Here is a 121896-nt window from a genome sequence, read left to right as displayed (position 1 = left end):
CCCCCCCCCCCCCCAACAACCCCCACAACAACAAAAAATATATATGTATGTTCTCTTTTTTTTTTAGGAAAACTTTTGTATACTGCTCAATAATTGTTGTGCTATCACCATACTTTATCCGAAGACTGAAGTCAGTATCCTTAGGAATATGCATAAGCACGAGCTGACGTATTTGATTCGGCTGAAGCCGAACCTAGGACTTGCGAATAGTTAATATAGTAAAAAAAAAAAACACTGGAAAATGATATACAAAAATTCACTTTTAAAGCTGAATAACAGAAATGGAAATTCTCAAAAGTTTTACTGTTATTTCCACGAATTGCACATTGACTTTTGTCTTTGTTTTGGTTCTTGTTCAGGGCCTATCGGTTGGCAAAATTCATTTTGTACTTTTTCCTGAACCGTAAAACTAGTAGTGTATTTAGAATTTTTTTAAAAAAAATAAAATAGTGTAATTAAGAAGATTCTTTTCCTCCCGTCTTTCTACGGCAGCCTTTGAATGCTTTTATGTTTTTTTTTTCTTTTTTCCTTTTGGCTGAAACTTTTTAATCCCTCTTTATGATTTTCTTGTCCTCTTAGCTATTTTTGAGGTGGTATAATTAAGATAATTTCTCCGGGAGCAATTGGATTTATGAGAGAAAAAATAATGACATTGCTACAAGGGAAAAAAAGTATAAATAAAATTTCTCTTAAGTTTACTAATCATTTTCAATTAGTTGACAAAACACAATTTGAATTGTGAATACCAGCCACCATAAATTGTTATATTGCCGAATTGTGGAAATTCGTCAGAAGATGCTTCTGTTTTTTTCCTCCCATCGTCACAAAATGTAGGATCTGTCTAATTAGCATGATTTTTTAAAAAATTTAAATATTGTTTAACTTATATCATAAATACAAATTTTAATTATTTTTTTATTTCACATAGATCACATAATAAAAAATGCTATAGTATTTTTTCAAACACTTTTTTTTTTCAATTAATCTCCTATCCGAATACATCCTACGTACACTTACAAATCTACAATGGAACAAACAAAGGATATACTGCATGAATTAGTAGGAAAAACATGTCATTCGGATAGTTTTGATTAGGAATGTAAACGAATCGAGCCGAACAGAGTTTCAGTCTAATAGAGTTGAGTCTCAATATAATTTTATCAAACTTGAACTCGACGAGTTCAAAATGTCAAGATCGAGTTTTAAAAAATAGTTTATTTTATTTTTAAAAATAAATAATAATAATAATTTTTCTTAACAAATATTAAAATATTAGAAATATATATATAATTTTACTATTAAAATAAGATATATATATATATAATCGAGTTTGAACCGACTCACGAGCTAACGAGATTAGTATTTTTAAAATCGAATTCGAAATCGATTTCAACTTGGTCAGTTCGACTTCGAACTCGCGCTGCTCGCGATCAACTTACGAGCGGTTCGATTCTTTTGTAACTCTAGTTTTGATGATTGAAACTGGATTTGGATAAATGGATTCTCCAACTAAACCAATCCAAATTCCTAATTATGATTGATTTTGCTTAGCAGCTTAAACATTTCATGTATATAGCTTCCTCAATCTTTTATTATTTTCCTTTTCGCACATGTGAACTCAGATTATTTTCTTCCCCGCAGCCGATTAGGCCCTACACCTGACAAAGAAAAGTGTTGAACGGAATTGTGGAAGTAGACTTCTTGTGATGTTTTTCATTGGTCAGAATTAAGAAAATTTGAAAAGGACGCCATAAATACTGCTGGTCTAATATAAAGAAGAAGACAAATGTGTTTTTTTTTTCTTTTTTTTTATAATGACAAATGTCTTACTGTAGGACTAGTCCATTTCGATTAATTGTAATATCATTCAACGTACCTGAACTTTATAAAAATATTGAATGTAGTTCTCGATTTGTTCAAAAAATACAGTTATTACCCAACAATTTGGTGGGCCTCTCAGCATGCCCTCTATTTTATTTAAGAGATACCTTAAAAATTCCTAGAGTTTTCTGGACCAAGAGTCAAGTGGTAATTGTGTTATTGTGAAAAACACCTAATGTGGATTAAAAGAGAGGTCGAGTCGTGGAGAGATTCAGGTTTAAGAACACTTGCACACAAAAGTTTTTATCTTTTATTCAATGGTCACCGCTAATCGATTTTGGTCCCAAATCTTTGGGGTTGTATTTTCCAATAAATGTTGGTTACATTTCTTTATATTATTTGTACCAGTAACTAGTTTATGGTCTCTTTTTATCCACTGTGATAAAGGGAAAATCTTTTAAAATGTCTTTTACATTTTGCCAAAATGAATTTTTTTGTCATTTATTTTTAAAATATTAATTTTACATATCTAATAAATTCAAATCAAGAAAATTTGGTCATGATGTAGGTTTTTAATCACTTTTTACCTTGAACCAGTCGCATAATTCACACGTAGTTTTAGGGGCAAAAAACTATATATCATTTATAGTTAAAACAAATAACCTGATTCATATTCATTTTTTTGCCTCTAAAAAAATGAAATTTGATCCGAACTAAATATTCATTTTTTTTCTCTAAAAAAGTAAGACCTAACCCAAATTATATTCATTTTTGTTCCTAAACAAATGAAATTTGACTTTTTTGTACCTAAAAATGATCACATATGAGTTTTGTGGTGATTTCAAACTAAAAGTGGTTGAAAATTTATGTTGAGACCAAATTTATAAAGGACGTAAAAATAATATTTAAAAAATGAAAGTTGAAAATATTCATTTAGCAAAGGTATAAAGAGTGGTTTAAACGATTTTTCCTTACAATAATATAAGAAATCTAAGGCTAGGGTTGAATAGCATAGCTAATAAGAAGAAGAAGAAGACAAAAAATAGGGTAAAAAATCTTAGCGACCACTAAACTATTGGTCGAATCATGTTTTTGCCATCAAACTATTTTTCGTTAGTAACTGGACATTAGACATTAGTAAACCTGTAACCATTTAGTTGATAAATTGCTCTTAATCTATGAAATTAGCAGTTAATCTATGAAATACGGTCACGTAGTTATTGGACAAAATTGCCTCCCTGCTTTACCACATGTATTGCTAATTTCACAGATAAAGAGCAATTATTTACTAAATGGTCACGGATTTATTGATTAAATTATTTAGTGGTCAATTATTAACTAAAAATAGTTTGATGGTCAAAATATGATCTGACTAATAGTTTAGTGATTTTTGAGGTTTTTTGTCCAAAACAAAGTACGATCAACATCAATGACAATTTGACAACTCTATGCGGTAAGAAGGAGGTATCTTCGGCAATCAGAGAATATGAAATTGATTTACTCGACTTCCTGGGCCACAATAGACTTGAAATGATCCTAGATCACCTCCCTGTTTCCTTTGTTACTTGAAATCCTTTTTCCACAAATATTGAATTAGGGTTTACACTTTGTAAAAATTAAGTAAAATTAGGTTTATAAAAGACATCATACATATAAAAAAAAAGAGAGAGAGAATGAGAGATTAAAGGAGTCTAACCTGTGATCCCAACTTTGAGTTGATTAGCGGAGGAATTTGATTGCAAATCGAAAATACAATAAAAAGAGAAGGAAGAGGCAAAAAAAGAGGTGAATAACCTATTTTTATTTGATAATAGGTAATGGTTACAGGTTATAACAGGTTGCCAATTTTCATTAATGAGGTGGCGCAATATGGTGAGCCGTCAGGAAAGATTAACTCTTTTTTTTATAGCAAAAAATCTGCACCAGCCCCTCCACTTTCGAAGTGAAACAGTACACTTATCTGGAAACTTCTGGGCCGATAGGCCCAAACGTCACTGTTACTAGCGAGTATTATTATTATTATTTTTTTTCCCGCTCTCAGCCTCCGGTTCTCTCAGGAATGGCCACGTTCCTTTCCCACTCCTCTTTGACAAGATTAGTCTACAATATTCTATCCTCCAAGCTCCTTCACCGATGCAGCTGGGGCTAATAAGTAGTGGTACTTTACCTGGTCGTTTCTTCTCCCTTTTTATTTGTCCTCCCAACCGCTTGCAGATTGAATAATACAAGTTATAGAAAGATGAGTAGGGATCATCAGACTGATTTACCACAGGTACAAAACAGTAGTAGCGTGCAGAATTACGGTAACGTGTTGGACATTTACCCGCTGAACTGCTACTATTTTGGCTCCAAAGAAGCTGTTCCGTTTAAGGACGAGACTACGTCCGATCGTATCCTTCGAATGAAATTCAAGTACGATGATAGATAGAGCAAATTTAGTTTCAACAATTTTAATCGTCTGTAGCTGTGGTGCTAATTTAATTTCTATCCATTGTTGAAATTCAGCTATGATGCTCATGGATTAAGGACCTGTGTGCAAGCTGTAATGCTGGTCAGAACTCCATTTAACTCCTGCATTTTTAACTTCTCCTTTTACAATTGCTTGTGAATTTTTGATAGACCTTGTTAAGTGATCGATACAGCTGATGTATTTTGTGATTTTTGCATTTTCTTAACTTACTCAATGATTTTTTTTTGCATTTTCTACTTACAGCTGATGTATTTCGTGATTTTGGTTAAGTGATCGAGGTGAATATTGTTTTTTGTCCCCGGGAGAGGGGGAGCTTGAGATACTATCTGAGATTTCGTTGGCTAATGTTTGTATGTTTTTTTTAAACTGTGAATAAGAATGAAGGAATAATTTTAATGTAATAATAATAATAAAAAATTTAATGTAATAAGGGGTCATGCCTGGTAAGATTTTTGCAAATATTACTAACATTACTCTTTCTGAAAATAGACTTTATTCCGACAAAATCATGTTAAAAATCTGAGGCATTGAGGAAGGATTTGATATGGAGTTGGCGGGTAAAGGAATTTAAGAAACAAAAAGGAAAATAGAACAAAGTGAGAAGAAGGTGATACTGTCAGCAAAATTAGTTCTGTCTGTTATCAAGCATTTTCGCTTATGTTGGTGAGTTACAAGTTATATACTGAGAAAACCTTCCCCATCTAGTGGCCTATTTATCAGCTTGACTGTTGAATGGCCGGTGGAAAGTTGACCTATGCTGAAATTTAAGCATTGATTGGAGTATCTCTTTGTTTTTTACACAAGATGTCATGGTGTTTGGCCCTGTGAGATCGATTAACTGTAATGGTTTATATATGTGAACCAACAACTAAATGGAGGCACTCGTCAGAAAAAATCATATCCAAATAGACAAGTATTAGGCTTTATTCATAGCTGAACATCAGAACCGCACCAAGTCTTTCGCACTAAAGTTTGTGTTTCTGATCTTCACTTCCCAGTATCAATGAAAGATTGAGGCTCAATCTGTTTTTAAGTGTCCTTAGTTGGTTTGCGCCATTATAATGATCTTTCAACTTTTCTTTGGTTCACTAGAAGCAACAGATTATGGCTTTCCTGCAGTTTCTTCTACTTACTTTCAATTTTGAGGAAAAATGTGGTAACATTCTATGTTGATATCTTGTTATATACAACTGTGTGAGGAAACAAGTTTTAGAGGCCCATTGATGAATTGGGGGTAGCAGTCCTCAGCTTGATTGAGCCTTTTTTCAGTTAATAAAGTGGCTGTTGTCAAGCCTGATGTCCTAGCATGTTCTATAGATATACTTGAAATTAAAATTGTTGTTGGACCTGTTTATTATGATCTGAATATCTCTCAGGACTAAAAGGGGTTGAGCTACAATTAGGAGGATTTGGAATTTTCTTTGCAAATACCGTAGGTCAAAATGCTGGTTTAGGAAATGATAGTCTGCACCCCTGTGGAATAATAGAGTTCATAGTTAATGTGTCTCCATCAGTGTATGATTCCTATATGTATAGTGCAATTTGTAGTTTCTATGAATGCGAGAGATGGAGTATGAGGCCATTTACTTTCCCTGACCTAGATTACTTGTGTAATTAGTTCTTTTATTGATGAATAGATAAAGTAACTGTTACAGGTTGAATTGTTCAAGCACCCCCACGTATTGCTGTTGCAAGCACGGAACTCGATCTATAAGCTTCCAGGTGGTCGTTTGAGGACAGGTGAATCAGGTATGTGCTTTGTTCTGGGATATTCTGTTAACTCTAGTTATGCATATATGGAGATCAAAGCTTGACCTAAAATCGTCATATTTGCAAGGGTTATATGTATAATTTTGTTATGCTCTAGATATACAATGCTTAAAGCGCAAACTATCAAGCAAGTTATCTGCTGTTGGAGATTGTAGTGCGCCTGATTGGGAGGTATGCAAATGCTTGTCATTCACTTGATAGATATACTTGTTCGGTGCACTAATTAGCTGAGTGCTCAGGTGGGCGAATGCCTTGGTATGTGGTGGAGGCCTGATTTTGATGCATTACTTTATCCCTATCTGCCACCTAATATAAAAAGGCCAAAGGTAATTGATGTATTTTTCATTGGACTGTGGATTTGTTACCTACCTGGTACAAGTTCTTGAGCTCCAAGTACCTAAACTCTGACGTCTGCCTCTATAGGAGTGCACAAAACTCTTTCTTGTGAAGTTGCCTGAGAGTCAGAAATTCACGGTACCGAGGAATCTCAAGCTTCTTGCAGTACCTCTATGTCAACTTCATGAAAACCACAAGGTATTGTTCCTTATTGAAGACATTAGTGTAATAGTAGAATTTTATGGAATTGATACGTTCAGGTAGTTACGAGGAACAATTCTGCCACGTACTTTTGAAAACACACGAATTTGAAAATTTTGAGAAATTCCAAGTTTCCGTTGTGGATTCCTCAGTGAGCCACTCCGCGTCCAAATCAAGCCCTGATAATGTTGTAGCCTGTTTTACAGCCATATTTGTACAATTTCTGAGTCATAAGTTGGGACTAATGCATCTGATGGTTCTTTTATGTAGACTTACGGACCAATAATATCAGGAGTACCGCAGCTGCTATCCAAATTCTCCTTCAACATCATAGAGAGCTGAAATTTTTGCACTAGAAATTTCCTTGATATAGTGTGGCAGCAATTAGAAACTACATCATAGGATTATGACGTACAGTTATACAAATCACTTGTACATGTGAACTGGATCTCTTTTTTTTTGTTTTGTTTTTTTCCCACTCTCTTTCTTGTCAATATGTATTTATGGATGGTCTCAGACTCATGTATTGCTCCGTTCTCCTGCATAATGCTATAGACTGAGTTTAAGATTTTTTCTTTTTCTAAAGTTCATAGTTGCAACAGAAGAAGTGGAATTTATGAGCATGTGAAAGAACATGCTCATCAACATAACATACAATGCACCAAGAGGTTTCGTCGTCGTCACGTGCCGCGCACGTGAGCTGTGTAAGTCTGCGCTTCTCCAAATGCTCCATTGGAATGGTTCGGGTAATTGGGTCGCCCATGGGTTTTCTGCTTTGGAATGGATGGCCGTACCAGTTCCTTTCCTTTCCCAGCTCTCACAGCTGCATTGTCCAGAGCTAACAGTAGAGCTTCCTCAAGAATGGTAATTGGTGTGATTTATCATGGCTGTGTCTTCCGATGTCGTCCGAATTCCAAGACGGGTTGGTTGTGCCCTTTTTTCCTAGGGTTTTCTCATCTGCTTTTTTCATTTCCATTTTCTGAAATTGGTTGTGCCCTTGAACCCGTTCCCCTTTTTGAGCTCCTTCCTCTCACCGCCTTCTCTGGCCAGCTTGATTGCGAGCTTGGTTTCATCTTCTTCGTGCGTTTTAAGCTCGGTCTCCCCGAGTTTCTTTTACTGGTGCATTTTTCCTCTGCGTATTTGCTGCGTATCCTTTTTTCCTTTGATTTTGCTTTTCTCGTTGGCTTGTGAAGGCCACCGAATTTCTCATTTTCTCTTAAATGTGGTCTCAAACAACCTTTTCCATTCCAAATCTGGGCGGCTCCGCAGAACCCTAATCCACAGTAAGCTCTCAAACCTTCAGCCGCCGCAGCTTTCTTTTTCTTCTTCTTCTTCCCGTGCTGCGCTATTCTTTACAGACGCTTGTAGATGGATAGCTGATTGTGATTTGTGTGTGAAATGTGCAGGTTAAGGAGGGAAAACGTAAGAAGAATCAGCAGCGATGGCGGTGCCTTTGCTTTTGAAGAAGACAGTGAAGAAAAGGGTCAAGAAGTTCAAGCAACCCCAGAGCGACCGAAAAATCTCCGTCAAGGTATATCACCGTGATTCACTTGAAAAAAATTGTCCTTTTTAATTTTTTTAATATTTTAGGAAATGCACTATATAAGGCATTTGCAGATTGATCTTTATTTTCGTGTTCTGTTTGCGAAATGGGAAAATGATTGGTGAAGCTTAAAGAAAATGATAAGAAATGTAAAGGAACTAACTTGGAATCTTTGATTAGGTTTAGATTTTGTTTTGTGTTATATGATTTTCTCATGGCTATTACAAATCTTGGAATCGTCTTGCAAAAGTAGAATTTGCTGTTCATGGGACTGACTATGAAGGCCATGAAAAGTCATTGGTTTTGTTAAAGCTTCAAAACTTGTGGTATTGTTGCTCCTTTGAATTTTGAGTAATTATGGTCTTAAATTTTATAGCACTGATTTTTCATGGCTCTATTTGAAAGCCACTTAAAACCCATTAAAGATGCCTGCTTTGCAAATGTTGTTCATAGGATTAGTATACATTTGAAGTATTTATCAAGATGTGAAAGAATTCTTTTCTCTTTCATTTCTCTTTTGTATGAGGTGTGCTTGATTTTTTATAACTCCGTATGTTTGTTGCTGCCTATTCATTGAAAAAAGGAAATATATGGTACCTTAGTTGTTCTTAAGTATGTCTTCAACTATGGTGAATTAAATGCTGTAGGTTTTCTCCTGTGACTTTTCCTTTCCTTTGCTTTTTCTTTGTTATATGTTCTCTTACATACTGTACTTTGTTGATGTTGTTCTTGGCGTTTTTATGATTTAGGTTATTTTACTGGTTTTCATCCTAGCCTTGTGCATTCGGCTTTGGAATCTATAGCAAAGGTTCGTTTTGTGTTTTTTCCCTTCTTTTGGAATCACCTTCGGAGGTTTTTCATGCTCTTTGTTGATTTGCTTAATTTAAGGTTTTTCAGTTTAGGATTTGTTTAGTTGATTTGCAATTTTAAGCTTTTATATTGTACTAAAGAGTTTTGGTTTGGGCTGTCTTTTCTGCCTTTCTTAGCAACGGTCTGTTTATGACCTTTTTTTTCTCCAAAGGTCACCTTGGTTGTTGGCCCCTGGCAGTTTAACCTGTGTTTTTTTGTTCGGTAGGAATGGCTACTGCTACTCCTTCGGGTGTTGGTATTGCCTCCCACGTGATCTCTCCCTGTCGATCCATCTCTCATCTATTGTGCTTGTTTCTCCTGATGTTGAGGCAAACCTCCTTGATAGTTGGTTAGTGATGTTTCTTTTGTTAATTTTCCTCCATTGCGCCGTTGTCTCGTCTTGATGCATATATTCTCGCTTTCTTTTCTGATTTAGGTGTAATGATAATGTCTCTAAGTTGGTTCGTTTGGTTTTTGAGGGGTGTGCATATGCAAACCCTGCTGTCTTGCACCCCCCTGTTCATGATTCGACTATTACTCCCATCTATTATGTTTTGTCCTATGATGCGTTTGTTAGTGCCTTTGCTATTTCTTGATGCTTTGGTATACTTTATTTTTTCAGGTACTGCCTTTGTTTATATTTGTTCTTGTTTGATAATGCTTTTGTTTGGATATCATGATTGGGAAACTGCATGGATTAAGGGTCGTGTAGAAGTTGCTTGGCCATTGTTCACTTTTTGGCATATGGCCTGTCCTCATTGTTATGAGCTATATGATTTTTCTGCCACCCTTGGAATTCTATACCTTGCTTGAGGTCAGGGAATGTATGATTTCCCTAGGTGCATCGTGGATTTGTTATTAGTTACTAGTTTTTAAAAAACCTATGTATTCCTTGGTTTCCTTTTTTTTTGGTGGTTAATGTTATTTTTGTTATAGAGCATGGGTCTGGGTCACTTTTCATGATGATACTGGGTGTGTAAACGTTATTGCATTAGGTGTCGAAGCTGAGAAGCTAATTGGTGTAAGCGCGCTTGACATGTTTGAGGCTGCTGACGATGAGGCTATGTGTTGCTCTATTCTCATGCATAGATACCTGAACTTGGAGATTTGCATAGATACCTGAGCTGACGATGAGGCTATGTGTAGCCAGGTCATTTGGATTTGTCATTAATGAACTTTCTTTTATGCAATTTTAATGGTCTGAATTGTCTACATGGATTCTTGAATTGCCACTTTATTTCGATTCAACCTTTTTGCAGACCTTTAAGTTGTACCATCGTGTGGCTTGTCGAATTGAACGAACCAGGCTCCTATGCTATTTTAAGCGTTCATCCGATGTGATCAACAAAGTGACGTGCACTAAATACGCTGTTGTTGCTTGCTACCCAGTTTAGAGAGGTTGTTTTTGGATGCTTATTTCTTGTGCAAATTTTCTCAGCTCGTGAACTTCTTTGAGCTTGTAGCGGCGTCGGTATTAGTTTTGAGGCTTATATGCTGTTGATACTAATAGTAGTATTTAGTGGTTCTGTTCTTTTTAAAAAATTTGATTTGGGATGCTCTGTTATGCTGCCAGCTCAGAGCCTTTCTTCTTGGGCTGAGTTCTTAGGCAGCAGTAGTATTTGGAATAGTGATATGTAGACTGTAGACCACATGTTTGTTACTTTAGACAATTCATTCACTGGACAATTACTAGACTTTGTTTTGTTTCTGCGTATCTAAAACCTAAGATCTTTGTATAGTTCTTTAGCCTTTGGAGTTTTAAGCAACAAACATTCCTTCTGTCCTAGCTGTTACTTTTGTTATTCCCACTTACTACATCTAATAATAAAGTCAATGTCCTTTTTATTTTCAAAATTATATATACCTTTTCAACAAATATTAATCACACATACCCGAAAAGTAAGGTGAATTCACAATCATACTCAAAAAACAATTGCTTCAAAATTATATATACCCACTACATATGTTTTATGGGCATGCATGATAAATTATCACAGGGCTTACCGCCCGGTTCATGCCTCCTAGTTTGTTATTATAATATGTCTGGAGAAATTATCCTGCTACATCAGAGATTAAAAAAAAAAAAAAAAGGATGTACCAGGAAGTACGACCGGAAGGTGCGGGATCTCTATGTTCGTTTGTCAAGTCAACAGGTAAAAGTTTGTTGTCAGAAACGCAAAATAGATTAGTAAAAGTTGAGCCTACTCCGAGTAAAATTAGAGGTTGATTAATTGGAAAAGTCTGCAAGAGGGCGCCGCTTGATTGTCAAAAACGAAAGTGGAGGAAAAGGTGTAACAATGAAGATGGAAATGGGTTGGTGGTCATTTTGGGTTTTTGACGCCCACTTTCAAGCGTTCTAGCTGACCAACAACCGATAAAAATACGACGAGTCTGCGAACGACTCTGGATCGCATAATAAAGCACGACAAAGAAGACTAGACTTTGACTTAAAAAAGTTTCAACCCCGGTTTCCATATAATACAAGCAGTAAAAAGTTTTAACCCCGGTTTCCATATAATACAAGCAGTAATTCCTTGAGACTCCTCCCTCCCATTGATGATTGATTCCCCCAGGTCCACCCCCTTCCTTTTTTTTTTTTTTGTCTGTTGGTTGAATTCTAATACTAGTAGTATTTTTACTGCTACAAATTTGTTTGAACGAATCCCAAATCAATATAAGCCAGTAGCATCAGCTGTTACTAATTACTTCCACGGTAGCAGTGCTACTTTGTGTCTGGAGGTGGAGACTGGTGGAGGGGGATTTTACTTTTTAGCAGCATTAGTACTGAAGTGGTTAGTAATCCTGTTGCCTTGGGACGCAAAAAGAAAACCACAATAAAAGAGAGAGAGAGAGAGAGAGAGAGAGAGAGATTCTGAGAGAGAAGGAATGAAGAAGGGGAATTTAGCGCCTAATCTCAAGCTGTCCCTCCCTCCTCCTGATGAAGTTGCTCTTTCTAAATTCTTGTACTTGTCCTTCTCCTCCTCCTCAATCTCTCATCTCTTCTTTTTATATTCGTACAAAGTGAACTCACCCGAACAGGTGGTGGTGATGTGATTAAATTTAGTGCTCTTTGTCTGATCTGATGTCAGGGTTGGTTTGTTTTGGGTAGGACTGAATCGGGGACCTTCAAGGATGGTGATCTCTTGGTCAACAGAGATGGGGTTAGAGTTGTTTCTCAGAATCAAGTTGAAGCTGTAAGCTTTTTCTCTGATTTCCTCTTTTAACCTTTTCCTTTCTTTCGTTCTTTCTTTTCTTTCTCTTTTTTTTTTTTAAAAAAAAATTGGGGTGAATGAAAAATTGCTCTCATATTTTCCTTGCTGGTTTGGTTGTTCGGCTCGTACGTTTGTTACGGTAATATTATTGATATTTTTATCGTAAATTTGAAAACATTGGTAGTCATGGATGCAGGAGTCGGTTCTGAAAAAATTTCTTCTCATTTTCTCCTTTGTCCAGTTTACGTTTCTTCTTCGCCTACATGCTACTTAATCCCCCCTTTGTTGAGCGCAGATACCTTCCAATGACAAAATTATATGTCTTAGGGATGTCTATTTCAAAACTTTACATGCACATAGAAATATAAAATTTGTTCAAACATTATTTTTTTAAATTTATTTTAAATGAACGTTGAGGCCTGAGGGAGTATGCTTTATGGTATATACATGGTGTGCAAACGCCTTTTAGAACAAGTAAGATTCGGTTAGAAGGTGACTAGTAAAAGTAACTTTTCCATTTACTCAGGTACCAGATTCTAAAACGGGTATAAGATTCCTATTTGATCAACTAGTCGAATCAGTTTTTGCAAACTAACTTCCACCATCCCACAGTGGTATATCCTAAAGAAATTAGCTAGACACCTTCACCTCTTGCATTTTAAATATTCCTCACACATCCGTATGCTTATTGCATATTTGTGTGGGAAAGAGGTTTTGCTAATACAAGTAGTTTAATGGAGTTTATGCGGATCCAACTCAAAACCAGTTCATAACATGTGGAGCAGCACATCATTTCCATATATTTTTAAAGATTTGCTCTTTTTTCGTAATGCATTATGCTTTGTAACCACCATTGTCAGCAGTGTCACCCTAAACCAGGTACAATCCTTTTCTTTTAGGCAAATAAGAATTTTGCTCTTTAGAGTAGGCATTTTTCCTGCAGCTCCATTCCTGTTAGCTTCATTCTTGGAGTAGGTGGGGCTTTTCTTTAGTTGAGATGAATTGCAATGTGCTCTACGTTGCTCTGCCCATGGCCCAATTTAATTGGGTAAAGCCCATTGAAATCCAAAACTCATTACTCATTTATGAACATGCTGGGGATCTCAACTAGAAACTAAATAATGATGGGTAGAATAATCTTTTACGTCTTTATAGTTATTAACTTTAAAGCTTTCCTTTTCAACAGAAACAGAAAAATGGCGTGGATGTTTGAGCTGAATTTTTTCTTTTTTACTTTTTATTATGTCTGGTTTCTATGCATATAAGATCTTAGGTATGCCTTATTGAATTAATATGTTTCTTGGCTTGTGTTGTTGAGAGTATATATATGTTTTTTAATTCTTAACCTAACTGCTTGCAACTGCAGCATCTGTTGAAATATTTTTTTGATGTTCTTTATTCTTCTTCCCCAGCCATCTCTTATACGGCCGTCAGATAACCAGTTGAGCTTAGCAGATTTTGATGCAGTTAAAGTCATCGGGAAAGGGAATGGTGGCATTGTGCGCCTGGTCCAACATAAATGGACAGGGCAATTTTTTGCCCTAAAGGTACTGTACAACTTGGGACTGAAATTTGTGAATTCTTTTATTCCTTTTCTAGAAAAAAGAAATGCCACCATCAAGAAGAAGTTCATGAGTTGCCTACAACTGCGAATCTGTTTAGAAACTCATGGCAGTGTTCTTGAACCTCACCATGATGGATACATTTGTGCTTTGTCACTTTTTTCCTGTGTGCTTGCACACCATTCATGCTAAAACCATGCATATGAGTATCTGATTACCATGTCAGTACCCTCTGACTTATGAAACATGTATTTTCTCATTGCTCTGTGTTTTCGTTACTTTATTGACTTTCGCTTGCTTTGTTGTTTGAGAGAGAGTTCTAATAGTATCTTTACATTCAGGTTATTCAAATGAATATTGAAGAGTCTGCTCGCAGGCACATTGCACAGGAATTGAAAATCAACCAGTCATCTCAATGTCCCTATGTTGTTGTGTGTTACCAGTCTTTCTATGATAATGGTGCTATATCCATAATCTTGGAGTATATGGATGGAGGATCTCTGGCAGACTTTCTAAAGAAAGTCAGAACCATTCCGGAGCCATATCTTGCTGCAATCTGCAAGCAGGTAGGATATACACATAACTTGTGTTCTGAACATGAGATATTTTCTTTAGTACCTCTAATGTCAATCTTTTCCACCAATTTAGGTACTGAAGGGCTTGTGGTATCTTCACCATGAAAAGCACATTATACACAGGGACTTAAAACCTTCCAATTTGCTAGTAAATCACAGAGGTGAAGTCAAGATCACTGATTTTGGTGTCAGTGCAATACTAGCAAGCACATCAGGACTGGCTAATACATTTGTTGGCACATACAATTATATGTCTGTGAGTACTTGTCTCACTTTGCTAAACATATATTGCTGACTAGCTTCCTTCTGTGCTACCAAATAGACTTATCTGGTAAGATAAGAGTATTATTTCATTATCCTGCATGCATTGGATTTGGCTTCTAAGTGATTGTAGTCAAATGTGTTCTTTAGTCAAACAGGATCGCCAGATGAATTTCTTGGTTTCTCTTAATGGATTTTTGTTGTTTTTGTTGCTTATATTCATTCTTGTGCTGTAGCCCGAGAGGATCGTTGGGAGCACCTATGGCTACAGAAGTGACATCTGGAGTCTGGGTTTGGTTTTGCTTGAGTGTGCAACAGGCCAGTTCCCTTATTCCCCCCCACAGCCTGGGGAAGGATGGATTAATGTGTACGAGCTGATGGAAACCATTGTTGACCACCCTGCCCCTCGTGCACCTTCTGATCTATTTTCTCCAGAATTCTGTTCATTTATCTCTGCATGGTAAAGATTGCACTTTTTATCAGTCAATCGTCCTTTAACAAAATTGGTTGTTGATGAGCTGGAAACAGTCAATTATCTTCTATGCATCTTACTCTCTGGTCTTTCTGGAGCAAGCCGTGGTTCCTTTGTTGTCATATGCAATGCATATTTTACTCCAATATACTACTACTACTACATCTGAGAAAAGAAATTATTTTGGGATCAAACATGCTACAGGTTATACCTAGTTGTCTACAATTACCTGCCCTTAAGATTTCATATCTTCTTTCTAATCTGACTTCTGTCCATCACATTTGAGTTGGCTGTGTCAATTTTGCACGTTCATGAGTTTTACATTTGAGATAATCAACTGTATTTCATTTTATATGCCTATAGGACATAACATACATATAATGTTTTAACACACAAGTATGGAATCTGTGCTCTCTTCTTTCAGTATACAGAAAGATCCAAAAGATAGGCTGTCAGCAAATGAACTCATGGTATGGGTAGTATTTACAATTTTTTCTTCAAAATTATATTCCATTAACACATGATGGCTAAGTTTCTCTTGCTGAATTCAGACGCACCCCTTCCTAAGTAAATTTGGAGATCTGGATATTGATCTTGCTCCTTACTTTACCAGTGCCGGTCCACCACTTGCAACATTGTAATCATTCTTGGTATGTTCATCTTTTCTACATGTTCGAAACCTATAAGGAAATATGCACTGTTTCCCCACCCCAGCTGATACTAAAAAAAATGGAGTCTGGATCTAGACAGCCTTAATTGAAAACAATGGAGAGCTGATTAATATTGCCATCTGTACTTGTCATTTTAATTGTCTGTTGAAGATGTCGTGGGCATGGGAGGAGATGATTTTTCACTTGAATGTTGAAACACACACTCTTTTTGCATGCACAAGTAAAACTATGTTTACCTTGTTACTAGACCTTGCAGTGTCATTAACGTTGTGTCCTGTAATGCCAAAATTGATGGAATTCATGTGTCATTTCCTCCTTTTTCCTCTTGGTCTTTTCAGTGCCAATTGATTTCGGAATTTGTTCAATGGTCTTGAACTTTAATACCAAATGTTTAACCCTTGTTCATGCTTCCCTTGGCAATTATGAGCTTTAATCTTAATAAATCTGAAATCTGCTTCTTATTCTTCCTTCTTGACGGTAAGAGAGTTTCTGGAAGTAAATTGCTTCATTACCTTTCAAGCCTGCAGGCTCGTGTGCAATTTTATGGTTGTCAGTGTTATGATAATGTTCTTGGGTGATTCATTGATCTCATCTTCCACTGGAACTAACAGAACTCTAAATTTGGGACATTTGGCAGCCTGTGCCTTCTTGTATTTGCTGCTTTTGATATTGAGCTAGCCTAATTCGGACACCTTGAGAATCTAATCCTTGGGGATCTAGCTGAATTTCGGATGAAATCTCCAGTAATTGTTGACTGGCAGGCAGGCAGGCAGAATGTGGCTGGAAGAAATGATGCTTCCAGAGCTATTCATATTCAGGGTTTGGAAGTTGGGTTGACGTCTAGTGTTTGTAAACTCTATTATATTGAAATACAATTTGCTTGAGCACAAAAATGCAGGATAATAGCAGTACATCATTCCCCACCTATTCATCATGTATCAAGCTCAAATATTTACCTCTGCATGTAATGCATTGAAAGACGGAAATGGCTCTGTTTTGTTCGTAATACTTGAATGAGCTGAATCTATGAGGATACTCATTATTTCTCAAGTAGTCGATGGCTTTAGGTGTTGCCGAAAATGAGCCGGACGATTCCTACGGCGGCTGTTATGCCCCTTAGTAAAAATTACTAGTACGTTATTACAGTACATCCTGCCGACCCAGACACAAAAGTGTAACTCAAGATATGATTACCAGTAGAGAAAGCCATTTTGGGCTTTCGTTGTTATCAACAATTTCGTCCTCATTTCTCTGATAACTCGAAGCAAGCGTGTATCAAAGAGCAGGTCCCAACTCTGTGCTAACGAATTGTTCCTGTGATCTGAAGGGACTTATAATTCATGTTTGTTTGGATTGCTTTAGCCACGCATTCGCTTCTGCCACTTTCGTGCGTTTTGGTCCATCGTGGCTTTACAGCCTGAGCCGTCTGTGAGTAAAAAGTTTTCAACATGCAACCAGATCAAAAGAAAACATCCAAAGATTGGTTTAGCTTTTGGCCGACCTGAATCATGTGGAGTAGGGTTCTTCAACGAGGCTTCCACCAGAGAAGCGTACAAAGGCATGAAATTACTGGGATTGTTTGTAGTCGTGACACAGATGCAAACGAAACATCGCCCAAAAATCTCGCAACAAATACTTTTTTGGCAGCTGGTATTATACTTGTAGTACAAAAGATTCGGAATCAACGATTTGAGACCACAGGAACACAAAAAATATCACAAAGCATCATTTTTGTCCACATATTATAAGAATCGCATCATAATTTGGGAATCCTAAGATGTTCGCAGCTGTATATTTGCAAGCTAGCTGCACGACGAAGAAGAAGAAAGCTATATTTCAATGATACCTCCGTCTCATCAACGTTACCAATCAATTAGATGAGGTTTCCGGTACTAGATACAATTTACGCAAACAGTTACAGAGGTAGCTTATTATTAGGCAGTACTAGGTGGTCTTCTTCTTGAACTTTCTTACGGGTTTCAGATCCACAACAATCACGGAGATGTTGTCCTTGCTTCCCCTTTGGAGAGCAAGTCGTGAGAGATAGTCTGCTGCATCTTGAGCAGCAGGATCAATTCGCTCACCCCGCTCACTGGGTAGGCTAGCACCATTCTTTTTGTGCCAGAGGAGGATTCGCCTTCGCGCCACCTCACAGACCTCTTCATTTGTCATAACATCCCATAGACCATCACTAGCTAAAATGAGGCATTCGTCTTCTCTTGACCGGGGCACAAACGTCATTTCTGGATCTGCAATTACAGAGGGCCTCAAGTATCTATCACCTGCAAAGTCTCACAAATGAAAAATGTGTGTAAAAGTCCAAGTTTGATGAACTAAAGGCGGCCAAATCAAGCCAATGCGAGTCCAAACGTTCCAGCCTTAGTTGGCGGAATTATGCTCAAATGCTGAGCAATGGAAGTCGTCCTACTGACTTCGGACTAATACCGCAATTGGTGGTCGACTAAAAGAATTTATATGGACAAAAAAACTCGATCTGTACAACAGTCTCACAAAGCTCACCCAGGAGTTAAGATATCAAGGCCCTTCAGGCAGGCAGTCACTATAAGTCATAACAAATTCAACGGATTCTATTCTTTTGAGGGTAATTTATTCGGCATTTTGGCATCTATTGGTACAGAAGGTCTATTAATTATTGTGGAAAGTGAAATTTAAGAATTTTACTATCATAGTTTGCATTCTTCAAATTGTTGGTGCTTATCCAACTTGGAAAATTTACATTTTGGCGAAACTATACACGTTAGCAATCTCTCAAGTCCATTAGGATCAGTGGTTCAGTGGTTCGGTACCAAATCAGCTCAGCGTGACATGCAAATGGAACAGAACAAAACTCTCAAGTACATTAAAGAGAGACGTACCAATGGACCTTGACATCCCAAGCACGCCAGAAACACGATATCCACCCCAGTCTATGACCCTGCCCCCTGCAGCTTCTATCCTTTCATATTCATCTTCTCTATTTGGCTGAAGTTTAATGTTTAGAGATGTCAAACCCCAAAGCAAGGTAGAACGACTACAGGAAAGACAAAACAAAGAAACAAAAAGATGTTCTACATCAAAGGCCTTACTTTGTGATCTATAGACAATGGCACAGCTACTTTTGCACGGCACAAGACTGCCCTTGAATCACCACAATTTGCGACAATAATATGTGAGGGACAAATAATGCCAACCACAGCCGTAGACCCAACAGCTTCAGGAGCAATAGGTACAAGACTAGGATCATTAGCACCAGAAGTTCCCATACCTCCCACCTCATTATCAACTTTATGGAAACAGCTCAATAAAACTCTCTCCCATCGCTCCTTCCAATTACATGCACCATTTCCAGTAAGCAAGTCCTCCCTTTCAATATTCAGCACCTCAGCTAAAGCTAAATGGAGGCGGTCGCGGCAATAATCGGCAACCTACAAGAAGATGGTTAACATGAGTAGACTATAATCAGAGAACCACATAATACTTTGACACCTACAAAAAACTTAACCCTCGGTAGAATAGGAGGGGGGACGATAGCAGTTGACAACAAAAACAACTAAGGCACAAAAATTACCTGGCTGCCTCCATGTCCATCATAAACTCCAAACAAGTCAGCTGACAAACATTGATTCAATGCATTAGAAACAGGACCATCCATTAGCATCTGACGAGGAATTTTAAAAAACCGTGGCAGAGCCACTACAGCATCTTCCATCTCTGGCCTTCTTCCACGGATAGATGAGAATCCCCATAAAGGAACAGTATCAAGACTAAAAACATGCCTATCTATTTTCATTTTCTCCGAAACCTCAAGAAGGGAAGAAGGCACTGGTCTTGTAGAATCTTTAACAACCGCAACTCCATTATTAGCTATCCCAGAAACAATATCTTCAATAATCTCTGATGCAATTGTTGGATCCCACGAATATGACTTCTTAATACTTTGATGACTACAAGTGCTTGCTACGGTTATTAATGAAGTCCCAGATTGAGTATCCAAAGCAGTACACTGCTCAGTGCATACGCTGGTGGTGTCATTAGACACCAACTGAGAACTAGCATCTACGGATTGGCTACCAGAAAATAACTTCAGATCATCTGCCTTAGTGGCCTGGTACATTGCATCTCCCACAGCAAAACATCTACCATTATCAGTTGCCCCAGGCAAGGTATTGGCTTCGCCTTTCTTGACGTTATCATTTTGGGTCAAGATACTGATTCCATTTTGAGGCGTTCTATAGTTACTATAGCTTCTACTTTCATGAGCAAAAGACACCAATGGGAACTTCGTTAGAGAAGATTCCGACAACAAACTACTTGTGTTTGCTATCAGCTCAAGCCCAGTGATGTCCACTCGGGTTGTTAGCACAGACTCATCATAAATCAGATTTCCCAAATTATATGGCATCGCAATCGCTGGAGATGTCTCCTCTACCAAAAGAAATCAATTGCCTAGTTCGAGAACCCTACAAAGAGGCAAATTAGCCGTTTAAAAGAACCACGCCTTATTTCAACCAACTAATCTCAGTACTAGCAGTTCAAGGGTCCAGAAAAGTGCTTGAAAAACCAGCTACAACTCCTAGGCAGAAGAATCAAGGGGCTAAAATACACGGCAAGAAATTCGATGAAGCAAGGGAATACGAATCAAAACTTCAGTATAAAGTGAACAATACCCAGAAGACAAGACACATGCAAATACTTCTTACACACTATTCAGCACCTTCAGGATCTCTCAAAGATTCCCCTTATCCAGCACCTCATCAGAATATGTTACCAAGAAATTACCACTGAAACCTCAATCAGAATAAGAACCAAAGCTTTGATACAAAAACAAACAAATTAAACCGCTTTCAAGCAGAAAGAACTTCACTGGTTAACATGAACAAACCAATCAAAGAACCAAATATGTTAATTATGCTAAGCAAGAACTTACAGAATCAAGCCCCAAGAGAAAATTCCCATAAATCAGAAAAACTGGTGCCTCAACTAAAGGAAAAGAAAATCCCTTCTCTCAAAGTAAACAAGCCACCTTAATCAATCAGACACCCTTTTCTTCCTCCAGAAATATGGCATCCCTCCTCCCCTCAATCTTCAGAAATAAAAACCCAGTCTTGAGACACCCCACGATCGTATATTGTTGTTGGAATAGTAGTTATGCCCGAGCCCCAAAACCCAAGTCAATTCTCAGTCAAACAATCCTGAACGAAGGGACACGTATCATTTTAGTGTACAATCTACCAAAATATGTAAAGTATGAAAATCCCACAAAATCTTTTTTTAAAGCAAAAACATAAACAAATACTCAATCATGCAATCAAGGAACGTAGGTTGCTTACCGTCTCAAAACAGTGCATTACTGACACGCACACAAAAAGGTTAGTTCCCAAAGGAACACAAACCAACATGTGTCAGTCTTAAGAAAGTCCCATCTCACAGAAGACTTGCCAAAAAGCATTATGGGACGGAACAGCTTTCCCATATATTATATCATGTGGGTCCCTCTTCCCAGATGTGTGTCCAACCAGATGTCCCTTTTTCATTTGCTCAAGTGTCTTCCACGGACCTTTCGGTGAACTAATTTGTATGATTTTTTTTTTCATACAGCTGAATAATTTGCTTTTCAAATCTGCGGGGCCAGAGCCATTGTAGACATGCCACGGTAGGGGCAAGATATTTTGCCCCCTTGGGTACCAAAAAGAAGCGATTTTGGAACAAGGAAGGAGGCCGGGGGAACGGGTGGTTGATCATTGATGTGTTTTGTCTGTTTGACGTTGGATGAATTCATTTGTGTCTACACGATACAATATTAAAACCGATGCATGAACCAATCAAGAAAATGTTTATTGACACTTGGATGATCGGAGTATCTTCTTTTGGTACGGAAGATTGATCCAAGTGTCACATGATGCCCTCTTATAAAAGATTAAATACATAAACTATTACAAGGTATTCAAAGAAAAGTAGTGCTGATTGATATGGTGAACGCTTCATGTGCCTAAGGAATTTAGTAGCTAGTCTTTTTACCAACGGACTTCAGAATACACGGACGTTAATTCAAGAGTTATGGCTTTTTTTTTTTTTCTTAGGCTAATGACAGTTGGCTCCCCCGAACTTAGTGAACAACCTTGGATGTATCCATTTTATCCCCCATCAAAACTAGTCAAAATTAGAAGCACGAAAAAAAAATTAGAAGTACATTTTATTACTCTTTTATTTTATTTGTGAGATTATCTACAATTTACTATTAACTCGTTTCATTGCTAAATGATCATATCAATCATAAAAAATATCAAATTGAAGAAAAAATTTTAAAAATTTTTACATTTAGCAAGATTCAGTCCAAATTGAGATTTGTACAAAAGAGACGGTTTGCGAGAAAGGGAGAGCGAGAGGAGAAGGGAGAAGAAATGGCGGCAGAAAAGGATGAGAGGCAAAGGGAGAGGGCCAAGTTGAATGAAGAAGAGATGGATGATTGGTAGGGGTGGGCAAAAAAATCCGTCGATCCGAAAATCTGATGAACCCTATTCGATTCGATCTGAAAAATAGCATATCTGATCCGATTTTTCTTAGCGGAGTAGATGAGGGTCAGGTACCCGCAAAAAGGGATACAGATACAGATCAGAAAAATAAAAATTCGCAGGTACTCGACTCGCAGGGTATATTATATAAATATTAAAAAATTAGGGGTCACTTTATAATTTTATAATTTTTAATCCTAAGTGTAAGTAAAGTGATCCACAACCTCATATTCTAATCCCATGATTCGCCTCTCTTCATTTTGTCTGAAGAAAGTGAATATTCTCGATGAAACTTAAACCAAATGTACAAAACGAAAAAAAATTTGTAAAACTCTATCATAAAAATGTTCATCCCTTTCATCCTTTTCATTTTTATTCTACCTCCATCAATCTTTCTTACAAATTTTCCATCAATTCAATCAAAGATTTGTGTTGGAGCTCCAATTTCTGTTAGCTAGGTAATTAAAAAATTTGCGTCTTTCATTTATTTATTTATTTGATTTATTTTACTACAATTATATCTCTTAAATTTGTTTATTTTATTTTAGTGTAAGAAATTTAATTTTCTTTTTCATCACCCTTAATGCCATAAGGGCTATTCCAAAAATGTAAAGAAGCTGGGGAAGATTTTTCAAGGTTATTTTGGTATACTTTCTCCAAAAATAATTAGTTTTGTTCAATTCTTTTTCCAAACTTGATTCCACAGTTTGATTCATTTGAGATGCAGTCTTGTACCATAACATCCATAAAGCAAGTTGGAAAAATTGCTGAATACTTATTATTCTTGTGTTTGTTGTATTGTAGAATGTGTGAAAATGGTGATATACTCAAAATTATCATGAAACTTTGTATCTATTAGATATTATAATTCTAATATGTACTAAATTTATGAGATTGGTTTGATTGTTGGATAAAATGTGTGAGAATAGTGATGTATGGACTTTGATTACAATATATCTACTTATATTAATTAGAAAGCAGGTTTTTTTCATATTAAAAAACATGTTGATATGAAGTGGAAAACAATTTTTTTATTGAAAAATAGTTTTTTTTAGGGCGGGTTCCATGACCCGTAGACGTTAAGAGCGGGATAGCATCGCAAAATGGTTGATTCGATATGTTAGAGTCGAATCAGTCAAATCATGTTAGGGGTGGGTACCTGATCCATGCCCACCCCTAGTGACTGGGAAGGGATAGAGGAAATGAGGAGGAAGGGGAGAGAGGAAGAGCGGAAAGGAACAAAAAAAAAAGGGGGTGGTGGGTGGTGATAGGAAAGGGAGCTGATAGAGAAGGAGGGAGAGAGAGAGAGAAGGAGAAATGTGTTGCGCGGAAGTGGTGGGATGAAGTGAAGTGGCAAGCCAACAAATAGCAATGAGAGCGGAAATGATTAAGGAGGGTGGTGGTAGAAGAAGGAAATCGTGTGTGTTTTTTAGTATTTGAGGAGTGTTTTTTTTAAAAAAAAATAAAATTTAAGACGATTTAACAAGTTTTTGTAGCTAAATTTGAAAAAAAAACTTAGGGCCTGTTTGGAAGGCCTGTTTTTTACCAAGTTTTTATTATACTAGTTTTTTAACAACTTGTGCTACAGGAACCTCAAAAACTTATCAAAGTTTTTAACCTACACACTTAAATTATCCAAAACACAACAAAAAAAATTCTCTTCCCCTTTTCTTCTTCTTCCTCCTCCACCACCACCTCCGTCGCCGGCTCCGGCGCCGATTTCCGATGCCGGTCTTCTTTTTTTTCCCTCTCCCCCTCTTCCTCTCCTGCCATCCTCCCCTCTTGTCTTTTTGTTTTTCTCTCTGCGTCTCCCCCATTTCCTCCCTCACCTCTCTGTGAAAAAAAAAGAAAGAAAAGAAAGATGGTGAGAAGCGGGAAGGGGAACAGGGGAGGCGGGGGTTGGCGGGGCAGAGGGGAAAGCTCCCTCTTGTCTTTTTTTTTTTCTCTCTGCGTCTCCCCCATTTCCTTCCCCACCTCTCTGTAAAAAAAAAAAGAAAGAAAAGAAAGATGGTGAGAAGCGGGAAGGGGAACAGGGGAGGCGGGGCAGAGGGATAAGGCGCAGAGGGGGGTGGCGGGGAAAGGGAGGAGAGGGGTGGCGGGAGGTGGCATTGGTGGAGTTGCTGCTGGGGATGGCAGAGGTAACGGGGGAGGGGGATGGGGAAGAATAAGAAGAAGAAGAAGAAGAAGAAGAAGAAGAAGAAAAGAAAAAGGAAAGAAAGAAAAAGAAAAAGAAAAAGAAAAAGAAAGAGAAAGAGAAAAAGAAAGAAAAAAAAGAAAAGGAAAAAAAAGTTTTTCATCTTACAAAAATTTCTACAAAATTTTTCACTTTACAAAAACTTCTACAAAATTTTTTCAAAAACTTCTACAGTGCACTACAGTAAAGTTTTAGACAAATTTCTAAAAAACTCAGATTCCAAACAGGCCCTTAGTTTTATTAAAAACATGTAAAAAATAGATTTGCCAATCGGATCCTAATCGACCTTTAGTTGGTAGGGAGCATATGTACATTGAGAATCTCCCTCGATCCAAAACAAAGGACAAATTATTAACTTAATTATATTGTCCACAGAATGATACGAACCCTTAACCCCCTTCCAGTTAAAAAAAAATGTAGAACAAGAAATTCGCATCCTTGAAGGCAATTACGCGCTTGCTTAGGTTACGTAAAACCCTAAACGAAAAGACACGTACCATTTTACTTTTGGTACAGAAGATTGATCCAAATTGTCGCATGGCGCCCTCTCATAAAGATCAGATATAAGATATTCAAAAGAAAGTAGTACTTCTTGCGGTTAGGGAGTTAATAGCTAGCTTTACACACTAAATATATCATGTTATATCACTATTGTCGTATAGTTCTCAGCATCATAAGTATAGAAACAGTTATTTGAGATGCTTTTTTTTTCCTATTGCAATTCTTGAGAAAAAAGAAAGTTATAAAAAAACCCTTTTGCTCAAATTGATGGTTAGTGGTTGATTAACAAAATTTTTTTTTGGCCGGATCGTAGGCCAGCGCCTCGTTGCATGGATGTTTTTATTTTTTTTTTATTTTTGTCCCAACTCCCAAGTAACAATTAAGTTCCTAGCTCGACTTTTAGCTAGTGGGGAATATATGTAACATTTAGAATCCCTTGAGCCGAAATATAAACCCTTCGGCCCTCTTTCAGGGTTTTATTAGTATTATTATTTTTTAAGGTTGAAAAAGAGATCCGCATGCTTGAAGGCAGTCCCGCATATGCTAAAATTACGCAAAATTAAAGACAAGGATTTTCTGTCTTGCTATCAGTGGGATGGGCCAACAATAGCAGAACAAAGCATTGTGTTAGCAATCAAAGTAGTAACTTGTATCGGTAGATCTCTATATACCAAACTAGCTTTCAGAATACTAGCAAACACGTGCAAATTTTTTTTTTTGTCGATCGAAACTTGTCTACCCACCAACTCTTCTTATGCCCTATGTTTTCAGAACTGGACTGGTATCGACTCGGTCAAGCTCAGGGGTCAGGGATCAATGGGTTCAACCGGATTCGATAGGGGTTCAATCGGATGACGTCATAAATAAAATTATTTAAAAATTAAAATATTATATATAAAATACCTAATAACATGTTAATATTAATAAAGGTATATTCATATATATTTGATGTTTCAAATATATTTAACAAGAAAATACAAAGAAATTAGAACAATTAAGTAGCAATTTATATTATTTAATGAGCATTAACAAGTTTAGAATTAAAATTATGGATTTAATTGAAAAATAACACCAAACTTTAAGACAACATTAATAAAGTATGAAATATTTGAGGTATACTAATAATTTTTAACAATCTAGGAGTCAAAACATAATATTGAAAAAGTTTGGGGTTTTTTTTTTTAAATGCTTGATTGAACCGAAAAATCCAATTTTTTTCCGATCAAACCCGTTTTTTGACCGGGTTTTTACTTACTCGATTTTTTAGCATAACTCGGATCGGACTCTTGGCCGGTTCCCGGTTCGACCGGTCGAACCGACCGGTCCGGTCCGAGTTTTAAAACACAGCTTGTGCCTTATTGGTATTAACATGTCTTGCATACTATAAGGTCAAGGGTTCAAGATAGAGAGAGTGTGACAGCCCCACCTTCCCCTAAGGCGAACCAAAGAGGTTAGCGGACTGCCTGCCCAACTCTCGCCAGGACTAACGGTGCAGTATAGAGCGATCTATTGCGTTCCGGAACTTATAACGCGCGTAAACAAGGCAAAAGGGCAAAATAACCCAAAATAAAAAAAAATGAAATTCGGAGTCGGCCATGAATAGTAACCGACCCGTCAGAACGCAACCAAATATCAAACAAACATTCACATCTTGTACTTTAGCAATTACAATCCAAAGTGACATACAAAAGTTTTCAAAAGTTAATATATACACGGTTTGCCAAATTGAAAGTGAAAACGGCCCTAAAGATACATTTAGGGTTTCACTTCAAATACAATACAAAAGAGATATACATCTAGTTCATTCGGCAACCATCTATCAAGATTCATTCCAAAAAGAGTTATATTCCTGTAAGGAAAACAAAAGGAACGGTGTGAGCTAATTGCCCAGTGAGATACTATCACTTACGCAACCAAGTGCATATAAGCATCAAACTTTCATTCAATATAGTAAAATAAGCAAAGGTACACGTCAAATATGGTGATAAAAGAATACGGATGGCTCTCAAGAGCCCTTTCCTCGTTTGCATTTCTTGATCGGACGTCATTGACTCTCCGTCAATGTTCAAAAGTATCCAACCGTAGACTCCACTTTACTCCCACTCCTTCCACCTAACATACCCCTACCGGGCCCGAAATCCAAACACTTGCACTTTGATATTACTCGAGTATACCGGAATCGAGAGTCTCGCATACTACAAGATTCCATATAACTTTACCCAAGGTTCATTAATTGGCACGACCAAGCCCTCGCCGGCTCGATTCAATCAACTACCAATGGGGTTGAGGTCAATGATAACATTTGTAGTCGTTGGATACTCGTCCAATCAATTCACTTTCATTTCATTTCATGTAACATTCCAATAACATGACAACAATGATATAAGGCATATAAGTGAGAGTGATAAAGTACACTTTCACTTCAATCAAGTCACATTCAATTCACTTCAAGCAATTTACATTCAAAGCCACATAGTAACATACAAGTGAGTAGTACTCACCAAGGTCAGTGCAGATACCTCCCAAAAGAGAGTTTTAATCACCAAGAAACCCTAAAATAATCCAAGAAAAACAATTAAAGGTTCCACTTTCAAAATCGAGTATACAGAATGCACATGTGAGGCTCGACTACCAGTCGTATGCCTCGCCAAATAATTACTAAAGCAAGGGTGCAAAACATGATTTTGGGTAACGAAAAGGTAACATGAAAACCTAGGCTCAAACAACCCAAAAGTCCTTCGTTCAAATCACAAGTAAATCCAACTAGCCTTCAAGAAAAATTTCGGCAGCATATCCCTTGTTTTTACCTATTTTTCAGCCATCATGGCTTCATTATGTCCTCAAATCAGTCCCAACATCTCGTACAAAATAATCTCATTCCCAAAAACCGTTCACTAGGCTTAATGGCATTCAAGTACAAAATTTAGCTAGGAAATGACCGGATATGGAAGTCAAGCCCTAAACTAGTCAAATAAATACAAGAAGACTCGATTATAAGTCATAAACCAATTCTACATACTACCAAAATAGGGTCCCCTAAGCATACACAAACAATAGAGGAAACTAGAAAATTCGGAAATGCAATTAGCTTTGGCCCTGAAAAAAAAACAGTTTTTGTCCTCATTTTGCGGTAATGGCACCAATTTCACTACGATTATCGGATGAGGGTGCAAGACCCACCATTTCGAAGCTAAAAGACAGGACTACAACATCACAGAAGGTCACTCAACCCAGGTTTGAGTGCAAACAGGTCAAAAATGCAAGATACTACACCAAAACCCGTAAAACAGATTCACAGAACGCATTCTAGCGGAAACATCATAACTCAGCCTTCCTAAGTCCAAATTCAGAAATTCCAAAACCAGTGAAAATCTAAGAAACAGGGTTAAATTTCATCAGAAGGCCTCAATAACCAATTTGGAAGCAATTCCAGCCAAAACAACCAATTACAGGCGTAATTCTTGCATTCGGGTAAAACCACAACAGCAATAGTAATTTCGACTTTTCTCATTCTACACTACTCCGATTGACCTGAAATTTTGTAGGCACCTCTAAAATGTCATTCCCTACAACTTTTATGTTTTAAGCCAAGGCCAATTCGACCTCTAAATAGGAGCTAAAAATTCGGGCAGAATGCTCCCACAAGAACCCTAATTTTCTGAAATTTCTTCCAAACCAGAAATTGGTTGCAATTAATCACTTTTTCCACCTCCTAGAGTCATTATATACCATTTCTAATCATCATAGATAGCCACACAATCATGCTTATATTAAAACAGAAAAATCCCCAAAAATAATAAAATTCCATCATTTCAACCACAAATCAAGAAATAATCCATAAACTTGCATCTCATACTACCACTAAGCATGATTTAAGCATCAATTAAAGGAGGAGGGTGGTTCTTCACAACTTACCTTAGAAACAAGAGAGAGAGATCTATTGGTTACCTTAACTTTCAAAAAAAAACTTCACACAACAACTCACCAACACTTCCTTAAGTGGTTTTATGGAGAAAAATCAAGGTTGGATGGTTGGTTTTGATGATTTGGAACAAGATTGAAGTGTTTTCTTCCTTGTGCTTGGAGTAAGAGAGAGAGAAAGAGAGCAAGAGAGGGCTGGCCACCTTAGAGGATTTTTTGATGATTTTTGGGTCATTTTTGGTTTATTTAAGTCAAATGGTAAGACCATGAATAGTGGTCTTAAGGTTCAACCACTCAAATGGTGACACTTGTCACCTTTTAATAAATACCTACCTACATTGTCTCTCTTATATCAATCCACTTAGCACCCTCTACTTATCTCTTAACACCCGATAAATTAATTCCAGTATTCAAAACTTAATCTAGTTGGCCGAATTTTTCTGAACTTTTCGCACCAGTGGGTCTCACATCCGGTATATGCTCTTAATTTCTCAAAATCTATTTGATACTAGAAAAATCATCTAAAAATTATATCTGCTCCTTAACATTATCTAGAAAATTTTTCTAATCACGAAAATGCAGAAAACAAGCCATAAAAATACGAGAAACCTAGAAAATAAAAATTACGGGTTCTCACAGAGAGGAAGAGAGAAGAAAAATAATGAGGTATTCTAAAATACCTCTTTAAAAAAATAAGGTAGGAGTGGATAAAATCACAGAAGAAAACAGCCAGGATGCAAATATTGGAACCATTGTTGAAGACATTATGAAACCGAGAGAAGATTTTTAGTAAATGTTCCTTCTCATTTGTTAAAAGAGAGGGTAAGTGTATCAGTCATGAGTTGGCAAAATTTGCCTTCAAGTTAGTTTATGAAGTTCAGTGGAGGGATTCCTTCCCTGCTTGGTTGACTAGTTTAGCCAGAAAAGACATGGAAGCAGTTGCTCCAATTTTGTAATTGTATTACTGCTTTATCTGCAACAGAATGTTATATTATCATTTGAAAAGAAAAAAAGACACTTGTTTACCCTACACCTATCACTACTCTTACTCTAATCTATCCTAAGGGGAAGGCCCAACTGGGCCTATTGAAAAATCGACGGGGACTAAACTACCATCGGATCAGATGGATGCACTATGCATCCGTATGGATTTAAGCTATTTAAAGTGACAGTCACATATAGTAGCAAGTGATGGGAGACAAGGTTTGAATCCTTGACCTCTCATCTCACCAAACCTTAAAGACGTGCATTAGTAATGTAGAACACATGTTTAAGGGGATAAAGGTTGCAGATACATTGCTGAATTTTCAGGTAAAAGTGCGTCACCAGAATTACTTCGTTATTCACCACATAACTGTTTTTTTTTTCTAGGACATGGGCATGAATCGAATAAATTAAGTGCAATTGACAAGAACCTATGATGGTTTAATCATACATGAGCTAGAAATTATATCTTGTGAGAGCGGTCTTTAATATACTTAAACCTACAACATAAAACATTTTTTTATAAAGTTTTTGAAGGGCAAAATTTTAAATTCATAAATAATATTTTAGAAATTTTTAGAGGAGGACAATTGAATTCTAAAATAATTTGAGGGCCAAAGGCTCCTCCCCGCTACCCTAGTTTGATCCCTCGAGCCCAAAGCTCAAATGTTGCTAGGTGAATTGTTCTGAATAATTTTGCTTAATTCAACAAAATATGGGTCCATTTATTCAGAATTTAAATCATCTTCAATACAATGCGAACATATAAAAGATTTTCATAAATTCTATATATGATAGACGATGTATACAATATAATATCGATCTTAATCAATCATAGCCATTAACTTTTAGGGCCGATTGAAATCTAAGAAAAAAATTGTTGAGGTCGTCTCAGCCTTTGACCCAGGAAATCTTAGTTGATGGACATGCCTCATTTTTAGTCTCACTTAGGTCTTGTTAAATAATCCAATTTAGCACTTAAATTTAATGAATTCAGATCTTAATATATTTTGATACATTTCATAACTAAAAATTAAACATCAAAATTAATTAAATGACACTAAATTTTCTAAACAAAACTTGCTCCAAAAAATAAATGATAAGTTATTCACTTATCACTAAATGTGATATACACTCAACTGTATTAAATTTAATACTTAACAATTTAATAATTTAATAATTTAATGATTTCAGACTTCAAATTTCAAATTTGAGTTTTATAAAATGCATTTTTAGGCACCATTTGAATTGAAGGAAAGGGAAGAAAAAGAAAGGAAACGACACCAATGGGAGGGAAAAGGAAGGTAAGTGCAAGAAAGTAATTTCGTTCCCATTTGCCTTTGGATTAAATATGAAAGGAGTAGAAAGGAAACACTACAGTTTTGCTTAGATTGAGGAAGGAAAAGAAAGGAAAGGAAAAATCTAAATATTAGTTAATAAAAAATTAAGAGGAGAAAAACTTTTAAAAAAATTTAAATTATTGCAGTAAATTTGATTCCTCATCCCATTATTTCCGCCCACTCTTAGATGGAAATCAAATCTAATAAAAACATTTTGAATCCTTTCCGTTCCTTTGCTTCTCTTTCCAGCCTCAAAATGCAGTCCAAACAAAAGGGAGAAAAAACCAAACTCCCCCAAAATCCTCTCCATTCGTCCCATTCCCGCGATCCAAACGATCCAAAATCCTCGATCCAAACGATTCCCTAGTTACAGACTTGGCTAAACTATGGTAGAAAGGCAGGAGTAATAGTCAACCACAGACTAAACTCAACTATAAGAACACAAAAATTACTCACCAAATTACACATAAAAGGGGTGAATACGATATAAGAGCAGAAAAAAAAACCTGTCAAATTGAGCTAAACCTCACAACTACGAGAATTCAAAAATTACAAGGCATCATCCCTCAGTGTGCTACTTGTCACAATACAACATATAAACCCCATACCAAATGCATCCTCCTTATCACTGCACTAGAAAATGGGTGAATTGGTTCAATGGTGCGGCAGGTAGGTAGCACAACATGGTACAGAAATGGTGCTGCTAGCCGAAATATAGATCCTCTTGCCATTTAATGTCTTAGCTCGGTTTAGACTAAAACATCAAATGACATCCTGTGAGTTTATCCCAGAAAATAACAATTAACAAGAGCTCGCATGAAATATCCGTCAGACATCATTCCTCCTGGTTAGGTGCAGTTATCCAAGGAACATGGCAATGCTCCTTTTTCCTTGGATAACTGCACCTAACCAGAAAAGGAAAAAGGAAAGACAAACAAATCAAAACCAAAACAAAAACAAAAAAAAATCATGCAAACAAGTTTTCAGAACCCTGGAAAAAGTCCGTCACAATGATTTGAGAGTCGGTCGAAGCCCCACAGCTGTAAACCACATTTTTTCCACACACACACACACATATATTAACTAATAACAGCTGTTACAGAAAATATCTCCATATGGATTAAGACGTCTAAACCAGATTAAGGCTATCCTTCTCACTAAGCTAAAGAATCCGTTATATTTCAGCAACACTTTCTAATTGTTTGCATAATGCTTCTCAAGCTCAAACAACAAGCTTACAACCCATCTCAAAGCCCATTCAGACAATGCACTAGAATGCTAAGCACAGCTTTATGAACCCAATGCTGTTGAGCATGCCCAATCTCACAGTAAAGCTGTGGATAGTTTGTCTACAGTTTTATGGCAGGATGAGATGTGTATACATTACGTAATTGTATGATGAGCACATGAAATGTGTGCAAGAACCACTCAACAAAAAGTATATGTATTAAGTGAAATATCAAACTGACAATTCCTTAACCTTGTGAAATAGAAAATTTCCTTTTGCAATTAACCATCAATAATACAGAGTAAACAAAAAGCAGAAACAAAAGAGCAGGTTTGTTAATTATTTGACAGCCAAAAAGACATCTTACCACATATTCATTGCCAGACACAGTCAGAAGCTGAAAAACATAAAATATCAATGAAAGAGTGAATGATATGGAAAAAATTCCACAGAGGAAATCCATCTCATCAGGAAATCTCTTATGGGGCATACTGCAGATGGGGCAAATCAGGTCGACCTAACATAGATCAAACAAAAGCTGGCACTCTTCGATAAATCGAACAGATGAAATTTGCTTAATGAAATCTCTTTTTCTTTCTTGGTTTGGAACTGGAAAGGATGATAGGAGATAAACGTGGCAGCTTGAACACCTGCAGCAGTAAGACAAAAACATTTCAAGGTTGTAGCACTTGAGAAACCTGAATAGTTGTCCACAAGACGCAAGGGACAAAAGTATATTCGTATAAAGTTGAATTACAAAATCTCGCACCAAATATCACATTACATAAAGAAGATTGAGAATGTGGAGAGAGATTCTTCAAAAAGTCACACCAAGTATTAGACCCCCCCGGGGGGGGGGGGGTTGTTGAGAGAGAGAGAGATTTTATAGTCACAAGAAGCTGCCACGCCAGCTATTGTTCTGAAAATGGTTCAAACCCTGCATGGACATACCAAATTATCAATACCTTGCAGCCAGCAAAAAGAATATCAGATGAAGGGCTTCAGTTTAGACTTAGACGAGTAAACTCCATCAGAAAATATGGAGTTTTCAGGAGAAAGTTCGCAGAATATATGGCTAACATTAACAGGATTTAAGCGTTCATGCAAATTAAGTTCTAACATAATGTTGAAGAAGAAATCTTCCAATCTAACATCCTTAATGAAATACTGAGAAATGATACACTGCTGGAACTTGTATCTGAATTTCTTTGGTTTGGGCCTCCAGTCTAAGTCATTTCTGACACTAGAACACAGCCTCCTTCATGAACTTCTACAAAAGTTTAAAAAACACCAAAAGGTCAAGAGGTGAAGAACAGGATCCTGAATCCACAGACTCATATAATTCTGCCTACTTAACTGATAGTAGCAAGTTCAGAGTCTGAAAATAATTGTGGGCATAATACCTTTAAGCTGCATGGCCACAAAGCTGTACAAACACCTGTAGCATTTATAGGTATTTACTTGTGCCAAAAGAATTCCAGCACTGTGGAATGTCATGGAAAATCCAATAAAGCTGTCAAGAGAACTTAATTCCAGCAAAGTCAATTAAAGGCACTATTTCCTCACAACAAACAGATGCAGACAATGAGAAAAGCAAAGAGCACATACCAGTTTTATGTTCTCAAAAGCATATTCATTCTGGAAAAAAAGGCAATGTTCCAACTTCTGCAATAAGCTGCGCAAGTGCAGCATCTGACAGAAGAGACATTATTTGATTCCAGAAGGATGGGCAGTAAACAACTTGTATCCTGGTTTGGTCTATCACAAACTGGTTAACCTCTTTTCTGCATACAACCAGTATGCTGCAAAAAGGACACCTGCAAGGAGATTGATACTCCACTAAATCATTATCCCTACTGTTCATATCTCCACTTGAATGATCCTTCCCTGATCCTGAAAACAAAAGAAACTAGAAACAATATCAATAGGAATCTCAACCACGCAAAAGCCATGTAATTGAACAACTAGTTCTTATTTATGGAAAATAAAGCTTGAAATAAAGATTAGCCAAGCACAGAAACTGTAAAAATCACGCAAGTAATGTCGGAAAACACCTTAATTTAACCAATGAAAACGAATTTTATTAGAACATAAATTCTATGTACAAGGACATTGTTCTCTGATCTATAAGCACTACAAACAAATACAGTGCTGCTAAGACAAACTAGCTTATAGGGTGAACAAAAAGATTTTTACAGTCGAAGTCAAAAACGTGAAAAGGAACTAAATCAACACATTGTAAGGGTTCACTCAAAAATCAACTAGTGCACTAGTATCTGAAAAAAAATATAGCTTAATTTTCATATTGACCGCCACACAATCTCCGTGTAACTGGTCATTTCTTGGTAACAACGATGTTTTCCTCTGTGATTTATACTGAACAGGAATATACAACAAAAGCAACTTCAGACCATCATATTTAGTTCCGACAGATCATCCATTGGAATTTCAAGGCCCATAAAATCATGATCTTGCAATGCATCGTCATCAATGTTCAACCATGATCCTATGTCTTGTCCCTGACCTCCAAAATCATCAGCGACACCTAGGTCATCCATTTCAGGGATCTGCAAGCCGGATAAGTCAATAGGGTCTTCTAGTTCATCCAAGCCATAGTCATTTTTATCTTTGACCATGCCACTTGAGCTTGTATTACTTGTTTTTTGCGTTGAAGGTACGGTAACTTTAGGCTTCTCAGACATCTTCCCAAGAAGGCCATTGACTGATGCAGACAACTGTGCAGTTTTCTGCTTTGGTTTTGTCTTAGACTTCCTTTCTCCCTTAGCCGATGTAGGCCTGCCTGTTTTGGTTGTTCCACTTCTGGATATAACCTCTCTACTACTACCTTTTCCTTCTCTGTCTCTTTCACTCCTCTTTCCCTTCGTACCGCTTGAAAATGAACTCCCAATACCTGGTGTGACAGCTGGTGACATGGCAATTGCACCACCACCAACATCATCAAGTGACAATTCCTTCTTTTTTACCCTATTTGACCAGGTCTCTTCCTTACCAGAAATTTGTTCTGAAGCTAAATTTGCAGACAGGAGGTTATCAGAAAACATGTCATGATTGGTTGAAGAAGGGCTCTGCTCTGCACATGTAGAAGCTGCAGAAAGAGAAATAATACTGGCTGAGCATTTATATACACGTATGAAAAGATAATAAAATGCAGGAAACCAAAGCCATCAAAATAAAACTTAAGCTAAAAAATATCTAAGACTGGAATTGATTTAGGACTTCAAATTGTGGTTTATTGCTTAATTCAGTGTATGTACTTTAGTGTTAAGCATGTGTTGTTTGTCACATCCTAGGTGGGCAAAACAGTTGTCTACCTAGTGTTCAATAATACACTGTAGTAGCAGCCCTACTGTGGCATAGGTAGAATTATCAGGGACTACTATATTAGTAGAAGTTATAGCCAAACCCAAGGCTGGGAGTCCAACCGTCCGCCAGTATAGCAGCAGTTGACCACCTTGACCACCATATTACCTAGTTGTTCATGTATAGCACCAATGTATGTCCAAATTTAGAAAGTCAAAATAATAAATACCTCTTCTGTTTAGGTATGAAGCATAAGTTGATTTATTCCTTTCCACCACCTATTTAGATACTACCCTCTTCTAATTCCTAAATTATTATTACTTTATCATAACCATCACCCTTGAAACAAGAAAATGCTACATCACAATCCAGTCAAAAGTCTAGAAAATGGCACAAAACCACTGCAGTCTGACAGCAGCAAAGCAAGCTCCAAGTCCCAAGTTCCTCACCCCTTCCCATCCTTGTAGTCCAGGCATCAACAAAAAAGTACCTGAAGGTCTAACTTCATGTTTGCCAGATTCACCATCAGCAATAGAATCCATAGCTTGGACATCACCAAGCTGGGAGCACCCAGAAACGAAAATGTCCCTGAACAAGGGTTCATTAAAGCAGCTTTTTCCAGTTTCCTGATATTCTTGGCAACGTTCCAATGTCCTCTTTACAAAAGCTAAAGCAGCATGTTTGGCCATTTTACCATTTGCACTTTTCATCCCATGAGCATTAGGACCACAGCAAGTCTGCAAATACAATGAAAACGTGTTGCAACTTTATGCTTCAACATCCAAAATACATTAATAGGGCAGTTGGAACAAGACCTAACATCCACTCTTCAATTCATCAGACAGACAATGAAAATGCAATGAACACATATGTCAACTTCCAAAGCAGCATATCAAAATAAGGATGTAAAACAATCAAAATTACCATATATTTCTCATAAGCCATTACTACAAGTTTGTTGAGAGCATGCTGTTCAAACTCCCTACAATAGAATTAGAGAACTTAAGTTAGCATCATGATACACATTAAGAGGCTAAAGTAAATAAAAATATCCTTGCCTGTCTTGAAGCTCTCTGGTGTCAACAGCAGATTTCAGCAGTCTGCTAACTAAACCCTTCCTTTTTGAAACCTAAACACCATTAAACAACTGTAAGATGATCTTGAAAGAAATAGTTTCTCAATATCCCGACCATGAAAAATACAAAGGGCTGCATCACACTATGGCAAACACAAGTGGAAATAGAGAATCTGCATAAAATTATGCTCTACAACTCCTTGAGAATAGTCTACAATTGGAGTTTAATGGAACAACATACCAAAACACATCTGCCAATCAAGCTAAAGAAATACAGAAGACAACAAGGCCTAGCTTATGAAAGTCATAACATCCAATGCCCAACCCCATATGACAAAGACAAAAAAGACATGAAAAAGGAATAGCATAGTCCACCTAAAACACATCTATGAGCATACCTCATGACATACAACTAGGAAGACACATTGAGAGAGAGAGAGAGAGAGAGTACTCTAATTGTAATCAGATGATACCTGTTCATAGTAAATCTCATTCAATTTACTAATTTCTGTAGAGATCTCTTCATTCCCAGAATTTGCAGAATCAGGCTGACAGAAGAATAAAGGGAATAGAGGAGGTAAGTATAATGAAGTAAAGGGCACTATAACAAGGCATAAGTTGCTAACAAGAAAACACGAAGAAAAGCAACCCTACCGCAAATTCAGGAAAGATTCCAATACAATGAATTTCCAGGAGAAGTCGTTCATTTATCGACATACTACTGTACTGACCCTCAGTGCAGTTGACGCCAGGCGTCAGTGCTTGGTCTGGTGGGAAACCATTTTGTGAATTTCTGTAGCTTGGAATTCTAGTGTCTGGAATGGACAAACTGCTATTGTCTGGCATAATATGTTTGAGCTCATTAAAGGATCCCCCGTTAGCACTTATGCGAAAACCATTAGAGGCAGGATTTCCTGATAAATCAGAGTTTTGAGAGAGCTGAGAACAGAAACTATCTGATTTTACATTTGTCTCAGGCTCAAATCCAGACTCATAACCATCAAATCTGATGTCTTCATTTTCATTGTGGCAAAATTGTTCATCTCCTTCAGGAATGAGAGCTGAAATCAGTCTCTGGTAGAGGGAGACATCCTCAAGAGTCTTTGTGGCAGAGGATAAATGCTCCTGGGTATCTTCGCTATATTGTCTTTTAAATCCTCTTTCAATTTCATTACCCCCAAAACCATTGGACACTGAACTAGGATTTACCATCCCTGAAGATGCTGCCATGGGTGACACCGTGGTTGGTTCAAACTCCACCTGCAAGGGGAAAATTCAATAACAACTAAACTAAATTTTGTGGACTAGAAAAATAGTTGAGAATGCAAATGCCACTTGACTTTACACAGACGCAGATATTAATATCCCCCCTTTCTCATTTATTGTATTGCAGTTCTTTTTTTTTTTTTTTTTTGGGGGGGGGGGGTTGTTGGGGGGAGGGGGGAAACACAAGACATGTTGTGCTCTATCAAAATAATAGAAAATTCTATTTTCTATTCAATTAAAAATAAAATGGAGACATGAAAATTTTCTACGAATTCCTTTTAGCCAAGGTATAACATATCTAAATAAGATATTAGACATCTGTGTAACAGTTTCTGCTCGGATTTTTACAGATGCTTGTAATTGTTGTTATAATTGAAATGGAAAGGGGTTTTTAACTTGATATTCATGCATCAATTTCTATTTTCTTACCTGCTTCATTAGGAAAGAAAATATCAAAGTTAGAGATTCAAACAATTCATTAATTCGCAATCAGCAGTCAATAGTTAATGGTTCCAATTTGTCATAAATTTCTACTTTTGTTAATGAAACTTCACATTTGATTTTTAATAAAAAGTGAAAGAAGTTGGCCATTTTGAAATGCTATATACTAGAAAAGACAAGGGCGGATCAACTCCAATCAAAATAAAAATTAAACACCAGAACAAATAAATTCTTCAAATTTGAAATTGCAGTCACTTAGTAGATGGATTACTTTCTTTCTTTCTTTGCATTCAGTTGAAACATCTTATTAGTAAGCTTAACAGCATAGAAATGGGAAGCAAGGCCCAAACAGATCAGTCAAAAGGTAAAAGTAAAAAGCAAAAGCGACATATTCAAACTGAGGGATGAAGTTAGTGTACTCAAACATTATCCAATAGAAACCGTATGCAGAACTACAATGTCAAACAGATTAGGCCAAAGGGGAAAGTAAAATGCAAAGAAACATATTCAAATATGGGGATAAACTTAGGGCGACCAAGAGAACTATTCAATAGAAATTGTAAGCAAAAGACTACCATGTCCAAATCTTATACCATCTCAGAAAACAAAAACATCCAGTGACAATAATAAGAAACTAAATATTGCAGACAGGTCAATCTATCAGATCATCCAATTTCTAAAATAGCATAGAGCTCAGTGATAAGCTAGTAATCCTATTATAATGCAAAAAGCTTCTGAAGATGCGAAGTGCCACAACCTTCTGTTTCAAATAGGCCACATCTGCATCAGATACAAACCGAAAGAGTGGCTCCATCTGCTTCCAAAATGAGCTGGAAAGTGCTGGGGCTGCAGTGAAAAGTGGATCAACACCAAGAACCTCTATTGACCATAATATGCACTTTTTTGGATTCATAATGCATGCAGAAAGTTCTGACTGAAACTACACCTGGATTAGGAACAGCATTTGCAGCAGCGAGTAGTACTTCATGTCCATCATCTGAACCGACTAAGAGCATTAAAGAAGTAATAAAGATGGAGAATAATGAACAGCCAGAGAGGTTTTATTGAAATCTCTGACTGAACTCACCAATAAAATCTGTTGCTAAACTGACTGCAGAATGCTTCTGACGTGTATAAGCTTTACGGTCAGAGAGCTTCCTAGTGGGCGGACGACCTGCCTTGCTGAATATAAAATTCAAACAATATAAGGAACTTAGACTAAAAACGCAGAACATCAAAGCATAGGGCACGAATAAGCCCAAAATAATAACCAGAATAATCAAGAGAAAGAAAATGCTAAACCTTTCAGTTTTGTCAAATCCAAGTCTGGCACTTCTAAGCTGTTTTGCAGTTCTCACATTTCCAAGCTTTTCAACAGTTAATGGCATTAAGGACCTAGTTGAAGTGAATCCCCGTCCAGTCCTGCCTTGTCTTCGAATTCCATCTCCATGGTCATCCCCACTAATAATCTTTTTCCTTGGTGGTAGCATCAAGTTTGACATCTTCTGGACATTCTGCCCAGCTTTTTCTTCCATGCCATCGGACTTCTTCATCTTATCTTTAAACTTCATTTCAGAGGGGGGCCCTGATTCCTCACTTTCAGACAATGCGGCTGAAGAGAAGTGGTCACCTTTCAATTTAACTTGCTGAGGAGAACTTCCAGATAAGCGCCTTTCATTTCCAGTGTCTGCAGATGCCGTGTCCAAAGCAGAGGTTTCATCAGTGCTCTGCACTATAGGTATGAAATTACTTCTTCTTGCTGTTCTTGAGATTTTCTGGGGCCTCTGGCTGGCCCACTGGGCAACAGGAGGTGATGAAGACCTCATCGACGGTGTCCGTTTCCGACTGTTTACACCAACTGCAGCAGGTATTTTGCTTGTGCACTGAGAAACTTCCCAATCATTGGCAGCTGTTGCATGAGAAACCACAGGTGACAATTTTTGCCCAACACTTGAACCTGACCGTGGACCTCGAGTTGCATTCAGTTTTGTGCTTGATGTAGGGCTACCAGAGCTGAAATCTTCTCGAGCACTTGTCCTGGTTGTACAATTGGGTGGGGGGGGATAAAAAAGAAAACAAACAAAAGAGCACAGCTTCATTTAACTTCAACAGACTAAAAATCCAAGCAGACAAACAGAAAGTGAGGAGGCAGAATCTTCAATGACACAAACTAATGACATATTACCAAGAAGAAAGGACCACATAACAATGTCATTAAAAAGAAATGGATCCCAAAACAAGAATCTCGGAGAATATGCAGTTAAATGCCACACATACTTGTTAATAGCTTTCATATTAACTTTTTCTTTATCTGTAGGGCGATCCCTTTTATCATGGAGAAGGGGGCTGTTATCCTGCTCCAGCCGAGAGATTGATGATCGTGTGCCTGAACTGCTTTGCTGTGAGGAACCATCAACTTTGCTCATGCCTCCATTAGCAACAGGTCTGCATCACAAAAAGTAGACATGATTCAGAAAAAAATGTTTTATGGAAGACCATGCGGAATGAGACTTAAAACTCTAGAATGGAAGGTATTCCTACTTTAACCTATTATGGCTGCAAGTGAAAGTTCAAATCAAATATACGGACAAAACAAAGAAGAATGAAAATCCAAGCATCTACACCATTATAAAAGCAAATTCAACAGAGGAAGATTAATACAATCAATACTAAATGTATGCACAAAATGATACACTAAAAGCAGTACCTGAAGCCATGGCTCTCACTCAGCCTTGACCGGGCATCAGCAAGAAGCCGCGGTTGCATCCCTTGTTTAAAATCTCTAGAGCCATCCATAGGTTTTGCTGCTGATGAGCTTGCAGCAACATCTGGCTTTATCCCAGACCGCTTTTTCTTCATCTTGGATTTCTCCCATCCATCAACACCTAAAGGTGATGGCCGATCCTCGCTTTGGACTGCACTACTACTGGGAATTTTCAATATTTCCCTATCTCTATCTGCAGTCCCTGAAGGCCTAGCAAGAGTATTAGCCCTTGCATCCGCCTATGTCAAATTAAACACATACTTCAGTACCATTTTGGAAGCTTGTAACTAGATTGTAGCAGAGTATAATAAATGAGGCATAATTAAGGATGCAAAAATTGTTATACATAGTCAGACAAAGATTGAAGCTCTAAAGGAGCAAAACTGAAAGTCCAGAATAAAAACATTCAGAAATATAGCAAATTAATATAAATAAGCACGCAACAACAGCATTTTGGAGGTTGTAACTAACTTGTAGGTTAATCTAACAAGTTGATGACATATTTAAGGATGCAAAATTTGCACACTGTCAGACAGAAAATTCTAGGGGAGAAGTAGTGAAAGTCCAGATAAAGACGTGTAAAAGAACAGCAAATCGCACAAAGAAAAAGCAAATGGGACATAACCTCAATACGGAAATCAGTTTTGTATAGTTCATCCAAAAATTTTCAGAACTTATGAAGAAATAGAAAAGAAAGGAGACCGTCCACCTGACAACAATGTAACCAGATAAGAAAAAGACAAACTATGTCTTCAGTGAAAAGAATATCCGCACTTAACAGTGAACTAACGAAAGTAATTGTTCCTTGACTATCAGTACTGTGATACCCACAGAAACATATATAAGCAAGCCAGTTAAAGTAGGAAACTCCTGGATGAGGTATTTCCCATGTCAATCACATTGTAAACTGAGCAGAGAACTTTAATAGAACCTAGAAAACAACAATAGTTCTATGAGCTCAAGAAGCTCCAGTATTCGTAAGTGCCCAAGAGACTAAATTCAAAATAAAGCAGCGTTCATAAATATGAACCAAGAAAATATTATGGCATGGCGACATAAAAAAATGCTACAGACCCTGGGATCCACCATAGAAGTCCTGGTGCGCTTGTTTGGTACAGAATTCTTTGTCCTCTCTTCTGATTTTTGCTCCACGTCAAAACCATTTGCACCAACATGACTCTGAGCACCCATCTTAGAAATGCCTGTAGCCGAAACTGATCGATCGGCTGAATACAAGGTATTGGATCGGTCACTGGAAAAGGAATCTGACCGGGATCTCTTCCGTGATTGAATAGTTGGAAACCACTTGTTCATCACAGATAATGACTCATTGAATATTTTTACACGTTCCCTGACATTTAATACAATATTTTTCATGCATGAATCAACACTGATGTAAATCCACATGGAAACAAAAAAAAAATGAAATTAATGAAACAAAAGCAATACCTAGCTTTTCTACAGCCCTCACGGACAGAGGTCTTGAGACGTCTAAATTCCTCAGGTGAAGGAGAAGACACAGGTTTGCCTTTTGCAGGTGCTGAAGAAGGATCTTCCAATGGAATTCCAAAAGAAACACTTGCAAGTCGCTTAAAATCCACTGGTCGATTAAGTTTGAGGGTTGTAACCATTGATTTTGGATCAAATCGTAAACATTGAAAGAAACTCATCACATCTTGTGTTGCAGCAGAACTACCTCTACTCATGTTTGGAATGGCTGGTAAAATTGGCATCTCTGTGTTTTCCCTAAAGCTACCAGATCTGTCCAATGAAGCTGCAGAATAGGATCCACGCTGCCCAGAAGTGTATAAAGGCCTGTCTGGGCTATTAGAAGACAGATCGAATTTGCTGGATGCTGACATCGCATCAGTTTCCACACTCTCTCTTTGTCGTAGAACGTGTTTACACAGTTGTGCATGGCAATTTTTTACAAACACAACACATGAAACCCAGCATAAATTCTTGATAAGTACAAGGCCATAAGAAAATAAGACACCTGAAAAAGATAAAATTAAAGCATATGAACAGAACTCGCAAAAAGTCAAAGTAGATAATTTTTTTAACACTGAATTCTTTAATTAAAAAGATTGACTTGAAATGAAAACCCTAGTTCCCATCATTTATGACACAGGACAAAAGCATCAATAACAACTTCACTAGTAGTACATAAACACAGCCGTGATCCACAACACAGTGGATTTTCTTCCAAAAGCCCCTGTCAATGCTTGCAAAAACCCTTCAAGGAACAAGCTTATCAATAAAAGCCAGCCAACTTCTCTGAACACCACACAGTTTGTCTGCCAGACAATATATCTATGTAACAGCACTCCAGAAATGGAATGTCTATTCCCAGAAAAAGAAAAATCGTAATGAATCCTTAAAGCTCGGAAAAATTCCCTAATTCTGCATGGTCAATCTACCAGATCACCATTTCTTCTCAGTTTAAGTATGACTTATCAGGCCCTGCATTTTCTAATCAACCAGCTGATATTTCTTGCACCCTCGTTTCTTTAGTACAATATACTTCATTTCCGCACAGTAGCATTATTCTTCAAACTAAGCTTAGAAATTCTAATTGTCATCCAGAATTCCACCTTAATTACAATTAACTAATAGCTAAGCGATTGCAGAGATTTAATAATGTTATAACTCTAAAACAACACCGATTTAAAAAACATTATCAATCATCAACATACAAGATTCAAGGGAAATAAAAGCATATACACATAAAATTTGCCAAATTTGAATGCAAGAACGAAAAAACAGAAATTACCTGGTAAAATGAGCTATAAATAATCACGGAAAAATCCAAGGGAAAGGAGTGATCCAAACCGCCCCTAATTCCTAAAATCCTGCCAATCATTAATAAATCAAACAAACGTCAAAATTGATCAACTTAGGGTTCAATTAGGGTTTTGTCAAAAAAATGAAATAAAGAGAGAGAAAGCAGGCAATCCTATTCATAGACCTAAAAAAGCGAAATAAATGGGAAAAGAAAAAAGATAACACACAAAAATATATAATTATTCGTGAATTTGAATTGTTGACTAGGAGAAAGGGTACCTGAGAGATGGAGAGAGTAGAGAGAGAAAATAATTGTACGTAAACGGACGTCGTTGAAGTCGTTGATCGGTGGAAGGGTCGTCGAGGAGGAGGAGGCTGTCTGTCGAAAAATAACGTGGACTATTCACCGGATTTTAGCCCGCGATTGGATTTGATGGAGCCCGGAATTCATAATCCACCTGGACCTTTGTGCTTTGCAAATTTTGTCATCGATACCGTATTCTTCCAAAGTGCATCCAGCCAACCAGTATTTGGGCTTGCTTTCGACCCAGCCCAAATCTATTATTCGGGATTATAATAATTATATAAAAGCGACATTGTTAGTCAAAAATAAATAAATGTTATTCTCATAATCTACATAAGCAGTATATTAGCTATAGAATATGTTACAATAATAAGAAAACAAAAAAGCAGATTTTCTTTAGTGTTAAGACAATTTAAAAATCGTTGAATAAGCTAGATAATATAGCTTAATAAAAGCATAGTTAGCTCTCAAAGATATTAGCTTGAACAAGTCAGATGATTAGCTTGAGTCAGCAAGCCAGGCAGAAAAGCAATTGGCTGAAAGCTTTAGTTCATAATTATGAGTTATGATTATGATGGTTTTATTATCTTCATCCAATTACATTATGCTGCCAAAGTTCCACTGCAAATACTTAAAAATACTTGAATTCCACCATCATCCAGGCATGAAATTGTGTTGGGTATCTGAATGAAGTGGGCAATCCAATTTGGTGTGTAGCTCATTTTGCTTTTGGAAAGATCTTACAACTTCAAAACCCATTTGATTTAGTATTATTTCTGAAATGTTACAAGAGGATTGATTCTGTCAAAATAAGAGATTCACTTTTATCAAAAGTCCGGGCAAGCTAATAGAGAGGCATCAAAATGGAAGAGGAAAAACTAGTTTAAGAATTATCCGTGCGATCAAAAGACATACAAATCACCAGAACGGGAACAATTTCCATTCACCAAGAAAATCTGCAACCTGTCCATATACAAAATTGGATGACATTTGTCCATAACAACTTGAATCCCTAGGTAACTCGCTCTTTTCGCTCACTTCTCCATTCTAATGTACCGGTCTACACGCACGTAAATGTGCTCAGCGACTTGATATTTTTTCCCCCTAAAAGCAGCTAAAATACAACACTCTGTTTATGGTCATCGAAGGCGTGCTAAAGAATCCAACAAAGTGCATGTAGGAAGTTTGTTAGTGTCTGTACAAGATAAATCCTCTGCAGCGTAGGTAATCACCGACTTCATCAGGCTTGTGTAACTGAGTCAGGTTCAGCAAGAACTTGCTATTGCATTAGGTGCATGCCCATCTGAAGAAAGTTTAATCTGATGAGGTCCAAATTAATCATCAGTTTGAAGGTCCATTTCTTACATACGAAGTTATACACAAAAACATCTGAAGTTGCATCATTGTGAAGAGACATCTGCTGCTGATGAGGCACGTATCAGCACTTCTGCATCATCTGTTGCATACATTCTACAATAGTCCACCTCCGAATCACCTGCAGGGATTCAATGCTCAACAGACTAAAAACTTTTTGTTTCTTGTTTCTTCAATAGACTAAAAACTTATACAACAACAAATTGAAATAACATAACTAGTCCCTCGAACTCCAAGTAGTATCCATTTACGGGTTTGCATCTACATAGGTGCCCTTAACCCATAATTTAAGTATATACTATTTTAAGTTTACATCTAGTCTAGATATAACGCATGATTATTTAAAGAAGCTCAAATCAAATGTAGATTGGCTGACAGTTGGAAAAAGTCATTATGGTGAATTTAGCATACTAACAGGACAACACAAGGTTTAAACAGTACTTTCTTTCTTCTCTCTCTCAACCAGATCTCACTCCACCAACTTTCCACTTTCCCCTCCTTCCCTCAGTGCCTCATTTTATTTTCCACTCATTCCAGAAATTCTCAATCCAGTTATCACCATCACCTTTCCAGGTTAACCCTACCCATTGTTGAGTTCATCCCAACTTCATATACAATTAACTATTACCGTGCATTCCCCAATATCACACAAAATTAACTAATACCTTGCATAAAAATGGACCGAGAGCCATTTATGCATCATAGACACTATTCAAAACAAAAATTGTTCTAAATTCTCTCGTCTGTCTGTGCATGCACACATGTATATACATATGCATATGTCACTCCTGTCTCTCTTCCCTCTCCATACTCTCTGCATCTGTGTCCATGTACAAAATATTCAAACATACCTTGGCACCATCTGATCTAGATGATAACCACTCAAGTTGTCAAAACAACCAATATCAACTCTATCTGAGGCTGACAGTTTGAAAGATGCACAAATACCTCGTAAGGCACTTACCTCACAATCTAAATGACCACTTACCCTATAAGTACTTAATACCCTTGAGCTGGAGCAACTACATTAACATTCAGCAAGTTATCAGGTGTTACATCTGCCAACTGACCCGTCTTAAAAATTTTCTGTCTACATTTAAATAAAAAGTTGTTTACTCTTGGCAAAAAAATTAAAGAAGGTAGTCATCAACTTTTTTGTGACTTAGATCCTTTTGCCAGCAAAAACAACTCAAATATGTCGACCATCACCTATGCTAATTTAAAGTTATATTAACTGACTAAAGGTGGAATAGCATAGGGTGCAATTGGACATCAGGTCAGCAAAAGTATTTAGAGTGGCAGGAAGGGATAAACTCAAATATATTCATAGATACTTAGTGCCAAGGTATCTGCAATGGGAGAGGGGAAGAGGTTCATTTCAATTCTTTCACTACTCATTAGTTGATTACTTAGGGATACCAATGAGTTCATTAGGACTCAGGAGTGTGACTCACCTATAAATTTGAAAAGAAAAGGGCAGTTCCAAGAACATAATTTCTGAACAAATGTATAAAGACTACAGTTTTCCAAAAATACCAGTGATACCATCACTTGTTTTTCTACTTAAAATTGAAGCAATGTGAAAGTACTTTATCATTTGGCATGTTCAAGTTCACATATGAGGGAAAAAATTGACGAGCCTAAAATATGAAGGGCTATTTGTCAATTTTCCTTAACATTTGAAAATATCATAAAATGTTGGTATCAGAGAGAATATTACTGCACACAGAAGCATTGGACAACCGCTCAGGTGATACACTGCTTTTACTATCTGCAAGAACAGAAAAAATGGCACTATGTAAGTATCCTATCAATGGTAGTGTATGCATGGACACAAAGATAGAGAACACTTCTCACAGACCAAGTCAATTAACTTCAGAGGAAAAAATAGGAACGAAAAGAGCTAGAAAAAAAAAATACAAGTGCCAGCACCTGTTAAAGACAAAAATAAACTTAAAAGGGCAAACACAAAATTCCCATTATTCTCTTGACGACAAAATTGGTGTCCCTTAAGTCTGCAACTTGGATGTCCCTTTATCTACAGAGGAGGCTTAAGGTCATATCCATGTATCTTGTCAAGAGATTAACCTTTATGAAGACAAATTGGAAATATGTGCAAAAGTATCGGAAGAAACAAAAGGAATTAGAAAACAATTTAACCATGAAGCATCACACACCATGAGATTTGGGCAGTCCTTTAACAGCCTCGAAGTTCTTGTAAGTATACCCAATGAAACTCAAATCCTTAGAAGTCAAATGCATCTGCCAAAAGAATTTCGCAGAAAACATAAGACAGTTGGTCTGCAAAGCACAAGAAAAAGAAAGCAGAAATGTCTATGGACTGATTACTGCAGTTGCTTATAACAATATAATGTAACAATTAAGCACCAATGATGGTATTTCTTAAGCACAATTTTAGACACAAGTCTTGAATAACAATCTGAAGAACTTCTAATATGGAGACATAGCAAGCAAGTCAGAATCCTTTTCCCCTTTTTTATAAAAGATAATTACCTTCCTCAGGTGTCCTGAACTGTTTTTTGCTGGCGGAGGATCCACCTACAAGACAGTTGTAAGATATTCAGACAGATGACTCAACATGATAGATTATTTTAGAAAGAACCAGCAAACACAGGGGTAGACTAAACAAAGGAAAACAACTTGAGTCCCCCAAACTGCCACTTAGCTAGTCACTTTTGCAATCACTTTGGCTCACCAGCAACTAATTGAAGAACTTTTGCTTTTCTTTTACTTATATCTTGGGGTGGAAGTCACGTGTATAGAGGCTGGGTTATGTAACACAAGTACATGGAAATACAGAGAGAAAGGGCATAAAGGCAAAAAAGATGTGCACACCTACACTTGAAGCATGCATTGAAGTCGAAGGTAATGAAACAGGAGTTGCCACCACCTTTTTTCCTGCTAAGTACTAATAAGAAAGTTCTATCTACAAGTTTCATCATATTGACATCCTCGAATAGTACCCCTTGATCAAAATGGATGATTAAGAACAACTATGGTAAGGAAATTAATACGAAAAGGATGAACAAATAATATTTAGAATAGAAGGCTGTCTGCTGACCAAAAGGAGATTGCTGATCATATTTGATGGACTTGAATCGGAAGATCTATATATTTTTGGCAAGAAAAATGCATTCCATGTTTAAAAGGTATTACTGTATTAAGTTTAGCAATCCAGTATTTTAACTGTTTGACATGGAGCCACACCTAGAGCTACAAATGGTTACAGATGGGGGAATTACATGAATGAAAAGAGTATAGGAATGTAAAGTCATGTAAAATATGCCTATCGACTTATTTGCAGCTTCTATCTCGTTGAAGAACACTAAAACTAGTTAGTTGTTGTTGCTAATAAACCTTGTTAATGCACTCTTAACAAACTCCAAACCAAGGTACAATTCTTAGCTTCGTCAAATTAAACTGAGAATGAAATCATCTTACTTCAAAAAATACACATTTAATATTTTATGGGGGAAAAAAGACTCTTAATAGCCTTGAAGGAACATCTGACTCATTCTCATTGAAGATTATTTTTCCTGGAAAGCAATGTAGCTCCCATTTCCCTTAAAAAAAAATTAATCAGCAACTAAATTCATTTCTCCTTTCATGACTAGAAAAATTAACCTCAATTTACTCACACCGGTAGATTTCACTAAACCACTATCCTCTTTTGATCACCCACATTTCAAGTGCTGCTCCTTCTCGTACTCGACTAACTTTTATGATCATTCTCTAGGCTTCATGTTCACAATGTCACCTGAAACTTTCCAAGAACTTCTCAACCTCCCTCAATCATGCTCATTACCACTACCTCATCTATTAATGTCAAGAGCAATACAGCGAGCATTGAATCTCACTCTTTAGTCCAACTAATGCAAGTACACCTCCATCATGATTATTATCAATGAGTGACTTGGAAATTGACTGATTGTACATGATGCCTTTACCTTAGAGAACATTCTTTCCCCAAATCCATGCTAGTCACTTACCTGGTCTGTCACGCCAGACCAATACAAGATCATTTGAAGGCTTATTTGATAACCAAATTGAAAGTGGCAAGCACAGATATGCAAATTTGTCAACTGGAGGTGCATTGTCATAATGAAAATAAAAAACTTGGTACTAGAAAGTAGCTATCCAATTTGACAGGAAAATTTCAGGGAGTAGCTTTTCTATCCATTGAAGACTTCACTTTAGCGGAAATGATGAACAAAAAGTGGAATTTTGCTGAACAGGAGGATATGAAGAAAACTGGAAAAATGACAACCCAATTTTCATGAAAGAACTTGAATAGCATACTAATAGAATCAAAATTTTGTCCAACATTTCTGCTACCTCATCGAATTTCATAAAATTTTGGGTATCAAGTTCTCCATTGACCTCAGGTTTGTATGCTGCGTCCATGCTATAGAGTTTGTCCCAAAGAATGTCTTTGAACCAAGGATGAGCCTGATGAGAAATTATTAGAATAGAGGAGGCAAAGTATATTAATAAATGGTGAAATTAGAGAAAACCACCAAAGCTCCTACACTGTGGTAATGACAAGACAACAAACCTTTATTTGCTCTGCTCCACGAGAACCTAGCCTATGTTCAACATCACAAAGCAGCCTAGAGATCAGGTCCTTTGCTTCAGGGGACAGCCTTGCTTCATCTGGAAATCTCAAGTGATTCTTCCAGTGGACTATCTGGGAAACAAATGTTGCCATGGAAATGCATCACAGCACATCATCATCATCAAGAGACATTGCACTACATTTTCATTTGATTCCCAAGTAAGCGAATTACTATATCCTATGAAGTGGACATATCATATTCCACCGAAAAAGGCCAAGACAGATCTTCAGATTTTTGCTGCATACTATTCTCATAAGTTTTTGTAATTTATCTGTACCATGAGTTGCACAACTTTGGTGCGTTCTTAGTATAACATCTTTTATCTTTGCAAGAAAGAAAAAGATAAAGATAAAGAAGGAATTTTTACAGTGGATCTGGAAACTTTAATCAGATGTTGACCTAATCAGCAGCATTTAGCTAATCTTTAACTAGAATGGCCCCTTGTGAAATCAGTTTATGCTGAATTCAGGTTTAGAAAAGCCACATAGTATGTCTACCTTTCTGCAGGTGGTTATTGGATCATCAGAGTAGAATGGAGGGTAACCAATGAGCATCTCATACATTATAGCACCAAGAGACCACCTGTTAGGAAGGCGCCAATGATACACATTAATTCTGAATCTGTATGCTTAATCAAATCTGCAAATATTCCACAATATCAATGGTTTTAAAATCTATTACACTCTATAGCTACAAACCAGAAGCTACGCGATGCAAAAAGTTTAACACTCCACTAAATGTATTTACAAATTGTTGATAGAAACTTGGTTTCCAGGATAACGTTCTTTTAGTAGGAAGTCCAAAGAGGAATCCACGGGCATGAGTAGCTATAATAATAATGGATAGTTGAAAACACCTAACATTTTAATCAAAAGAGCAAATAATAAATGATAAGTCATCAATTATTAAATTGAAATGTATCAGATCACATATTTTAGTGTACAAGTGCAACAAATGGTTTCCTTTTAAAGAGTTTCAAAAGTTTCAGGACAGCAGGAAATAGCTTAACAAACAAGCAGGTGCTTCTTAATCCTCTAGGACTCAGATAAACAGGGAAAGACTTGGTGATATCCTTCTTGCTACAGAAAATATTAAGGGAAACACAAATTACATCTATCTCTTATATTTCTCTTAATAAGCTAGACGAGTTTTACGTCTTTCATGGTATCTTTCAGTCAATTACCACAAGTTGTTCAATGCAGTATTAGACACTAGCTTCGACAAACTTCCGATATGTTATCCTGAACCTTGAAACGCATAAAGATCTCAAGCTTCTGGGATATGATTAATTTTCTGAATTTGATTCAGAATATTTATGCTTCAGTGTAGTTGTGTTTTATATTTCTGACTTAAGAAGGATAATTGTTTCTCTAGAATGGTATGCCTAATTTTGCTTAGGCACATGCCTATGCACCTCTCCCCCTCCCCAATTACTGATCTTGGTTCACCATTATGAGTTCCTAGTCCTTCCCAGACATTGAAACAACAGCAACTCAATGCAGCCTTCCTGATAAACAAAATGTCAACCACATTTCACAAACAAAGAATCATTGTTATTAAACTAACCAATCGCACTCCATGCTGTAGCCTCTCTTCAGCAACACTTCTGGAGCAATATAGTCAGGTGTGCCCACAGTTGAAAATGCCTGTGGTCAAAGTAGAATGAATGGGCATCAGACAACCTAATCACTATAAACAAAAACTTTTGCTGTACATATTGAACCATCTTAAATTAAACAAGAATTGTAAATCTATAACGTCAGACAGGATATCACATAATCTTTCTACTGCTTCCTTCAAGGACAGAAGAGGCACTCTGAGATTTTTCGACCTGGTTCCACTCGAGATTATGAATTTCGTGCTGAACCTAGAAAGACTTTGTGGTTATTAATAACTTAGTCAGTCTCCCAAACAACGTTTCAAAAAATGGAAGCTCAAAAAAGGAGGCCTGAACTTTGCAAGTGATGGTAGCCCCTGAGTGATTTCAATGCTTGCAGTTAGCCCTGATGTATTGCAGTAGCATTTATCAATGCACATCAAGATGTAGGAGGCAAGAGGGAGAGAGAAAGAGAATTTCTCCCCTGGTGAGGATATGGGAAAAAGAACAAAGATTTATTACTGCCAAATTCCATATGAAACCTAGTTTACTAGAACCTTTGAAGGTACTCCTTGTCAAAGACTGAAAAAAGTTGTCACCTAAGGTCCTAAGGCTCAAACTGAAGTTAATAGATATTTCTGCATGTCTTGAACAGACTCCCTTCATAAGTTGGAAACTCTTTTAAAGGGTCAAGCACATAAAACTACTTGACATGGTACTCCTTTAAGATCTCAAATTCTGAAAATCCAAAGGAGTTTTATCTTCCTCCTGATCTTCATGTTAAGTTAACAGCAGATACTTGGTTTTCATGCATTCCAATGACCAGCCAGGTTAATATCACAAACAGTTAAAGCTAAATGTTTCTGTATGATGTAGTATAAGATGAAATGATAACATTGACTTTGAAACCAACTTACATCATTCAAGTAAATATTGTAAGCGAAAATACGAGTTTATTATTGGCTTACTAATTTTCTCCTATTTTTTTGCCAATGCTGCAATTGTTCAAGAGAGCTATTCCAAAAACTTCCATTTCCTTTATCGGGAAAGCAGCCATTGGGAACGACTGATCCCTTCGTACTTGGATCACCCATCACCTCATTTTCATTTATAGGAGTTAAATTTGAACAGTCAAGAGGCTTGCAGAGACCAAAATCAGAAAGTTTCAGGTGACCATTTTTGTCCAACAGAAGGTTGTCAGGTTTAATATCCCTGTGTTGAACAATAATACTATTAAACAAGAAAAAGAATCTAAATAATTAACTTTAGAACAACCAATAATTAGGTCAATAGTTCATAAATGTGTCACCAAAAGCCTAATACCAACCTGTGGATGTAGTTATGCTTATGGATCGACTCTATAGCCAGGACACTTTGAGCAATGTAAAACTTTGCAACAGTTTCAGTTAATGTCTCCTCTCTCATAAGCAAAGTCATCATATCTCCTCCAGGCAGGTACTCCATTACGAGATACAAGTAGTCAGCATCTTGAAAAGAATAATAGAGCTTTACAATGAAGTAACTAGCAACTTCTGCAAGAAGGTTTCTTTCAGCTCGAACATGGTCAACCTACAACATGCACAAGCAATCGTAAAGAGGACATTTCACTGAGTTGTAGAACTATTAAACCCAAAAAAAAAAAAAAGAAGTCAAAAGCAAATGCAGGAGAAAACAAGTTTGGTACAAGAAACATGCAGAATGGATATCATAAAGAATTACAACTTCTGACCGAGTTGCTGTCTCAAAATATGTGAAATTTAGTTCCAAGGTGTATGACATCCACACGTTCTTATTATAAGTAACAGACAGGAACCACAAGGAAACAGATTAAAGTGCACCTGTCCCCTACTAAGCATTTCAGACTTCTTCAACTTTTTCATTGCATATATTTCACCAGATTTCTTGTCCTGACACAACCTAACCTGTAATAGAAATTGAGTATAAGCACAACAACATAAGAGTTAAGATAAAATGCACGAATAATATTTCACCAAATGACAACTTTCCAATAGAAGATATGACACGAGAAAAAAGAAAAACAGAGAGGCGTAACCAAATGGGAAAGTGAGCATTAAGCACTTAGGCACTTCCAATAAGACTTCCTACGTTGGGGTAAAAGTAGTCTCAGGTATCTTTTTGATCCAACGCCCCAAACATGTTTTCAATTACTATGCAAACCATATGTTCTATATCAATTAGCACACATTTAAGTTTGGCACAGGGTTATACCACATATTCTAGTCTAAGAATCATTCTGGAATAGGTTCAACAACATGCACACAAGCTTTTCCATGACCAGGTTTCTAACAATTAAAAATCCAGCAAGATAAGACTGCCACTTTGCAGATGCTATGCCCAACTGGCCAGGCGTGACCAGCATGTTCCTACCAATATGCAAAACAATAAAAGCTATGCCTTTAAGGTAAATGAATAAAAAATAATGCATAAAATTTACTTACTTCTAGCAGAATAAGTTAAAGAAGCCTCTTTATTAAGTGAAAGAAGTCAGCAAGAAAATGAGAACAGAGCCACATTACAAGTAAAGAAATTATCACAGAAGGGAAAAAGCAGGCGAAAAAGAAAGGAATAGTTTAAATGGATTTCACCATAAGAATATGGTTGTCAATTGTTGGCATAAGATTATGAATAACTCAGATTGTCATTGTTAACTGTTGACATAAGACTATGGATGACTCAGACTATGAATAAGTTAACAGCTGGGGATACAAAAGTCTGCTACCTAGCTGCAGGTAAAACAATCTAATAATTAATTGAGGACTATAAAAATGGCAATGAGAAATCCTAACTCAGATTTCGACACTATTGGCAAGGGTCACAAACTCAGATTTCAATCTAATATAGATCACAAACATCCAAGAACAATGAAGAAATCGCAGGTGACCAGAAGTAAAAATCAATCAATCTAATAGAGGGAATGCAGAAGCTAAAAACCTAACTAGATGTAGAAATCTCAAACCTCTCCAAAGGCTCCTCTTCCTATTATTGTCAAAAGCTGAAAATCAGCAACGGATATCTTATGTCGTTTAAGTCTCATATACTCTGTCTCCTTACGCTCCAAATCCTTCAAAAGATTAAGCTGCTCCTCCTCTGATACATCTGAACATGCTAACTTTGTTTCAAGTGCCGAGCGCCTGGAAGTTTTGTTTGTAAGATGATATTAGAAGCTCCAAAGAACATACGAGAACTCATTGGTAAAGACAGATGAAAATATGGGAGGAGCAAAATGTAAGACCCAAAAAAAAAAATTTAACTTCTATACCTATAAGTGTTCAACATGTAAATGTTATAGACTAGCTACACCTCCCACAAACCAACACGCATAATATCGTTGCAGTATCAGGTGCCAAACAGCTTTTGGAGATAATGAATCAAATTTGAGTTACAAATAAACGATCATAAGATCATCATCTTGATACCATGGAAAATGTGCATATAGGGAAGTCATGTAAGGTCCTTTTTATCTTAGTTGTTTGCAATCTCCAAATCACACGCAGGGTTTACAGGAGTTTGTAATCAATAGCAAAAATCACAGCCAAGCAACGAGGCAAATAAACTAAATGACCATGTCATACATGAACTACAAAATCAATATCCTTATTACGCAGAATTCATTTCAAGAAAATGGTGAGACGCAGGTATTGGCCTGGATATTTTTGAAGCTTTCGTATGTATATATTCATTGAGCGGATTATCAGGAAAGGATACAAATGAAAATGCACAGAATAAAATTTTTTTTTTTTTTAAAAGGGACCTTTCTTTGCGCTGTTGAATGAGTTTCATATGAGCTCTATAGTGATCCTCAATGTATTTCTTGGCGGCAGCAACTCGTTCCAATGTTAAGGTAGACATGAGCTGCTCGTCGGATTCTACGTCCAGCTCCTCCGCCGGCGCCGCCAACACCTTTCCCTCCACCTCTTCCCCTACCTGCCTCTCCATATCTTTCAGAATACGTATTTATCTGCGTATATATCCACGAACCGCTGTCTCAGCATGAATATACGCACACCTGTATATACGGATATGTTACGTATATAGGTGGTGTGGCGTGGGAACAATTGGGGAAGATTGAGACAGCGGAAGCGGGACAGGGAAAACGCAAACCGAAGTAGAAAAACAGAGTACAAAAGGGAAGGGAAGGGAAGGGCAGGAGGTGAATTATGGAACGGAACGGGAGCTTCAGAAATCACAACAGCCCGTTTCTCCTCCGCATTTTGCTATTAACGTGGAGGACGACAGGTGGATGGGTCCCGCAAGGTGAAGGGACCCACAGGCTTGCTGAGCGGCCATTAAGTTGACCAACACATCGCCCTGATTATGACGACGACGTCGTCGTGGTCGCTCGTGTTAACTTTAATTATGGCACTTTTGCCCAAAAGGCCAGGAAAAAAAAAGCTTGGGTAAGACTTGAATCAGGGAGGAGGAGATAACCTGTAAACCAATCTGACCAACTTGTAATCAATTCTGGAGCTTAGAATTACGGCTCAACCCGACTGGAAGAGGGGGCTTTTTTTTTTAATCATCTTTTTATTTCTTACATATCAAATTATTACAATAATTTAAAAAAAAAATCTAAAAAAATGCAATTCAAACATTTAGCTTTCTGTCTTCCCTAGCAACAGTTTCGAATTTTTCAATAGAAAGAGAAACTAGAAGCATGTCACAACTGTTGCTGATGCCCATAAATAAACCAAAGGATATCCTAACTTCAACTGCTGGTCATTTTGTTTCCTTAACAAGGACACTTGACGCAAAAAGCGAGTCAACCCAATTCCTGCTGCCCTTACCTAATTATTTTCATCGACGAAGCACAATGACGAAAATCTCCGTTCAGTCAAAATGGCAGAAATTTGACATCATGCTTGACCGCAAAAAAGCTAGTTAACAGCAACTCATATGGTTACGTGCATATAATCAATTTCCCCTGTGGAAGGAACAAATTCCATTCATCCTCAAGGATCAATTTTTCCTGTCTGAACAATAAGCATGTGAAATTGGAACTTCGTGCAGTTTTTGATCCTCGAACCGCAGAAGGAAAACGAAGATAACAGGGGAGATAGTTGCAGGGCTAAATATTAATCAATCTCAAAAGAAGCGCAGCCTGATGGATTCTATTAATTCAAAAGGTGAAAGAAATCGTCTACAAATTTCAAAGAATTACAATGGAATTTTATTCTATAGCATGACTGAGACAAGAGCCATGAAAAAAAATCAATCTGTGAATAGAAGCGCTAAGAAAAGTTCAGACATCTTCTAACTACAAAAAGGTAGTGCCTGCCAGGTTATGGTGCAACAGCTTGTGTGCAATTTGATCTCTAGCCTGAAATGCATTCATGGACCTCACAGGATTCTCAGGTACCACTTCATCGTCAAACAATTCGAATCTCAGCTCTGGACTCATTCCCTCATCCCTTATTTCACATATGTTATGCAGTACACAGCATGCCCCAAGCAGAATTGGCAAGTCCTGGAGCTTAACTTCTGTCCTCTTCTGCAAGCACCTCCATCGAGCTTTCAATCGCATAAATGCTTCTTTGGCAATATTCTGAACTTCTCCAACCTTCTCATTGAGAGCATGCTGAGTCCAAGTAAGATTCTGCCTTGTGTATGGAACTAGTACCCAATCCATAAGTGGAAATCCTGCATTTCCGACAACCCAAACATCCTTCAAAAGTCCTCTATTTGCTCTCTGATACAAAGCAGACTGTTCCAAAACCTTATCATCAGTCATTGAACCAGGCCATCCAACACAAATATCAGTAAAAACACCTTTAGGATCAACGACCCCCTGAACCGTAATCGAATAAGACGTCTTCTGATTCCTCTCAGTATGCCTCTTGTTAAAATAAGAGGCAACACTAACCTTAGGAGCTATAATTGGAACATGGCTTGTATAAATCGAACCAGCCACATCTGCTACCCCAGAAATCATTTCAAAACCTCTCTTGACTTCCCTCATATTCTCCTCACTAGGCCACTGCAAAAACTTAGGCATCAAAACATTCCTGATTGCAGAACAAACCTCAAGGACAAGCTTATGACAAGTTGAGATTCCCAATCCAAATCGCTTCGACACCTCCCGGAGAGGCTCCCCCGTAGCCAATCTCCATATACAAACCGCAACCCGTTGGCGAACCGGAATAGCCAAACGCAGCATTGTATCCTTCTTCGTAACAACTGACTCAAGCTCATCACAAATCATATCAAAAGTGGCTTTACTCATCCGAAAAGCTTTCCTGAACTCCTCCTCCGGAAAATCGGCGCTATTACAATGCTCCCACCAAGCTTTTGATCGATCCTTTACCCATAATCTCCTCTGCGAGCTGGTTCCTGCTTCTGATGCTCCAACTTCAGGCGAACTCCGACGAGCCCTTTTGGATTCGGAGGCAGTTCCAATAGCATCCTCTTTCATTTCTCTCATTGGACTTGTACTTGAGGGCGACTGAGAGAAAGAAGCCAGAGATGGAAAGAGAAGGAATTCGTCTTCTTGCTGCTGTTCTTGTTGTTTGTTATCGCTATCAAAAGTCAAGAAAGTGTTAACAAAGTCCTGAATCGAGGAAGAAGTAGGCTCGTGATCGACCCTTTTTCTTTTCTTGGAGAGATTAATATTAATCTGAGAGGAGGAAGAAGAAGACGTATTGTTGGCAGGAATAGCAATGGGATCCAATTCTTGAAAGAAACTGAATAAGTTAGAAGAGAGGTAATCTTCACTACTACTACCACTATATGGTGACGAGAAAGATGAAATTTCCATAATGGTGTGAAAGCAGTACTTGATATTTTGTTGAATAAAGATGTGAACACCAAGGATTGTTTGAACTATAAAAAGATTGAGATTGGGGAAGGTCTTATAGAAATGGAGATGATAGGAAGGACGAAGAAGGAAGCGCGTGTGGGTGGGAACACGGAGAGGAAGATTCAGAGGGGATGAGGGTGGGGATGTTTGACGGTGACTCGGACAGTTTGTACGGAGAATTTGGGCAAATATAAGCCTTTTTCTTGGGTTATCGTGACATGGGGAGCGTACGCGGTTCGTTACTCGGAGGTTTTTGTTTTTTATTAGTTTTGGTTGCTGGGTTGGTATGATAATCAGGGGGTGCCAGGGAATATAATAGAATAGAGCCACGTTTGGAAATTGAAGGAAGACTTGTTTCGTATTGGAACTTAGAAGTTTCGTCAAAAGGCGGACTGGGGCTTCGGTTGGGGAAGAAGGAAAGGGTGGAGAAAGTGTCGAAAGTGCTGGCTATGCTCTCCGACCTGATGGTCTGAAAAAATGAGGGGTTTCAACTGAAAATGGAATTTCTAAGGTCTGTAGGTCTATCTCTGTACTTGTCTACCCTATTTAGGACATTGATGGTGGACATGGAAAACAGCAAAAAAGGACTGTAACTAACAAAGAAAACTCAAAATGCATACATATAAATTAGGATTGAAAGACACTTGAATCGAGTTTGGACCAGCATGAGTGAACTTGTTTGGTCAATTAATCAAGTCAAGTTGGAACAGTATTTTGATTCAGTAAACTTTTAAACTCGGTATGATTTTGATTCAATTAGCAAAAAACTTGAATTTTTAAGTTGGAACAGTATTTTGCATTCAGTAAACTTTTAAACTCGGTATGATCTTGATTCAATTAGCAAAAAACTTGAATTTATGGATAAAAAAATTCAAGTTACTTTAATAAAAACTCGTTTGAAATCAGTTCGATGAAAAAACGTGTTACCAAAAATAATAATAATAACCAACAAGTTAAATTGAACACAATTTCAAGTTTATTAGAATAATTAAATAAACTTAAATATTAAGACGCTCTCAAATCAAACCATGGGACTCAACACAGAGAAAGTTGTTTGGCAAAATGTGATTTATGTTGATGTGCAATTCATCAAAATTTTGGGGTTTGGTTGGATTAGTAATACATGTAATTGGGACGTTGCATATATATATATATATACATCTTCATCTTCACCCATCTATTTTTGCTTCCTCAAATATTTTAATTACGCATAAAAAATCACCTCTCCACTCTAAATCCTTTTTCCAACACTACAAACCTCCTTCACATTAAAATAATTTCCCAGATTGAGACTTAGGAATATTGAAATTAACTTGTTGCGAAAACATTTTTCCCACCAGTTCATTTAATTGTCAAATTCCCCAATATCGGATTACGTCACATGTTACCTCACATGTTACGTCACATCTTACGTCACATATTACGTCATGGTTATCTAATTGACAATTTGACTATCGGACCTTCCTATTTCATGTCGCAATCAATAAATAAATCTCTTCAAGTAGTCTTCAGGGCACAACAATGCCAGTTAGCATTCAATGAAGTGTCAAAGGCAACTAACTTCCTTTTGGAAAAATGTGGATTATGTTGATGTACAATTCATCAGCTCTTTTGAGGTTTGGTTGGACTGGTTATACTACATGTAATTGAGGTATTGACTCATTATAAAATGCGAAAAAAAAGGGGAAGGAAAATTTGAACGCTGACTTCTGGTTCTTGAAACATCAATCTTAACCACCAATGAAAAGGTCATTAACCAGTTGTCATCTCCTACTTACAAATTTTCTTTTTTATTTATTTTCATTGTTCAAATCTTTGACAACACAATACAAAAAACATTTGTTCATCAACTCTTCGATTTCTTACAAGTAATTTGCAACCATTTGCAACGAGAAGAACTTTGGTGTTTAGCAATTATAAATTACAAATTATGTTTATCCTGAAATTCATGTCAAATCAACCTTAATTAAGATAAAGGTTATAAGAAAAACGTAGACCCTAGTCCTCCTATGTGTGAACATTGATGAAGTCTTTATTCATTTTCTAAAACCAAAAGATAATGGCAATTTTCAGTGGAAATTTTCACGGTATATAAGTCCATTGACTCTTATATTCAATTCCGCAAAGTTTTCCTTGTAACTTCTTGTGGATAGAGTATTATTCCAAATAATTATTTGGAATAATTACTGTAGTATTTTTTGTGATATGATGTATGTGAGATAAAAATTTGGTTGGGAATATAAAAAGATGGATTAAGAAATGTATTTATGATGCAAACAAAAAATTTGCTATCCAAACATAGCCATCAAAAAGTAAAGATATCTAAGCTCCATTTGGATTAGCTGTTTTTTAGAGTGTTTTTAAAAAATTTTGCTGTAACAGAGTTTTTAAAGTATATTTTAGAATATATTTTGAAATATTTGAAAGTAGTAGAGTTTTTAGAATATATTTTGAGTTTTTTTTAAACATTAAAAAAAAATTTAGACTACTTTTTAGAGTACCTTTTAGGCTACTTTTTAAAAAAATTTATAGTATTTGAAAAATTAATTTTTGAAAACTTATTACTTAATTTTGATCTGTTTTATAATCCTTTTTTCCACGACAAAACTCGTGAAAGCTTATCCACAATTTAATAATTTGCGCTCGCACCCTGTGCATTGGAAATTACAGGGATAGGATCTACATCTTCGTCTATACTGTCTCACAGTCTGTGTCTGCTTTCTCAAATAATTTAATACTAACACATAAAAAATCACCTCTCCAGTCTAAATCATATTTTCAATACTAGAATCCTGCTTAAATTTAAAACCAATCCCAGCTTGTTGCAAAAGCATTTTCCCGAAGTCCATTTAATTGACAAATTATAGTGCTAAATCCAATATTATTGGATAAATATGACTATCGGACCTTTTTCTATTGTGTATTGCGATCAATTAATAAATATCTTCAACAATGCCGGTTAGCGGTCAATGAAATGTCAAAGGCAGGCAATTTCCTTTGGATAATTTGTCAAAAAGGCAATGATGAACATCCCAATTAACAAAGTACGTGTTTTAATACTCTATCTCATTGATAAATGCTCATAAACACACGTATAAAGTCCCTTTCAACTATTTTGTCCAGTTACGTTATATGATCACCAAATTTTGCTTTATTTAAATTTCAGACCGTCCCCAAAAAGCTTTGTATACGGCACACTACTATTGACCTTAATTAGCTATACCAAATACATGATATTACCAGTTTATCCTACTTTTTTTTTATTAGCTTTGTTAGGTAATACAAGTATTAAAAAAAGAAAGATATTAGATAGTGATACTAAACTAATAATGGGGCAACTATGTATTTTGACTATCTTTTCGCGTATGTTAAATTGATTTGCACGAAAATGAATCTTGGCGAATAAAGGGGGAAATTAAGATCAACTGAAAATTTTCCAAAGAAATAAAAAAACTTCAAGTCAAGAGTTAGATTTTAAATGTCGCAACATTGAAGTGAAATTTGTTATTTAGCCAACTTACGCCAGACACCTTTACTACATTTTTTCTAAAATTAAAATTTCAATTTGGCTAGATGCTAGTTTTTTTTAAAAAAATTATAGTTAATTTAGGAAAATGCCTAAATGCAAGGAGCATTGTGAATGTATGTATTTATATGATAAGATAGATGCAGTTTAAATGTGTCAACGTGTGTCCAGAAAAATAGTCTTAATACTTTTATAAGATTTACTCTATTTATTATCCATATTCTTTGTTCCCTGATAATTGTATACAAATTCTACCTTCCATATTTACCTAATTTATCTCATACAATAATTAATTCAAAAAGTTGCAATTGTAGAGAAGGGGGGTGGGGGGAGATAAAAGAGAAACATGAAAGATTTTTGAGGTGGTATGTTAAAATATGTAGTACAAAATAAAAGATTTTAGAAAATTTTTTTAGCCGCCCTCCCGCCACCTATATCCGTCTTTGAGCACAGCACAGGAGTTGCATTATTTGTTGCTTATATTCTGATAGAATATTACGATCCGATTCAATCTGGTAAATCTAAAAAATGCATGGAATCATGAACTTGATTTTGGGAATCTTGGTATGGAGGTGAGTTTTTTCACTCCCAAAAAAGGCCAAAAAACAAATAGAAAAGCAGAAATTTATTACTAACCCGGCAACATGTTTCGACCCGCATTGAATGCTGGTCCAAAAGTATATCGAATTCATGTCGGTTTTTTTTTTTAAAAAAAGTAAAAACGTCCAACAAATTACGCGAAATTACCACATAATCTTCCCAATCTGAAATATTTGCCTCGAACAAGTGTAGCGTTTGCTATACAATGGGTTATGTGGGTCTCCTTGGCTGGCAAGCTTGAACCGCATCTTCAGTCGCAAGCAGTGGCCAACAAGTTCTTAATCATTTCAACCCAAAAATAAGACAGAAGCCCAAAGCAGAATACGGTTGAATGAACTGAAGCGCTACGCTCGAGTACTGTCTGATTAGCTCCTCTGCTCTTCAATGGCTTCTCTACTGAACCCACCTCTAACTTTGCCTCAAAAAAAGGTAGTAAAAAATTTCCTGTCAATTTGTTGCCGATTTTAATGATGCTACTATGGGAATTCTGATCTCTTGGATATGTCGATGGACCTATAAAAACTGAAGGCTTCTGTTTTGTTCTTGCGTGGATCATTCTTGACTATGATGTTCAAGTTTGTGGAGACTAAAGCTTTTATTCTATGTGAAACTGATGGTTAAACATATATATATAAAAAAATTGCAGGAATCTATTGGAAAATTTTTGTTAATTACCATACTTGTTGAGTAAGTTGAGCTGAAATTAGTTGACAATACATGATTGATCACAATCTGCTTTTTTTTTTTCTTCTAAATTTTCGACTTTCGTGTCATTAATTGAACAAGATTGGTGATATTAGGAAGACAAGAAAACCATGACCGGAAAGTTGAGCCGCGTAGTTATGCATGTCCATAGGTATACATTTGAAGAATGGTTAATACTCGTTCATTTTTTCTTGTTTATCTGGCCTAAATATATTTTGCTTGCTGGCCCTTCTGCAACTTAATCCAAGTTCATTTGTTGATTTAAACCTTGAAAAAAATGAACTTTCTTCAAATCAGTATACTACGAAAGCTTTTAGGATTCGATAGTTGCTCTTGATGCTTCAATTTTACATTTAGTTTCAAGTGTATAGGGGCATCCTCATGCACCGTTCTTGCAGGACATTGATCTTTACAGCTTTACTGATATTTAGGAGCTATGGATTTAAGAATTATTGCTTCTTAAGTGGCTCTGTTGTCTAGAGGGTTTTTTCCCTTCTTCCCTGAAGTAATTGTGGTTGCAAAACAAGGTGCCAAGAACGCATTATTCTGTTATCAATGTAAAATTTACTAGTCTAGTACACGTCAAAGTAAAGGGGAGATTGCTGCCATTTATTTTTGTTGATTGTGTATCCTTTGGTTGTACTCGATCCTCTAATACATGATTTGTTCTCCCTATAACCTCTCTTTTTTGGCTCCATGGTAGCTGAAAGTTCCTTCAGTTTTAAATTTACTTCTCCCAATGAGTTGGACCTTTATGAGTCAGGTCAATTGCGGAATTGGTGCTGCTGCTGCAACAGTTACTCTACCAAACGGAAACTTTCAGCCTACTGTAAGAACTGCTGGAAATCATAGGCATCATTTGGTGGTAAACGCTAAATCATCTACACAAGCAGATATGCTTGAGAAAGATTCTGTCAGTATTGAAGGTGTTGATGACAAGAGTGGTAAAACTCCTTTTCTTTTGTGCCTCTGTATGTTATTCGTTGTGGAATAGAATTGTTAGATGAGCTGCTATGATATAAGTTAATTAAATTTTGCTGAAAATCCAATTGAAATTAGTTTAGTAATTTCAACTGGATATGGATACAAATGTATTTGCTTCTGCTGACAATTTTTAACTTACCGAAAATTGAATGATAGAACTTAGCAATCAATGTCAAAAATGTTTAAAAATGAATGCTCTCAAGGATATGGATACAAATGTATTTGCTTTGGCTGACAATTTTTAACTTCACTGAAAATCGAATAATAGAACTTAGCAATCAATGTCAGAAATGTTTAAAAATACACTCTAAAAGATAGAGTCAGCAGGGCAAGAGATTAAATTTGATCGATTATCATATTTGAAGTCTTTGGATTTTTTTGTCCTTGATTCAAAGTGTTGGTCTTCCATGGTGGTTACTCCTTCGAACGCGAGATTGTTATTTCGCCATAGTTTTGATCCGTGTATAGGAGAAAAACCTCTGCATTCATGTAATGTACTGTTTATTTCTAACATCATGTCTAATCTTTGATTGAGTATTTTCTAGGCCTGTCACTTGCCACTTTTAACTTAGAATAGCATGTGCTGATATGCAGATTTTGGAGTTGTAAGTATGCATCATGTTGGGATCTTATGTGAGAACCTTGAAAGGTCACTGGACTTTTACCAGAATATACTTGGTAAGTTTCTTACTGCTTAAAGGTAATCTAATGTCTTCCTTTTTCCGCATGACAAAGCCAAAGGATTTCTAATATTTATTAAGTTCAGGTCTAAAAATAAATGAGGCACGACCACACGATAAGCTTCCATATAGGGGTGCTTGGTTGTGGGTTGGTTCTGAGATGATACATTTGATGGAGCTTCCAAATCCTGACCCGCTAACAGGCAGGCCCGAACATGGGGGTCGAGATCGGCATACTTGCATAGCAATTCGAGATGTGCCAAAGCTGAAAGCAATTCTGGATAAAGCTGGTATTTAGTTGTGACCCATTCTCAGCTTCATTTTTTATCACCTTAACATGATCAAACTTTTTCCAATATAAAGAAATGCTTCTTCTGGAAGCCTGTATTTCTTATTCTGCTGTATGTTTATCAATCAAATTTCAGGTATTGCATACACCCTTAGTCGCTCTGGAAGGCCAGCCATATTTACACGTGATCCAGATGCCAATGCACTAGAATTCACGCAAGTGGAGGCCTGATTCATGTCAACTTCTATGGTTTGAATAAGATGCGTCCATCAGTATACCATTTTGAGGTTTCTTACTTTGTACATAAGCAGTGATGGTGAAGTACTAATTAACCCCACAAATATTTTCAGAATATCGCAATGTAGACACTGCTTAATTGACAGTCTTAAGTGATTACTGCATGAATGTAGACATTCCATGTTACTATAACTGTTGTTTCTCACATTCATTTAAATATGATGGTGCTGATATCAGGAATATACATTTGCAGTTGCAACTGTTGGCAAAAACTTATAGACAAATATGATATCTATATGAACATAACTCGCTCAGACGTTGGTTCAGTTAAAAATGTAGATATGAAATTTGATTGCATCTGCATTCATATTCAGTTCCTCAGAATGAGACGCTTGACCTCCACTCTTGAATGGCTGAACGTAGTATATGGTTTGGGGTAAGCATCTTCGTCTGCAGTCTAACCTTCGTTACTGGTGATACATCATGTCTGTCAAGCCATGTTTTAATCGCAATGTGCTCATATGTAAAACCATCTGCTGCAATATGCGGATCATCCATTATTTCCTGAGAGCAAGATGCAAATAAGTGCGCTTTCCCTCCTGAGAATTGCAAATTACTATTCAGATGGCTATTCCATGGATTTGAATGATTACCTGAAGAATTGGGCAGTAATACTGGCTTGGTGCAGGAAAATTGCCACTGCCAGCTTTCCTAGCTACATCAGCAAATCTGGCAAGTCTTTCCAAAACAGGGAGCAACTCTGTTTCAAGATCTGGCCTGTCTCTGCACCTAAGTTTACAGCATTTTAGAGCCATTTGAGCGAGTTCTTTGACTTCAGCCAATGGCCAGTCTGAAATTGATTTATCTAGTGCGGCTGACAAGGATCTAGTTTTTATGGCATTTTCAACCTTCAGTATTGCTCTATTAGGACGGCAAGCGGTCAACAGCTGAAGAGCTATGATTCCTAAAGCATACAGATCAGATTTTGGTCTTACTGTGCCAGTCCTTTGATACTCTGGATCCATGTAACAAATGGTACCAGCAAGAATAGAATCTTGGTATTCTGTTACATTATCAGGCACCACCTCCGATATTATTTTTGCCAAGCCCACGTCTCCAATTTTGCTCACATAATTTCTATCTAAGAGTATATTTCCTGGTTTCAGATCCCGATGGACAATAGGCTCTGGTCCTGAATTGTGTAAAAATGCAAGTCCACAGGCCACTTCATAAACAATCCGGAAACGAATAAACCAAGGAAGCGGAGCTCGGCCGCTTCCAGGAAGTATAAAATCTTCCAGGCTGCCATTTTCCATATATTCATATACCAGGCAACCAATTTCTGGACAGGCTCCAAGAAGTAAAACAATATGAGGGTGACGTAGTAGGCTAAGAACTTCAACCTACATAGAAGGAACAGGTTATATCAGAAAAGGTTCTAACGATGATACAATTACATTACAGAGTTAAAGATGCAGTTGTACTACCGCAGCTCACAAGTGAGTGCTGCACATAGGCCTTGTTCTCAGTTGCTTTGGATTTTGCAAGATCTGATTATGGAAAGTGATTATAGAGAATAATCAGAATCAAGAAAGCCACTATTTGGTTGATTATAAATTATAAATTTTTTGGTTATTAAAAATTCTATAACTTGAACACAAAAGCAAACAAGAACATCACAAAAATTGATTATTCAAAATCAAAATCTATAATCAGTTAAAACAATCTAATGAGAACAAGCCCATATTTCGTTAAACAAATCATTCTTAAATAGTAACTCCTACAATAAATGGATGTTTACTGTTTCTGTTAACGGCTTCCAGTGTGAACAAAACATCTAGCAGATATGTGCTTATTCAAAAATATCTAGTAGCTCAGACTTGAAAGATGGGAAATTATGTAAGAAGAGAAGTAAGCAACCTCTCTCAGAAATTCTTCCTTTTTGTCTGATGCATCAGACTGAAGGACTTTAATGGCCACGGGAGTGTGATCAATGCTGCATTTGTAAACTTTTCCATATGCTCCAGAACCTATAACCTTTGCCTCACAGAAGAAACCTGTTGCCTCCTCAATTTCGTCTCTAGTGTACCTTTTGTACCTTTTGTCTTCTGAAAATAGTGCTTCCACAATTTTCTGCTTCTGAGAAAACTCGTTGAGGGCATTAGTTTCTGCTACTTGTCTTTCATTAGCTTCCTTGGCACACTGATCCTTTGCCATTTCAATCTCCTTCATGGCCTCCAAATGCTTCTCTCTCTCTCTTGCAGCAACTTTGCGTAAAATCTCCTCTCTTTGTCTTGCAGCATCCACTCTTCTTTCTTCTTCAAGGCATTCAGCAGAAAGCAAGTTGACCTGTGAGAAAGGAATAGATGATTAATGTTCTATGAGTGCCAATCAGTTCTACTTGCTCATATCTTTAAAAAAAAGAATCTAACTGATGTCTGTGTGTCCTGCACATTAATAATTAAACCATGAAAACTTTTCACAAATCAGAAGGATTGGAGGACTTTTGAGATATTCTAAGGTCCTTTAATATTTTCCAACTGGATTCTGAACTGAGTAACCTAGGATTTTAAGTCAATGAAAGACAATCAAATTCTTACCTTCTTTTGGACATAAACCAGATCTTCACAGGCTTGATTGTACATGGAAAGAGTGCTGTATAATTCTTGTCGCAGTCGCTCCACTTCAGCATCGACATTTGACTGCATTAACATAGAGCAAAAATTAGCACCAAGTGGGGACTGTTTACATGTTTCATCCAAATTGTCTCAAAAGAGAACCACCAGGGTAATGAACCTTCATCAATGTGCTTGGACGAGCATCCAGCAAAAATAGGCTTATACTACTCTTTTACCTGCTCCGAGGGTGTAGAAGGTCGAGAGGAGCGACTCTGAACTGTTTCAAAATCTAAGGTATTGTCCGCAAGATGAATCTGCTGCAGAAAAGTGGTAGAGTATACTGGATAGGCCTGAATATGAGAGTCTGGACCACTAAAGCCAGAGGTTGATGATAGTTGTGAGTTTTTGTTAGTTCTTGAGTTTGTTGACGAAGAACTGTTCCAAGGCAATTGTTTACTGACTGTCAGAGAATGGTGTTCGCTTTTACTGACCAAAAACTCCTTTGCGCTATCCTCTGAGAAGGGGCAAACAAAGAAGCAATGACTGACATGGAAACAGCCGAAACGAAACATCTGAGATATTGAATGTATTTCGGTAATACCAGTAGCCAACAAGGAATTTGGTTTATTTTTGATAACCCCACGTCTGGACACCACAAAGACATCACAACTTTCAGGAGCATTTCTTACGAGAACCGATGGCACTACAGAGCTCTTTGGCTTCCTGCACCAATTAATCATTGAGGCGAATGGAGGTTTAGTTAAGTGATGAGGGATATCTAAAACAATTATTAAAGCAAGCAAAGACGTCAAAATCAATACAAAGGGAAGGAATCCCAAAGGAAAAGGGAAGGACTTGTCGAATCTACTCAAGCCAAAAGAGACTTTTGATTATCACCATAAAATTCAGAGACAAAAGAGACTAAGAACAGAGACAAAATATTTGAGGTGATAGCATAAAACCAGTAACAACATCATCATGTGATCAAAGGCAAGGTTACCTTCTAAAGCAACCGTATTTGGGAGAGCAGGAACCCACTACTAAAGCTGAACTCCCCACATCTGCTACGTATCTTACAAGTGCAGACGCAGGACTATCCCCCTCAAGCACTACAATTTCCACCTACAGCCAGAGAGAGAGAGAGAGAGGGATCATTAAACCTCAATTACTGGTAAAATTCACCAATCTTTGTAACGGAAGAAACAACATGGTTTGGTGGAAACGAAACTATTATCTCACCCACCCTTCTTCTTTTACACAGTTCCTTGAAAGGTATAAGCATTTGCTTAGACCTTTCTTTCATATCATCTACATATAGTCTCAGTATCTTTGCGTCCACCTCTTCAATTGGTATCCTCTGTCCTGCTGTAGTTGGAGTACAACAAAAACAACGACACCACATCACAATTCATAACAACGGAGACATACTCCTAATAGTAAGAAATTTTAGTTTTGACATCATACAAGGAGTAGGGATTGAAGTAACAGGAGGGATGACATGGACTAGCACAATAGGTTCGGCTTTCCATATCATCTTCTCAACCGCCCACCGGACTGCACGCCGGCTTCCTTTCCCTCTTGAGCTCTTTACTGCCACTGCCACCGTCGACGTCTCTGCACCACCGCCACCACCACCACCCCGCTCCTCAGCCTCCCTATTCATTTCTCAGAAGATTCAAGCTTCTCAATTGTTGAAAGCTAATGAAATTGGAAATGGAAGCTTAGTGTTTTTGTTTAATGTGATTAGGATTTAGCATTTAGGACTGGGGTTCAGACGTCAGAGTCGACTTGGCGTCTGCTTCGCGGACTTTGCCGGGTTGGCCGTTTTGCAGTTTACCCGCAAAAACAAACAAAAAGTGGGCCCCGCGTTTCCTGATCTGACGGTTTTGAGGATTAGGCTAAGATGATCTGACGGGTTTCCTTGTCCACTACAGATTCCCTTCTGGGTAGCTACGTTCAGGGTCAACCGGTCAACTATAGTCTATAGTACATTCTCCTGAGTTGCTTTTTTTTTTTCAACAGATAATTTAAGAAGCGAAGAGACGAAATGAAATTTGATCTGAAAGAGGTCCCGGGAGAATTCTCCGGGACAAAATTCTAAATGGCGGGTTTAATTGGTGTATAATTGTTTTTACATAGATTCTTTTTCAATTTTTGCCTCTTCTTCTTTTGCTGAATCAAATCTTTTCTTGCCATAATAGTTAAGTTTCTATTAGTATCCATAATACAAGTCGAATTCTAAAAAAATTTCTAATTTTTAGAATTTCAATATTAGCGACTAAATCAAGACGTTCTTGAGCATTCTTTTGAGTTACTTGGCCAGTCATAATCTTACTAGTAATATGTTATAGAGCAAGCATTTTTCTTTTCTTTTTTTTTTCCCCAACTCGTCAATTAGCTGTTGTAGTTTGGCACTTTTGATTTGGAAGTGTTTTGATTTAATACTCTAAGGTATTCTCTCTAATTGGTAGAAGAAAGGATATTGTTGATTGTTCACTAACTACTACTATTCAAAATGCATCTCTAGCCGGGACTTGTCTTTTGGTACGCAAATCTTTTTCAATTGTTATCTGGTTACAAGTTTTCATGAATATTCTTCTAATTTATTTTGCAATTATAACTCTGACAAGGTGAATTCTGGTCGAATGAGCCGAGTCACAAGCACACGAGCTCACCTGCCAAACACTAAGAAGACAAGGTCTTGTCGCCCAATCTCACTTTGATGCTTAATTTAGTTATAGTTCAAGAGTTGAATATGTGGGTTAAATTGCATACCTTATGTAGGAGTATTATATTAGTATTTGTAGTAGTTGTGCCCGGGGATGGAATGATAAGGTCTATCCCCTGCCTAACATCATGAAGCAGTTTAGGGCGGCAGTATCAAATGTAAGTTTGAGCAGTAGGGTGGCTAGTAATCAAATCATTTCATCAGTTACAACTCACGCTGCAAATAGCCGAGATGTTGGTAGTCTTGGGTAAAGAGGTTGTGGTTACCAACTCGGCTTGTCATAACCAAGATAACTATTTAAACTCATTTACCTCGAGAGACCTCGTCTTCGCCTCCCGGAGGTGAAGGATTGTCTCGACCAATCAGATCAGCTTTGCCTTCACCTCGGATATGCGTATGGATCACCCAACACCTAACATCTCGACGGTAGAGATGACTAGTGATTGACAAATTGATATGATCACCCACTGCCCTACTGATTAGATTTATGACTGAACCCACTGCCATAGAGTAAGATCGGGAGATAAGACCCCGATCATTCTCATATTTTTGACAGGTGAGCATGCGCTGTAGACTCACCCTGACTGCTCAACAATCATCTCGTCAGAGGTAGACGAGGTGGAACGCCTCTTCAGAGTAATCTTGTCGATCATCTTGTCTAAAAATATTCGAAATGAAGTATTTGTTGTCGACAGAGTGTGACGGACAAATAGAGTCCGAGCAGGCGGAGGCATTCATGAGCTCCATAATAAATTCCTAACGTGACGGAAGATTCCAGATGAACATGCACGTCTGAAATCAGAGGAGATTTTAGAGTTAAAGAGTTGATTGGGTTTAATAGACTCGGCTCTTTTGGGTCTAAAACTTCATGTGCCAACCCTTTTGGTACCCGAGGAAGGGAAAAATACATCGGCCGAATAAAATGATGGAGCTGGGGTTTAAGTGTTTAACATGACCCAACCCAACAATGACCTCTGACTCAGTCAAATCATCTTACAGTGCTTGGGGTTTGCTTTCCCAGAAGGTAAAGAGAGGGTGCCATACAATTGGGCCCTTCCAGCGTCGTGCACGTTGGGCGGCCATTTGCTATTGGAAGAATTATCAGTTACTTAAAAGCTATTTTGACGCAAGAATCACATTTCTTTTGAAAGAAAGGTTTGACTACTAAGTGTTTATTGGGTACTGATTAATATGGATTTCAGGTGTTCATATTTTGAAAAAATAATCAGGAAAAGCATATACATGTAAGATAGATAGGATAATAATTATTAGTGTATAAATTTATATAATATGTTAGGTTACTTGTGATCTAAGTATGAAATGAAAATCGCTATAATTTCATTGCATTAGATGTACACTAATGGCGAAAAGGGCATCAAAATCAAATATGCAACAATCTAAGAAATTTGAGATATAAAAAATTTTAAAAAATAATCACACTTTGAAACTTCAATGTATTCTAAACAAAAATAAATCACGTCTTCAACTCTCAAATGAATTCGTCTTCCATATTCAAATATAATATTCAACTACTTCAAATAGGTTAAGATCTGACTTAAAAATGAAAACACAGAAAGAAAAAAAAAATCTAGGAGATTAAAAACACCCCTAGGAGATCAAAAAACAACTACCAATACGAAGCCTAGGAGAGTAAAATAACACCCCTAGGAGATTAAAAATAAAATAAATGAACAAAAGTATCACTAGATTTGGATCATAATGGGCTCGCGCAAGAAAAAAAAATTGGTTTCGCGCAAGTACGAGGACAACTTGGTTTCGCGCAAGGAGCTTTTGACGCAGGCTCTATCCATTGCCTACAAACAATTTCATCCTAACTCGGATTGCAGGGTCATCAGGGGCAAAATCATTCAATTTTATATCCGGATGGTAGGGCTGGTAGCCCATTATGATCCCGAGCGGTGACAGGTGATGGAAAACTAATGGCCGAACGAGAACGATTATTACATCCCAGCGAAGGCAAAAAGCACGCAAATTTAACTCAATCCTTACGGGGTGGTGCTGATAATAAATGATACTAACCTCTAAATCAGTTAACCAGGAACGTGATTCCTTGAATACAAGATTCATTCTCTTTTGTGACATTGACTCTGACGAGCATGCTAAAATTTGGAATCTTGAGAAGGATTGGCATAGTCTAATAGTACATTGTAGGAGCGCTAATTAATGCTTTATCTTCGAGAGTCCGATGCTCCTTTACATCTAAATTTCAACTGTTTTTCTTGCTTTATGGAGATTCAAATTAATACCAAATAAGATTCAAAGCACGGAGTTGGCAAAAGTAAGGGTTATTATTACTTTATTCTATAGCATTACTACATTATTATTATTACTTTATTCCTTTAAATTATAGTGATATAATCGATTTAATTCCTAACATTATTTTTTTGGAATTTTATTTCATCGTTAATCTAACTAGTATGGTAAATTTTTTTTAAATATATTTATCCTTATGTAGATAATTAAAAATAAAAAATTTAGAATGATTATTCTTCTTTCTTTTCACTTTAAGAGATCCAAAAATAAAAAAATAAAAGGGTTTTCTCAAATTTCTTTTTTCACACTTATTAATACTAGGAAAAGAAAAAGAGATAGGAAAGAAAGAGACCGATAATTAGATTTTACAAAAAAAAAAAATTTTAAAAATGTCTAACGTCATCATATTAATTTAAGGTTGTTGGGATTAGGATTGAAATTTAGTGGTAAACAGTAAAGTGAAATAATTTTAAAATAATAAAAGTATTTAATTCTTTCTTATCCGTATTTTCTAAAAAATGAATTGAGCTCTCTCTATCTATCTCTCTTTCCCCCTCCCTATCTTTCTATTTTTTTAATATTAATAAGATTGCCAAAAAGAAAGAAATTAATATTTTGACTTTTTTTCTTGATACTAAAGAGGAGAAGAGCCACTCTAAATTTTTTATTATTTTTATTATAGAAAGATGAGTGTTCTTTCTTCTAACATTTTTTAACTTGCTAAATTGGTTTAATTGTTGGATAAATTGTCTAAAAAATAACTTTATGGGGTAAATTAATAATGAGACTATAGTTTATGGGGATAAAATGACAATAACTTTAAGGGCTAAACTTGTCTTTTTACTTTAATTAACAAACTCCGTTAACTTTGACCGTTAGTCTTGGGGGTAAAGTGACTAAAAGATAATGTTAAGGGGGAAATTGATAGTGACACCGAATGTTAAGGGGGTAAAGTGATAATAACCCCAAAAGTAATTTTAATTCGTTTTTCCTTTTCCGAAAAACATTTAATTAATTAGTTTCAACGTTTTGAGTGTGAAATCAATTCTCTCCTTTCATATCCGATGCACATTAATTACTAGTTACTAGCAAATCTTATTCTTACTAGTTAATTCATTACTAGCAAATTAATTAATTACTAGTTACTAGCAAATCTTCTTCTTACCCACTCGTTCGTAACATCTCATGACTTAGAAGAGTGAGTCCTTCGAAAACTCGTGGGTCGGACTTTAAATACACACTATTATTTTTGAAGGTTAATGGAGAGTTGTAGCATGTTTGGTTGCAAGTATGAGAAGCTCTTACTTCTGTATGCTTTTTGCGAGTTCTTACATCTTGCAGTTCTAATCATGATGCGTAAAAAAAGTCCACTTCTGGTTCCATGATTTGAGAAGCACCATCATATTGTTGAGTTGTGTTCGAACATTAATATGACGTCGCCGATAAAGTGTTTGGCTGATATAATCGATAAGCAGAAAAGATCACATTTAACAGAAACAATAGTGCTTGTTGTCTGATATCAAAAAGATGGGTGGCGACACTACACTGGTAAAAGATGCACTTGCACCATGTTTAGTCGAATCAGAACATTGAATTACAGATTTTAACCCTTATTCATGATACGATGATGGATACAATTTCCATGACTTAAATCTAATAAACTTATAGTTTAACCGTCCGTAATCAAGCAGCATATCAAGTGTTAAAGACTTCAGACTACCAACAAGGTCTGTCAACAATGTATAGAATGATTTGAGAAAGCTTGAATTCAATGGGTATGATGAGGAGAAGAGCAGATATTCATCCAAGCATAAAGGAGGGCATGTTCTCTTTCCATGTTCCGAGCAGCAGCAGCATGCTTGGAACCAAGTTTTCTTCCGTACATCCCTGACACGAACCTGGTGTCTCTTGTAGTGCGAAACACATCAAAACTATGCATGAAATTTCTTCAAATTGACAGCACTCCACGTTCATGGAATCAGTGTTGGATCCAAAGCAGTTAGCTTGTAGTATTCTGCTCGGTGTGCCTCCTCAATAACTTTGTACTGTCCTCAATTCAAAAATCCAGGATTTGAATAATTGATGCCCTTTTATTGATTCCTCCGAAATTGTATTGATTTATCCAAAAGATTTCATTTCAATTGGAGTTTGGTTATTCACCATGTAGGAGGATCCCCACTAAGCGTCGCCGACAATTAGTCTAATATATGTCGTCTCCCGCTGTCTGAATGATTTAGCAGCCTTTGCCTGTGATCCACATCCTGTAGCCTCAAGAACGCAATGATTTTTCTACACAAAGCTATATATTTTCACATGTTGCAGTTGATAGTAATATGGATGGAAATTAATTTAATTATACACACTGCTAATTAATATCTTTAAATAGCTGTGTGTTGCTATAAATTTGCATAACATCTTTATCTATCATTACATTAGATATATATATATATATATATATATATATATATATATATATATATGTTACTCCAGCAGCTGTACAAAAAATATTGTAGACTCATACTGCACACAGAAGATATATTTACTATGTACTATATAATAAAACCAAGATTTTCACTCACATCACATGCATGTATGCTTTACCCGCGGTCGTGATCGATCTGTAACTTATTCATCCTCCTTTCACTCAGATACTGAGAATAAAATTCCAGCTTCTTAATTTGCATCCTCTGAAATGCTAGGACGTCACAACAAAATTGTTATGGAAATTGAAATTGTACTGCAACTATGATACACTAAAAAGTGGACATGTAGCAGCGAACATGCGAAGATCGATCACATAATTTCACGGCCCGGTGTGTGTATAGATAATCTACAGTTCTACAACTACACATGTATATATATATATATATATAAAACACATACATACATAAATAAAGAAATACACAGACACACACACACATATAAAAGCATAAATGATAAAAGAGACCTATATTTGAGGGGCTGCACGTAGGGTTGGTGACAGAGAGAGAGTGAGCACACAGAGCTTCAAGCATTAGTCATATGCATGCAAAGAACCATGTGTGCTCACTCTCTTCTGTCGCCTTCCTCCCATGCATCATTTCATACCTTCCTTACAAATGGCTTATTCTTCACCTGATCGTTGAATATCAGAGCTATCATTGCCTTCACATTTCTTCTCCGCTAACTAGCTTCGAGTTCCCCACTACATCAGCCTTTTCATGCAGAAGAAGCCAAAGCTGTATAATATAATTTGCTTGTTGGGAAAGAATATGGGTCTCTGTTTGGATATTTATAGCAGAAGCCAAGAAGGGAAGGTGGTGGATTTGTGGTCCCTTGGAAAAATTGTGTGGAACACAAATGTTTTCCTGATCAACAAACTTTTTGATTACTCTATTCCCCCTGGCAAGCCGAACGGCCGTCCAAAATTCTGGAGGAGTGCTTGTAGTAATAAATTCATTATCCGTGTTTTTCTTTCTTCTGCTACTGGCTCTTTTTCTCTCCAATCACTGAAGTCGAGAATTTGTTTAACAAGAAGCCTGATCGATTGGGAGGTGGATTGCATTGTAGTCATCATGGGTAACAGAAATTGAATTTATCCTTTGACTAATGCAGCATTAATGTGGTTTCTTTTTACTTTCTTTAGTTTTTTTTATGTTTTATTTTTAATAGAACTAGGGCCTTTGGAATCCTGTGATGTTTCGATTTGTAATTGGTTGCTGTCTTTATCCATCCTTGTCACTGGTGATCTTTTCCTAGAGTTTCAGGATATATGTGTTTATACTTAATAAGTAAATGATATTTTTTTTGTTTGGAAATATCAAGATATATTTTTAGTTTGGAAATAAATACGGAAAAATGACCAATTTCGTTTCTAAACTATTTCACTATTACCTATTTAGTCCCTAACTTTTATTCCTATCAACTTGATACGTGAACTTATTTTGCGATTCCAATTAATGACTTTTGTGACGGCGCCACTACTTAAAACCAATCTGACTTCTAATTGGTCAACTAAATAGAGATATTTTAGGAACATCACTCACAGGATTGTAATAAATCAAGAAAATCGCGTAAAAAATCATTTGATAAAATTTTAAAATCGTGTGAAAAATCACCAAATAAAGTGTTTAAAGTTTAATCTTGTGAATTGTTACACAATTTACTTAATTAGTACAACCATGTAAGTAATGCACCCAAAAAATGCCCTTATGTAGTTAATTAATTAAGAGCCAGATCGATTTTAGATGGTGATATCGTCATGGACGTCCTTAATTGGAATCGCAAAATAATTTCTCATATCAAATTGGTTATAAATAAAAGTTATAAACTAAGTCGGCACTAGTGAAGAAATTTAGGAATGAAATTGGCTGTTTTCCCTTTTTATAGTTATATTGCATATTATGGACTTTAGGAGATAGGAAATGTGGCTCCGGCGGGGACTGGTTTTAACTACAGCACTCAAAGGTAGGGCATTTCCTATTTTTATAAGAACTTCTGTACCAGAAACAATGGTATCTCCAATTAGAGCCCCTAGATACGAGTAAACAAAGGAAACTTGTCAATTCAATAAAAATGAATTCTTGTTTTGATTGAAGTGAATAAAACAAAAAGTTATGGATGACCTGATAATTCCAATCCTAATCGAGCAATCCGGTATATTTTCCATGTTCATTGAAGTGTGTCTATGTTTCTTCTTTACGAATATGATTTTTTTTTTTTGAACATTTCTAATAATATCAAGCCTTATTTCTATTTTGGCATTTTTAATTTCCAGAATTTTAGCCCCGATTAGCAAAGGGCCGGAGAAACTCTCTCTAGTCATGAATCGGGTATATATAGTGCCAATATTACCAATTTCCTTACATTCAATTTGATATTATCATCAAAATGGATGGAGTCCTTGATTACTTCGCTCATGCATGCGTAATGCTTACCTTGATGCTGCTTTGATGCATGAATGAATTTCAAGGTGCAAAATTATTGGGAGAAAAAAAAAAAGAAAAAGGCAGGCAATCGGCATGGCTATATATATCCTACTACGGGAGAAGTTGGATCCACCGCAGAAGAAAAATTTGAACACTTGAAGCTAAATAAATATACACATCAACTTTCCTAAATAAAAAAACGAACCCAGTAGTGATTAATGAAATGAATCATCTTTCATGAAGTAGCATGCGAGGTTTCAATCGTCTAAGCTTTTGCGAAACCCTAATTAATACTACACGGTCCAGCAATCTCTTAATTAAGATCGAACCTTGAAATCCTTAAGCAAGAAATAATCATGATCTCTTGCATGCCGTTTTTGCGCCTTTCCGTGAATGCAACTTTAGCGTGCGGCTGATTACGGTGCAGAAGCACGACGACAAGCTTTATCAATTCCATCCTAATAACTTGTTAAGCTTAATTGATTTTTTTTTTTTTGTCAGAGACCACGTGTGTTATCCTGAATCATCAGACTAATCCACACGTGTCCCACACCAATCTGCTGAAGCCGTGTGGGTTGTTTCACCGGAGATTCGACTCTTTGCAGTGGTACTCACCTAACTAGACTACTACCACCAGACCAAAGCTTAATTGATCAGAGTAGCATTAAACTAAACAAATTAGTGTGAAACATGAACGAGGTCTAATCTTTCAAGGGTTCTTAATTCGACCTTAGATTTATTTACCACTAGAACTGAAAACTGTCTTGGTCACTTGGGATTAAGCAGATAATGACGCCAGAGTCATTTCATTAGCATAACAAAACTATCCCATTTCAAATCCGAATTGCCTTCGGCCTTGGGAAGTTCAACTTTGACATTTCATCCAAAAGTTGCTGCGGAAATAAGACAGCTTTCGTCAAATAAAGGTACATTATAAAGTCAGATAAAGTTTTCAGCAATTGATTGAAGAAAATCCTTTTTATCATAATTTATAATACCCTAGACAAGCAATTGGAGGGCTTGACAATTTAAAAAAAAGGTTTCAGTGAAATGGACTACGAAGAACAAAAGGCAGCTTTTCTAGTGCAAGGGACATATTCCTGGAGTTAATTAAAATTGTTTTCGTACAAGAACCAAGAAAAATGAAGCACTGACCAATTAGCGCTTCGCACAATTAGGATGTGTTCATCAAACCTTTAGGCTTTAACACATTCCATTCCCCCGCAGCTTAATAATAGTTTAATTCATTATGGTGGCTTAATTTGATTCTTACACAGCATAATCCGCTGAATTAAGGTAATCCAAAGGCTAAAAGCGCATCCAAGCATGCAAGCAGCCCACTGTGGTTAATGATTCCAAGCCTAAGTGCCCTATTAAGTGCCATCATCATCCTATCTATTATCTAATTCCCATGAGTCATGCTCATGCATTGGCGTGAGGTTTTTGGGATTCTCTGACTATGCTTGATTGCATCGCTTTTGACTCTAAAGGTCCCAAGTTGTTGAAGGCACACACTCTTTGGGAGTGCCAAGAATTGGGTCAGCTCTGACCCTAACCCCCCTTACTAGGTAGGTATACAGGTAACTTTTTTGTGTTCAATCAAAAAAAAAAAAAAATTTTTTTTTTAGACTTAACTGATCTTGAATTCATATGTGAATACTCTAATTTTGTGAATAATAATGCATAAGAATTCATATGATCTTTACGCCGAGCAAAATGATTTAGCATAATTTGTTTTCACTGAAGTAAATTAGACTAAAACCATTGCACAATAGATGCTAGAGATGAGAGTGGGTCGATTAATCGGTGATTCGGTTAAATAAAATTGGTTAAAAATGGACGTTTTTGTCCCTTTATACTTTCGATGGAAATTGAAATCAATTTCACATTCTCTGAATCAAAATCAAATTGAATTGAAATCAGAATTCAATTTTAAAATCGATTTCATCCATTTGAAATTTGATTAAAAACACCTATTAAAAATTCGAATTGGAGTAACCCGTGCTCCTATTAACCATGTTTTGATTTAATTAGAACTTAGAAGGTAATTAGGACTAGTAAGTATTCACAGTAACATAGGGTTTGCATGCATGTGTAACATGTCATATCCTAAGGCACAATTAAGTAATTAAAAATATAAATATCATATATAATATATATGTATATAAATAGAAGAAACAAAAAGGAAATCTCAAAATCAGTTTTCGATTAAAACCAAAACCGAAAACTCATAATCACTTTTAGACTAATTAACCACTTTCAAAATTCAATTTTTTTTCTTTTTTACCGAAACTGAATAGAAATCAATCCACCAATTTTAATTAAATTCCGTCGGAAATTCGATTAATAATTCGCTCTCACCCATAGCAGGATGCATTCTCTTCTTGCAGAAAGCAGTAGCGCAAGTGAGATGGATGAAATAGGTTCGTTCATGAGGTTTTAAGCATTTTCCGCAATAATGAGCACCGTATAGGTAACACTAATAAACAGAGCAAGAGAAGAAGTACTATGTTAGCTTGTTGGCGCAAGTTGCATACTCTGCCCTCCTTGCCGTCCTACTTTGATAGTCCTGTTTTTTTTTTTTTTTTTTTTATCTGTCCCAAATTATAGTCCACTCTCCAATTGAACAATGTAATTGTCTTTTAATTTCTCTAAAATACCCTTATTCGATATAAGTTGTTATTACTATAAACTACCTTATTTAATATAGATTGTTAGTATTGAATATAACTTACCCCCTTTAATGCATTTAAATTTTCCAAAACATATTGATATATGAAAAGTCAACTTTATTTAATGTAAGGATTTTTTAGAAAAATAGCAATTTAAATTTATTTTTATAACAAAGTTAATTATTTTTTCTTAAACTATGTGGAAAAAAGAACTAGAACTATCAAAATGGGACAGAGGGAGGGGAGTATATGCTTTGCTAAGGAATGTGGGGAACAGCATTCTGATATGGCCATTTCATTTTGCCCTTTTGTCCCAACATATCAAGCAAGAGATATGGAGACACGGGATCGCCACAAGGCGGTGCTGATAAACTCAAAAACCAGTACAAATAAAAGTTGTGATTCTATGATATTTACTTTTATGGGCTTGAATAGTAAGAGTTCAGGTATGTTGGGACGGTTCACTTGGGTACCGCATATCCAATTTGAAATAGCTAGCATGCATCAGTTAACTCTACCTCGGATAGTGCTTGAACTATTGATGATAAGAACTTTTCGAAACCTCACTCCCATTCTAGAGGTGGTGGAAGATTCTTCAAACAAATAGAACATCACCCCTTTAGAAATGGATGAGCAGCAGCAAAAGTTAATGGGAACATCCTTGTCCAAGTAAGCCTTACTTTCACTTGCTGTCCTGAGACGTGCCGCTCGTTTCCACCATCCATTGTAGAAGCAGCCCCTTTGTTATGGCTCAGTTATTCCAAACATGCATATATACTGCGCTTTTTGCACCCCCTACAACTTATGTAATATGTTCTGAGAACAACATATTGGAAAGTGTACGCATGCAAAAGTCTGTGATCCAGATCAGTCTCAAATCTTTGTTTCAGTCTAAGATTAGGATTAGGAAGCTGATTTTTCCTTTCATTTCTTTACTTTTTTGGGGTCAAATTGAGTAGATACGATGCCTTTGTATTTGGTTTGCAGTCCACAAGCTTAGGATTTAGTAGGCTGGAAGATGCAAATAAGCAGAAAGTATAAGAAGAACATGCTTGGAAGATCTTGGCATAATTCAGTAGGATGAAAAATATGCTACATGGACTTGCACCATGAGAAATGAGCTCTAGCAAGTGTAAAAACTTATTTACATGGGATTTTCTCGAATGGTTGGGGAAGGCTTTCGTACAGCAGGCTCTACGATCTATATAGCGAGATATGTTCTTACCATGGTTGCACCGGTTGGATCAGACAAAAGATGCTGTATAAGGCACTTTCTTAAGTCATTTGGTGCTATTACGAACATATAAAAGGCAAATAACAGGAGGTCTGTTGAGGAAAGACTAGAACCAAGAAATCCCTGTGACATCCTGTGAAAATAAGCATCAGTACTCTTGATGTCAGAGATGTTTCAGATATATACCGCATCTTCAAAAAAGAAACTCAGTCATCGCATATCAACCATCCAATAAATATATACACCGCTCGGGGATTACAGAAAGGTCCAATTAACCAAATATCAACTTATAGCAGGAATATTACGCAATCATCTCCACTGGAATTTCTTGTAATAATTTAATTGGCATCTAGATCCTAGACTAAGGTATTTTTTTATCTTGCGAACAATAAAAAGTTTCCAACTTTCTCTATGATACTGAGTTTGTAGATGCATGGATTGTAAGTGGATATTTACATATTCAAGAGCGATAATCTTACAAAAAGAACTGTAACAGGCATAATGGAATGTTCCAAGGTATCATGCTGCATTGCTTCTGTTTGTAACGCTTTGTTCCCAAGCCTCAATAATGCACATGCCGTACACAATAGAGAAAGAACAGAATGTAAGCAGTGATTTTGAACTCACCAGTTTGGCAAACGGAAGAAAGTCTGGAAAAACGCCCTTATCCCCTCAATATCCAGCTGCAAAATAAGTGCCAATCCAAAAAGGAAGAATGCTCTCTGTCGTTTCCTCTCTTGCGGCCAAAGAGTGTTCCAAGCTGAAACAAAAAATCCTTCCTTTACAAGTGATAGGCAAAATTTGGCAAAAATATCCCTTGTAACCTGAGGTGTTAGAAAAACATTTCCAAGCATTTAAAATATTCCGTAGTAACCTACTGCAAATTGTTGTCCGCGGAAAATTGAGGATTGGAAACACATCTTTCAGGAGTTATTATGCATTTCTAAGAGACAGTACTAATACTTTCTTCAATTTTGTTAATACTGCGATCTTATCCACAGTTATCGTCTTTTTTTCTCCCTTGGTGTCAGCATTCATTGTCTAACAACTGGTATATTTCTATCCAATCCTATTGATGCGGTGTGGCAATTTGATAGCCCGTCTTTCTGTCAAGTTTTGTTAACACACATGATACAATTAGTGCAATCAACAATCACAAAGTATTTGGAAAAGATTGCAAGGTCTATTTACCTTGAGCGGATATGTTTCGGGTCATCATGTCCTTAGCTTGACCTTGTTTCAAGATATTTGCTATTGCAGAAGCATATTTTGGGGCCTCTGACAATGATCTAACAACTGAGTAGCCTGATTTCATTGGAGCAACGACAAAATTCAGGAATCATTCCACAAAAGCAAGTAAAGCATGCGCCACAATAAATAGCTTCATCACCTGTGGCAGGATGTACCATGCTGGCAGCAGCACCAAATGCAAGATTTTTTTGCTCTGTATTTGGCAAAGATCCACCGACTGGTATATAAGACCATTCCTGCATAAATTGTTGCACATATATTATCCTTATACTTCAGTTAACAATCTTTTGGAAATTCCATATGAAGTAACAACTGCAGAGGCTGGGGTAGCAAAATACCTCTTCATAAGTTTTGATAATTCGAACTCCCAGAGTATCCAGTCTTGACATCAGTTTTTTCTTTAATAGTTCAAATGGCATGGCATCTTTTGAAGCCAAACAGGTTTCCTGACATGCATTTACTTCAATAATTAGTGAAGGATAACTGGCATGACTTCATGCCTACAAACGCAATCTATGGGATAATAGACGAACCTCAAAGAAAACTCTTGTTGGGGACATGGGCATAGCATAAAGAAATGTGGGAAATTCCGCTTCTAGAGATTCAACTTTGCCCCTCATGTAGTCTCTATAATCCATGAAGACCATCAGATTGGGGTCATATGGATTATTTTCCACCTACAAAGCAGTAAAGGTCATGACAAATATAGACTATATATGCTTGATAGAGAGCACAAATCAACTATCTGCCCATGAATAAGAAGATGGACATGAGAGGAGATGATCCAAAAGATTTTCTTCTTACAAAAGGAGTTAAGGTAAAGAATTGAATAGAGGGCAGAAAAGACCGAGATTGCAAAATTGAGAGTGCACAGGATTAGCTTCTGTTAGCTAGCGCATGTCCATTACTGTGACCATCAGAACTAGAGTATAACAATAAAGATAATATTTGCTGATCCTTAGCACTAGCAAAAGTAGCCTTCAGACTAGTAATTACATGCAGTAACTTGCAGCCATCTAGTCAGATTGAAGATATTGATTTGAGGAAACCGGTCTCAGAATTTCAACTTAAGTACATGAGACCAACCTTCAACCTTTTTAACATAACCTAAAAGATTCCCTACCTCAACCTCCACACCATAAGCTGTTTGAACAGAAACTCTAGGACCTCCCAGTTCATACTGCAAGAGTTTTCCAGAGGCTGCTCCAGATGCAACAGTAGCAAGCCTATGGTAGGATTAAAAGATGCTAGCAGTTAAATTAAGCGGGATCAAAAGAGAATTATCTAAACCAAAATTTGACATATACCTGCAGGGAATCACAATGTTGCCTTCACACTCTACAAGACTGTGACCGGTAGCAGCTTCGACAATCCTTTCCACCTTTGATCTAAGATATGACACACCTGACTCGACACACCTAGGGAAAATTAATATAAATCAAGAATCTATAAAATTCAGAAAGATTTTGGCAAGCTGACAGGGAAGAAAAGGATAATGAAAATTGGCAGACTCAGAAAAAGATCAGTACAGCCCAAAATAGAGAAAAATTTACCTTCTTAGCAGCTCCTCATGGAGCAAATGGCGACTAACTCGTCCATAAGCACGACCGATGAAGATGGGATCATTATCATCGAGATATACGACTGTGTCCCTCCAAACATGCTCAATGCATCCAGCAAGCCCAAGATCTGATACAATGTTGACCGGAAAAAAGATGATGGGAATCTTTGATAAGGAGTTATAAACCTCTAAAAATACTCTTGCAATTTCAGCATATAAACACAGCTTTAATGCAGAGACTAACACATGCATACTAGGTATGACTCATATTTTTGTGCCCTGTAGTGATAACGTACTGAGCAGTACATACCATTATCCGGTATATCAACTGATAACAGCCATATATTTGATTGATAGCCCATGTACTTGATATAAATTTGACTTCTGTTCCTCTATATAACATGGAATATCTTCAGATTTTGTTCTATAGATGGCGGTCTTCTTGGAATTTGCCAGTAGGCTTCAAAATTGTCAATTAGTTGATATCTCTTACAGATTACCACACACGTCTATAAAATGATTTCAGAAGAAGTACCAAAAAAATAGAATGGGCCTCCATTTTCTTGACAGACTAATTGAAAGATTTACTTCACTGAATAACTTAGAAAAGAAAAGTGTAACGCATATGTTTGTCTCTTCATCTAAATGAAGACATCTGGCTTCAAAAGTAGCCTGAACAACTTTTTTCATTTAAATTCCATTACAAACTTCACAACAGATGACCCCAAGAATTGTATCTAGACCTTTTGCCTGATCCGAGGTTACCTTGAATTACCATGTTGTAAAAAGCTTAATGCACATAAAACACCAAGATCACCTTGAATTGCCGTCCTATTAAAAATTTTTAAACATACATAACACCAAATAACATGATACTCTAACAAGAGACAACCATTGTGTGAAAAGCACCAGAAACATACCCTGAGCATTAAGGAAGCTTGAAGCAGCTCAACAAAGACTGATGCCGGACACTAGGAAAAACTATAAAAATGATAACGGACAGTCAAGCAGGTATCTTTAAGTCTTTTAGTATCACTATGGCTTCAGTTATAGTAGTAAATTCTTGGTTAATCGGAAGAGAGAATAATGATGCCAGAACTCGAATATTTTATATATTCGTTCTACGTAACTCTGTTTGCGATGTTCTGTTAAAAACTCTACTTTTACTTCCACAGAAAGAAATTTCTGAGAGTTGAATATTATTGTTAGTCTGCAACCTGTTTAGCTGTGTAGATTCTTGTTTCGTGTGCTTCTTGTCAATGGAAGTAATTAAAAGGACAAATTTCTGCAGATTCTTAGCAAGATATTCTTCTCCATCTTTCCTTTTCTCCTCACATTTCTTCTTCACAAAAGGATCCAACTTTAGAGCATCTTGACAATACAAGTTAATTGACCATTTATACAAGATTACCAGAGACATACATTGCTAGTACCTTTAAATTCATCCTCCCACACACCATAATTATTTGTGAAAGGAACATCTGGCCCAATTAGCCCAACCGTCAGACCTAGCTTAGCTGACTCTGCGGCAAGGGCAAGTCCAGCAGGACCACAGCCGATCACCACCAAGTCCAGTATGCTATTACCGGCTGATATTTCCGGCATCTGCAATTGTGAGATTAGTTCGTCAAATATTCTGAGAGCAGCAGTATAATTTGTAAATTACTAGTATGACAGTACTAGAGCGACATTATATCAATGAACATACTTTTACATTGCTAATTTGTATTGCACGAAGAAGATTGACATAATCTAATGTTGTAGTTTGCCCAAAAAAAAAATTGAGATTTAACAGAGTGGTCAACTCCGAAACGAACTGTCTCTTCACTCAATCTCGTCAAATTTGCCATTAATAACTTGGGTATCCATTGTGACACGCTTCAAGAAAGCCATATAAATGGAGGAATTGATTGCCCAGGTAAGGGGGTTCACCCCAACCAGGCCAGTTTGTCTATTGCGTGACATGATGTTGGAACATTACATGTGTTGTGTGGCATGATAAATTGACTTAAATCTTGTACACCAAATTGGAGACGAATTTCCTCATAAACATCTCCAAATTAGAGACGACTTTTGATGTTAAGAGCTTTTCGAGTGCTCGACAGAAACATGTAAAAATAGATCGGTTAGGTTGTAGTACCCTTTTTCTTGCGTTTTTTCCAACATTGATGTCTACCTTGCCTCATGCAGCCATCAAGAATCCAAAAAGTAATCTTTTCCCTAGCTAATAGACTCAAATTTTTGTCTTTCGAGTCATTGCACCAAAAATAATTGCCACTCGATATAGATTAAGATTTAGCAAATACTAAATGATATTCTCGTTGCCAAAAAAGAAACTAGAAAAGAAACAGGCAGAAGAGGAAAAGTGGAGGTACAAATAACAAAACCTTATCCGAAAATTTAGACTGTTGATCCATTTGCTTGCTCTGTTGCATTTGAACGTAGAGGAGCTCAGACCCACCAGCCTTGATGTAATCTTCTTGATCAGCAAACTTTTCTTCTTTATCAACCACACAACTCTCGCTAGCTGTTGTACGTCTGCTGCCACACCTCACTTGTACGACCACTGTTCTACTGCTACTGTATCTACTCCACACATGATGATGATGATTATCCCTCAGCACCACCCTCTTTCTCCTTGATGACCCTTTAACATTAGGACATCCAGAAACGACCATTGCTGCAACATTTTGAGCTCCAAATCCAATGCACTGCATTCTCGCTACACACTCTCTCTGGGTTCTCAGTCTTCCTCAGAATGTGAGCTTTGGCGGCATTGCTTTCTTGGCATAAAAAAAAAACTGCAAAAGCTGCACGAAAACGCTGCTGATTGTGTTCCAACGGGCACTTTTCTTGCCCCCTCTTCTTCTTCGTGCTTCTCTCTTTTTGAGCTGAGATTTTTCTGCTGAGGAAGAAGAGTCTCGACTGGAGTAAGAGCAGCTTAGCTAAGCTTAAGTGGATAGGGGGAAGAGAGCTTGTCGATGACTTGTTCGCAACCCATTCCACTGGATGCCACGTGGTTGGCTATGATTTGCTAATGATTTGACGCGGAAAAAGCTAGTTATCCATAAATACGAAATGCATTCAATTATCTCAGTGTCCCAACAATTCGAATGACAATTTGACTGAAACATTTTATCTAGAAGACAAGCACAAGCAGCTTTATGTACAAAAGTTCACATAAAACCTGTGAGACAGCTGACTAGTACGCAGGCGGTACGAGTGTGTTCGGATAGTTACACTCATTAATTTACTTGTATTATTAATATATTTTTTAATTATTTTTATATTTTACGTACGTCATATTTATAAGTGCTACAGTATCTTATTTACAAATTATCTCAAATAATTTATCATTTTACCAAAATTTTGCTATTAATTTCTCACGAGCCAACCTCTGTTGGCCACCAAAAGAGGGAATAATCAGTCCTCCTCTCGCCACGTGGTTGAAATCTCTCCCCCAACTGCATTTTCTCTCCAGAATATTTTGAAATTTGGCAGAAAATTATTTAACTTTCTCCGAATCTCTTAATAAATTAGATAGTTTCGCCCCTTTTCTATTTCTCTTAATATATGATCAATTGTAACAATGTTGTGCTAAATTATATATCCTCAAAAAAAAAAAAAAAAAATATATATATATATATATACACATAAGTATGATTTTTCATATCACTTTTCAAACAAGTATAATGTTTACCAAAAATAGGTTTTTTTTTTAAATGTCGCTTTTACGTTGTACCATGCATATGCATGTTAGACGTGAAGATTGCTTATTTAATAGCTATGCTTCATTAGTAACTAAGATTTGTGTATCAAAGAAAAAAGAAAAATTCCATTGGGTCTTTTTGTTTTTGTGATGGGAGGAGAAACATATAAAAAATATTGGAAAGAGTTGTCTTTTACTTTATGTCAACATCATCAGTAAGTCATACATCCAGTTAAAATATACCCATGCACTGATCTCTCTGATTGGATTCAATATTTTTTTAAAAATTAATTTTTTAAAAATTATTAAATTTTTTAAAAATATTTTAAAAAATATTCTAAAAGTAGTCTAATTTTTTTAATATTTAAAAAATATTTTAAAAAATATTTTAAAAACTCTTATAATCTTAAATATCTCAAAATATTTTTTAAAAATATTCCAAAATATATTATAAAAATACTGTTACAGTAAAATTTTTCAAAAACATCCCAAAAAACAGCTAATCCAAACTACACCAATTTTTTTTTAAAAAAAGATGATGATTCTCTTTCATCTCTTTATCTTTGTTAAGTTTGAAAAAAAAAACAATAATTCCACTCAAATAAGGCACCTGGATATAAATTTGAACTACTAGTGGGAATACCCGTGCTATGCACGGTGCTGACATTATTGAAAAAAAATAAAATGGTGAACAAATAAAGGTGAAAAAACTTTACTAATAAAATTAAAATATAATATCTGTTTAACAATAGTTTGAAATATAATATAATGTATATATCATTCAAGAACCGTCTTTTTTCGGTTGTATAAGAATTATTAACAAAAAAATACAATAGTTAATATAGAATAGCATCAATAGAATTTAATACAATTGTGTTGTAATCAAATGAAAAATACGCACCAATTAAATTGTTATTAGCACCCATAGTTAATGAAGTAATCCCTATATAAAAATATTTTGGTACATGTAGTAATTGGTAATCTATAAAATAAAATAAATTGCTAATCTATAAAATTGCTAAGTTGTCTATAAATAGCATCAATAGAATGTAATACAATTGTATTGTAATCGAACAATTGTAATACAATTGTATTGTATTATATCTATAGTTGATTTAGCAAAATAGTGCAGCCAAAAAATGTGTATGTAAGATGAGTATGACGATATAAGAAGTTGTATATTTACCATGATCACGCAAAATCATTGGTGATGTGGATGCCTGGCGATCTTGAGTACAGTTAGATTTTTCATTTCTTTGATCTAGAAATAAAATATATATTAAATTAAAAATCAATAGTTTATGTATTTATTTTATGTGTAAATAGTGATATATTGTATGAGAACTGTTAACCGAAAAAATACAATAATTAATATAGAAATAGCATCAATAGAATTTAATAGAATTGCATTGTAATCAAATGAAAACAATTACAGAGAAGTGGTTACCTGAATTAAGGAATGCAGTTTTAAATGCTCAAAAGTGCCTTGATGATTGCACATATGTCAGGGGCTTGGTGAGTTTTTTGCTTCTCTTGAATCATTTTCTTTTTTCTAATTGTAATATATTACTTGCAAGTGTTAAGTAGGACTTGACTTTAACCTTTCGTTTAAGTACTTTAAGCAATGAACTATTTATTCCATGAGTTAAATTGTGCTGTTGCTAGATAGATGAATCACGTAGTTGTAATTGTCATTATTGATAAAGAAAAGAAAGGCTAGAATGCAATTTTGCCAAAAGGATTTCTGACGAAATTAAAAATTAATCCAATTTTAATAATGGGCGTATAGTGCCTTAGTTATTAGTAGTATCTGAATTATTTTTGTTCAATTATAAACCATTTTTAATTATTTTTTAAAATTATAAAAAAATCTTTTTTTTTATTTCATGCACGATCATTTTTGTAATAAAATTATGAAAATAACTATCGTAACACCTATTTTATGTGATAAATGTGCAATAAAAAATAATTAAAAAAATTTCAGTAATACAAACAAATAAATTTTTATAATATACAATTTATGTTAGAAATAGTTGAACTCTCAATTATGAACCTATACCATCCGTAATTATATAAGCAAGTAATACCTTTTTATCTTTGCTTTACAGTGTAACAATAAGCAAACAACCGTTCATAAGATTTTGTAAACAGTTTTCAGAAATAATGGATGATCAGAAAATCAATGCAATATCATTCATGACAAAAAATAAAGCAAAAGCAAAACATACTTAAAAGGCAGAGGGGACTGACCTGGAAAATTAAGCTGGCCGCAAGAAGGTTGATTTCTGCTGGAGTCTCTGCACATAATATCTTCAACTACTGCTCACAAAAGAAACAAAATCAATACATTTACAAAATCAATAGAGAACCCAAAACAAATAAGAAACTGAGAGAGAGGGTGAGGGATTTAACTCGATAAGTTAATTAAGTCGATCAGTAAAAGAAGAATTTGTATGAGTAATTGTAGGATGAGTTAAGATAGTGGGATAGTGGGAATATTGATTGGTGATAAGGTGATAGTGGGATAGTGGGAATATTGATTGGTGATAAGGTGGGTTATAACCCACTACTGTTTTATGTATTAAAATAAATACAAAAATATGAGTTAAGATAGTGGGATAGTGGGAGTGAGATAGTGGGAATATTGATTGGTGATAAGGTGATAGTGGGATAGTGAGAATATTGATTGGTGATAAGGTGGGTTATAACCCACTACTTTTTTTATGTATTAAAATAAATACACAAATCTAGAAAAAAGTATGACAAGTTTAGAAGGCATTGAGAGGGTTTCTGCTAAAAATTCCTTCCTGAATACATATAGATATAGATTTTGAAACCAGTATACCTTGCCTTCATGGAGATGATCTGCGAAAATGTTTATTGTAGTAGGAAGGTGGGTGGGGAGTGTTAGTTGGAGTAAGGTGTGTAAGAAGTGTTAGTGGGAGTTAACTTCTTGTTTGAGGGAAACTTGGGAGTGTTAGTTGGAGTTAACTTCTTGTTTGAGGGAAACGTGGGGGTGTAATGTGCCTATGATATTTTTTACGAAATAAATTAAATATAAAATGCTAGAAAAATAGAGTTGAGAGTGGGAAGGTTTGTGAATGCTTGTTGCTAAAAATCCCTTCTCAAATTTATATAGATATAGATATCCTGTAGCATTAATATTTCCTTTTACTAAGAGGAAAATAGATTCGTGGAACCAAATGGTAATACCTTGATACGTTTTTCTATTTTTGGGGCCAATTGGAGATTAATTGGGCTAAAAAGAGAAAAAACAATTCTAGAAAAAAAGAAAAAAGGAAAAATGAGTAACGGTGTAAGCAGTGACGACCTAGTGCCTCACATAAACAGTAACGGTGTCGTATCATCCTCGTTACCCCACAAAGAAAAACGAAAACAATAAAGACTTTGAAGCCGTCACTATCATCAGTATCGTCTCAGAAGAAATCAAACTGTAGAAGAAGGTAGAAGGTAGGGTTTAAGGGCTTTTTAACTTAAGCATAACAAATTAGAGTATTGGCAAAAGCAGTAGCAGCAGGAGCAAGAACTAGAGATGGGAAATCCGAAGCAGAAGTGGACTTCCGAAGAAGAAGAAGCGCTGCGAGCCGGCGTCAAAAAGCACGGCACCGGCAAGTGGAAGAACATCCAAAGAGACCCCGAGTTCAGCCACCTCCTCTTCTCTCGCTCCAACATTGATCTTAAGGTCATATTCACTCATCTTCTCCCAATTCCTTCTCTTTTTTCTTTTTCCTCTCTTTTGACTAATTAGTTGTTCTTGTTATTGGAATTCGTGCTTATGTGAATATTAATTTTGATGTGATTGTCTAGTTGTACTTTGATCCTTGGATGTTGGAAAGGGATAACTTTATTGATAAAGATGTCAACGGTTTTTTTTCTTTTTTCTTTGGGTGTCTGTATGATAATTCAAATATTATGGTTTTTTTTTTTTTTGGTAAGCAATATTATGGTGGCAAATCAAATGGTACAGAGACTGTGCTATTTGTGATCTGGCCTGATAGAGCTTCTGTCAAGGTTTGAAGTCTGTCCATTTAGGAATTTTGTCTGAATTACCTTAAATGAATGATTTGAGCATCCATACTGAATTTCAGATTCGTGGGACATTAAGCAAAAACACATCTAGAAATTACAAAGTCCTGGTGATGTGCAGTTGCTAGGAATGTATTCTTGAACAAAGAATAAGCACCTAATGGAGCAACTTTACACATCTAGCTTGAAGATCAATACTTCGGTGCTACAAGTACTTAATTTCCTTTTCTATGGGTTTTCATTTTTGTGCTAAATGGAGAAATATAAACTATAGGAGTTTGTTTTCAATTTGGAGTTTGAATTAATGGTGTCTTTTAGATTTAAATACTGATTTGTTTGCTGTAACATGTTTCCTATCTTTTTGAAGGATAAATGGAGAAATTTGACTGTTAGTGCTAGTAATGGCCTGGGGCCTAGAGAAAAATCAAAAGCACAAAAAGGGAAGGCAATTTCTGACGCTCCTGCCACACCACTGCCCATCACACAAGTTCCTGCTTCTTCAACTCCCCTTTCGCTTGAGGTGCCTGCTGATGTGGCTGCTGATGATTCCTCAAAATGTTTATTGGACGGAAAAACAGCCTCAAAGTAGGTGATCGTGTATATTCTTTACGTGCGCTATGACTGTGCTTAGTTGATTCATTGCTCTTTTTCGCTGTACTCCAACTCTTTCTGCATTCATAGTTATTTTAAAAGGAATTGGAAATAATAGCATTCAGAATTCAAAATTTGGCAACATAAGTAATTATTTCCTTGATAAGACCAAATGATTTATCATGGCAAGAGGGAACCTATAAGTGTGGTGTTCATTCAGGTCTACAATGCAAATCTTTATATTGTAGGTTTTAAATTATAATAAGGAGTCCTACAATCCATGGTTGGATCCATCAACTGGTCCTTCCAACTGATAAATGGTAGCTTAACAATTCAGAATATTGGAGAATATAGAACCTCAAGGCTATGAGAAGGGAAATAAAAGTGTCAAGGTCTTACCAATCTAGTTATAAGAAACTCTTAAGAAGTGTTTGTTCTTGGTCAATACATCATGCCAAAATAGTAGTTATATCTTTGTTCTTTAACCCTGCAAGAAGGCTTTCTCTTTGATGTGCTGAAATGCATAAAGATCTGTTGCACTGTTGAGATGGAAAGTTGAAATTGGTATGGGCCTAGATGCATCCCCTCGTAATGGGATGAATTAAATTTGCTGCTATTCCCACTTGCGAAATGATGTTACAAAGGCTAAAGTTGTGTATCTATCATTCTTGGGCCTAGGGGACTCATTGTAGCCACTTGAGCCATTGCACTCAAGTTCAACTTCTTGTGGCCTTCGTTGTTGTTGTTGAATAGATTAGTAGTAGTTAAAAAAATTATTTAATTTCATATTTATTTGTCATTTCGAACAGTATTATCTTCATGATAAGGGACTACTCAGGCTGATTTGTTACAAACATGAAGTTCTTGGTAGCCTGTTACAGGCCTGGCCCCTTTTCTACAAAATAATATAGAGCGTTGATTCGGTTCCTTCCATAATTGGCTGAGCGGACTTTCTTTATTATTTTCCTTTCTGTACACTGTAGATTGTCTAGTTATTTCTTTGTTTATTTGCTCTTTATGATGTTATTGTTCCTTTCAACAGGTATAATGCGATGATTTATGAAGCACTTTCAACTCTAAAAGAGCCAAATGGATCAGATACCAGCACTATTGTTAATTTTATTGAGGTTTGCTGCTGCCAGTTCAGAATTATACAAGCATATACATTTCTGTTGTTTATTTTGTCATGATTGGAGATCTCTTCATCTGAAATTCAAATTTCTATATGAGGAAACCCTAGGATTTTGATTTTCTATAATCAGCTTCACATAATCCATTTTGTGTACTTTTGTTGAGCATGATTATTTGATTGTTTTATGTTTGATGAGTACCAGATATGAGTGCTTTTTTTTTTTTTTTTTATTAAAGGTTCCTGTAATTAGTTGAATGAGTTTTTATACCTTCAAAGGCTTGTCTGGTCTCAATATATGCAGCTTGTTTGCAACCTTGCTTTTGATGATTTTCCTTACATGTCAAAGAAAAGGAGAGAGACTTGAGACATTTGATCTATCATGTGACATCTTATATAAATCTCAGAAAACATATGATCCTTGCATTATATGGATCTTGTTTGTTGGTTGTTTGAGATGAAATCTGCATGAATAATTGACTTGAAAAGCTGTATCATTCTTTTTTTTGTGGATTTAAAGTTTTTATTTTATTTCAATTTCTAGTGTCCTATTTATCAATATGATGCCTTGGAAGTACTTGTAGAACTAACACCGTTCTACAAAATTCAATATAGTTTTGGGTGAAAACTGAAAAGCTCCAATGTTTACAAAAACTTCTTCAGGAATCTTTTAGTTACAGGTGGACTTGGAATGCTTACTTGATTTGTTGCTGAAAATCTCTAAGCCGATCTTTTTTTTGTTCTGTTTGGACAATTTCGTATGTTTCACTGCTGTTTCTTTGAACCCCCAAACCCCTGGCAAACAAAAAATAAAATAAAATAAAATGAAAGAGAAGTCAGATATGAAAAGATTTCGAATGAGAAGCATCATTTATCTAATTATGGGTGGCACATGGGTCTTCACAGTCTCTGGTGTAGGCTCAAATTCTGTTGTTCTGTAACATCCACTTGGTTTTCATTAAATTTCTTAGGCAAAATTTATGCTTGAAAAGAAAACTTATTTTCTGTATTTTCATGATTATTATGCAGCAAAGACATGAGGTGCCCCCAAATTTCAGAAGGTTAATAAGTGCGAGGTTAAGAAGGCTTGTTGCACAAGAAAAACTTGAAAAGGTAAGTTATATGATGATTAACACATTTGCAGAATTCTGTGTAAATACATTTTTTCTGGTGTTCATTTCATAATTCATATTTGGTGTCTTGAGTGAGTTACTTTTCTGGTTCTACTTGGTCCACATTGCAAAATGTATAAATGTCTTTTAATTAATGCCCAACAGTGTTATGAGTTTAGTCAAAAGAATTTTGTAATGCAGTTGGCATTTTCTGTTTATTACAGATTTTCTGTTTATCCACGTAGGCAACTCCAGAAATTGCCTTTAAGTTATCCCTCATACAACACTAGTTACCAGACAGCATTGACAAAACTCAAAATTCTACTCATCATTACATGAGTGAATTTGGTTCTTTTTACGGTCGCATGAATTGGCAGACAAATGAAAGAGAAAGGTCCATATTGGTGACTCCTGGCCCATCCCTGCACCCTGATTTTTGTAATAGATATGGATATATAGAAGCTGTTGTATACAAAAAGTTCATAATTTAATGGGAGGATTTGCTCATTGGACACTGTAATTACTGGCACAGGTTCAGAACAGTTACAGAATCAAGAAAGATCTCTTAGAGGGGTCAAAAACTCCTGTTCCAAAACCCAGAGATGTCCAGCCTAGGCAAGCTCAAAGCATTGGCTATCTCGCTGATACGGTTGAAGAAGCAACTGTAAGTGCTGCATACACAATTGCTGAAGCAGAAAATAAATCATTTGTTGTAGCTGAAGCTGTGAAGGAATCAGAAAGGGTCTCGAGGATGTCTGAAGATGCAGAATCTATGCTTCAGTTGGCGCATGAGATTTTTGATAGAAGTAAGTTTCAAAAATCCACATTAGATGTTCCTTGATATTCAACTAATACTGTTTACTTATTTTGTTTGAACATGTATTATACAATTTTTCCAGGTTCGCATGGTGAAATGGTGCTAGTGGCATAGAGTACGTGGTCTTGTTCGTTTCCGGTCATGCAAGCTCCTGTATCTGAAACTTGTAAATGCTCCAGTTTATGAAGGGTCCTGGCCGTGTAACTAAAGTAAAACCAGGATGGTTCTGAATCAACCAATATTAGACATAAAAGGTTGCCAAATTGTGCTGATTGTGAGAAATGACCTTGATTTTTTGGAATTTTGGTAACGCAATTTTGGAAGGTTTTTACTTCATTCATTATTGATTTAAATTCTTTTTCCCTTGGAAGATGTCAAACTTTGTGGATGTTTGATTGGAAACTGATTAAGTGACCTCATTGATGTTTTTCTTCCTATTTTTTAGATTAGTTTTCTAAATATGCTCTGTTTTTGAAGGAGAAAGATCTTTAACCAATGACTGTTTCGCATGCGTTGCACCAAATCTTAAACAAGTAACATATGGAAGCATGTTGTAATTGGTTAAAGGTGGTAGTATTGTTTACTTGGGCATCAGGATATTGGCTGAATGAGCACCTGAGAACAAATGTATCCTATGCTTTCTTTGACATTGTACGTGGAGGTGGGTTGGGTTCAACAGTCTCTTGAAGGGTTAATTACTGAAAATAATTTTCAGCAGCTTATAAAATTGCTGGAACCACCCACCATCTCCATCTGACCTCTAATTTGTATTCTCGCAAAATGCCGAAAGCTTTCTAAGTTAGATTATTAGAGTGAAAGGCCTATTCATTTCTTGCCTGGTACAGGGCAAGATTGACTCGGAACTGCACGAAAGCAGCGCAAGTGATTATAGGTATTGTGGTTATTGCAAAGGCAGTTTAATTCAGGAATGGAAAAAGGCATGGTAGTTGGTAATGCATCAAGGCCATTCTTATAATCTCCATGCCAAATCTTTTTCTTTTTTTTTTTTTAAGTCCTCCTGCCCCTTTCCATATAACACCCTTCCTGCCTCCAACTGTCAAGCTTAGAACTCGAACTCTAAACTTGACGAAGAAGACTTTCAAGGGTCCTCTCTAACCATATAAGGCAGTAGCTTTTTTTCACAGGAATTGATATCTACGCTTCTCATTTAGCCTCTTGCACTTCAATTCACCTACTAAAAATATAGCCTCCAAGGAGTGCTAGAGGCTAATTGAAAAGTGCAAATATCACTTCCCCTCTTTCACTAACATGTTCTCCTTGATACTCCTATGTCAGATAATATTAGGATACAGATCAAAGTTCCTTCCCCTAACATTCTAGGGCATAAACGCATGTACGGATAACAAAACCATCTTGTTGCCTGCGCAAAAGAAATAATTTATCAGCTGCAAAGAAACCACACCAAACCTTGGCATTAAGTATAGAATGTAACACGGTTACTAGAAGAGGCTGCCTCTCATTATGGGATAGTTGAAGCCTGAAAATTATGGGAGCCGCTCTGACAACCCTTAGAATAGCTATTTACGCGCATAGGACAGTATATTAGTCTGGATATCCTCCTCCTAGAACATTACCAATAAGTTGAATGAAGGCGTAGCATTTTACATACTCTGGGCATAGCAGATCTGCATGCAACAACCCAGCCTCACCCCAAGATGCAGTAAAGAATGCCAACGGAACGTCAATTCTAAATTGCAAACGGATAAATTTAAAGATATGTGCAAGCAAGTCATCTATCCTTTAAAACATCAACCATAAGATGCTTCTGTCAGCCTGAGAGAGAGAATGCAAAGCAAGAATGGAAAGGCTTAACACAAGGTATAGAACCAGACCCCAATCCCAAAAGTAAATGGCTATGTCAGTAGCATCAACTGCAGTGGAATACACAAAGCAACTAAGGCATAAATCTGTTGCATTGAGTACTCAGAAATATACATGCATATAAGCCCTAAAAACAATAGAATTCGACAAAACTGACCCCTCTTCAACGAGTGGAGCTGACAGGTTTTGCCAATACACCATCAAAAGAACACATAACCATTTATACTGTCAGTAATCCAGTAATTGTCTACCAAAATCAGACCAAAAGCATTACAGCTTTCATGTTAACATCACAAACAAGTTTGAAGAAGTATAGCATTTTCCATCTTGGACCCAATCCAATTTTGGCACTCAACAACCAACATGTGACAACTTTTGACCTTCTTCCTCCTCTTTCTCCCACATCCTCATAACCAACAATGACACAGAATTGTATTATCTGTTATTTGTTTCTTTTTCTTCTTCATTTTTCACCAGAGACAGTTCAGAGTGTTCAGCCCTTAGAAGAAAAGCATTTTACCTTTTGTCAAAATGAAACAAGGCCATTGGTCCAAGCATTCAAGAAAACTGTATGCCATCCTTAAAGATGGAAGGACCAGCACACTAATACTAAGCAAAAGGAAGTGAGAGTGACAGAAATCAATTACAATTGGCAATGACGCTGTCAAACAGAAAAAGTTACACAACTGCAAAGCAAAAGCAGAAATACGTTAAAACATTCAACACATAAACTAACATATAGTACATAAATTCCAAAACATGTCAAATGGTAGAAATTTAAAGCACTTAAACATGTGTAATAGAGAAAAAAGACAGTGATCAAATCTATCTCGGTCAAATTACGACCAACCACATGAGAAAAAAACATAGAACATAGTATATGGTTAGGAGAAATTGTGCACTTGCTGCAAAAGAGCAAATATTACTATAAGTTACAATGTGAAAGAAAAGACACTTATATCTTAAAACTATTAAACCATAGAAAATCATTTCATCTTCCCCACAAGCCTTATTAGCTCAAAGATAATCCACAAGCATCCAGCAATTCCCCAGATAGTGAACTTACAGTCTTCAAGTAACAGACAAATCCTCTTATTACTCTGGACCCAATGGACAATAAGAATCCAGTATTCCATCAATAGCAAAATGAAAAACCAAAAATAAGTTTAGCTCAGTGGTGCATGATAATTGTCCCGAATCACATATCAAGCTACAAAAGTACAAGACCCAGTCCTGATGGCCTAAGCGCCTGATTTAGCCTATAGTTGTAAAGATAGTAGTACAGTTGGCCATCACCCTGTCCAAATTTAAGTTCCTTTAGGAAAGACTCATTCTCCATAACATCTAGTGCATTAAACACATCAAAATTCTCCTGCTTTGCAATGATAAGTGCATCATTCATCAGTTGGAGCAATGGAGTATTTGTTGAGACATAATAGAATGTATAAGCTGCTTTCAAAATTGAGTACTCCTGGCTGTGAAGAATGGAAGAAGGAAGAGTGTAGAAGCTGAAAAAGTCAGTAATCTCATGTGTCACTTGACTCTCCACTAAGTAACTATCAACCACATTCTCTTGGGGAAGGAGCCAGTGCTCCACCTCATTATCATCAAATTCTGGAGCTACAGAAAATCGGCTCAAGTAGTTCCTAAGCAGCTGGGTCACAGACGGAACATCTCTGAGTTCCATTTTTCTTAAACCAGGGGTTGAAGTTGAAGTTGGCAACTTGTAGAGTTTAATGGCCCTGCTCATCGTCATCCTCTCACCAAGCCTGGAAAACCCAACATCAATCAGTTTTTTTGGGTTTAAAGTCCTATGCCAGTATTGGCTAGTAGTCAATGGTGTTGGAAGAAGCACTCCAGCAGTGTAAGCAGCCTGCCAAACATTCTCCAAGTGAATCCTCCTCGTAACCTCCTTAATCATAACCGGAGCAAGTCTCTTCGACCTAAGTTTCTTATGAACGCATAAAAAGTTAACCTCAGCCATTTTCACAACTTGATCTCGAACCCTCATGTTCACAGGAATGCCACTAATGAAAGCAACCAACTTCTTCGAAGCCTTAACACGAACTCCAACATGCCAACTGCTATAATACCCAGGAGAACGCAAAGCCCAACGAAGAAACTCCTTCGAGTAATTAAACCTGAACATGTTATCGTCATCCTCCACATAGTTATTGGTCAACAACACGTAAACCTCATTGCATACTTCATCAGACCCCATGTCACATGTACTCCATTCATACGAGTTCGGAAGATTATAAGGCTCTTGTTTTACCTCAGACAATGGCGTAGGCAGTTCAATCGGCCCCTCAGGTAAACTAGAATTCCCAACATCCTTAAACTGCCCAACGGGCTGTGTCTCCCAAAATTTGTGTTTCTGATCAAAAGGGTTCGAGTTTTGGAATCTTTGAACCAGATTCTCTAGGGAAGCTTTATAGCTAGAAACAGGGTTTTCATCAGAATTTCGATCTGGGTTTTCATAATTAGATCCAGATGCAGAATCTTTGTCAGCCATTCTTAAAACTAAGCCTAACCCTTCGTCAAAAACTCGATGTTGAATGAAATTTCTTATACTGAAAGCAAAAGTTCCTTCTCCTTTCTAGAGACTAATCTGCCATTGGAAAAATCAAACACATACAACCAATCAGAAACACCATTGTTCTCTATAACACAATATCAAATATGTAAATGCAATCAACATGTAGGCATCAATCAGATGGATGTTACCAAAGACGTAAATTTTGTGTAAAAATTGATACAAAGAATTATGGGACTTACATATGTATGATGAAACTGAATTGATAAAAGAGGGTTTGATTTGCTATAAGGGCAGGTAGCTTGGCAGGAAAATGTAGGGTTTTGAGGGGTTTTATATGAATTTGGGTTTGTTTATAGAAAAAGAAAAACCGAAGTAATTTTCAGATCCTGTCCACCGATGGACCGATGCCCCCAAAGCACAACCAGAAACAGAATCTTGTAGCCAGTTTGGGCTTTGGAATTGGGACTTGGGACTTGACATTAAATTGCTTTTTTTTTTTTTTTTTTTGCATTTTAGCCTCGTTATTTTGCACATTTTCTTTTGCAAATGGCTGGTACGTAGTATGGGAAGATTATAGTCCTCTTTGAGAATCATTTTAAATATTTAAAATTATTACAATTTAAGGATAAAACACACTTATTTCACCATAATAGTGAGTTTAATTCGAAAATATGATACCTAAAAGATACAATACTTCCGCCCAATGTATCATGCTTTAAATTAGAATTTTGCATTGTGACAAAGTACAACTCAACTTCATAGATCGTCAATTACTTTAATATATATATATATATTTCTAAGTAGTACCATTTTTTACAGTAGCAAAGTTCAACTATTTTTTACAAAATTGAAACTTGAATTGAAAAAAAGAATTTAATTGCTAATGAATGTAATAAATGTGCATATATATATATATATATATATATATATATATATATATATATATATATATATATGGTAAAGAGGTGTCTATGTTAACTATGATTAGAAAAATTCTATTATTTACCAATATTACTAGACTTGTTAATGGCCACATATTTTAGATAGTAATGCATTCATATTCAATAATTAACTAAGAAACCTACTTTTTCCAATCCAAAACATAATTTGTGCATGTTATTTTTTTTTCTCTAAATCTCATCCAATCCTCTCTTAATCATTTAAAGCAAAAAAAGAAAAAAAAAGCATACCTTTCCATACACACTATCAAGAACTATTTGTAGTATAGCATACAACACAAACCATATAGAAGAATATCATATCTCATGACTTTTTAATATGGTCCTAATTTTGTGTATGCTTGAGATACACATAAAAGTATGTATAGTTTAATTAGAGATCTTGTGGTTTTGACAAAGATACTAATTAGTATTTCATGGTTGGGTTGAAAAAGAATGTAGCTAACAAAATGCATATATACTTGATGGTATTCACTCATCCAAACAATTTTCCTAGGAGAATCTTAGCGATATTTTTTGCACCTTTTCACACTAATGCTTAGTTAAATCTTAGGGGCATTAAACAAATTAAAGAAACTAAAGGAGCGTAGGAAAGACTTCTATCAACCTAGACAGGGCCAAACATTGCATTAGTCTGTTTTGGGAAAAGGAATGGTATTGCAGAAAATGCTGGCTTGAAATTGAGAATTTCCAGTCCTAGCTTGACACTCCACGAAAATTGTAAAAGCAGCATAGCCCGCGAAATGATAATTAGTCGAGGAACTCCACTTCCGTGAATCGAGCAAAGTCTATCTAGTCACTAACTGTCTCTTTTTGCCCACTGATACCCATCCCAGAATTAACAACAAAATGATAGTGAATGATGAAATTCTTCAAAGGGCTCTTTTATGAATCCTAAAGTGCCCTTAATTTGCTTGCTCTGCCCTGTAAGTCGTGTAATGATTGCGTCTCTTGATTAAGATCGTATGCAAGTTATTAGCTTCAAGGAAAACTCTAAACTACATTATGACTAGTTTTTTCCTTCTGGGGTTAACGTAATATTGGTTACATACAAGTCGTGAATTTAACAATGCATGTACGGAAGCATGGACATTTTCTTGGGAAAATCAGGACTTTGCTGATTCTGCTCCAGGAACTTGGGTGGGAGTTTGCAACGAAACCCTTTGAAAAAGAACTTCAGGTTGTCAACAATGCCAACTCAATGAAGCACCATTTGCCAGACAGCAGCAAACAGTAAATGGAGTTCGGGGTGAAACTTTCTTTTGTCTCCAATCTACTCTGAGTTGATACAATTGGTTTCCGATTTTCCTGCTGCATTTCTTTTTTATGCTAACAAGTGCACTTGCAGATATTTAAGCATTGAAGGGTATTTAACCTCAGGATATTATACTTTTACTGAAAATATGACTCTGAACCTATCTTTGAGAGACGTTGCATATGGAGTAATTTGTTCTTGATGTATTATGCATCTTCAAATCTACCGGGCAAGCACAGAGGGAAATGACGATTATAAGCAAGAGCCACTAACAGAGAGGAGATTCTGAAGTGCGAGACTTTGAGGCAATAAGTGCTCCATCATGCTGATGTGAAGTGGGGAAGGAAGGTGGATTTGGTGTCTGCATCATCCCACTCCAGAGCATCCCACCACTCCTTGTAACAGTAGATAGTTGGCAGTTCTGCTACATTATGGGCCTTGAGTGGTAGCTTATTCAGCTTTGGACAATCTATCACAGCAATTTTCTTCAAAGATGGAAAAGACATATTCTCTTGAGAGATGCTCTTTAATTTAGGCAGTTTTCTAATTGACATGATTCTGAGGCGAGGAAAAGCATTCAGGTAATCCTCATCTTCCACTTGATCTCCACTTATTATTTCTTCCATCTCCCTACAGTAAAATAAGTAAATCATTTCAAGCTTTGGAAGCTTTAAAATCCAGCTAACGTTCTTCAATTTGTCACAGTACCAGATGTTGACAGAACGAAGATTTCGGAGGCATCCTTTGCTCATTGGATTTCTCCATACCGATATCAAGCTTGGAAGACCATGCATGGCAAGAACCTCAAGGTTTGGCAGCCAGTTATTCTGAGCCCCATCAATGATTGCCAAATACTTAAAGTCTGGACAGTTGTTAATGCTGAGCCTTCGTAGTCTCTCACCATCTCCTGTACTGTGTGATAGTTGCAAGTTATAAAAGCCTTCGCACTCCCTTATATACAAGTATTTTACACATCTGCGCAAAGTTCTGCTACCAGATAGCCTTTCCAGGGCATATAAATTGGCCAATGTGATCCCTAAGGAGGTCAGATGTTGCAAGGATTCCAAGTCGGAGAGCCTAGCTTGATCATCATCATCATCAAGATCTTGCAACTCCCAATCCCCAAAACTGTAATAGAAGTTCAATACTTTCAATCGAGAGAGTCCAGTTATCGCTGTATGTGGAATGCTCTTAAGATACCGATTGCGTTGCAGATCCAAAAGCCTCAGCTTTGCCAGACCTCCCAATTCTCTAGGCAGCGTGCTTATTTTAGTTCCTGACAAATCAAGATGCTGCAACTCAGCCAGATTACCAATGTTCTTTGGTATCTCTCTGAGACTGGTAAGTGATAAGTCCAAAACCTTGAGATTGGGCATATATTGAAAAAAATTTTCTGAGATTTTGTTGAGATCGCTGTTCCATTGTAGCAGCAAGGTAGACAAATGAGGACAAACAGGAGTTCCAGATATTTCAGTGATTTCATTATCCAGTAATGAAATTCTCTGTGCTGCTTCCCAGTTTTCAGCTGCAGGTGCTTCTGTCAGTCCTGAGCTAGCCTGCATTAAGATTTTAGCGCCATTCTTTCCACCACCGGATGCAACCCATAAAGCAAAACTTCTGACAACATCATGCATCTTTACTTGGGTTTCCTCTTCACCATTTTCCAAGAAACAAGCTACTTTGAGAGAACCAATGATAGCATGTCCTATTGTATGGACATCATCACCAGCGCTACCTAGAAACCCCTCCCCTGCCCAGTATTCTATAATCTGTTCTTTCTCTATTGGATAGTCTTCAGGAAATAATGAACAATACAAGAAGCATAATCTTAGTATATCATTCTCTAGATTGTCATAGCTGAATTTAAGCAGTGTAAAAACATCTTCCATACCACGGAGTTCTGAAGGAGATTTGTTCAGCACTTCTATGGCATACTTCCACTCCTCTTCTGTTTGTTTGTTTGCCATAGCCCTTCCAATGGTGACTAGAGCTAGTGGAAGGCCTCCACATTTTCTGACAATGGTATCCGCATAAGCTGAAATGACTGTTGAATCCATCATCTGTCTCCCAACCTTTTCATGAAAAAGCTGCCATGATTGCCGCTCATTCAAGAACTCCACCTTCAGCTTGCAATTGGCATCCATGTCGCTGCAAACATCCATTGAGCGAGTGGTGAATATGACTTTGCATCCGTTTTCCCTGCTGGGAAGAGGAACTCCAATCTTCTCAAAATCAAGCCCTTCCCAAACATCATCTAAGAGCAGTAGAAATTTCCTCCTCCTCATGACACTGTATATCCTTGAAGTTCGCAATTCCTGGAACTGGTTTTCATCCCAAGACAAGCCTAACCTCACCCCAATGGCTTGCTGAATTTTCTCAACAACAAGTTCTTTAGACACCACAGCCCAGATTACCACATCAAAGTCATGCTCTAATGTCAAAAAGCCATTATTTATGCTCTTCAGAAGGGTAGTCTTCCCTATCCCACCAATTCCATATATTCCAATAATCCCAGTATTCACCTCCTTGAGCAATTCTTGCACACTTTTCAGCATCAATTCTATCCCTATAGCTGGCCTAGTAGGTATTTCCACCACAGGAACAAGAAGCAGTCCATCAGCAAGGTTGACATCCAAAATCGCTTTTCCCTTCAAGTCATTGATTGCTGAAAGAATCCGCAAAACCTTCCCGCTGAATTTATATCTTGAACAGTAGTTCTTTCCACAGCAACCATTACTCCTTCCATTTTCAACATCTTGTGTGATGGATCTTACTTCTGTTTCCACACTTTCTACTCTTTCCAGCCAACCTTTGACTTGGTTAGTGCATGTTAATCCCAAAAGCTCTGCTCGATCAACTTGTTTCTTCAAGTCATCCCTGGCTTCTGTGAGCTCCACCAGAGCACCCTCGAGGGAGTGAATGCTTTGATCCAAATTCACAACATTATCTACTCTTGGGAAAATGTAATTAACAATGGTGGTGAGAAGGTTGACCAGAGGGCTCACAACATCCATTGCTACAGATGATCTGAGAAGACAGACTTCTCCTTTTGCTTTGTGGGGCTAATAAAGATCTCAGATCTCATGGACGAGTGAGCTAGCTCAGATGGAGGTGCTTATTGACTATTTAGCTTATTGAATGATTAGCATTTAGCAGTTGTAATTTATTCTGGCAGAAGTTTGACTTCTACTTTCTACTTGAGGGCTCCTGGCCTTTCTACTTTCTACATGACAAATTCTTTATTTCAGTCGCTTGAGTTTTGGAAGAAATAAAAGAAATGATAACTAAAATGTATCTTTATCTGTCATCAAATATATATGTACCGATAACGAATATATGAAGAACAAAGTTGGCATAAAGAAAGTTTTTTTTTTTTTTAAAGTGAGATGGGTCGTATTTGAGATTTCACATTTATTCTCCATTTTTCCGAATTACTCAACGAATTCTTAGGAAAGAAATTTATTTATTTTTTTTTAAATTTTTCTCACTCTCAACACAATTTGGAAGAAGTTTAACATATTGCAAATTTAACGTACTGCAAATACAATTTAAGGAGATAAATTTTGGACTAGAAAAAAAAAATTTATCATTGACAATCTGTCATGACTCCGTTTGGATTGATCATTTTTTCAAAAATAAGTTTTTCAAATACAATGTTACAGTAATACACAATAACTCAAAAAATATCTTATTCATTTAATATATCAAATATTTCAAAAAAATTTTATATAGTAAAAATTTTTCATATACACTATTACTGTTACAGTAAAATTTGTAAAAGCACCTCAAAAAATAGCGGAGAAGGTACTTTTACGCATGCCTAACATCTCCCGACTACGTAAAAGTCAAGGGAAAAAAATAGAAGTAAAATAAAATATGGCGAAACGATGTCGTAAGGCACAAAATTAATTAACGACAACTACGCCACCGAACCTTTGCTCCTCCCTGCTCCGCTGGTGATAACGGGAATGATCTAAAACCTCAAACCAGAAACTCAGAATTAAGAGAAAAAGTAATGGCGGCAGCAATAATGGACTGCACAAACTGGGATGAAGACGTCTACAGAGACTCCATTTTGCAGCACCGGGAAACTCTTTGTCGGACCGTTTTCCGAACCGCCTTCGCCCCAAACCCTGGTAATTCTAACTTAAATCCTGACGTCATCGTCACGGCCTGCAGCGACGGCTCCATCGCCTCTTACTCCATCTCTTCTTGCCTCGTAATCTCTCATCTCTCTTTCACGCTTGCTACATTTTTTTTTCCTAATTCGGTTGCATCCACCTGATTTTCATCTCATATGAATATAAGTGCGGTTTTGATTTTTCTTTTTTTAATTCTTCTTGTTGTGTTAGGGTTTGGGTTTTGGGAATGCTAGAGCTGCTCACAAGTAAGTGAGCACCGGAGACCGGTAATATGTTAGTGTTTGCTTTGTTTTTAAGTGATCTGGGTTAACTGGGCGTCTTGATTATTTTGGTGTGTAGTTTGTTGGTAGCGGAACCTAATTTTTTGATCCAAGGACATGAAGGCCCTGCTTATGATGTTAAATTTTACGGCCATGGCGAGGATTCTTTATTACTAAGGTAATTGAATGGAATTTCAGCTCCTCCTTGGTCTGTCAATTCAGCTTGTAAGCATGTCTGTGAGCTTTCAAATGTCATGTTGGATTACATGAAAATAGATGACTTAATTTTGTGGAATACGATGAGTCTGTCTGGTGTAACTAGAAATTGAGTTGTCAATTGTCAAGGGCTGACAATTGCATTTTTCACTTATTTTGGACTGTCTAAGCCTGTCTCTTCTTGTTCTTAGTATTTCTTTTCGTTCAATCAGAGTCAGTTTAGCCACTACTAGTTTGGTAACCTCATAATAAATTAAAGTTATGGCAACTGAACCACAGAGAGAGTGAGAGAGAGAGTGTCTAACTTTAGAGAGACAAGGACAGAGGAATGTGATTAGAAATATTCTATGAAACTGATTTTGGGCTGAGTCTGTCATATATACTTTAACAAGTTTGGTTTATCAAGCTGGGAATCTCTGTCAGCATATAATTGGTTAAAAGAAACTTAAGATTTTCCCACTGGGATAATACTTTTGACTTGCATTTGCAATCAACTAAAATGGCACATGAAACTGGGACCTTTCTGAGGTTCTATTTGAGATGAATGCGAATTTTGATAATGACATGCTGTCAAGTACATAGATAGCCTATCTTTTTAATCCATCATATTTCACTATCTTATGCGCTTTATTTAAAGCATTGGTGATTAAGCATGATAATATTTAAACTGAAAGAATTTGCTATGTGCATGTGGTGGTGTACAAATGGATGTCTTTTATAGAAGTTGACTCCTGGGATTGTTACTACTGTGTCATGAGGACATGCAACAATTTTTACGTGGTGAAATGTTGTGCAGTTGCGGGGATGATGGTCGAATTCGAGGGTGGAAATGGAAAGAAATAGCAGATTTTGATGTGCCCGGGCAAGGTGGTCTGTTCTTAAAGCCATTGTTTCTTTGCATGCTTTAGTCTCAAAATGATGGAATATATTATTTTATACCTCATGGAAATCATTTTAATTTAGGCTAGTAAACGAGGTTGAGTATTTATTTCAAGTTTCCATCTTTGACGTCTGATGTACAAGGCTTTGGTTAAATGAATTGTCTACAGAAGATGGTACACTGTAGTCGACTAAAATTGCAAAATGAGTTCAACATGTTTCACAGTTCTGGGAACTTCAGTTATTGGATTGTCCTAGTTTTGAACTGTGAAAGAAAGATTTTAGTTTAGGTAATGCCTCTTCATAACAGAGTTTCAAATGTAGGATTACTAGAACTTTCAATCTTTAAATGCTAGTGGTAACAAGTAGAAAACAAAAAACCTGTATAAACTTTGTCTGTGAATCCAGCATTCTACTTACCAAAATTTCACGGTACAAGTCTGCCTGAATGCCTCTCTGTCTGCAATCTGTTTATTTCTGACTAACCTTGGTTGCTGAGATATTCGCTTGGAGGATGTTGTATTGTTTTGGCTGGCTTGATTAAAACTTTTACAGTCAACATTTTAAGTTTCCAGATAGGAATGGTATTGAAGTAGGTCCATAACTCGTAATAGCAAGTATTTGCTGATCTTAAATCTTGTCTCCTCCTATATTATTCTTGGTTTCATGTACTTGATATCTCATCTGGTCAACTTTTGCAGGGGGAAATATGCAGCCAGTTATTGACTTCGTTAATCCTCAGCACAAGTTAGTCACTTTCAAACCTAGTATAGCACTGCACTGGGGAAATCCTTGTTGCTTTACACATTCATGTCAAGGATGTCCACAGTTTTTTGATATTCCACAAATTTGTGGGATTGAAAATTTGGTCCCTGACTTCATTTGATACATTTTGGAACCACTGATTCTATTTTTTCATAGTGTAGATTGGGTTGACAGCTTTTGACTTTAAAAACATGTTTTCAAATTTGGATGAGATAATGTGCTTTTAATTAGCTTTTGATACACGGTTTCGGTGCATATGCCCTTACCCATGCTAGAGCATGTTGCTTTATGTTTTGTTGTTGCATTATGTAGGTGGTCCAAATTAGCATAAACTACATGGTTTGGATGAATATGCCCTCACCCATGATAGCACTTCTAGTTCTCTGTTTCTGCCATTCTTGTGGTGTGTACATTTTTTTATTTAAATTTCTATTAAACATTGTCATCTTGGTTTTAGCATTATGCCCAGTATGCTAAGTTTATTTTTTTTTCTTATTTTAGTTCCATCTTACATATTATTTGCTTTGCAGAGGTCCGTGGAGCGCACTTTCTCCAATCCCAGAGAACAATGCTGTTGCTGTTGACACTCAGGTTTGTAATTTTTTTCCTTATTTTGTCAAACTGCTTGTACAACAATTTTCCTGGAGAGCAGCTCCCTGATATATAAAAAGGAAGACAAAAAACAATAGAGTACAATAAAAATGACAACAGAAGAAAATAGCTCCATTGTTGCAGGTTGGTAAAATTAGTGATGTGACTTGCAATGCCCTTATGGATGATCCATCTTGCGATGAAATATCTTTATGGTTCTGATAATGCTGTAATGAAGTCATCAAATGCAGTAAGTCATGCTGAAGTCATCATTTTTTGGTTAAAGGATCTATACCTATGCAAATGATTTGAGGAACACAGGCTGTTAGAGTTAGAAGGGACACTGTAGATGACAATTACGTAGGGTTGAATGATTTTTCTCTTTTCCTAGTGTTCCTTCCCTTCTTTTTCTTTTTGACTGTGACTATATTTTTGAATCTCTGCCTTTTAACAACCGACTAGGAAGTTCAGTTTTGTTAGCAGATTTTGATTTGATACTTTTATGTGTCCAGTTTCATTGTAAAGTTTGATTTTTTGCAGCTAAGCTTGTGTGATCTGTAAGAGTTTGTGTACTCTTATTCAGTCTGTTGATTCACATGGTTTTTCATTTGTTGGTATAGAATGGATCTATTTTTGCCGCTGCTGGTGACTCTTGTGCATATTGCTGGGATTTGGTATGTATTTTCTGTAGATGACTATTCATGTAGACCTTTTTCCTTTTTCATGTATTTGTTTGTTAATTGACACCCTTTGTTTCTGAACTTTGATTATCTTTGTTGCTTTTCTATCTTCGCTTTTAGCAAATGATTCAATTTTACTGAAAAGAGGTATATTGTACCAGGAGAAGTCTAAAATCAAAACAGTTTTCAGGGGTCACTCCGGCTATCTGCATTGCATTGTTGCCCAAAGCTCTCACAGTCAGGTCTAAATAATTTTTTGGTTCTCATTCTTAGTTTATGTACTTATTTTTTGTCATTTATTCTTTGGACTGTGTAAGAGGTTGATGCCTGGTATTGCCTTTTGTATAACCTATCGTTTCCTTCGGCATCTTATTGGTGTTATTTGAAAGAATTGGTTCTTTATTTTGTAATTTTTTATTCCACTGTTATTTTCTACTGTTCTCGTCTTTGCATAGTGTTCTTTTCTCGGTTGTGAACTCAGTTGCTTTAGGCTTCTGACTTTACTGCTACTCATGTCCAATCAAGTGAGAAAGTGATTTCCTCTTGGAAGTATTTCAACATGTATCAGTAGTGGTGGATTTTCTTAGGGTTTATATGCTGATATTCATGATTTATTTACACTGTTTAAGAAATTAGCCTAAAAACTTCATGTTCCAGTATTGATGCTGTAGCTGTATTCTTAAGTGATATCTCTATGTTTCATTTCCCACTTTGCTTAAATCTGTTTCTTTTTCTGCTTTCTTTCTAGTGTGTTTTCAGATAATCACTGGCTCAGAGGATGGGACAATACGAATATGGGGTAAATATGATTCTTAAAGTCATTTGTGTGCTTATTCATCTTTCATGTCCTGTGTGCTTATTCTCACTTATCTGTGCACTTTTTCCCCCTTCCTCTTCTCTTTTTCTATTGGTGTGAAAGCAGACTGCAAAAGTGGGAAGTGTGTAGAAAGAATTAATCCAGGGAAGGATAAGTCTTTGAAAGACGCCTCTCCAGATATCAGTTGCATTGCTCTCGATGATAGTGAGAGCTGGTTGGTAAGAACTCATGTAACACCTGATTTTAAGTTTTTCCCCATTCTGAGTACCTTTACATGGCATCTCTCTTTTCTGCATACCTGTATGCAATGTCTTGGGTATGGCCTTCTGTTGTAGTCTTCTTTTTCTTGACAAAATTAATTGAACAAAATTGGATAGTTTTTTTTGTTTGTAACGGAAAAGTTGCCCGCTACTCACTTGGATGTGCATTTACCCCCTGTAGGCTTGTGGGAGTGGTAGGTCATTATCTCTTTGGAATCTTCTTGCTTGCGAGTGTGTGTCAAGGATGAGCACAAATGCTTCTGTACAGGATGTTTCATTTGACAATAACCAAGTGAGTCTTTCGTGCTCTAAATTTATTCCATAAGCTCTTCTCCACTGAACTGCTTTTGTAACATCAGAATTTTCTGTTGTCAGAGGCTAATTTTACAATTGAATGTCTTTGATCATCTTCCTTAACAATGTGGTTCTTTTGAATTAACATGTATTTCACATCTTGACATTCTGCGATCAATAAAGTGCAGGTGCTTGGGCTTGTCTCTGAATTTATAAGCCTCAATAACTTGTAGTTTCTCATCTTTTCATATATTTCTTTGTATAACATCTTTCTTAAATTTCTATATGTTGACTCAAAATGTTTGATTAGTGGTGGACTTCTAAAACTTGTCTAATAGGTTAAGTATACCTAATACTTTATTCAGACCTTTGACATCATCTACCATAACATTTTTTGGTTCTTCTTTTACGCGTTTATTTTTGACTCTCTGTCTTTTTGTTGGGGACGGAATTTCCTCCTAGAGTGTATCCATAATTCTTGATGATTGTCTGTTGGCGCAACTCTTCAGTCACATGTATCTCCTTCAACTGCAGTTTCAGTTTAATCCTGCTCTTCTTCTTTAATAATTTTACATCATTATTATGAATTGCAGCAGTTAGTGCGGGATGTTGAGTTGGACGTCGATGAAGATATTGTTATATCATTTCTTTTCATATTAGATGTGATCCTCTTTTGTCAGCATTTCAGCCATGCAAGCCTTCTTCATTTCCTAGTATGAATTCTTCATCAATTAGTTTCATATGATACTCTTTAACCTTTGTATTTCAGATATTAGCAGTTGGAACAGAACCAGTGGTCAGCCGGTTTGACATGAATGGAGATACTATTTCCAAGATACAATGTGCTCCACAGTCTTCATTTTCTGTCTCTTTACATTCTTCTGGGGTGAGTTATGTTTCAGACTGCAAAACTACCTTGTGAACATTCTTGTATTCCATTCTGCTAATGGGGATCACTTGAATTCATGATTTGTGTTGGAAGTAAATTATGATAATCACTAACCACATGCTACGACTATTTTGTACTTCGAAGATTGAGCGCTGCATGGTAGTTAATTCTTTACCTATACTTCCTCTTTTTAATTGTTGTCAGGTTGTCGCTGTGGCTGGTTATGGAGCATTAGTGGATATCATCTCGCAGTTTGGGAGCCACTTGTGTACATTCCGGTGCAGAGGGCTTTAGACGGCATTAGTCAAAGCTAAGTAGCGTGCACTGATGACTTCCCAATATGTTGTGAAAAGTCTTATTTCTATCACATCCTTGCTGTCTGAGAGGACAAGGATCTGAGGAACAAATGATGAAATGCTCGCTTCCGTGGATGTGGAACTTGTGACTATCAGAAAATATTGGAAGCCAAATGGGGAATGACGTTGAGAAAATTTTGGGCTTCTAGCATTTCCTTCATTACTTCTTGATTCTTACTCTGCCGTAATAGCACCTCTTTAGATGTTACAGTAAATAATTTGATTACTCAGAAAGAAATTTGGGAATAACAGAAAACTGGATGGTGAAAAAGAAAAACCAAACTAGCACACTACTACATCGGATTTCTCATCTTTTTCCTTTAACGGAATAGTTTTTGAAGTCTATCCATGAAAAACTTGCAAACTACTCGTTCATTAGACTGCAAGAAGTCACCGAATTGTACCTATGGATACCATTAATCCGCATGAATTGCGAGGAATATGGACTGGTCACAAAGGCCGCTGTAAGTTGGACGAGTCAGGTGCGGTAGTCTTGTTGGATGGTTTCTAATATGCCTTGCTATTACCAAAACATGCCAAGAGGTGAGGCTCGGACCCTTTTCAGGTATGTTGACTGCATGAACCAATGAAGGCTTGCTCATTACTTGTTTAAAGTTTGAATAGATTCTAATGCCCATCGTGGTGGACGGGGCTATACTGCATGCTGTAAGAGAGAGGCTTCAACTGGCTTTCTCAAAGCAAGATAATTGCACAACGCCCAGCAGGGGCAAAAATATTCATGAAGTTGAGGAAAGAAGATACGGTAACAGGACGCTGACCGTTCCCCTGAGATATCAAAACGTATATACGTCCTTGGAAAACTATCTAAGTTTTACAAAAAGTTTCTGAAGGGATTTGCCCTACCTGCGAGTCTTTCAAACTAAAGGTAACTGCTTCAAACACCATACAAATGAATGCTGGCCCCTAAATACGACCGGCAGTGAAATCCTCTCTTTGCAACTGGTGGTTTGTTGAGCAGTCGCAGTGCCATTTTTCAGTTGAAAACTTGCCTTGTAAATTTTCCTACATAATCCCTCTCTATTTTAGGGAGATTCTTGCCAGAACCGTCTTCATTGTTACTAGCCTATCATCCAGTGTCCATGCATCCGAAAATATGGGACTAATGGGCCTTTGATTTTGATTGGAGACCTCAAATATTTTTTGGCACATGGAAACTATTTCAGGGATCAGTTTAAACTCAGAGAGAACCGTGGATGTTAGAAAATTTTCTTCTAAACTGAAACTCATCATAGTTAGTAGCCACGTGCAATTTATGTAATGGGAAGTCCCATGGACAACTTCCACAAACTAAACAAAAAATGCTGACGCTTTCCTTTTCTAATCATCATTATCACTCGATACTCTCCCCTCTCCCTCTCCCGCTCTGAAAACTCCATGCTATAAGATCCGAGGAGTGTGGGACACACTCTCACACGCACACATACACACACAAAGGGCACCAAAAAAAAAAAAAGGAACATACTTTGCAACTATCCAACATTTTTCTCAACTCCGACGAATTTCTGACACTATTTATCAATCGATTTCTCTATTTTGGGTGATATTCTATTTCTCTTTGCAGTGCTTCTTGTGTGATTCCTTGTACATTTCAGTGTTTGTGCTGTATATGTTACTACAATGATCTTCTAAAATAATTACATAAACATTGTTTCATTTGTTGCATGCAAGAGTTTTTATTTTCTTTTCTGTTTGGATTTATCATGGATGGATATCTGCTCTGTGCGAGCTGCAGTGGGTGTTGTGCAAATAATTAAGCTGCATTGTAAAAGAAAGATATGAAATAGGTTCTGGGATTTGACTAAGATGGTGATCCGTTTATTTCGTTCAAGGATCATCGGATCAGATTGAACTTGAATGACTAAATTGCAAAATGTATAAAGATACAAGTAGTAGATGAGATGCTGTCAGTTTCATGTTTATTTTCCAGTACTGGATAATGTTCTGTAATGATCAAAAGGTAGCTTGTTAAAAGTCTCAAAGATCATAAACAAATTACTTTTGAGGTTGACGGAAATCGTAGCTGAATTTTGAACTAGAATTCAGGGAAGGTAATATGAACTGAAACGAAATATCATGTCCGTAATTTGCTTTGGTTTACTGGTTTAATATATTTTGTTTTGAATTTGTGTTTTCTTGAAAACTATGGAGATGTTGATGTAGGTGCCTAACTTTTGAAAAATTGGCAGTCATGGCAGGTGTGGCAACAGATGGATCACAGTTTGATGCTCGCCGATATGATACCAAAATGAGTGATTTGTATGAACAACTTAATTTTTGTCAATCATTCTGTCACATAATGAATTACTTACCTAATTCCTGAGAAAGATAAGATTTTGTATTTTCTTCAAATTCTGATATCCAGAGTTTCCAACACGATGACAGGGTAGGCACGTTCAACTAGATGCAAGTAAAATTTCTTTTGTTTCTTTGTGTTCACAGGCTTTCGGCTGATGGACAAGATTTCTTTACATCATATGATGAGGTCTGGGACAGCTTTGATGGTATGGGTTTGCAGGAGAACCTCTTGAGGGGCATCTATGCATATGGTATATCTCTTCTCAGCTTTGAACTCAAGATTGGTGCTTTATGTTAGTTGCATTGCTTGGTTTATTATCTTGCAGCCCATTTACATTTGATTCTCAACTCTTTTAGTGCCATAATTTCGTTTCAATTATATGGTTGAGGTAAAATATTGAATCATAGAGGTCTTTCTGGTCTCCTCCTTGAAATGTGTCTTGAAGAAGTGTAACTTTTTTCACATAAGCATGGAAAGTTCTATTTTACTTTTCCTTTTCCTCTTTGTTTAGTTGCTTGCCTTACCAGAATTGAGCGGGCACTGAAGTTGGTTGTCTATGTAGGATTTGAAAAACCCTCTGCTATTCAACAAAGGGGAATTGTTCCTTTCTGCAAAGGTCTTGACGTTATTCAACAGGCTCAATCTGGAACTGGGAAAACTGCTACTTTCTGCTCTGGTGTCCTTCAACAGCTAGACTATGGACTAGTTCAAAGCCAGGCTTTGGTTTTGGCACCTACTCGTGAGCTTGCACAGCAAATTGAGAAGGTTATGCGAGCGCTCGGAGACTACCTTGGGGTAAAGGTGCATGCTTGCGTAGGAGGAACCAGCGTCCGTGAGGACCAACGCATTTTGGCCTCTGGAGTTCATGTCGTTGTTGGAACTCCTGGGCGTGTATTTGACATGCTGCAAAGACGGTCCCTTAGACCTGACCATCTTAAAATGTTTGTGTTGGATGAGGCCGATGAAATGCTTTCTCGAGGTTTCAAGGATCAGGTATTCTCCTCTTTCTGTAACTGTATGTCCTCACAAGTGTAGATATACTGGCTGCAAGTGATATATGTCTAGGAGTTAGTAGAACCCATTTTTTTCATCTATAGTTAGACACTACTGTCCATATTCATATTGAAGTGCAGTAGACAGAGATCAAGAACCGCTACGGTCAAGTCTTGTTGAACATTTTGTTTTCACTCTTGATGCTAGATCTATAACATTTTCCAACTTCTGCCTTCAAAAGTCCAAGTTGGAGTTTTCTCCGCAACAATGCCTCCTGAAGCGCTCGAGATAACGAGGAAATTCATGAATAAACCTGTTAGGATCCTTGTCAAACGTGATGAGCTCACACTGGAGGGCATAAAGCAGTTCTTTGTGAACGTTGAAAAGGAAGAATGGAAGCTCGAGACGCTTTGCGATCTGTACGAGACCTTAGCCATCACTCAGAGTGTAATCTTCGTGAACACTCGAAGAAAGGTCGACTGGTTGACTGACAAGATGCGTAGCCGGGATCATACGGTCTCTGCCACTCACGGTGACATGGATCAGAACACTAGAGACATAATAATGCGCGAGTTCCGTTCTGGTTCATCTCGTGTTCTTATTACCACGGATCTTTTGGCTCGAGGCATCGATGTCCAACAAGTTTCCCTTGTCATAAACTATGATCTTCCGACGCAGCCTGAGAACTACCTGCACCGCATTGGACGCAGTGGACGGTTTGGGAGGAAAGGTGTTGCCATCAACTTCGTGATGAGAGACGATGAAAGAATGCTCTCTGACATTCAAAGGTTTTACAACGTAGTAATTGAGGAGCTGCCATCAAACGTTGCGGATCTTCTCTGAAAAAACTCGTTTAGTTGAGGAGCTGCAAAAGTTTTCTAATTGTTCTGACAATTTTCTTTGGGTTTTATATAGTCAGCTAGTGCAAGTTAGAGCAACTTCATTTGCAAACAACTGCTGCTCATCTTAGTCGCTGCATCAGCTTAGGTCCAAAGCACTCCGCCCCTTTTTTTTAACTTCTGGACTTTGATTTCGGCTATTACTTAATAATAATATGCTTTTACTCAAAACTTTAGCAGATGGGTCGACATCGAATTAAATTTCAGTTTGTGTTGCTGATGAATGAATTCAAATTCAGATACAACATACAATTGGTCCGAGAGCACTGACGTGAGGTTGGATATAATGGATGATTATTTAGGATTGTTTGCTGGAAAACCCTTAGCGCAGATTGTTTGACTAATTCTGCGTCGAGAATAGGAGGAAGAAAGAAACCCAAATTTGAAACCTTCAGACTGCGGAGAAAGTGCGGAACTCGGGAACTCAGCACGTATTGCAGGACGGGTAGAGTACCAGCTGGGTAACGTGCCTGCCATAAAGAAATTGATCAAGAAAGATAAAATTACCCTACTAGCAGTATTCTATTCAAGTATTCTGTTCAACTTATCGTTTTTTTAGATCGAGTGGTATGACCAAAGGTGGGTCACGTCTTGCAAAGATTGCTTAATCTTTAAGATTTCATCACTTCTTGAAACCATACTCCACAGCTTTTACTGGTTTTCTAAGTCACCACCGGCCAGACAGGGTAAACATCATCGTGTTTCATTTAAACAACCCAGAGGGATATTCTTCAGAGCTTGTTGAATATTCATGCATGAGAAGTTCTAAGACAGACAATAAGATTTCATCACTTCTTGAAACCATACTCCACAGCTTCTACTGGTTTTCTAAGTCACCAACGGCCAGACAGGGTAAACACTAAACATCGTGTTTCATTTAAACAACCCAGAGGGATATTCTTCAGAGCTTGTTGAATATTCATGCATGAGAAGTTCTAAGACAGACAGACAATGCTGGCAAAAATGAAAGAAAATACAATAAGAAAGGAACCATGCGTCCACGCAGTTAGATAATAATTTTGCCTAAATGATGAGCATCTTTGTTCATCTAGGCTGGATCATGTTTTTCCACTTAAACAATAATAATGTACTGGTGTCTAGTTTTTCTTTTATTAGACTCGAATTTTTTCAGGTTTTAATTAATCAGATTTAGAAATTTTTAAGTCTATTCCACAAATCTCGCAATAATATCTATGCATAGATGTTTGTGGGACTATAATTATTTTATCTGATTTTTAAAAACTTTATACTAGTGTTACTTCTATGCAGGATAGGGTTACCAAACGAACCGAGTCGAGTTGGGATTTGATCTAATCTAGCTGAATTTTAACTTAATTTTATCGAACTCGATCTCGATCTCGACGAACTGACAATTTTAAAGGTCAAGTTCTAATTATTTTATTTTTTAAAAAATAAATAAAATAATATTTTTTTAATAAATAATAAAATATTAACAATATATACTGTATATAATTTTATTATAAAAATAATATATATATATATTTCGAACTTGTGATTTGTCTCGCGAACTAACGAGTTTAATATTTTAAATTCGAATTTCACTCGATCAACTCGAATTCGAGCTTAACTGGACCACTCGAACTCGACTCGAATTCATTCGCAAGCATCTCGATTCATTTACGGCCATGCAAGAAGGGTTTTGATGGAATTGGGTACCAGTACCACAGGGTCTAGGCCCCAATCCTTTCTGCATCGTAACCTGAACTAACGTAACAGAATATATGTAAGCGACCTGTGCGGTGGTCCAATTCCAAAGCGACGCGGTCTCCGTCAGTCACTGACCCTGTCATCCTGACCTGTTTCCTCTGGGGTAGGCCACGCCGCACCTCTTGTACCGTCCTTCTTTATAGTTTATACTCCAGCATAATATAAACTCACTATTTAGCATCCACTAATTAAAATGAAAAATGGAAAGAAAATAAAACACGCAGACACACAGTCAAACGCACCCGCCCGTCAGAAACTTCCAAGCGGCGGCTCCTTCTCCCGTCGGCGTTCGTCCCCACTTTCTCTCGTCACCATTTTCTCCTCCCACGGGAATTCCCTTTCACCAAAACACGCACACGCTCTCGCTCTCTCTCTCTCTCTCTACCAACAATCTTCAGTAGTATATAAAATTGCTGCATGCAATAGAGATATTCCAATTGAATACTGTTGCTCATTTACACAAAAACAATTCCACATAAATATAACACGACCGCTTCAATTTTCTTCTCCTTTACCAATCACACTTTGTCGTTTCTAGACTTTTCCCCCAATCCTTCTCTCTCTATATCTTTCTACGGAGTCACGGAAAGAGAGTTTCCTCATCTACAACAACATCCGCATACATAAATTTTCTCCGTATACAGCTAGAAATTTTGGAAATGGCGATCATGGAGTCGCCGGAGATTGTGGTTGCAGCGACGGCGACTACGACTACGACGATCTCCAGCGCGGAGAATAAGGAGGAGAACTCGAATTACGATCGGAGCGGTTCTCTTAGGAGGAGGACAGCGAGTTCGGTGGTGGTGGAGGCTGTCGCCGCCGCCGCGGCGAAGGACGTAGTGAAGACTCCTGAGTCGGATTCGGACTTGGACTCGAGTTCCAAAGGGAACTCGACGGATGATAATGAGGAAAGGAGTCGAAGTAAACTGGTGTATGGGAGTAGTGGTGGGGTGGAATTGGTGAGGGAATTGAGCAACGCAAAGGATGATAAGGACAAGGTTGGGAGTGGCGAAGGCAGGGGAGGTGGTGGTGGTAGTGGTGGTGGAGTTGAGTCGTCGTCATCGTCGTCGTGGAAGTTTGCTTACAGACCTTCTGCGCCGGCTCACCGGAGAATCAAGGAGAGCCCTCTTAGCTCTGACGCCATTTTCAAACAGGTTTTCAGCTGCCTCACTAATTACGCAACGTAGATTACATTACACGTGTAATTAATCTAAAGTAGCTAGATTTACTGCTTTGTTATGTGATACGTAAAGTATACTAGAGTTGAGCTCTGTGTACAGAATTCACAGGTTCTATTGATTTGGCGCTTATGGCTTGAAATTTGAGTATTTGAATTCTATGCAGCGGTTAATCTTTTTTTTTAAACTATTTGATTTTTTTCTGAAACCTTTTCTTTTCCGTAAAGTTTTCAGTAGAATGTTGTAGTGCAGGGCACTCATTGCAATTTTTGTTTCAGAGCCATGCGGGTCTTTTCAATCTCTGTATTGTGGTACTTGTTGCGGTAAACGGCCGGCTTATTATTGAAAATTTGATGAAGGTGTGTGACTACTTCTGGCAGTTATGCTTGTTAATTAACGTTACATTTTTTCTGACACATATGAAGCACATTAGCAGTCCTCAGTGCAGACTTTATTGCATTCTACCGTGTAGCAACAACAGATGTTTATTAAGCAGTACTAATTTAGCACTAGCTTGTATATTCTGGCCTGCCATCTATTTGAGAGTTTTGGGTTATATTCATACCATATTGACTGCGTTCTTAATATCTTTACAGTATGGGTGGTTAATTAAGTCAGGTTTTTGGTTTAGTTCGAGATCACTGGGGGATTGGCCTCTTCTCATGTGCTGGTAACTTTACCCCCCGACTCTCTTTTTTTGCTTTTGTTAGTCTCCTCCTTGCCAATTCCAAACACTAGAACGGCAAAGAGTTAAGGTTGGTTTTTTTGGGTTACATATGTGAGCCTAAATACTTATTTCCTTTTCTGGTATCTTGCAGTCTCAGTCTTCTTGTTCTCCCGCTTGCGTCATTTTTTGTTGAAAAATTGGTGCAGAAAAAGTACATTTCTGAACCGGTAAGTTTCAATTTCTATTTTATGTTGGATCATCACTAGGTATTTGTAAATGGTATGTATCTGGATTTTGTATGAATGTAGTTGTTTGTTATTTTTGCTTTCTCCTTTTTTTTCTTTTTCATCCTGACATTGAAAGAAATGGGCTAAATTTTGCAGGTGGTTGTCATTCTACATATCATAATAAGTACAACTGCGATTCTGTATCCTGTTGTTGTCATTCTAAGGTTTGTTATCAACTTATAGCATTGTGACTGTGTATGGTTCTTTATTTCCATCAGGTCCACCATGCCAGTTCAAAGAAAAATGATGTAGAACTGCTTTTATACATTTTGCATTACTGTTTTGGATAGTTGTGAGATATGTTTAAGAGCAGTGACCATAATTTTTTTTTTCTAAAGTTCTAAAATAAATTACTGAATGTGTCAAGATTTGCACACAAGTTGATCTCTGATTAATTATGAAAAATGTATGTCAGGTTTTGACAACTAAAATGTGATTTCTTTTCCTTTTTTTTTATTAGTCTTGAAATCAATATTAGGTTGAATAGCCTTGGTTGCAACTTTTTGCTCTACTCTCGTCTGTCATCTTCATCATGGAGGTGGAAACACAAGAAGCATAAAATATGGAAAATGACTCAGATGTTTCTCTTTACTGCAATATATACTTTGTGGC

General features: G+C 36.7%; 14 protein-coding genes and 2 long non-coding RNA genes across 26 annotated transcripts in view; 6 read left to right on the top strand and 10 right to left on the bottom strand.

The window, feature by feature from the left end:
- The first annotated feature begins 3924 nt into the window (after positions 1-3924).
- Positions 3925-10698, top strand: LOC113697574 (pre-mRNA cleavage factor Im 25 kDa subunit 1). Of its 2 annotated transcripts, XR_003449899.2 has the most exons (12): positions 3925-4233; positions 4327-4372; positions 5947-6040; positions 6159-6232; positions 6301-6387; positions 6485-6595; positions 7185-7881; positions 8005-8129; positions 8891-8949; positions 9217-9339; positions 9986-10140; positions 10250-10698. XR_003449899.2 is itself a non-coding variant. In XM_027217253.2 (7 exons), exons 1-7 carry the CDS (start codon positions 4061-4063, stop codon positions 6938-6940), a joined length of 657 nt encoding a protein of 218 aa, XP_027073054.1. In that variant the 5' UTR covers positions 3925-4060; the 3' UTR covers positions 6941-7169. The 2 variants fall into 2 exon arrangements, 1 of the variants encoding a protein (XP_027073054.1); XM_027217253.2 differs by lacking the exons at positions 7185-7881; positions 8005-8129; positions 8891-8949; ... (1 more) ...; positions 9986-10140; positions 10250-10698 and adding an exon at positions 6869-7169.
- Positions 10699-11709: 1011 nt separating this feature from the next.
- Positions 11710-16793, top strand: LOC113695410 (mitogen-activated protein kinase kinase SIPKK). Of its 5 annotated transcripts, none has more exons than XM_027214498.2 (9): positions 11710-11953; positions 12100-12184; positions 13615-13749; positions 14106-14330; positions 14413-14595; positions 14837-15060; positions 15497-15542; positions 15624-15722; positions 16381-16793. In XM_027214498.2, the coding sequence occupies exons 1-8, from the start codon at positions 11877-11879 to the stop codon at positions 15711-15713; spliced, it is 1065 nt and encodes a 354-aa protein (XP_027070299.1). In that variant the 5' UTR covers positions 11710-11876; the 3' UTR covers positions 15714-15722; positions 16381-16793. The 5 variants fall into 5 exon arrangements, with proteins under 5 accessions (XP_027070299.1, XP_027070300.1, XP_071911152.1 ...); XM_027214499.2 differs by having other exon boundaries at positions 16355-16793; XM_072055051.1 differs by having other exon boundaries at positions 16264-16501.
- A 663-nt stretch (positions 16794-17456) lies between these two features.
- LOC113696318 (protein phosphatase 2C 50-like) lies at positions 17457-21052 on the bottom strand. 2 transcript variants are annotated; one of them, XM_072055050.1, is made up of 5 exons: positions 20671-20879; positions 19312-20203; positions 18830-19168; positions 18620-18725; positions 17457-18025 (listed from the first exon to the last, which is right to left on the bottom strand). In XM_072055050.1, exons 2-5 carry the CDS (start codon positions 20143-20145, stop codon positions 17688-17690), a joined length of 1617 nt encoding a protein of 538 aa, XP_071911151.1. In that variant the 5' UTR covers positions 20146-20203; positions 20671-20879; the 3' UTR covers positions 17457-17687. The 2 variants fall into 2 exon arrangements, with proteins under 2 accessions (XP_071911151.1, XP_071911150.1); XM_072055049.1 differs by having other exon boundaries at positions 19312-21052.
- A 10543-nt stretch (positions 21053-31595) lies between these two features.
- On the bottom strand, positions 31596-34316 carry LOC113696091 (uncharacterized). The gene is made up of 6 exons (XR_011816889.1): positions 34032-34316; positions 33827-33948; positions 33605-33693; positions 33255-33360; positions 32791-33073; positions 31596-31969 (listed from the first exon to the last, which is right to left on the bottom strand). It is a non-coding gene; the product is annotated as an uncharacterized lncRNA (long non-coding RNA).
- A 166-nt stretch (positions 34317-34482) lies between these two features.
- Positions 34483-44544, bottom strand: LOC113696317 (uncharacterized). 2 transcript variants are annotated; one of them, XM_072055047.1, is made up of 16 exons: positions 44354-44544; positions 44064-44142; positions 42740-43286; positions 42365-42641; positions 41234-41529; positions 40804-40971; positions 39829-40563; positions 39614-39708; positions 39473-39523; positions 39284-39372; positions 37474-38079; positions 37293-37367; positions 36803-36873; positions 36669-36726; positions 36235-36481; positions 34483-35529 (listed from the first exon to the last, which is right to left on the bottom strand). In XM_072055047.1, the coding sequence occupies exons 3-16, from the start codon at positions 43150-43152 to the stop codon at positions 34829-34831; spliced, it is 3882 nt and encodes a 1293-aa protein (XP_071911148.1). In that variant the 5' UTR covers positions 43153-43286; positions 44064-44142; positions 44354-44544; the 3' UTR covers positions 34483-34828. The 2 variants fall into 2 exon arrangements, with proteins under 2 accessions (XP_071911148.1, XP_071911147.1); XM_072055046.1 differs by having other exon boundaries at positions 39473-39532; positions 44354-44492.
- Positions 44545-45296: 752 nt separating this feature from the next.
- LOC113694763 (uncharacterized) lies at positions 45297-56363 on the bottom strand. The gene is made up of 13 exons (XM_072055044.1): positions 55759-56363; positions 54964-55138; positions 53825-53908; positions 53314-53555; positions 52955-53198; positions 51956-52035; positions 50887-50971; positions 50329-50460; positions 50109-50222; positions 48267-48311; positions 47930-48014; positions 47473-47523; positions 45297-45873 (listed from the first exon to the last, which is right to left on the bottom strand). The coding sequence occupies exons 1-13, from the start codon at positions 55941-55943 to the stop codon at positions 45779-45781; spliced, it is 1617 nt and encodes a 538-aa protein (XP_071911145.1). The 5' UTR covers positions 55944-56363; the 3' UTR covers positions 45297-45778.
- Positions 56364-57079: 716 nt separating this feature from the next.
- Positions 57080-58933, bottom strand: LOC113696316 (protein ALP1-like). The gene has a single exon (XM_072055045.1). The coding sequence runs from the start codon at positions 58756-58758 to the stop codon at positions 57262-57264; it is 1497 nt and encodes a 498-aa protein (XP_071911146.1). The 5' UTR covers positions 58759-58933; the 3' UTR covers positions 57080-57261.
- Positions 58934-63100: 4167 nt separating this feature from the next.
- Positions 63101-66013, top strand: LOC113696992 (uncharacterized). Its single transcript, XM_072055043.1, has 5 exons — positions 63101-63355; positions 64395-64575; positions 65210-65293; positions 65382-65585; positions 65721-66013. Exons 1-5 carry the CDS (start codon positions 63311-63313, stop codon positions 65813-65815), a joined length of 609 nt encoding a protein of 202 aa, XP_071911144.1. The 5' UTR covers positions 63101-63310; the 3' UTR covers positions 65816-66013.
- On the bottom strand, positions 66005-70307 carry LOC113696315 (U-box domain-containing protein 34-like). Its single transcript, XM_072055042.1, has 9 exons — positions 69904-70307; positions 69683-69804; positions 69440-69561; positions 69041-69162; positions 68676-68953; positions 68422-68523; positions 67742-68170; positions 66475-67224; positions 66005-66385 (listed from the first exon to the last, which is right to left on the bottom strand). Exons 1-9 carry the CDS (start codon positions 70100-70102, stop codon positions 66200-66202), a joined length of 2310 nt encoding a protein of 769 aa, XP_071911143.1. The 5' UTR covers positions 70103-70307; the 3' UTR covers positions 66005-66199.
- A 4627-nt stretch (positions 70308-74934) lies between these two features.
- LOC140010009 (uncharacterized) lies at positions 74935-76686 on the bottom strand. Its single transcript, XR_011817270.1, has 2 exons — positions 76021-76686; positions 74935-75730 (listed from the first exon to the last, which is right to left on the bottom strand). It is a non-coding gene; the product is annotated as an uncharacterized lncRNA (long non-coding RNA).
- A 5372-nt stretch (positions 76687-82058) lies between these two features.
- On the bottom strand, positions 82059-88010 carry LOC113696970 (lycopene epsilon cyclase, chloroplastic-like). 2 transcript variants are annotated; one of them, XM_072055039.1, is made up of 11 exons: positions 87454-88007; positions 86500-86671; positions 85059-85194; positions 84813-84923; positions 84629-84731; positions 84039-84182; positions 83844-83951; positions 83645-83741; positions 83446-83559; positions 82882-83014; positions 82059-82387 (listed from the first exon to the last, which is right to left on the bottom strand). In XM_072055039.1, exons 1-11 carry the CDS (start codon positions 87781-87783, stop codon positions 82222-82224), a joined length of 1614 nt encoding a protein of 537 aa, XP_071911140.1. In that variant the 5' UTR covers positions 87784-88007; the 3' UTR covers positions 82059-82221. The 2 variants fall into 2 exon arrangements, with proteins under 2 accessions (XP_071911140.1, XP_071911142.1); XM_072055041.1 differs by having other exon boundaries at positions 82175-82387; positions 82882-83033; positions 87454-88010.
- A 4172-nt stretch (positions 88011-92182) lies between these two features.
- On the top strand, positions 92183-96898 carry LOC113694565 (single myb histone 4-like). 2 transcript variants are annotated; one of them, XM_072055037.1, is made up of 6 exons: positions 92183-92478; positions 93190-93407; positions 94456-94540; positions 95572-95655; positions 96187-96460; positions 96554-96898. In XM_072055037.1, exons 1-6 carry the CDS (start codon positions 92329-92331, stop codon positions 96583-96585), a joined length of 843 nt encoding a protein of 280 aa, XP_071911138.1. In that variant the 5' UTR covers positions 92183-92328; the 3' UTR covers positions 96586-96898. The 2 variants fall into 2 exon arrangements, with proteins under 2 accessions (XP_071911138.1, XP_071911139.1); XM_072055038.1 differs by lacking the exon at positions 92183-92478 and adding an exon at positions 92845-93033.
- A 2269-nt stretch (positions 96899-99167) lies between these two features.
- LOC113694790 (glycylpeptide N-tetradecanoyltransferase 1-like) lies at positions 99168-101258 on the bottom strand. Its single transcript, XM_072055036.1, has 2 exons — positions 101092-101258; positions 99168-100924 (listed from the first exon to the last, which is right to left on the bottom strand). Exon 2 carries the CDS (start codon positions 100826-100828, stop codon positions 99524-99526), a length of 1305 nt encoding a protein of 434 aa, XP_071911137.1. The 5' UTR covers positions 100829-100924; positions 101092-101258; the 3' UTR covers positions 99168-99523.
- A 1715-nt stretch (positions 101259-102973) lies between these two features.
- On the bottom strand, positions 102974-106256 carry LOC113694940 (disease resistance protein RPS2-like). 2 transcript variants are annotated; one of them, XM_072055034.1, is made up of 2 exons: positions 103775-106256; positions 102974-103696 (listed from the first exon to the last, which is right to left on the bottom strand). In XM_072055034.1, the coding sequence occupies exons 1-2, from the start codon at positions 106078-106080 to the stop codon at positions 103387-103389; spliced, it is 2616 nt and encodes an 871-aa protein (XP_071911135.1). In that variant the 5' UTR covers positions 106081-106256; the 3' UTR covers positions 102974-103386. The 2 variants fall into 2 exon arrangements, with proteins under 2 accessions (XP_071911135.1, XP_071911136.1); XM_072055035.1 differs by having other exon boundaries at positions 102974-104858; positions 104958-106256.
- A 704-nt stretch (positions 106257-106960) lies between these two features.
- Positions 106961-117490, top strand: LOC113696313 (eukaryotic initiation factor 4A-15-like). Its single transcript, XM_072055994.1, has 18 exons — positions 106961-107285; positions 107419-107453; positions 107548-107646; positions 108481-108551; positions 109265-109310; positions 109859-109919; positions 110540-110593; positions 110761-110841; positions 111359-111398; positions 111522-111634; positions 111858-111968; positions 112740-112856; positions 113064-113149; positions 114067-114101; positions 115423-115492; positions 115676-115782; positions 116095-116525; positions 116733-117490. Exons 1-18 carry the CDS (start codon positions 107082-107084, stop codon positions 117366-117368), a joined length of 2397 nt encoding a protein of 798 aa, XP_071912095.1. The 5' UTR covers positions 106961-107081; the 3' UTR covers positions 117369-117490.
- A 2149-nt stretch (positions 117491-119639) lies between these two features.
- Positions 119640-121896, top strand: part of LOC113696100 (diacylglycerol O-acyltransferase 1A-like) — a 7988-nt gene continuing 5731 nt past the window's right edge. Inside the window, exons 1-5 of the mRNA XM_027215440.2 lie at positions 119640-120306; positions 120609-120689; positions 120927-121000; positions 121149-121224; positions 121381-121448. Coding sequence (XP_027071241.2) covers positions 119812-120306; positions 120609-120689; positions 120927-121000; positions 121149-121224; positions 121381-121448 — 794 coding nt within the window. The 5' untranslated portion in view covers positions 119640-119811. The remainder of the gene's footprint in view (positions 120307-120608; positions 120690-120926; positions 121001-121148; positions 121225-121380; positions 121449-121896) is intronic.

Source organism: Coffea arabica, chromosome 6e (assembly GCF_036785885.1).
Source record: "Coffea arabica cultivar ET-39 chromosome 6e, Coffea Arabica ET-39 HiFi, whole genome shotgun sequence".
NCBI lineage: Eukaryota > Viridiplantae > Streptophyta > Magnoliopsida > Gentianales > Rubiaceae > Coffea > Coffea arabica.
Note: the sequence above shows the minus strand (reverse complement) of the source record. Positions and strands in the feature narration are given on the sequence as shown.

Excerpts from the sequence above, each read along its gene's own strand:
- LOC113697574 (XM_027217253.2), top strand. The coding sequence starts at position 4,061 with ATGAGTAGGGATCATCAGACTGATTTACCACAGGTACAAAACAGTAGT. Across the intron at positions 6,388-6,484 it reads CTAATATAAAAAGGCCAAAG|GAGTGCACAAAACTCTTTCT; the intron begins GTAATTGATGTA and ends CTGCCTCTATAG. Across the intron at positions 6,596-6,868 it reads AACTTCATGAAAACCACAAG|ACTTACGGACCAATAATATC; the intron begins GTATTGTTCCTT and ends TCTTTTATGTAG.
- LOC113695410 (XM_027214498.2), top strand. The coding sequence starts at position 11,877 with ATGAAGAAGGGGAATTTAGCGCCTAATCTCAAGCTGTCCCTCCCTCCT. Across the intron at positions 11,954-12,099 it reads GTTGCTCTTTCTAAATTCTT|GACTGAATCGGGGACCTTCA; the intron begins GTACTTGTCCTT and ends TGTTTTGGGTAG. Across the intron at positions 15,543-15,623 it reads TGTCAGCAAATGAACTCATG|ACGCACCCCTTCCTAAGTAA; the intron begins GTATGGGTAGTA and ends TGCTGAATTCAG.
- LOC113696318 (XM_072055049.1), bottom strand. The coding sequence starts at position 20,145 with ATGCCATATAATTTGGGAAATCTGATTTATGATGAGTCTGTGCTAACA. Across the intron at positions 18,726-18,829 it reads CATTGTCTATAGATCACAAA|CCAAATAGAGAAGATGAATA; the intron begins GTAAGGCCTTTG and ends ATTAAACTTCAG. Across the intron at positions 18,026-18,619 it reads TGGGATGTCAAGGTCCATTG|GTGATAGATACTTGAGGCCC; the intron begins GTACGTCTCTCT and ends GAGACTTTGCAG.
- LOC113696317 (XM_072055046.1), bottom strand. The coding sequence starts at position 43,152 with ATGTCAGCATCCAGCAAATTCGATCTGTCTTCTAATAGCCCAGACAGG. Across the intron at positions 37,368-37,473 it reads GAATCTTTCCTGAATTTGCG|CCTGATTCTGCAAATTCTGG; the intron begins GTAGGGTTGCTT and ends TTCTTCTGTCAG. Across the intron at positions 36,482-36,668 it reads TGGCTTATGAGAAATATATG|ACTTGCTGTGGTCCTAATGC; the intron begins GTAATTTTGATT and ends TTGTATTTGCAG.
- LOC113694763 (XM_072055044.1), bottom strand. The coding sequence starts at position 55,943 with ATGGAGAGGCAGGTAGGGGAAGAGGTGGAGGGAAAGGTGTTGGCGGCG. Across the intron at positions 53,199-53,313 it reads AAGCATAACTACATCCACAG|GGATATTAAACCTGACAACC; the intron begins GTTGGTATTAGG and ends TGTTCAACACAG. Across the intron at positions 52,036-52,954 it reads AAAAAAATAGGAGAAAATTA|GCATTTTCAACTGTGGGCAC; the intron begins GTAAGCCAATAA and ends CTTTGACCACAG.
- LOC113696316 (XM_072055045.1), bottom strand. The coding sequence starts at position 58,758 with ATGGAAATTTCATCTTTCTCGTCACCATATAGTGGTAGTAGTAGTGAA.
- LOC113696992 (XM_072055043.1), top strand. The coding sequence starts at position 63,311 with ATGGCTTCTCTACTGAACCCACCTCTAACTTTGCCTCAAAAAAAG. Across the intron at positions 63,356-64,394 it reads TAACTTTGCCTCAAAAAAAG|GTCAATTGCGGAATTGGTGC; the intron begins GTAGTAAAAAAT and ends TTTATGAGTCAG. Across the intron at positions 65,586-65,720 it reads AGCAATTCTGGATAAAGCTG|GTATTGCATACACCCTTAGT; the intron begins GTATTTAGTTGT and ends ATCAAATTTCAG.
- LOC113696315 (XM_072055042.1), bottom strand. The coding sequence starts at position 70,102 with ATGAATAGGGAGGCTGAGGAGCGGGGTGGTGGTGGTGGCGGTGGTGCA. Across the intron at positions 69,805-69,903 it reads TACTTCAATCCCTACTCCTT|CAGGACAGAGGATACCAATT; the intron begins GTATGATGTCAA and ends CTCCAACTACAG. Across the intron at positions 67,225-67,741 it reads AGGAAGAATTTCTGAGAGAG|GTTGAAGTTCTTAGCCTACT; the intron begins GTTGCTTACTTC and ends CCTTCTATGTAG.
- LOC113696970 (XM_072055039.1), bottom strand. The coding sequence starts at position 87,783 with ATGCAGTGCATTGGATTTGGAGCTCAAAATGTTGCAGCAATGGTCGTT. Across the intron at positions 85,195-86,499 it reads GTGGGAGGATGAATTTAAAG|ATCTTGGGCTTGCTGGATGC; the intron begins GTACTAGCAATG and ends ACATTGTATCAG. Across the intron at positions 83,560-83,644 it reads CATGGTACATCCTGCCACAG|GCTACTCAGTTGTTAGATCA; the intron begins GTGATGAAGCTA and ends CAATGAAATCAG.
- LOC113694565 (XM_072055037.1), top strand. The coding sequence starts at position 92,329 with ATGGGAAATCCGAAGCAGAAGTGGACTTCCGAAGAAGAAGAAGCGCTG. Across the intron at positions 93,408-94,455 it reads GACGGAAAAACAGCCTCAAA|GTATAATGCGATGATTTATG; the intron begins GTAGGTGATCGT and ends TCCTTTCAACAG. Across the intron at positions 94,541-95,571 it reads CTATTGTTAATTTTATTGAG|CAAAGACATGAGGTGCCCCC; the intron begins GTTTGCTGCTGC and ends ATTATTATGCAG.
- LOC113694790 (XM_072055036.1), bottom strand. The coding sequence starts at position 100,828 with ATGGCTGACAAAGATTCTGCATCTGGATCTAATTATGAAAACCCAGAT.
- LOC113694940 (XM_072055034.1), bottom strand. The coding sequence starts at position 106,080 with ATGGATGTTGTGAGCCCTCTGGTCAACCTTCTCACCACCATTGTTAAT. Across the intron at positions 103,697-103,774 it reads CTTCGTTCTGTCAACATCTG|GGAGATGGAAGAAATAATAA; the intron begins GTACTGTGACAA and ends ATTTTACTGTAG.
- LOC113696313 (XM_072055994.1), top strand. The coding sequence starts at position 107,082 with ATGGCGGCAGCAATAATGGACTGCACAAACTGGGATGAAGACGTCTAC. Across the intron at positions 107,286-107,418 it reads ACTCCATCTCTTCTTGCCTC|GGTTTGGGTTTTGGGAATGC; the intron begins GTAATCTCTCAT and ends TTGTTGTGTTAG. Across the intron at positions 116,526-116,732 it reads CTCGAGGTTTCAAGGATCAG|ATCTATAACATTTTCCAACT; the intron begins GTATTCTCCTCT and ends TCTTGATGCTAG.